General features: G+C 40.2%; 3 protein-coding genes across 4 annotated transcripts; 1 reads left to right on the top strand and 2 right to left on the bottom strand.

The window, feature by feature from the left end:
- Nucleotides 1-45815: 45815 nt before the first annotated feature.
- On the bottom strand, nt 45816-102314 carry LOC139456215 (switch-associated protein 70-like). 2 transcript variants are annotated; one of them, XM_071237794.1, is made up of 10 exons: nt 102209-102314; nt 82476-83075; nt 78102-78248; nt 66395-66506; nt 64953-65137; nt 62119-62181; nt 56476-56642; nt 53328-53526; nt 48970-49756; nt 45816-48889 (listed from the first exon to the last, which is right to left on the bottom strand). In XM_071237794.1, the coding sequence occupies exons 1-9, from the start codon at nt 102302-102304 to the stop codon at nt 49544-49546; spliced, it is 1782 nt and encodes a 593-aa protein (XP_071093895.1). In that variant the 5' UTR covers nt 102305-102314; the 3' UTR covers nt 45816-48889; nt 48970-49543. The 2 variants fall into 2 exon arrangements, with proteins under 2 accessions (XP_071093895.1, XP_071093896.1); XM_071237795.1 differs by having other exon boundaries at nt 45816-48849.
- Nucleotides 102315-115272: 12958 nt separating this feature from the next.
- LOC139455382 (electron transfer flavoprotein beta subunit lysine methyltransferase-like) lies at nt 115273-122103 on the top strand. The gene is made up of 5 exons (XM_071236941.1): nt 115273-115337; nt 118133-118436; nt 118500-118798; nt 119833-119963; nt 121757-122103. Exons 2-5 carry the CDS (start codon nt 118149-118151, stop codon nt 122098-122100), a joined length of 1062 nt encoding a protein of 353 aa, XP_071093042.1. The 5' UTR covers nt 115273-115337; nt 118133-118148; the 3' UTR covers nt 122101-122103.
- Nucleotides 122104-127461: 5358 nt separating this feature from the next.
- LOC139455380 (uncharacterized) lies at nt 127462-136544 on the bottom strand. Its single transcript, XM_071236940.1, has 4 exons — nt 136068-136544; nt 131109-131452; nt 129936-130209; nt 127462-129353 (listed from the first exon to the last, which is right to left on the bottom strand). Exons 1-4 carry the CDS (start codon nt 136299-136301, stop codon nt 129171-129173), a joined length of 1035 nt encoding a protein of 344 aa, XP_071093041.1. The 5' UTR covers nt 136302-136544; the 3' UTR covers nt 127462-129170.
- Nucleotides 136545-144179: the final 7635 nt, after the last annotated feature.

Raw genomic sequence — 144179 nt, 5'->3', positions numbered from 1 at the left:
TTAATACCTGTATCGCATAAGGATGACCGTGGTCATTCAGGCAATTGGTCGTCTTTCTGAAGACCCTGGCACTCATGAAGAGCAACGTCCTCGTGGTGAGTGCTGGCTAACGCTAATAGCTCTTCCCCGGTGTGGACCCGGGGTAGAATATGTCCTCAGCACCCCATGGCTGGTCATATGAGGCGACTAAATTGGGCAGCCTGTTTGCCTTGGGTTGCGCCCCTGTGTCGGTGGAGGACGGGATTCTGGTGGTTGATGGCAATGGAGCCAAGAACAGGTGTTCCATTTGCCCAACACACCACTTCGACCCTTACTTCGCCTAGACGGATGGTAGAATTGGCCCGATTCTATCAATCGGCTGGTCACGCCATGCCCTGTGCATGGAAAACTTGCCTTAGGCATAATTACATTCAAATCTTGTTTATCGTGAAATATGATATCATTTTTTATGGAAATATATATTTTTGCCTAGAGTCCTATGCCAGAAGGCAGTGGCTCATCTGGTGATACGCACCTCTGAAATCTGTGGTTCTTGGGAATTGTGTCATGGGCCGAACCACCCTTACATTACTTCTTTTAGTCTTCATAGCTTTTAACGTCTATAGTTCTAGAGTATAGCATTCCTGAAGCCCTAGTGTTGCAGCCTGGCTTCTACTGCTGGAGGATCTCCTGTTATGGTGAGGCAGGGCATCATTCACAGTCCTGTTCCTCTCAATACCCCTCTTCAGGCTCTTGCAGTACGTATAACATTGAACATTGTTTTTACTTTGTGTTCGTTGTATGTACCACCATCCTATTCTCTTCAACAACCTGATCTTCAGGCACTGTATGACTAGCTCCCCAAACCATGTGTCATCATGGGATATTTGAATGGTCATAAACCCACTTTGGGGTAGTAATGTCACCGACACAAAAGGAAACGTACCAGATGATTTTTTCTTAAATAACGATTTATTTCTTTTTAGTGATTGTTCTCACGCGTATCTTCATCCTGCAACTAGAATCTACTCTTGTTTGGACTTGTCAGTTATAGATTCAAGTTTACTTAATGAATTTGAATGGTCAGTCCATGATAACCTCAGTAGAAGTGACCACCTGTTACACCATCTGATGTTCCTCCTTCATCACGATGGAATTTTACTAAAGTCAACTGAGCATTATACGAAGTCCTTTGTTCTAACAAACTGAAACCTGAAGTATTTATTGATGTTTCCGACCCTATACAACTTTTCTCTGATGAACTTACAAAAATAGCTGTAAATGTATTCCGAAGTCCTCCTCAAATCCTCACAAACGTAAACCATGGTTCAACAGTGATTGCAGACAAGCTAGGAAGGTACCGAAAAAGTCTGAAAATATATTTCCGACGCCATTCAATTGTCCACAACCTCAACAAATCTAAAATTGTAAATGCTAAACCCGGCGCACTTTCAAACAAAACAAACGTCAATCTTGGCAAAATTATGTATCCAAGATAAATTCACGGACGCCAATGTCTAAGGAATGGAACATGATTCAGAAAATCAGGGTACTAAATCAAGCATTCACCATCTCAAAGATGGGGATCAATTGTTAACTGATAAATCAGATATTGCAAAAAGACTTGATGAAACTCTTGCTGAAATGTCTTTCTTGTCTAATTATGTCCCTCAATGCCAAAAATAAAAAAGCAGCATAAAAAGAAAACTATAAATTTTAATTCAGATGACGGGGAAGATTACAATGAGTCTTTTCCATTCATGAGCTCAATACTGCACTTGGGCAAGTTCATGATACCGCCGCAGGGTCTGATTTATACATTATCAACTCTTAAAACATTTACCGAAATCCTGTTTAGAAACCATTTTGATAATATTTCATAAAATCTTGACGTCAGAGGAATTTCCTCCTTCATTGCATGATTGTTCCCATACCTAAGCCTGGACGTGATCATACTGATCCTTCCAATTATCGACCTATTTCATTGACTAGCTGCGTTTGCAAAACCATGGAACGCATGGTCAATAATAGATTAACTTGGTACTTAGAAACCAATAATTTAATCACAAATGTACAATGTGGTTTTCGTAAAAATCGCAGTACCATTGACCATTTAGTTCGATTGGAGTCATTCGTTAAGAATGCCATTATAAACAAACAACATGCATTGTCTATCTTTTTCGATCTAGAAAAAGCATATGACGCTACATGGAAGCACGGTATTTTAAAAGATTTACATGCTTTTGGATTACGAGGCTGACGAGCCATCCCTAAAACACCGTCGCATTAAATTATCTTTACAGTATATCTCTAAATAACTTTCTAATAATCTAATCAAGCGAATGACTGTGAGTTTAATCCACTTTACGAAAATCTCTATAAAAAAAAATCTTCTCTTATTTCAGCTTTTCTCCTGTCCACCATGGCGCGCAGTTCGTGAATCCAGGGCTGGACTTAACATTAACTAAACTAAAGAAATCCGACACAAATCAACTAATTTATCAACAGCAATATAATGAATTACGAAGCATACTTACAAATCTATATTTACAGATAGATCCAAGGATGGTGACGCTGTCGTATTGGCCATTCTCGTTACACAAATGAATATCTGTTGAAAGGTGAGGATCCTCTGTTCTGCATCCCTTGTGGTGTAAGAAGCACGGTCAAGCATGTCCTGCTTGACTGTGTTGATTTTTCCATCACAAGGGATAAATTTTTCAAGAATAAATCTATGACGGATATTTTTAATACTATTAGTTCTCATTTAATTATTGGCTTTTTAAAGGAAATAGATTTGTATAGTAAAATTTGTTAACTTGTTTTGTATAAAATAAATCACTTTTTAAAATTAGTAGAATGAATTTATATCTGAGATTGTTAGTGGCTGTATCCTCGAAGGGGGTTAAAGTAGTGTAAAATTATCGTCCCCCTGAGAGGGTATCGTAAGTCCATGTCATTCAAAGAATATTTAAATCTACTACGCTTTTAAAACGTAGCATATTTGTCATTTTAATTGTGGCTAAAATTATGTACAATCGCTGAAGGGACTGAAGGGATGATGTAAATCCTGATGGGGTCCATGTAGGTAGCAAGGGTACTGTAAGTCCCCATGGTCCCTAGTAAGGTGATCTACCTTCAGTTTTTATAATGTAAAGTTATGTATAGTGCTATTGATTTTATGATTACATGCTAGATTTAAATATTTTTCTGTGATAAGTCTAGTTATTTTACTGTCCTCCGTTGGCAGGTTTTTTATGTAAGTCCCTATGTATTCATACTTTTAAACCTTGATAGTCACGATATGGCTGAAATATTGCCGATGTGACTTAAAATTTTATCTCACTCACTCACTCTGAAGACCCTGGTTCAATTCACCACATGTGTGAAGCCAATTTCTGGTGTGATAGTGCTGGAATATTACTATCAGTGGCGTAAGACCCAACTCACTCACTTATTCAACAGTATTATTCCATGTGAAATCAATCAATTTATCAAACTTTTGGATCAACGAATCGCTGATACGGAAGAGTGACCTTCGTACATATGTGTGCTTTCCGAACAGTGCAAAAATTCTTTGACCATTAAACGAATTAAAATGCCCACGTTGTCAATCACGTTTTGTTCATCTCTCCTTCGTTTGAATAAGAAAGAAAACAACAGATTCATAAATATTTATTGTTATTATATTAAAACTAACAGACAGTCACCATAGGTGTTGCAGAATACGCTCACCGTTTGGCGGACTCCTGATGTCGTAACAATTTTATAGTAATTCATAAACACATGCTTATCACATAGTTGCAAGGCCGCCTCTGTGTTTTCTAGTGGTAGAGCGTCCACCCGGAGAGCGGAAGGTTCCGGGGTTCTATCCCCGGCCGCGTCATACCAAAGACGTTAAAAGATGGTACTTCTTGTTACCCTGTCTGGCGCTCGGCATTAAGGGGCTAAAGCAAGGACTGGTCTGTTCGGAGTCAGTATATTGTGTCTGAGTCGGGTATTCATGTTAAACTGCGGCATAGTATCTCAGTGGGCTAGCACTTTAAATCGGCATCAGTCCGGACTAGTACAAACACACACACGTACATGCCCGTCGCTATATAAGTGCAATAATCTTGGACGCGACGTTAAACCCCATTTCACCTCACCTCACCTCACCTCACCTCACCTCACCTCACCTCACCTCACATAGTTGCAAGCGTACAATATTAAAATACATTTGCGTTTTAAGAGCCCAACATTAAGATCATTAAGAAAGTTATCTAGGTGAGTAAATAAAACACCGGATTGTCTGGTCCAGACTCGATTATTTGCTAACCGCCGTCATGTACCTGGAATATTGCTGAGTGCGGCGTTAAACAATAAACAAACAAACAAACAACAAACAAATAAAACTTTAAAAACTTCGAAGGAATAATTCAAGAACCTGTTTTTTAACAATTCAGTGTGCTTTTAACTGATCCGAACGCTCGTAAATGACGTTTATGACATTGTAATTTTGTTTTTATGTACATACATTTTTGTATAATAAATATTTGAATTGTATCTCGCATGTGGCTTCTAGCATCAACCCGCGCGGTACAGGATTTTTTTATTTAAACATATTTTATTCAGACTGAAATGGATTGGGAACAAGTTATCCAACTTAGGACTCCCTCTCCATGGTATTTACAAAGCTTTACAGTAAATCATATACAAGGAAAACAGAAAAGAAGATGAGTGTAAAGATAACAAGAAATGTACAAAAGAGAGAGACTAGTATATGTACATTAAAGTGTTACCCAAATCTCTTTGTATGACTTATAAACATTTGCACTGCTTTAAAGATGTGTTGATTTTCGATAATGGACAAACATTCATTTCCGTTTAACATCAAACTTAAATCTAATTTAACAGTTTTGTTCACGGCGTTCTGTAAAATGTCCCGAATTATTATTAACATAGTTTTTCTTTGGTGGACGTACAATGGACACTTTAATAAATAATGATATGCGTTTTCACATGGATTACCACATTGAAATATTGGATCACATTTCATCTCTAATCTGTATAAATCATAATTTAACTGGCTTTTCATGTATCTTATTCGAGTATGATAAATATTCAACTCTCTAACACCATTGGAAAAATATTGCGGTGCAATGACTTGCTCTTTTTGTATGTATGTCTTGAATTGGGATGTAGATGTACATTTTCTGCCTGCTGCAGGAATAGTGTTCCATAACCTTACAGTTGATGGAATAAAAGAACACGTTGAGTGTTTTAATCTAGGATATGGAATGTCAATATTGTCTGAATTTCTTAAATCATATGATACATTTGAACCTACAGTGGTTGGTACAATGTCTTTAAGATAAGTTGGGGCAATATTACTTAAGTTTGTATTTTGTAGAACAAACATAGCTTACGTTTCCTCCTTCGTTCTATTAACGTTTCCCATCCTGTTTCATAATACAGATGTGTGTGCGAAGTATACTTTGGGAGCCTAGTAACTACTCTGGCAGGTTCTAGTTGGAGATTTTCTAACTGAGTTGATAATTATTATCACATGATGATTATATTACACCCATCCCACACATCCCTGTACAGGTCAAGATCTCTCTCATTCTCGTCACCGTTCAAGACATTTCACACCAAGACATAAGCTGGCGCAGCCTTTCTCCTTGTGTCTGATGGTGACAAAACACGAATTGGTACAGACGAGAACCTCCACCTTGCCTCGCAAGCGATAGCGTGGTATAAAACCTAACGCGGGATGCATAACACCACATGTGGGGCGGTCGGGTAGCCTAGTGGTTAAAGCGTTCGCTCGTCACGCCGAAGACCCGGGTTCGATTCCCGACATGGGTACAATGTGTGAAGCCCATTTCTGGTGTCCCCCGCCGTGATATTGCTGGAATATTGCTAAAAGCGGCGTAAAACCATACTCACTCACTCACTCATAACACCACATGTACCCCGAGTCGCAGTTTAACACGAATACCCCACTCAGACACAGTATACTGACTCCGAGCCGACCAGATTGTTTAAGACCTTTAATATCGAGCGTCAGGCAGGGTAACAACAAATACCATCTTTTAACGTCATTTGGTTTGACGCGGACGAAAACGAACCCCCGACTTTCCGCTCTCCGCACAGACGCTGTACCACTACATCATTATACGTTTGTCATCTTGCTTCAAAAATAATCAGCTTGAAAACATGTGAATAACGTAGTTTTATAATTACTAAATTGTTTGAAATGCATTTCTTAGCAGTTGACGGATGACAAAGAAGACAAAAGAGGTTTATGGATAACAGCTTCTTTATTATCAGTGTTGCTTGACAACCGTATGAGGAGGATCTTTACCCAAACAACGCTATGACAGTTTTAAGAAGTTGTTATCTATAAACCTTTTTCGCTACTTTTACGTATTTTTACTGCATAAAAAATACGTACAAATTTGATTCCTTTGTATTATATCTACAGATAAGTGAGTCAGATAAGTACATATATTCATTCCAAAGACAATTTATGTCTACTTATTACGCTTCAAATTCCGTGACAGCTTGAAATAAATTTAAGCATATTTGTAATTTGAGAGTTCCTTTTGAATAATGCATCGAAGCGACCTTTTAGAACTCATTAATCACGTTGGCTAGTCAGGATTAATGTACGGAACGAAACACCCAGACACATCCGATAATATACATCGATTAGAATTATTTAACTACTGTCTGGGGTATATAAATAACAACTTTTTTCGTGTTTTGGGGGCACGGGTGGCCCAGTCGTCTAAGGCGCCGCGATTCGCTTGGCAGAGTTGCGTCCCTTGGGCAGACCAGAAACCTATGATTGTGGGTTCGACTCCCGGTTCGCGCCGATTATGTTTCTAGGTTTGTCAGCACCATACCCGTGCTAGTGGATTTCACCGAAGTGGTAAACTTTGCATCACTTTGGGCTTTCCTCTTGCATTAAGCTGACACGCCGTGATATAACTGGAATACTGTTAAAAGCGGCGTTAAGCTCAACTCACTCACTCGTGTTCTTTTACTCTTCCAATAAAGATACCATTTTATGCACTTCGTTAATGACACTTTGTATTTTAGCCGTGTGAGAAGATTACAGGAATATAATATCTGTATAGTGGGATTAATGTGTTCAACGAGAAACACATGAAAAATAATTATCAATTATGAATATTAACTTGTATCAAACGATGATGTACTATAAAAAATGTCTATAAACCCTTAGTGACTGTTGGCTCTGAGTGCGTTTTAATTGTACAAAACATGCACTTCATTCATGTATCACCGTCGGTGGTTTATTGTGAAAAATAATTGGTTGGTTGCAATTGGTTAGTTGGTTGGATGGATGGTTGGTGGCTTGTCATGATAATAGACTTGACGTTTCGAACACAGATTTTAAACAATAACATAAGAAACGCGAGATATTTTTTTTTATTCTTCCCTGATTTGTCCCAAATGCATGAAAGCTCTGGAAACAATTTAAACTTTTTTTGACAATGTTTAATCTTTTTGTTTCATTTTGTTTATTTTTTACCTCATGACACATGCTGTATTATGTACATGTTATTGTGAAGCGGACATCGACGACCAACACTGCTGGTCTGTTTCCGTAACCCATGGGTTTTACCCAATTAAATATATGTTTCAACACTTCAAATACAAGAATTTTTTATGTTAATTACCAATCTTCGAACTTATCAGTTAACCTATCGTAATTATATTTTACTTAAATAATGAATGAAGTATTATAAATGTTCTCCACCAGAGCTGCGAACTTTACGAAATGAAGAAACCCTTATATTTAGATACCATTATGAAAATATAAAAATTCAACCAAGAATAACAACTTTCAATAATCTTTAGAAACATATATTATTTTGGCCGTAAAAGCAAATTATTGGTGAAAATTATATGAATGGATCACTGAAAATAAGTGATGACACCAGGTGTTATCGAAAAGGGTCAGTTATTATGTACTCTCCAAAAAGGTAGGGCATATTGGAAAATAACAAATAATTACAGAAATGCTAAGCGGTATCGAGTTATGGTAACAGATGGATAAGAAACATCTTCCCGAGGCAAGGGAGTTAACTGACTGACAAAGTATGTGTACCGTCAACTTAGCGTCAACAGATATTTTCCAAATCTGTTCATGTTTTTAATCAAGGTGCTCACGTGCTTTGATGCACTTCTCGAAGTAAGACCCGTTTTATTACACAATTTATCTTGATTATCGATCATATCGATTTTTCACTGGTCAACGCCATTTTTTAAGCAAATGCAAGTGATATGAAAGGTGGAATCTGATTGGTCAATAGGAGGGACATGGAAGGGACATAACTCGTTATAGCCACTGGTGGCGCTACGATCGAGCCCAAACATTCCAGCCTAGATCTGCCAGGGTGGAATTTGGACTAACACAGTCAGTTAACTCCCTTACAAACTGAGACACGCTGAACGTATCTACCTGTCGCTGAATTTTACCACTCTGAAGTACGCCTTTAGCCCCGAGGCTTCCATCACGTTAAAGACGACACATTCCCAATCTGATCCCCAATATTAATACGACATTAAAGCAAGAGTGGAGAGATTACGTGTTACTGTGGATAATGGAAATCAACCAGACTAATGGCTCAGTGCGATTTGAAGACCGTTCACAGAAATGTCAAAATCATGGCTCATCCCCCTGCAACGAGGTCCACACGCAATGTTTCGGCTGTGTTGGCACTTTAGGTTTTGGTTCCAAAAATGTTCAATCTTTAGCAGTCATTTTTACAAAGCTAATGCTTCATCCGACGACCGATTACATCGTTTCTATTTAACGATACCCTAATATTTTGGCAGGGTATATGCGTTACTGTGAATGATTAATAGTATTCGTAATGTTTAATATTTCCACGTTTCACCTTAAACACAAAACGTACAAGTTTTGCAGATGCTGATTTGGATGATATCAGAAAACCTCTTTTTAAACTTTGAACAGGAGCACGTCTTTGACCCAGGCTGAAATAAAACCTGCAGCAGTTGAGTCGGAAGTTACAATACATTCGTATTGGCAAACCGACAGTACTTCGTGGGATTTGATTACGCTTCTCGATCTCCGAGTGATTATGTGTGTTTGTTTGTTTGTTTGTTTGTTTGTTTGTTTGTTGTTTAAGGCCGCACTCAGCAATATTCTCGCTATATGACGGCGGTCTGTAAATAATCGAGACTGTACCAGACAATCCAGTGATTGACACATGAGCATCGATCCAAGCAATTTGGACCAACCAAGTCAGCGAGCCTGACCACCCGATCCCGTTAGTCGCCTTTTACGACAAGCATAGTCGCCTTTTACGGCAAGCCTGGGTTGCTGGAGGCCTATTCTAACCCGGATCTTTACGGGTCTGGGTTGATATGGAGCTCAGTGCATACACCGGCGAAGTAGGGTGAAGATGGGACTGGTCACTTATATAGGGGGACGGAGGAAGGGTTGACCAGTGTCCGGGATGTATCATATGTGTGCCGATGCTCACCCCATTGTATGTAAACCTTTTCCACGCTCCCCTACCCCAACTTCTTTCGCCGTGTCATCTTCTATGCCCCCTCCCACCCCACCCCTATTGTTGTGATAATTATGGAGACTACATCCCCCTACCCCAACTTCTTTCGCCGTGTCATCTTCTATGCCCCCTCCCACCCCACTCCTATTGTTGTGATAATTATGGAGACTACATCCCCCTACCCCAACTTCTTTCGCCGTGTCATCTTCTATGCCCCCTCCCACCCCACCCCTATTGTTGTGATAATTAGGGAGATTACATCCCCCTACCCCAACTTCTTTTGCCGTGTCATCTTCTATGCCCCCTCCCACCCCACCCCTATTGTTGTGATAATTATGGAGACTACATCACCCTACCCCAACTTCTTTCGCCGTGTCATCTTCTATGCCCCCTCCCACCCCAACCCTATTGTTGTGATAATTAGGGAGACTACATCCCCCTACCCCAACTTCTTACGCCGTGTCATCTTCTATGCCCCCTCCCACCCCACCCCTATTGTTGTGATAATTATGGAGACTACATCCCCCTACCCCAACTTCTTTCGCCGTGTCATCTTCTATGCCCCCTTCCACCCCACCCCTATTGTTGTGATAATTATGGAGACTACATCCCCCTACCCCAACTTCTTTCGCCGTGTCATCTTCTATGCCTCGTCCCACCCCACCCCTATTGTTGTGATAATTATGGAGACTACATCCCCCTACCCCAACTTCTTTCGCCGTGTCATCTTCTATGCCCCCACTCCCACCCCACCCTTATGGTTGTGATAAATTATGGAGACTACACCCCCCTACCCCCTACATCTTTCGCCGTGTCATCCTCTATGCCCCCCACCCCCCACCCCCCCACCCCATAGTTTTGATAATTATGAAGACTACACCCATTTACCCCCCACTTCTTTCGCCGTGTCATCTTCTATGCCCCCCCCCCCCCCCTATTGTTGTGATAATTATGGAGACTACACCCCCCTACCCCCTACTTCTTTCGCTGTGTCATCTTCTATGCCCCCTCCCACCTAACCCCTATTGTTGTGATAATTATGGAGACTACATCACCCTACCCCCAACTTCTTTCGCTTAATCTTCAATAAATAATCCATTTCCCAAACCCTCCTACTAAAACCAACAACAAATAACCACCGCAACCTCCTCCGCCTCCTAAACGCAAATCACCAAGTAAAAACAACAAACCAACTCACCTCCCCAAAACACTCCACCACCACTCACCACAACACACGCTCTCCAACACAACACCCAAACAATATGACTGACACCCGCAACGCCACACTCGCAGACATTCCAGCTCCTTACTCACCCACGCCTGCGGAAGCGCACAACACTTCTGGGAGGTCACTCGAAAACATCGTCCCGACCGAGTATGGCGAAAACACGACATACACCACCCCAACCAAACCAGCTAACTCGCCACCACTAAACACCAAAAAACGCAAACTCGACACATCCACTCCACCTCCATCGCCAACACCCTCCCCGGCCGCCTTCCTCACCACCTTCGCCCTCTACTTCTTCTCAGCAGGCTCAGGCACCACTCTCTCACTAGAACTTTCGGCAGACAAAATAGGACTTTGGTTCAAAAGACAAAAAATAAATTACAACAATATTAAAAAAGCCAACAAAGGATACCAGATAATCTTTCCTAACCGAGAATCTTACAACGCAGCAAATAAAATAACTCAAATATTCCACGTCACGGTAATCAAACAAACACCTAATTGGCAACAATATACACGAGGCGTAATTAGGGTTAACCCAAGGGAAACAACTGAGGACTTACAATTATACTCTCTAGAAGCTAACATAAACCAAGACCAAAACCCTCAACCCCTAATCACCAGCACGCGCAGAATAACCTCAACTAGAAACGGAAAAACGGTCCCAACCTCCATTGTCATAATCAACTTTAAAAAAACCGCTAAATTCCCTGAAGCCCCCAAACACATATCCTTCGGAGCCCACACCAACTTAGAAGTCAAACCCTATATAAAGCAGGTTAAGCAATGTTCAAAGTGCCTCAAATACAACCACACTGCTTCCCAATGCACCTACCCTAAAACTAAATGTAAAAAATGCGCACAAACAGACTGCCCAGGCACATGCACACCCTGGTGCATCCACTGCAAATCCACCCAACACACCTCACTTTCAAACCAATGCCCACACAGACACACACTCACCCAGCAGGCCAACAAACACATAAACATAGAAACGGCTAAAATCCAAACACGAAAATTTGCTACACCTGCATCTAAACCACTCCTCCCTACACCACACCCAAACACCATCCCACAAACAAACACCACACCCATAACCGACAGCTCTGTCTGGGACCCCTACCGAGAAACCGCACCCACCTCACACACACAAGCAGCCACTCAACCAACCACGAACCCTCCCAAAACATCAACCCCCGCATGCAAAACAAACCTCAAAATGACCACCACAACACGACCCTCATCCAAGCACCCTACAGCCCATATGGCAACAACGCTCTCCCACAAGCAAGCACAACACCAAAACACAAACACTAAGAAAACATCAGCTACACCCATCCCGCCAACACCTTCACAACCCTCCACATCACATGCCTCCCCCATGGAAACTCAACTAGCTAAACCTAATCCAACCCATGACGAAGATTTCTCCACTACTGAGGAAACAATAGACACTACTCCAACTAAAACAAACCAAACTTCCCAGCCAGCCAACACCCCAAACCTAAATAACCTCACCTTACTCCTAGCATATATGCATAGTCAAAACTCACCAAAAGCTAGTATGGAATCCTTCCACAAAGTAGCTTTCAATCTAAAATTAACCGATCTTCCCTTCTTCCTCTTTAACCTCCATCTAAAAGAACTCACCGAATAAAATAAAAACTAAAAACTAAATCACCAATCACCCGAAACCAATAATGGAAGGACTAAATATTTTTCAGTGGAACGCCAACGGACTCACCTCCCACGGCCATGAACTAAAAACTAAATTTAAACTAAATAAAGGCCCTCACATTGCTTGTATACAGGAAACCAAATTCTCAAAAAAATCGAAATTCACACTACCTAACTACAACTCAGTTAGAACTGACAGAGCTAAACCGAAAACAAGAAGAGCCGCAGGAGGACTAATCATATTTATCAGGGAAGATATAAATTACGAAGAAATAAAAATAGACACGCCAAACCTAGAAGCCAACGGCATTAAAATCACATTAAATAACCGAAACATAAACATCATAAATATTTACCACTGGGCGGAACAAAAAGTCCAACCTGAGGATCTAAACAAACTACTCAAAATAAGCGATAAATCTACTATATTCCTAGGAGACTTTAACGCTCACCATCCTACATGGAGCATACATGATAAAATAGATAATCATGGCAAATTAATCTCCGAATGGATAGAAACAAACGACCTAGTACTCCTTAATAGCAACCAACCCACGAGGTACGATAAGATAAACAAAAAAATGTCGGCTATCGACCTAACCATATGCACCGCAGATCTAGCCCAAAGCACTCAATGGGAAGTACACGACGTCCCGCTAGGTAGCGACCACTTCCCCATAAACATAACCATAGGAAATACAAACGTACCAATCCAAACAGAAAACCAAGAACCAAAATTCCATTACAACAAAGCTAACTGGGACCAATTCCAAGATATCTGCAACGAAGCTAACTTAAACGAAATAGAAAATAATGATCCAGAAACCTATTGTAAAAACCTAACAGACTATATAATAAACGCAGCCAAAACCTCCATCCCCTTCAAAACATCCAAGACAGGCAAACCGACGGTACCATGGTGGAATGAGGAAATAGAACAGACTAGACGAAAACGTAAATCAGCCTTCAATAAAGCAAAACGCGACTACAAATATTTAAACATAGCCCACGAACTAAACCACCAGGTTCAAAAACTAGTCCAAATAGCCAAAAGTAGAGACTGGAAAAAATTCTGCGAAGGTATAAATAACCGTACAGATGCCAGAACGGTCTGGCGCAAAATCCACGCCATTAGAGGCTTAAAACGACATAAAAAAAACCCTAACATTAACAACTCAACCAACCCCGCCCAAAAAGCAAATAATCTCGCCAACCACTTTTCGGCCGTTAGCAGTAACAGCAACTTCAGCCAAAAATTCCAAGATAAACTTAAAACAGAAAACAAACCCACAAAAGAACCAAACAATAACAATCTAGAAATAAATCAACCCTACACAATGGAGGAGCTCCTCTACGTAATCCAAAACAGGAAAAAGGGCACAGCCCCAGGATTAGACCTAACCTCTTACCAAATAATTAAAAAACTCCCCCTAAAACTGCTCCAGGCACTACTCAAACTATACAATCTCATCTACCTAAACGGACAGGTTCCTACTCCCTGGAAACAGGCCCTAGTCATACCAATCCCTAAACCTAATAAACCAGCTAATCAAGCTAACTCATATAGACCAATATCCCTAACTTCAAACTTATGTAAAGTAATGGAATCAATGGCTAAAAATAGATTACAACATTACTTAACCCAAAATAACACCATAAACCCAGATCAAAGCGGTTTCACTCCTGGCCGCTCAACCCTAGATAACCTCGCCCGACTAGAACAAGATATTAAGACAGGACAACTAAATAAACAATATACCACAGGCATCTTCTTAGACTTCTCTAAAGCTTTCGACATGGTATGGCACGATGGGCTAATACAAAAACTTAAAAAAATAGGACTCAAAGGTCAGATAATAAACTACATCCAGGACTTCCTAAACAATCGTAAAATAACCGTGTGTATAGACCAAACTCTATCGGACCAATGTCCCGTAGAAAATGGCACTCCACAGGGCAGTATCCTCAGCCCCACCCTCTTCAATATAATGATAAACGATCTATTCGAGGGTCTATCCCCTAAAGTAAACACATCAAAATTCGCGAATGATGGAGCCATCTGGATCCGCACTAAAAGCATGAAAATGGCCAAAAATCTACTCCAAAAATCTCTTAATAAAATACAACAATGGGCTGACAAATGGGGCTTCTCCCTTAACTCAGAAAAAACAACAGGAATAGTATTCAAACATAAAAACATGAAACCCGCCTCCCCAATCCTCCAGCTAAACAATCAAACAATCAAATTTCAAAAACAAACAAAATTCTTAGGACTTATTTTCGATGAACATCTCACCTGGGATGCTCACATCCAAAACCTAACAACTAAATGCAGTAAAGACCTAAACACCCTAAGATGCCTAACTGGCTCTAACTGGGGAGCCTCCAAAGATACTCTCCTCTCTCTCTACATATCCCTAATTAGATCAAAACTAGACTACGGCTGCGCCATATACAACACCCTAAACAACTCTCTATCTAAAAAACTTGACTCAATACAATATCAGGCTCTCAAACTCATTACACGCACCCAACATGGCACCTCCTACACCTCACTTCAGGCCTTAACAGGAGAAATGCCACTAAGTCTACGCAGGGAACAGCTAAGCTTAAATTTCTGGGCCGCGTCCCAATCAAACCCTCTCATCCAAAACTTAATAAACCAAAACATCAGCCCTAAAAACCAAGCTCTAGCTCGTAAACACCCCTTACTTACCCCAATATCCCAAAGAATAACAAACTACCTAAATGAACACCAAATTAAAAATCTTAAACAAAACTGCAAACAATCAAATATCTTCACCCCTAAACTTAAAATACCCAAAATAGACACAACACTAGCTAGCCAAATAAATAAACAAACCGACCCAAACATAGCTAAAACTACCACACTAGCATACATACACAAAAATTGGCCAAATTGGTGTCACATTTACACGGACGGATCTTCAGATCCGACCTCCAAACACACGGGTTTCGGAGTCCATACCACACAACCAACTAAAACCACACAACCCTTCCGACTCCCAAATAACCAATCAATATTCACGGCCGAACTAATGGGCATGGCCTCAGCCCTCCACAATCAAGAATCCAAAAACAACCAAAAAATCCTAATAATTACTGACTCCCTAAGTGGACTACAAGCCCTCCAAAACAAAAATACCAAAAACCGACCTAAATTAATAAATCAAATACTTAAAAGCTCCAACGACCTAACAAAAGCAGGCAAACAAATAACCTTCTTGTGGATACCCGCCCACGTAGGAATATACGGTAATGAAAACGCCGATAAAGCAGCTAAACTATCCCTCAAAATCCCAGAAATAAGCTTAAACTTACCCATCTCAAAATCAGAAATTAAAAGTGTAAACAAACAAAAAATCACAAAAAAATGGCATAACCTATATCTAAACTCAAATAGCCAAATCAAAAGAGTGCTCAGCAAACCACTAACCAAACCAAAAATTCTCCATCCATCCAAAAAAATCGACAGAGTAATCACTAAACTCCAAACAGGACACACCAACCTAAATAACCAACTAAAAAAATTTAAAAAACACACTACAGGTAACTGCCCACACTGCAAACAACCAGAAACCCCAGAACACGCACTCATCCACTGCACACACTACCTAACACATCGAACCGCATTACAAACCACCCTCAATCTAAACAAGGCTCTCACTCTAGAAGCAATACTAAACCCACAAAATAAACTAGAAAACTTCAAGGCCTTAGGCGTATTCTTAATAAAAACGGAACTAATAAAACGCATCTAAAACCATAATAACCTACCAAATCAAAATCACAAAAACAAACAATCATCCACCATACCCAGCTCCCTTAGTTCTCCTCCCCAACCCCATCGGCATCTATTCCAAATCTCAAAATTCCCAAATTCTATATAAGCAACCCCTAAAGCCCCCTCTTGGGTTGCACAGACCACCCTCGCCCCTTTCGGAAACACATTAAATGGCCTGGCCGGGCCCGTGTGCGAAATACGCATCAGTCGGAAAGCGCAGGTTAAATCTCCAAAGTAAGTAAGTAAGTAAGTCTTTCGCTTTCATTTTTTCATGACCCCCTCCCTGAATCCCAATGTAGGTGCTGTCTTTTCAGGTTCTTTTCCAATTGCCACTGAAGCATATATCCACCACATCTTGACGACACCAAAATGTCACTTGACTCCAGATACATTTCACCTTTTCCAACGATGTTCATGCTTCCACAGGCCCCAACTATAGATCATTCATTTATCATTCAGTGCAGGTTTTGAATTTCTGTGAACCAAATGGCCCAAAAGTCTCACAATCCCAACAAATTATCCTTTACAAATATATAATTCCAAACTATTATCTAATAATTTTACTCAATATCTACCTTAAATACTGGATTGCAATTCCTACCTCCTAATACGAGAGTTTCACATGAATAATAGATAGCAATACAGGGCTTTAAGCCACAGTTATGGCTGATTCGGATCGTTTGGAAAGTCTGTCGAATTTGTAGATTGGTTATGCATTGGAAGTAATTTTAGCTAGACACTGCAATCACCTCTTCTATACAGACTGTTTGACAAACATGTCCGACTGGGGACAATTTATCTTGAGTGAAATGTCACCGTACCGATATACAATCTTATATATACTCCTAAACAGTTTCTCTTCTCCAAGACACGATGCCTCAACCGCATCAGGCGTCGAAAATCTTTGTTCAGATTTGCGTTCCTGAGGCGTATAATGTTCTTATGGTCGTAGGTTGGAATCCAAGGTATACATTGATTTTCATCATGGCTCGTGGGTTTAATCAAAGTGCTTATCTCCCAAGGCTTCAGTTATATCACAATATAGCACCTTGCTTTTGGAGCAAAGCACGAAAATATCCACAATTAATCTGATATACCGTGATATGACTTATTTATTGTTGGAGTGAGAATTTATGGATGTCAACTTCTTTATTATGAGGAACACAACGTTTCAGAGTATATGCTTACTCCTTCATCAGGTGAATGACAGATTAGTAAGCATATACTCCGTAGCGTTGTGTTCATCATCATAAAGAAGTTTTCATCCATAAATACCCTGTAATACGTGTATCACTTTCTAAATGTCATCCAAGACTTTATACATGGTTCTTCTCGGAAAAGTGGAGACACGGCTGTGATAAGACTTTACATTGTAGATTTGGAAAAATAGACCATTGCAGTTCCACAATATTATGGTAGTACCACAAAACCATATCTCGGTAAACTTAGTGCTACAACAGTTGCTACAACAAAATGGCTGTATGCGTAGCGCCAGACATTCCATCCAATACCACAAACCAAAGTCGCGGTTTTGCCACAAGGTCCTTCGTGGTGCCTAAACGTATCAAGGTACAAATGACAATAGTACTCGTCCCGCAACAGCTTCGTAATACACCTCTGGCACTATTGATCCCTCTTGCAGTACTTCCGCAACAGCACCGCAGTTGTGCCGCGACCGTAGCGTAGCACACCTCTCGTGCAGTTGATCTCTTCAACACTACCTCCGTAACAGCACCGCGGTTGTGCCGCGACCGTACCGCAGTACACCTCTCGTGCAGTTGATCTCTTCAACACTACTTCCGCAACAGCACCGCGGTCGTGCCGCGACCGTACCGCAATACACCTTCCACACTGTTGATCGCTATAACACATCTTCCGCAACTGCACCGAAGTTATACCGCAACGGTACTGCGATACATCTCCGGCATTGTTGATCGAAATAAAACCTTAAACAAGTTCAAAATAGCCACCTGGAGAAGGGGCGGTACAACAGTCATGTGAAGCACACAACTATGAGTATGACTGCCTTAGTTGGGTTTAACGTCACTTTGAACAGTATTCCAGTTGTGTATCACCTTAATGTGGGAATAAAAGCGACAAAACCCTTTCCCTTTTATATTAGAGTCGATTGTACGATTCCCACTATATCACGAGCATGCGTATATGAATCGCTGTCCAATAGTGATGATAACAGGTATCCTGCCCCACCGGTGGCATCCGTCACAAACACATGCAAAGGTAAGTCAACCGCTCCCCCGAAAAAACAAAGGAACACATGGAACAAGTCAAAATAGGGAATGCATCGGACACCACTTTGTCACTGATGCGCCAAATCCGGAAACGACCCCCACATGTCCACAATAAAAGTGTTTTCAAAGCTTTACTGAGGCTTTACTGAGGCTTTACTGATTCTTACAACCTTGATCGAACAACGTCTGAGCGGGAATCGTATGACTCTTTCTGAAAGCCTGGCAGAAAGAGCACGCATCCCAAAAGTCGTGAAATGCAAACACCAAAGGCCGGAGTTTCTGGAATACTGCTTGACATGAAGAGAAAGCCGGCAACAGGAAGCTGAAGTCACACAGTTCTGCGAGGTGTGATCCGCCACTCTGAATCTTTATGCACAGATCCAAATACGGAACAGACGAGGCGGTCCCACCAGTCCTCTCACCTCCAGCTTAGGTTGGTAAATAGATGGAAGGGAAATGGCCACTCGACGGTTATTGGACAATATCTGACCATCGACACACCTGAAGCCCAAGTCAAACCTCTTGTCCACACCACCCTGTTTGTCTTTTCCAATCCGAACAGACATTCGAGAAGAAAGCCCGAAGTGCACAACCATGAGAGGTTAACAAGTGTTTCATTGCTTGACAAGCCGTTTCTGTAGTTTATGCAGGTAAAACGACAAGAGAGTTCAAAGTAACGCGTAGAACATAGAACAGAGATGCAAAATTATCGTCAGTGTTGTATTATTCATTCTAAAGATACATTTCATCAACGCATATACGAATACATATATTCATGATTAAATCCATAAATACATTTCAAACGAATAAGCTTTAGAGATAACATCATTTGGAGGTGAGGTGGAATTGGGTTTAAAGTCGCGTCCAAGATTATTGCACTTATATAGCGACGTGCATGTACGTGTGTGTGTTTGTGTGGCTGCTTGTACTAGTCCGGACTGATGCCGATTTATAGTGCTAGCTCACTGAGATACCATGCCGCAGTTTAGCATGAATATCCCACTCAGACACAGTATACTGACTCCGAGCCGACCAGTCCTTATTTTAGCCCCTTAATGCCGAGCGCCAGACAGGGTAACAACAAGTACCATCTTTTAACGTCTTTTGGTATGATCGAACCCCGGACCTTCCGCTCTCCGGGCGGACGCTCTACCATTAGACCACGGAGGCGGTCCTCAAATAGATAAAGTATGTGATAACAACAAGTTGGATTATCTGACTGAATAAATTGCATTAATTTATCAAAACAATTTAATTAAAGAATAAACGATAGTTGTAACAGTCAAAATATAATTTGTTTCGTAATAGAAACTAATTCAGATGGCGGTTTCTTACAGTTTAAGAATTTTATATAATCCAAACATTCCTCTGTAATATATAACCAAACCAATTGCTCCTTCTTTGTCAAAATGGGGCGGTCGGGTAGCTTAGCGGTTAAAACGTTCGCTCGTCACACCGAAGACCCGGGTTCGATTCCCGACATGGGTACAATGTGTGAAGCCCATTGCAGGTGCCCCCCGTCGTGATACTGCTGGAATATTGCTACAAGCGGCGTAAAACCATGACACTCACTCTTTGTCAATACATTCAATTCTTGATAAAGCCAGTGTAACAACATTATCTTTATATTTTGTAATTGTAACAGTAATATCATTACAACAGTACAATTGGCGTCATGTAACACGATACTAGTTAAACATATCTGATAATTACGCTCACATTTGTAAATCATTAACATTAACAGGTCTATAACCTTACAATTCGTAACATAATATACCACTGAGTCAAGAATTGTATATATATCATATCATATCATATCAATAATTAATATATCATATCAATAATTAATATATCTATTAATCTATGGAATCTATGGAATTTAGAATTGCGCCATAACGACAAATATTTAAACACAGAGAGTACACTCATGATTCGAACCACCAAAGGACAGACACGCGGAGTGTATCTATGTCTTATACTTAACACGTTATACAATGTCAAACTTGGTGATAAATCTGACAAATGAATTCTTCTTTCAACCACAAAGCATAACAACCCGCTACATTCGTTTCAAGATGGAAGCCCTTTAAGTCCAAGTTAAAAATATATAGAAAATTAATATTCTTTAGAAAGCTTACAGTAAGTACAATACATATATAGGTAGGGAGATACTGTTACTCCTGTCGCTTTAAAAAAATTAAAAAAGAACCTAGTCTTTCTTTGCTGTCATTTATTGTACGCTCCGTTGAAGAGGAGGCACAGCAGGCGACCGGAGTCCAATTCTTGCACATGGTGGCATAACCGTACGCAACCGGTGTCAAGGGAGCACAACATCCGTCAAGCAAAAGGTCCAACCTTTCTACCACGTCGGTACATTTGCACAAAGGGAAGACGCCATTCCAATTTCCAGGTACAATGATGAGTTAAATTCTCCCATGAGTTATGATGCCACCCCATACCATAACTACAAAATTGCTGTACTTCCATGGTCGGCTGTTTCTACCTTAAAGGAGAGTGACGGAAAGACGCATACGACAGGATCAGAACGAGATGGTAACACCAGCTCAGTTGGTCCAATCTTGAATTGGAACAGCATCCCCAAGGTTGTTTTCAATCATCTGGTGTCCTCAGTGCGCTGCACCTATCTCGCCTGTGTGATAACACCCGAAATTGACATTGTTATTTGATGTTTTTTACAGCGGGGCGGTAGGGTAGCCCAGTGGTTATTTAGCGTTCGCTCGTCACATCAAAGACCCGGGTTCGATTCCCACATGAGTACAATGTGAGAAGCCGATTTTTCTGGTGTCCCCCGCCGTGATATTCCTAAAAGCGGCGTAAAACCACACTCACTCACCACTCACGTGTCACAGTTACCAGTTATCTTTTCTGTTGCTATGTAAGTCTTTTGACAATGTCGATATTATCATAAAATATTGATCAGACGAGTGACCAAATATTATGTAGTTATTTTGAATAACATAACATTTACACCACCTTTTATGGATCACGGTTGTTATTTTTTTCCGCTAGCATTAATACATATATAGAACCGCCTCCGTGGTCTAGTGGTAGAGCGTCCGCCCGAAGAGCGGAAGGTCCGGGTTCGATCCACGGCCGTGTCATACCAAAAGGCGTTAAAAGATGGTACTTGTTTTTACCATGTCTGGCGTTCGGCATTAAGGGGCTAAAACAAGGACTGGTCGGCTCGGAGTCAGTATACTGTGTCTGAGTGGGGTATTCATGTGAAACTGCGGCATGGTATCTCAGTGAGCTAGCACTATAAATCGGCATCAGTCCGGACTAGTTAAAGTAACAAGCAGCCACACACGCACACACGTGCATGCACGTCACTATGTAAGTGTAATAATCTTGGACGCGACGTTTTACCCGATTTCCGCTCACATAAAGTAAAGTAAAGTGCCAAAGCTAGACATCCACTGAAAATATGTTCATTCATTGGATTCATTGATCGAGCCACACCATGATGTCGCTTAAAATACTGTGTTTGTGCCAAAGCTGTGCATCTACTGACAATATGTCCATTCATTGGATTCATTGATCGAGCCACGCCATCATGTCGCTTAAGATATTGTGTTTGTACCAAAGCTGTGCATCCATTGACAAAGTGTTGGACAGTCGCATTAAATTCATTGCATAATCTACATTTCATATTTACATTTTGCGTTAAACCCCATTTCACCTCACCTCACCTCACCTCACCTCACATCACCTCACCTCACCTCACCTCACCTCACCCCACTTATATAGAATAGATAGAGTCGGGCGGAACTGTGGAATATCATTTTACTGTACCCTGAGAATAGTACAGTTAGTATTCACGTACATATATAATGGAAAGCATAATTATTATATCACCAGTTATCAATTTGTAAACTTTCTTCAAGAATTATAAAAAAACAAAGTATGAAATAATTCACGCACATCCACGAACTTATGGTGACCCGAAATAGAAAAGTTCTCAATCACATCATTGCCTGGTGATTTTGTGGATCAGGAGATCATGCTCGATTGCATGAATGATTGTGTGTCATGGTACCTCGACGACCTGCGAGATGCTCAGAATATCAACCAGTGGTTTGTCTGGGACAGATCCGATAACTTACAGACCGCTGGAAAAAAACTGGAATATCGCTGTCTATGCTAAAACAACAAACTATTGTGTCGAGTGAGTGAGTGAGTGAGTGAGTGGGGTTTAACGCCGCTTTGAACAGTATTCCAGTAATATAAAAAAAGTGTCAGTCCAAGTGATGCAGGCCTCAGACGTTTACCACTTTGGTGAAAACCGCGAACACGGGTATGGTGCTGACAAACCTAGAAACATAATCGGAGCGAACCGGGATTCGAAGCCACGTCCTTGGGCTTCTTGTCTGCCCAAGGGACACAACTCTGCAAAGCGAAATGTGGCGTCTTTGACGACTGGACCACCCGTGTGCCCCAGGCATGCTCTGGACACCAATAAGTATCTATCGATATGAAATATTTATCATCAAGCTGCAGATCATTTCCTGTGCACCAACTTCGTTTCATTGCTTCATTAAAATCAATAAAGCGCATTTAGTCTTAACTGTGATAAAAAATGGCTTTATGCGCCGGCAAACACTGAATTTGTTTAAGCACTTGTCAAGATACTTTTTCAATACAATCTTGGTATATTTTTGTATATAAAAATTATGTACAAACAACGATAAGATGTTTTCTATTCGAGTCTCTGTATGTGACTGAAGGTTGGGCTGAAAGTGTTTTTGAGAATAGACTTAATCGGTGTTGATCATCGTCGAGTTAGGGTTTATGTTTTTATTTATGAGTTCATATCGCTGTTGGAGAAAGGCCGCACACCTAAATAGTTAATGAAACTCATCACTTAAAGCAATGGAAATGTCCAGCGTTCGGCCGGTTTAAAAGGATATTCTTTGATTTTGAGAGATATTTCTCAAATGAATGTCGATTCGTGTGCTTGTAATACGATCTTTTGGAGCCTGATTCAGAAGCGGACATCCACCTTGAAGGAATTGAAGTGCAATACTAGTATGAAATTTCAATCTTTGAGGCCAGCCATGGCGTGGAACATATCGTTGGGTTTTATATTTTTGGAACAATCAATATACATTCTGACCATGGGATATTCTCAATATCATTGATAGCATACATGTATTTGTAATGTATTTGGGGAGGTTCACGATTGACGTCTAAAGAAGAAAGCTCTTTTAGCGAAAAAATAAATCGTCTCAGAAAATGATAGAAAAAATAATTATTCTTCAGACTATTGAAGAAAAAGTTAAGTAGGGATGTAAGGATCAATTGTTGGTTCAAAAAATCATCCTTGAAGAGGCTAACAATTACCACTGTAACCTCTCAATGTGTTGGATGGACTACGGAAAAGCTTATGATTCTGTACCTCACGAATAGATTTTCAAGTCAATGGAATGTCTTGACGTCACCGAGCGGCTACTTGTTTTACACAAGTCTCTAATGCATTGCTGATCGACTCAATTTGAGATGTATTTGTAGGGCCAGTTGTTGTCTTCGGAACCCATTTCTATTAGAAGAGGAATATTTCAGAGGGATTTTTTTAGACTTTTGCTTTTCTGTTTGTCACTAAATCCTTTAAGCCTTTTGCTGAACAAAGAGGAATGTTATCATCCTGGTCCTCCCCAGCACAGATCCCCAGCACCCCTAACTCACCTCCATCACATTGGTGACCGTGAACTTATTGCCAATGGAGGATTCATTCTAAAAAACAGATTCTATTGGTCGAGTCCTTTTCTAATGATATTGGCATGTCCTTTGGATACGACAAATGCAACATTCTTCATCTGAAACGTGGCAAGGTAGAACAGGGAGGATTAGTATATTTATTTGTGGAAGAGTTATTGACGATCTCGTGGAAGGTCAGGCCCCAATGTACTAAAGGGATGCAGGTAAGAGACAAGCTTCAGAATGCCCATATCAAAGACAAACGTCTCGCAAGAAACCCAAAGCCATAAATACTTATTATGTATCCTTATTTCGTATTCGTTTTGGTGTTGATTGGGCGAAACAAATCAGGGTACTGACACCCTCACACGAAGAAGTATATCAGACAATAGATCCCACCACCCTCGCTCTTCCCTAAATCGCTTATATTTACCAATTATTATGAGAAGGCATGGTTTGATTAACGCGGAGGCTCTTCAAGATAGAATTAGTTTTGTGAATTTTGCACACATTTGTTTGTCTGATGAACCTCTTGTGAAGCATGTCAAGACGCATGATGAAAACATGGCATTACACAGTTTCCTTGAACGAGCCACGGATGTGGGACATAATCTCAATGTCAATATTGAATTTGTTGATGGTTCTGTACTGCTGCTCGGTACACAAATGAGTGTCAACCAAGCGAAGTGCCCAGAGGATAGGCTATCTGAACGACCACTGCATCGAGTTTAAGTGCAGTGTGTTGATAAGGTCAGCTTGGATGAAGTCGGCGGGCCTGAAAAGTGAAACAGAAGGCTTCCTGTTTGTAGCTCAGGACTAGTCAATTTCCACTCGAAACATTCAATGCGAGATTTTGCGTCAAAATGTAAAGATGAAATGTAGATTATGCAATGAATTTAATGCGACTGTCCAACACTTTGTCAGTTGATGCCCAGCTTTGGCACAAACACAGTATCTTAAGCGACATGATGGCGTGGCTCCATCAATGAATCCAATGAATAAACATATTGCCAGTGGATGCACAGCTTTGGCACAAACACAGTATCTTGAGCGACATGATGGTGTGGCTCGATCATATTGCCAGTGGATGCACAGCTTTGGCACAAACACAGTATCTTGAGCGACATGATGGTGTGGCTCGATCAATGAATCCAATGAATGAACATATTGTCAGTGGATGCCCAGCTTTGGCAAAAACACAATATCTTAAACGACATGATGGTGTGGCTCGATCAATGAATGCAATGAATGAACATATTGTCAGTGGATGCCAAGCTTTGGCACTTTATTTTACTTTATGTGAGGTGAAATTGGGTTTAACGTCGCGTCCAAGATTATTGCACTTATATAGTGACGTGTACTAGTACTGCTTGTACTAGTCAGGACCTATCTCATTGAAATCAGACCTATGTTCTCGCTGCCTCTAAACAAAGATCCAAGGACATCCCATTACGGGTCACGTCAGAACGATCTTTCGCGACCTTTGACCGACCACTGAAATGACTAACAAGAAGTCGATACCAGCCAATTAGAAAGCAGCTTTCTTGGGCTTGACGGCAATCGTTTCAACCTGGCGACTTCCATTTCAGACAACGCTTGAAAAATAAGCTGACACAGTTCTCGATTAAAATTTTGGAACCTGAACAAACGAACATTCTGGAATGTCTAATATATGGTTGAGCTTGTATGGCAGTGCTTCCCACGTTTTGTTTTCCCCCGTCCATCTTTTAGCCCCTTAATGCCGAGCGCCAGGCAGGGTAACAAAAAGTACCATCTTTTAACGTCTTTTGTTATGACGCAGCCGAGGATCGAACCCCAGACCTTCCGCTCTCCGGGCGGCCGCTCTACCACTAGACCATGGAGGCGGTCCTTTACTTTATGTGAAAATACGTAACATGATCTACTGAATTGAGTATAAAAAGTGTCTTATCATACTAATGTCTCTGATGTTGATGTAGGTGTGCTTATACGCACAACTGACTCCGCTCTTAGTTTTGTGGGAAAGTCTTGAATCGAAATCGTATGGGTTTTCCAATATCATTAAAGTCTTCAACGATTACAAATATACTGAACCGCAAAAGAAACGTCACCATGGATAGATATATGAGAAACCTTATTTGTCCAATCACTGTAAACATACTTTGAGACACATTAAAAACATGAACCTTGGCAATACTGATCATCAAGGTTGAAATTAAAGTGTCAAATGTTCTTAAAGTAAAACACAACACTAGTCTCTTAGAAAACGGCATCACAAGTCAGTATCTCGTGTGTCCGCCATGTACATTGTTGACTGCCGTGCAATGTCGCTACATGGAATGGATGAGGCGGTTGATGAAGGCCATAGGCACTTGAGCCCACACTCTGAGGAACGCCTGACGCAGTTCAGCTGCAGTTGTCGGCCTTGGTCGGACGTCATTCTTTGAATCTCTTGGTATTTAAATCGGGACTGAGGGCAGGCCACTGCTTGGTTCTGATGTCATTCAGCTGGAGGAAGTATCTTGTTGCTCTTGCAGTGTATGCACGTGCGTTATCATGCTGAAACTCGTGGTGGCTGCACCGTGCCAAATGAGGCATGGCGTGTGGCCTCAAGACTTGATCAATGTACCGAGCTGCTGTGACACCATTGCCTCTCCCTTGACCGATGTTCTGGAAGACCACAGGGCCGACCCTCTGTGCAAGACTAATTCCACCCCATACCATGATGCTCGGACCACCCCACGAGTCTCTCTCAACAACATAAGCATCCGAATAACGTTCCCCACGGCGTCGCCAGACAATCTCTCTGCCATCTGCTGTTGAGATACTGTAACGGCTCTAGTCTGAGATGAGGACTCTTCTCCACTGCTGGTGCTGTGTTGCCCACTGAAGACAGTCTCGGCGATGACGTGGTGTCAGAATGGGTCCTCGGTGTGGCCTGTGACAGTGGAGGTGTCTGCTCGTCAATCGTCGACGCACGGTGTCCGCACTAATGTGTCTGTTGGTGTGTCCCCATGGTCTGTCGAGCAGTTTCCGCAGCAGTAACAAAGCGATCCTGACGTCGGGTGGTGACCCTTGGTCATCCATTGCGTGGTCGGTCATCTGTAGTGTTGATGGTCTGGTTCCGTTGTTGTAGCCTGTATATGGTCCTTACATGGACTTGAAATGCATTAGCTACTTGCCGGGCGGTTTGTCCAGCTTGCAATCGTCCAAAGGCTTGGTGTCGCTGATTTCTTGTCAATCTTGGCATGTGGTAGCAATTCAGTAAGGAATGAATGTTATCCGTTCTGTGTGGATTTTTGTGGGGCAGGCGATGGGGGAACGCATGTGCATTTCAATTTGCACGAAACTCACGTGCGTTTGGGCGATCAGTTTTATTGTCATCTGCTTTGTTTTTTCTCATCAAATTTCATTTTTCCGGACAAGGTAATGTTAAATATTAGAAAATTTGACAAGAATTACCCAGATATTTAAATGACAACTTTTCATGCAATGTTACTAGGGGTGACGTTTTGTTTGCGTTTCAGTATATAGCTCTTATATCTAGTTTCATTGTCTGAATTCACATACAGATCGATGCAGACGTTGAATAATACATCAGCCGTATGAAACACGACACTGGATGTGGGCGTCCGCTGGGATTCAGATCGGCCATAAGGACAGTCACGATAACAGGAGACCTGGCTCCGTTCAACAGGCAGCTTCATTCAAGCACAGCTGTACACAAACATACAGATTGTTTATTCAGCCATGTATCCTTAGAGTGAGTGAGTTAATATTTAACGTCACATCGGCAATATTGCAGCCATATCCTGACGAGAGAAAATGTGACTTTAATAATATATATGTAAACTGTATAAAATTCTCCAACTTCTAAAATGCCACTGAACGAAGTTATCCAACTTCTAAAATGCCACTGAAAGAAGTCTCCAACTTCTAAAATGCCACTGAAAGAAGTTGTATAAAATTCTGTCGATGAAGGACAGTAAAACAACTAGATTTTCACAGATATATGTTTAAAACTAGTACAGAACCATAAAATATGACAATTCATAACATTACAATAGATAAAATTGGGCTATATATCACCAGGAGGACACCATACTGAGGACCATGGGGACTTACAGTACCTTTGCTACCTGCATGGACCGTATCCTAAGAGGTTAATAAGCTAATTGCCCTTTTTGCGCCATATATAATGTCTTAGTTTGAAGCAGCGCATTAATTACAACCTAAATGGGAAAGCTCCAGCAGGTTGTCTCCCCTTAGATCAATGGCGGTGTTGCCGAGTTACTTCCCCTGCCGAGATCTTGCGATCGCGGGTTCCAATACCCGATGCATCCTGATTTTTATGTTTGGTGTGTCGGCGCTATGCCTATGCTCGTTAGTTTCACCAAAGTGAAAATGATCTCTATCCTGCATCATTTTCCGTATTCCTTTTCATTAAAAGAGCGCAAGGTTTACATATTGTGACAATATCGATACGTATTTCTGAATATCGATCACCCATGATCTATGTTGATTTCGATATTTACATCTATGTTAATTAATTTCTGTTGGTATCATCACTATTTGATAGTGATTCATAAACGCATGCTCATCTTATCTTATTAATATAGAAGGCGTTTTGTCTCGTGTTTTTATGTGGCCAAGTCAAGTTGTAAGTATTTGTACATGTAAGTTAGACATTTTAGATGTTTCATTTCAGATTTTAACTTGACACACAGTACACTAAAAACCCTCAGAGATATACAATCCCTTAATACAACGAGACTAGCCCTGCATCCTGCACTTAACAAAAGCCATCTCACTGGGTCAGGCCAGATTCTGACCCATGCACTTCCACTCTGCACACGTTTCTTTTGTCGTTCTGCTTTAGTTTCTCTGGTCAGCTTACTATCTATTGTGTATTTAGTTTTAAAGGTTTCTGCATATGTGTATTTGTTTGTTGTTTAACGCCGCACTCAACAATAGTACAGCTATATGACGGCGGTTTGAAGACCCGTGAAGATCCGGGGTAGAATAGGTCTTCAGCAACCCATGCTTGCCGTAAAAGGCGACAATGCTTGTCGTAAGAGGCGACTAATGGGACCGGGTGGTCAGGCTCGCTGACTTGATTGATGCATGTTACCGTATCCCGACTGCGTGGGCCGATGCTCATGATGTCAATCACTGTATTGTCTGGACCAGACTCGATTATTTTACAGACCGCCGTCATATAGCTGGTATATTGCTGAGTGCGGCGTTAGCAAACTTACAAACCAACAAGGTATCGTTGTAACTTACTTGTCATTAAAGATCGAGTAAAGGGTCTTCATGAATGTTTAATAAAAAACTTTGCAATTAGGATAAATCTACCAAGATATGTGTTCGTACGTTGTGTTAGCGTGAACAGACTTGTCACTCAATACGCTCACACAGTATTCACGTGATAAAAGGACAAGATTTAACAAATTGTGAAGTTGTTATCCATGACACGTTTCTAATTCAGCTTTGGGTACTGGGAGATAACCATTGCTTTATATCCTAACAGGGCCATCCGAATAAACACACGCACACATCAGAGGCAGGATGAATTGTGGCCATGATGCGAATATTGATTGGCATGTGCCTTATGAATTATGGTACAAAGTCTGTAAGGTAACATGAAGCACGGGGTGGTGCTACTGCCGCTTATGCCCGTAATATTTAAGAAATAAACGACGTGTGGGCTTGTTTATCGTACGATAAAACACTGCAGGGAGAATAAATCATGATCGCCGAAGCCCAGAATGGTTTATTCTCCCTGTAGTGTTTTATTGTACGCTAAACAACGATCTAAGCCGTTTATTTCTTATGAGATATCAACATTATGTAAACATCTATAAGGATATTGATAAAATGTACAAGCTTTAAAAATATTTACCTAAATTTTAATATTGATGACTCCCTGAATAGAATCCGACCTCGCAAATGTCGAACAAGTCCGTTTTACGAACAGGTGGATTACTTTTGTTCTTCCCACATATTCTCACAATCTCCATGTCAATTATCTGGACTTTTTCTCCTAATACCGAAAAAGAAAAATAATTCCTACAAATCAATATCAATGCATCTCTCGTTGTCGAAAGAAAAATATTCAACTACAATATATCATTTATGTGGAAAGAAAATAAGAATGTGACAACTGGCATCCTTGCCGAACACCGAAAAGACATTACAAAAAAGGCTGTGTAATGAAACCCATGTCTTCACGTTCTTATACATATTGTTAATTAATCGAAATGTTTAACCTTTCATATTTCCAATTCATGATTTATAAAACAGACCCTTTCTAAAACTTGAATCGGAAGCAGAACTCGAATCAATACAAAACACAGAGCACTCTACCCTTATGAAGTGACAATAATTTGAGATAATTGTATCAAGTATAAAAATAGTATCCACAGTCTTCAAACCTTTCCTTAACGCAGATATAAACACGTTCTCTTCACCGTCTAGTGGTAGAGCGTCCGCCCGGAGTGAGGGTTCGATCCCCAGCCCCGTCATACCAAAATACGTTAAAAAATGGTACTTGTTGTTACCCTGTCTGGCGCTCGGCAGCAGGGGTATTCATGTTAAAATGCAGCATGGTATCTCAGTGTGCTAGCACTATAAATCGGACAAGTACAAACAGCCACACACACGCGCATGCACGTCGCCACATAAGTGCAATAATCTTGAACGCAATGTTAAACCCAATTTCACCTCACCTACTTTTGCAAAGATTTTCCCAACTTCAATTAGAGTTATAGGCCTATAATTAGCAGGGTTATCAATATTTCCTTTCTTGTGTATTGGAATAATAACTCCGAATGTCCAGTCTTCTGGATAAATTCCTGATGATAATATTAAATTAAACAAGACAAACAACGTGTATATACAGAAAGAAGGTGCATTCTTAAAAAAAACCTCAATGAGTAGTATAGACGATGGCAGTACGGCCTCATCCCGCCCTGGACCAGACCTAGGCACTGACAATGCTTCCATGGGGTTATTAAGTTTTCGAACGGCTCTTTCACGTTTTAGATGTTCTTCTCACGACCTTTTAATAGAAACAGGGCGCTATGTAAACATTCCTCGTGAAGAAAGAATCTGTAATCTATGTAGTTTAAACTCAGTAGAAGATGAATTTCATTTCTTACTTGTATGTCCAGTGTATTTACACCTTAGAGAAAAATACCTGCAAGCTTATTATTACAGGTACCCTAATATTATTAAATTTGTTACATTGCTGTCAAACACAAAAAGAAGTATCTTACAAAATGTGTCCATGTTCATATATTATGCCTCTTTATACCGACAGAACCTTATGAAAGAATAATCTTAGCTGCTTGGTACTAGGAAACTATTGTGTATATACATTAAGTACATATTTATAGATATTTGCCATCTGAATAAACTACAAACAAAAGAGTTACAAATGGTATTAAACTACTAGGCTGTCATATGATATTGTGGGACGTGATATTACAAATGGTTAAGTATAGTTATATGTATATGAAATGATATGATGTGACATGACATGATGTGATGTGATATGATATGAAGTGATGTGGTGTGATATGATGCATGAGGGGATATGATGCAATATATTATGTGTATTATAGAAATTGTGTAAATACTGTTTTTTAGTGTACATATTATATGGCTTGCGGTCTTCCAGTGTTGAATAAATATTGATTGATTGATATGAAATAAATTGGCATGGAATGACAAGGCATTATATGGTATGATATGATAAGATAAGATGGGACAAGCTATGACATTGCTAATGTGTTGTGTGATATGACATGTTGAAATGTGATACAATATAGTTGTGATATATGGTACGATGGTTTGTATAGTATGTTATGATAATGTTATATGAAATAATACTATATAATATGATCTTATAATAATGATACAATATGATATGATGTTATAGAATATGTTGTATGATATAACAAGATGTGATATGGTAATATAGAAATTAAGAAATTACAGGGTATGGTATTGCACTGTATGTGTTTAATTATGTGACTGCGTTGAAATGCGAGGTGGAATGACGTGAGGTGATCTGGTGAGATATGTACATAAATTGTATAAAACTGTATATTCTTCAACTTGTACTATAGGCCTGTGGCCTCTTCAGTATGTGAAATAAAGAAATTAGATATTAAGTTTTATCAATTATGCGATGACAATCATTGGATCAAGATACACCCTATGTACGGAAAATAATGAAAAAATTCTTTCTTTTTTAACTCATATGCATGATATTATTTCGAACATATTTTTATTTAACATTTCTGCTAAGTTCTTCATTCATTTTACTAGGACACCAGACTGTATACTCGTCTTCACATTTGGAAAGATACAATTGATATTCATATTAGGTTGGCTTGACATTCTCTATACGATATATGCCTTGAGATAATTCTCACCATTTGATAATTTTGTCTCGGTGCTAAAATGCTTCGATGGACTTTTACAATCCTTCCATTGTTGGCTTGCAATTGACCTTTGTTGTGCACTTATGTGAACATTTATCTAAATTGATAAGTTTTGTTGTATTAAAGAAGCGTCAATATTACTGAATAATGGATAACAATTACTATATCTCGTGAGGATATTGGAAAGGTAAAGGGGCAATACAAAAAAGTAGCTACAACAGCTGATGTATCTAAAGATGTTGCAAAGGATTGGTTAAGGAAACAAGCAACGTAGCAAATATAAAAAAGTGGGATAACTTCAACTTTTCAATAGTCAACTTTCCCTTCATGTCGAGCAATATTCCAGCAGCTCCAGCCCTTGGTGTTTACACTTTGCAACTTCTGAGAAATATCGAGCATGCTCTTTCTACCAAGATTTCAAAGAGCATCATACGACTCTTGCTCAGAAGCTGATTGATCAAGGTTACAACATTCAAGGCCTTAGTAAAGCCTGCAAAAAGTGCTATGGTAGACATGAAGAGGACATTTCCAAATTTGACAGTGACAAAAATGATGTCCGATGCAATTCCCTATTTTGACTTGTACCATATGTTCCATGTTTATTCAGGCGAACAATTGACTTGCCTTTGCATGTGTTTGTGACGCGTGCCACCGGTGGGACAGGATACACTCACCTTTTCGTGAACACCTGGTATCATTACTATTGTAATTCATAAACACATGCTCATGATATAGTCGACATTGTAAATTGTTATGCAGAGATTTCTCTTGGATATGGAAAGGGTTTTGTACGCTATATTTATATAAGTTTTTACCACATATTTCTTATTGCCATTTGCTTTTCGTATCTCCTCATTATCAGACTTCTTTATGGAGTACATCTTCGGTCTTAATCCAACATACTCAGCAGTTCCAGCACACTCATCCTTCATCTTACCTAATACCTTTTTATTTACCTTGCTGTGCAACGGATTATCGCTTATATCATATATATATATGTATATATCTTTAAACACATCATCGGAATGTATGTCCATCAACAAAGAGTCTGTATCAGTATACAAAACATCTATCACCAAATTGCTTCTTAAGTTCATTGTATTAAAAGTCATACATTAAGTGTTTTAACAAGCCAAGAATACTCATACCAACATATACTGGTCTGTTGAATGTTATGTTACTCGTCCTTATATGTAATGCCACTAATTAATTATCAAATATCTTACTTTTGTTAAAAGCTGGACCAGTTATCAGTTTCCTAAGTTTTTTTCTTCATTTGATTTTACCAATTTAACACCAACACGCTTCATTAGATTCTCAATACTTTTACCAAATACAGAGTTATTCATGAGCTTTTTAGGTTCTTTTCGAAATCACTAGTAACCATCTTTCTTAACTCTGTGTTCAGTCTTAGATAGGGCTCCATCCAAGGACTTTGATCAGACTTAAGAACTCTATTTATTTTCTTTAGTTTCATACCTAATGATAGATATAACTGGAGGTTTCTATAGTCGACTATATATTTTGTCTTATCCTTCAATTTGGTAAGAGTTTTTTCTACATTAGCTAACTCAGTATTACCCATCAAGTTGTAATGATATTCAGACATCCAATCTCTATTGACCATAAATCTTTGGGAGCTAGCGAATAACTATTATGATGTTTATGTAACTATGTTGGGTATTCTAAGTCAACTTCTAGTGTGTACACATTATCAGAATCGTTGGGAATATTATTCACATCAATATTGTCTACCCACTCAAAACCACCGGTGGGTTAAGGTCGACTCATAGCCCAACAATACAGATTGCTGGAGATATAATATATGTGTAGAAGGTCTCCAGAGAAGATAAACGAAACTGAATCTAAGTCAGTTACATTGTATTGTTCTCAATTTCCCATCCTTGTCTGTATAATGTATATTTTTAGTCAAAGAGAATTATATGAATACACAAAGCCATTAAGAAATTAGTAAGATAATCTGTACTTTACTAAGAAAGTGTTATCCCAAATATAACATTAGTTACAAAAGAGAATAATATATATCTTTCCATGTTACTCAGATAAAGTCTTTGAGTTACTCGTAGCTTGCATGATGAGATGAGAATCATATCCTCTAAGGCTATGAAACACAACAGGGATTGGTATTGTTTGGGGATTTTAAAGTCTTAAGTTACACTCATCATGCGCGGCACCTCTGTAATTACCTGTGATGTGACAATGATCTCTTACAGAATCCCCATTCAGGGGTTTATTACAAAATGGCAACTCATTGCCTTCTTTTAGGCTATCCAATCATCCTTTGTTATACTGACTGACTGACTGAGTATGGTTTTACGCCGCTTTTAGCAATATTCCAGCAATATCACGGCGGGGAACACCAGAAATGGGCTTCACACATTGTACCCATGTCGGGAATCGAACCCGGGTCTTCGGCGTGACGAGCAAACGCTTTAACCACTAGGCTACCCGACCGATCCCCTTTGTTATACACATAGGCTTCGTATGTGATAACTTTTCCCTGACTATTTTTTTAGTGGAGATTCTAGGAGCTCTTAAGCTCTTATAAATTTTAATATATTTTTATCCTCTTTAGGCATATCAGTCCTGATAGCAGTCTGCCTAATGACTCTACAATCTTCTTTTTGCGCTTCTTAAAGATTTTGTCTGCTGTATCCATGCAGGCATATTTTCCTAATGGGTTGTTTGATAACATAATAGCTTGCTTAAACTCTTTATCCATGTATAATGATATCTACCATCTACTACAACCAGAAATAAATTGATTCTAGAAGAATTTTCTGGGACAGAGCTCAAGCTGTGTACAACAGTTCCTTTAGAATGCCTGAAAACATTTATAGCTACATTATTTTGCTTTTGCTTAATTTGCGACATTGATGTAGGCATATATATATACCTTCTGACCTTGAAATTATGAGTATAGCTCTATTAAAGGCCTATCTTTATTTTTGTTTGCAAGAAATAAAGCAGATCTCAATGCCCATCTTATACAGTTGTCATCAGTATTTGTAACGTTAATTATGTCTTGTTTCTTCCAATATGGGGGTGAATCTATATAAGATCCACCTTTCAAAAAAAATGTATTTGCTATATCTAACTATAAAGTGTCAATTCTACCCACAACCCAACCTAAAACCTCTATATGATAGGTTTAATATCGTTAGCATACATGTTGGAACTAATATCCATCTCCCAACCTCTCAGATGTTTACCAACGGCATGATCTGTGGGTACAAATCTTAACTGGACTGGTTCATGATCATTGGTAATAGCTGATTGCTTCTTAGGATTTTTAGTCACTCTCACAATTTGTGGTGTTTCCGCATCCATTTGTGTTTTTTCCACTTCCATTATTATTAGGTCGGCACTTTAAATTGACAGTACTTAGCAGTGGTATTTATATACTGGTGCTGAGAACATTCCGCATGGTGACCCAAAAAGATCCGTGGTAGAACAGGTCTTCAGCAACCCATACTTGCCATAAATGGCAACTATGCTCGTCGCAAGAGGCGACTAAAGGGATCGGTTGGTCAGGCTTGATGACTTGGTTGATGCATGTCATCGATCCCAATTGCGTGGATCGATGCTCATATCAATCACTGGATTGTCTGGTCCAGACTCGATTATTTACAGACCGCCGTCATATAGCTGGAATATTGCTGGGTGCGACGTTGAACAACAAACCATCCAACCGTATCTGTGGTAAAATCCACAGGTTACTGCACTTAAAGCATGTCCAACAAACGGGTCTTTAACGAGAGACCCAAAAAGATACAGGGGCGGTCGGCTAGCCTAGTGGATAAAGCGTTCGCTCGTCACGCCGAAGACCCAGGTTCGATTCCCGACATGGGTACAATGTGTGAAGCCCATTTCTGGTGTCCCCCGCGTGATATTGCTGGAATATTGCTAACAGCAGCGTAAAACCAAACTCAATCACAAACTCACTATTCCCCTAAGTATTGGGTTCATTTCCAAAAGCCGCAAAACTGTATGTTGTTCTTTTGAGGTATCCGCTACAGGTTCTGTCACCATATCCCGCTCCTTTCGCAGACAAGTTCTGTTCTCATCTCCTTTATCTTTTTCATAACTTCATTCTCATGTTCCCTTCTAGCATCGTTTGCCTTGTCTTTGGAGAGATCGTTACTATATGATTTCCGAGGCGCAAAACCAAAAGTGACAAAACAATACACAATCTCAGAGTCTCAGATTTCGGTATGGAAATATCTTAAGTGAGTGAGTGAATATGGTTTTACGCTAAGGCTATGAAACACAACAGGGATTGGTATTGTTTGGGGATTTTAAAGTCTTAAGTTACACTCATTATGCGCGGCACCTCTGTAATTACCTGTGATGTGACAATGATCTCTTACAGAATCCCCATTCAGGGGTTTATTACAAAATGGCAACTCATTGCCTTCTTTTAGGCTATCCAATCATCCTTTGTTATACTGACTGACTGACTGACTGAGTATGGTTTTACGCCGATTTTAGCAATATTCCAGCAATATCACGGCGGGGGACACCAGAAATGGGCTTCACACATTGCACCCATGTCGAGAATCGAACCAGGGTGTTCGGCGTGACGAGCGAACGCTTCAACCACTAGGCTACCCGACCGCCCCAAATATCTTAAGACATCAAAGGTTGTTTTTTTAAAATTGCACAGAGTTCATGTGTCATGCGTCTGCATCCGTTTCCTGCACAGATAATGGGAGTTCATATGCAAATACACTTTGCAGGGATAAGTCGTTAAACCCAACTCACTCACTCAATCACTCTTTATGACTTAATAGCTCCATTGGGGCACGGGTGGCCCAGTCGTCTAAGGCGCCGCGATTCGCTGTGCAGAGTTGCGTCCCTTGGGCAAGCAAGAAACCTATGATTGTGGGTTCGAATCCCGGTTCGCCTCGATTATGTTTCTAGGTTTGTCAGCACCATACCCGTGCTCGTGGGTTTCACCGAAGTGGTAAACGTCAGAGACCTGCATCACTTCGGGCTTTCCTCCCACATTAAGCTGACACGCCGCGATATAACTGGAATACAGTTAAAAGCGGCGTTAAACCCAACTCACTCACTCACTCACTAATAGCTCCATTATACAAGCTACGACATCCATACGAATTCTCGGTGAAGCTGATCTGAAGTTGCCCGTTAGCCATAATGACAATAGCTGTGCATGAGGTTACCTTCTGTCGTATCAATTTCGGCTGACCTGCCCCTCTTTGGAACTCTCTTACCATGTTCTAGTTTTTCATATATTCACAGTACGCTCTTTTGAAAACATACCTATCTTACCTTTATTTACATGCGCTGAGCGATAGGTAAAAGCCACAACACCCTTTCCTTAGTAATCAGAAATCTCTGCCAAAAAAGAGTCGATTGTACGATTCCGACTATGTCATGAGCATGTGTTTATGAATCACCAGGTGTTCGCGAAAAGGTGAGCTTATCCTTCCCTACCGGTGACATCCGTCACAAACACATGCAAAGGCAAGTCAATTGTTCACCAAGAAAAAAAACACTGGAACAAGTGAAAATAGGGAATTGTATCGGACACCATTTTTGTGACTGATGCGTCAAATTTGGAGATGACCTCTACGTCTACCATAAAACGGTTTGAAAGCTTCATCGAGGCCTTGGATGTTGAAACCTTGGTCAAAGAACGTGTAAGCACTTACCCCCCGTAAAAATCCACGTTAGAATTGTTTTTAAGCAACCCGTGCTTGTCGCAAGACGTAAATAATTTGTTGGTTTAATTATTGTATTGTCTTTGAACTTCCTTAATGCCAGTCAACCGAGTAAACATATAAAGTGTGTGTTGTTTTTAGGAAAACACAGTTTATTGTTATGACGGAAGTGCTTTCGTCAGTGCTAATAAGCGGTGCTTTTTGTGTCTGATTGGATTAAGGTGATGATATATATATGTATCATTCCACTGGGGATGGGGTGGGGGGAGTCGCGTTGATATTGAGTCACATCTTTGGCTTGGGGTCAGAGACGCATTAGTTTCCAGATTTACAGTATATATCATTACATTTTACCTTCTAACTAGACCCACCCAAATAACTGCATGTCCAATAATGAGAAGATATGGAGCTGCTTATTTCTTGTTTGACCGACCCTAGCTAAATGTTTAGAAAAAAATCTATTTCATATTACAAAAAGATGTGTCCCAGTCATATGGAGCTTGGGTGTAAGGTGCAATGGGGTTTAATGTCGCGCTCAAGTGCTATGTGGCACGAGTTTTGATATACGTATTAGAGTTGATTAAAAACGGAAGTAAATTGATTGAGGCGCTCGTACAATGTTGTGTTTTAGAGTGGCCTCCCTTTGTGTCTTTGCAGTCCTAACTCCGTCGCAACGCTTGACACCTTCGTTACTCTCCCGGTATTGAGAGCTCCGCTGCGAGGAACTGACTTGTTTCCAGTTCCGGAGAACAACGTTTTCACCATAAACACCACTAATTAGCATATCTCGTGACTAGGCTTTTCTCTTGTTTGTAACCAAACGCGCTTTTTCAGAAATCAGAATAGACGGACTAATGCAAGTATTTAGGGGAGCTTTTCATATTGGTTTGCATAATTATATAGATATGCTACTACAACTGCGACAGTGAGTAGCGTGACAATACATATTTACACATCAAAATGACGTCATCGCTAACTCTCCGTTGGGCTTCAATGACAGCACGTGGAGCCATACAACAATTGTAAACAGCATAACAACGCAAATGGAAATATTTTTTTTAACGATTTAGAATATTTTCTCAATAAAAGTTAACAATTCAATGACATATGTTTATCTAGATATGTAGACTTGTCAAAAACGAAACCGATGAAAAACATATGCAAGATCTTCTATGGACTGTGTGAGATGTGACGATTCGTCACATGGCGCTGGCCTGTGGCAGGGGTACTATGCTGGTCGCATGGAACTCTGGGTAGGAGAGTGCGTTTTCTAGACGCTGCGAGGTAACATTTTTGTAAAGGCTTGTTGTTCCTTTATAAAAGCGCAAGACAAGGGAGATTCGAGGCTTTAATTCTATGACTTGACTTATGTTATCTGCATGCCAAATGAGGCCTGCAAACACCGATAATTCTGCCTGCTCGCAGCCTGAATCTTGATTCAAGAATGGTACAAGTGCCTGATGCAAGACTTGTATGTCAGACAAATTCAGGACATTCTTGCTGTTGTTTGTGGTTTTGTGTGTTAAGCCACACTCAGCAATATTCCAGCTATATGATAGCGGTCTGTAAATAATCGAGTCTGGACCAGACAGTCCAGTGATTGATATCATGAGCATCGATCCACGCAGTTGGGATCGATGACTTGAATGAAACAAGTCAGCGAGCCTGACCACCCGATTCCGTCGCCTCTTACGACAAGCACAGTCGCCAATTACGGCAAGCATGGGTTGCTGAAGAGCTATTCTACTCCGGATCTTCACACGGGTCCAGGACATTCTTGAATGCACTTTGCACTACTATGTATTGCTGTGGCCATGTCTTTGAATCAACACGTAACACAAGATTATTGCACTTACATAAACATGTATATAAATATGTGTGTGGTTTCTTGTACAAGTCCAGACTAATGCCGGTTTTATTGTGCTAGCCTCCTGAGATACCATATACCTTTATACAGTCTCTGCCTTGCCGCAGTTAAACATGGATCCACCACTCAGACATATTAACCGACCAGACCTTGTTTTATCCCCTTTGTAATGCCCAATGCCAGACAGGGTAACAAGAACCTCCTTTTCAAGTCTTTGGGCGTGGGACGGACAGGGATTATTGAGCCTGGAAACCACTATTGCGATGAGTGAATGAATTGGGTTTTAGCCTATCTTAGTAATATCAGGAAACCTGACACAAAATGTGCCTCAGACATTGATAAAGTCTCGCCTTTAGCTCCCCCAGGGAGTGCTTTAGACATCGCCTGCTCCACTTTGCCTTGGAACCTACTTGTGGGGATTCCGGGTAGGGTCACTGACAACTTATGCTGATTGTAACCAAATGGATAGGGTGGTCCGGTTTGGTGGCTTGGTTGATGGAGTGTTGTATACCTCAACTGCACGAATCAATTCTCATAATTTTAATCACGGGGTTGACTTGAACAGGAGGTGGCACGGGTGGCCCAGTCGTCTAAGGCGCCGCGATTGGCTGTTCAGAATTGTGTCCCTTGGGCAAGCAAGAAACCTATGATTGTGGGTTCGAATCCCGGTTACCCCCGATTATGTTTCTAGGTTTGTCAGCACCATACCCGTGCTCAAGGGTTTCTCCGAAGTGGCAAACGTCTGAGACCTGCATCACTTCTGGCTTTCCTTCCACATTAAGCTGACACGCAGTGATATAACTGGAATACTGTTTAAAGCGGCGCTAAACCCAACTCACCCACTCACTGAATATGAAATTTACAGACCACCATCACCTGGATGTGGTCGTGTGATGCTCTTCGAAATATTCAAGGCCTTGCATGGTGTCATACACAGATAACATGTCATCAAACAAAATTAAGCCACCATCCGTGTAATGTTTAATGCTTAGACATAAATTGCACAAAGCCGTGAAATATATATACAACACAATACAAATTCATCTAGGTCATTGGTTCGAGGAACATTTCCGACAATGAAATGTGTGTTAGTAATGGTAATTTTAGAACTAATTGTGAGTAATAATGCCACAAAATAACTCCTGTGTCATCAAATGTCACTAATCCGAGTGGTTCTTAGTTTCAATTGATTTCAGCAACACATTCCTATCAATCAACTTCCTATGCCAAATAAGAATGTTCTACCAGAAATGTCTTCAGTTTTAACTTAATCTAATTAATTAAAATTAGTTTAATTCAATTCAATTCAATTCGATATTAAATAAAATAAAATAAAATAAAATAAAATAAAATAAATTAATTCAAACTACATTTATATATTTTGATTTCATGTTATCAATAAAGCACTAGTATGGCGCTGAGATTCTTAGACATGTCAATTAAACACACTCTCAATAGCCCTAACATCTTGTGATCAAGTAATTTGGAGTGTCTATAATATTGTTGTACTATAATATAAATACTACTCAACTTTTCATGGTGAATATGAGACATGTCAGACATACTTAAATATACATCTGACATTATAAGAATCAGATTTGTGTACCATGGAAAAATAAAAAAATATCCCTATCAAAAGTCGTGTATATGTTGGCCGGACAAGCAATAGGTCACCTTGACCAGACAAGCAATAAGTCACCTTGACCAGACAAGTAATAGGTCACCTTGACCGGAAAAGCATTAGGTCTCCTCTCTTATCTATCCCAAAATAGTCCCAACAGTAAACCCTGCTTAAGTATCAAAATATATTGAACCATATCAGTATATCTTCGACTATCATAGTAAAAGATAAATGTATAGATAAAGGTAAATGTCTCCCCAACACACAAGCTATTCGTCTGAGCAACCCTGGCTATGGCTATGGAAACTACATGTATATGTTAAAGTATGCAAGGTATATCAACTAATATCACCAACATCCCTATGTTGAATGATGTGGATCATAAAAAAACGAGCCTTTGAAGGCGCCTTTATCAAATGTTCCCAAGAATGCAGGAAGACAGTGTGTTCTTGGGTTTTACACACAAAAATTTGTTACTACTCTGGAAGGCGATGAGTATAAGTTGTCGGCTCCAAACCCAGATGGCGTCTCAAGTGGAACATCGTCAACTGTGGATCAGGAACGGGTGCTGCCGTCAAGGTCGAAGGTTGTGCAAAAGCATATCTTACATTGCAAGGAATATCGAAGATTAAACTAACAAACTGTCCGACATTGGCTTAGTTTCTCTTGTATCTGAAAATGACATTGTTGCTCTATATAATTGTTGTTGTTTTTCCAAAATAGGTGAGTTATCACGTTATGAAAAATGGTATTATGGTGGAAATGCGTATGAAGTAGTTAATGGATACAGTTATCTTTGCTTGTGAGTGAGTGAGTGAGTTGGGATTTACGCCGCTTTTAACAGTATTCCAGTTACATCACGGCATGTCAGCTTTATGTGGGAGGAAAGCCCGAAGTGATGCAGGTCTCGGACGTTTGCCACTTCGGTGAAACCCACGAGCATAGTATTGTAGCAATAGATTACTGAGGTCGATTGCTTAAATAATAATCCAATTCAGGCAAGAAAGGTGTTCATGGTCCTGTTAATTAGTACACATTCCTTGAAACCATACTCACCTCACTTTCACTTCAAATGTTTTGATACAAAGATAACAAGTCACCAATATTTTTATACGGGGCTGAAATTTGGGGGCTCGGTGACATAGAACCGAGACTGGCGGATGTTCTTTTCAGTCGTCCGCTGTTTTGAAATGTGTCATATATTGGCTGTCTCTTTTTAATATACAGGAATCTCGTTTGCCCCCAAAATGTTACAATATGCTGTAGTTGTAAGATGAACAAGGCCAGGTAAGTTGGGTATTGAAACTTAAAACTGTTATTTTCAGATTAGGATTTGGTGATGTCTGGTACTTTCAAACATGTGGTAATAAAACCGCATTTTTAAATTATTTACGTCATTTATTTATTTACGTATTAACTTTTTATTTATTTAACATTTATTTATTTACGTATTTACTTTTTTCAGGTTTGGCATTGTGATCTATGCGAAAGCCTCCAAATGGGCTATTATGCAGTTTAAAACATCCTTTTCATGTGAGAACTATTTGAGTAGTATAACTGTAAATAAATTCAGGACCACATTGACTCGTTTTCGGCTCAGTTCTCACAATATAGAAATTGAACGTGGACGACATTTCAATATTCCTTGTAAATTTAGAAAATGTAAAGTTTGTAACCTAAATCATATCGAAAACGAATATCACTTTTTGTTAATTCTTCTAGGTTATAGCCATCTAAGGCCAAGTTTTGGCTTAATTTTTACATTTAATTTAATTAATTACATGCAAGATGTCCGAAAAGCTTGTGTGACGTATTGCCATCCGTCTTTGTACGGCGTGCGTCATCCGTCATGCGAAATCTATTCACAATCCATGTCTTACTACAGGATATGCTAAACTGCTATAGAAAAGGTATAGACTTCATATCCGAAAAGATATACTTAAAGTGGCTATATTTGACTCGGTACGGTACTTGGGAAACCTACGGGTGTTTTTTAACCAAACATCATTGCATTGGAATTCCTGTTGTTTGTAATAGCATATGATTCTGGTGTATGCTTAACTGTCATATCCGTAATACTGCACCAAATGTCCCTTGTTATATGGCTAAAACTCTGTTAATGGACCATTCTAACAACCCACCACCATCTACAACTTGCTCTGACCTGCTTAGGCTGAGTCCTCCTTTCCGTCGTTACGGTATTAGGAGTGAGTGAGTATGGTTTTATGCCGCTTTTAGCAATATTCCAGCAACATCACGACGGGGGACACCAGAAATGGGCTTCACACTTTGTACCCATGACGGGAATCGAACACAGGTCTTCGGGTGACGAGCGAACGCTTTAACCACTAGGCTACCCGACCGCCCCTACGGAATTAGGATAGCAGTGAGGTTACCTTGCAGAGTATCGAAAAATAACCTTTGTAAAACAGAAACAGTAAGTTTGATAAAATTCAGTTAAAAGGGTTAGGGGTCATAAACCCTTTATGAAGCCTGAACATTTGCACATCTTGACAAAGTAACGATCAATTAATTCTGTGAAGTTTCATGAAAGTTCGATAAGTATTATGTTATTGTGATAACCATTAATGTAAAACAATTTTATCTATCACTTCAACCCTTAATGTATTTCTTTTTACATTAAGAGTAATTTTTACATTAAGGTTTGTAACACGACACCTATCACAATACACAGGTTGGAGTAAACTACCTTGAATAAATCATATTTATCACCAAAAAGTCACTTGGCGTTATCTTCTTACTATTATAAACCAACAACGACTTTGATAAACACAAAATATCTGTTTGAAAACTGTCTGATAAATACATAATATATATCCTCACAATTGATACAAACATCTTGTATTCCTTATCAAAATGATAGAAAAAAGTGTCTTTATTTTTTATAGTTGTGCTCATATTTCATCCATATAAAATAAAATGGTTTCTACAAAATGGATACAGTATAATAACTATATTGTTCTTCATAATCATGTTACTAAAAAATTGCTTCCATAGATTCTAAATGTTTCATGTTTGTTAAAAAATGATTATTAATTTATGAGCTGGTAAGATGAAACGTTCAAGATTATTGCACTCATACAGTGATCTGCTAAGACCTGTGTGTGGCTGCTTGTACTAGTTCGTCAAATGCCGATTTTATAGTGCTAGCCCACTGAGATACCCCACAGGAATGGAGGAACATGAATACCCCACTCAGACACAGTAGTACACACCGAGCCGACCAGTCCTTGATTGGTCCCTTAATGCTGACCGACAGGCAGGGTAACAACAAGTAACATCTTTTAACATCATTTATTATGACGTGGCCGGGACGAACTCCGGACCTTCCACTCTCCAGGCGGATGGTAGACCATGGATGAATAAATAATGTAGTTGAGCTTAAATTAAATGAACAAGTGTATATGATATAAGTGTCTGTAGTTTGTTTTGAAAATTGTGCGGTATGGTGCTGCAAACCAAGAAGCATAATCATGGTAGATCCGGGATTCGAACCCATGATGAATTAGTTTCCGGCATGCCCAAGGGAAGCAACTCTGCACAGCACATAGCAGCACCTTACAAGACTTGGTCACCTTGTTAGAATGGCCCCCAAACATTTGTGAAACGGTTTGAATCAATGGAGCAGGAAGCATATAGTCTATAAATATGGTGGCGAATCGATGACTTGCTTCAACCTTACTATCACATGACAAGAGTAACGTTGGTCACCTTCGCCTATTATCAACAAAAGCTGTGTTATATAATGACTAGTTCCTGTTTCCCTGGAGCATTCACAAGGTCAAACCAGGTACTGTGTTGGGTGTGTGTGTGTGTTTAGAGTGTTGGGTGTGTGTGTGGTGGTGTTGGAGGGGGGGGGGGGGGGGAGGGGGTAGAGAAGAGGAGGATTTTACAAGATACAAAAGTAGAGAATGGATGGACAGACAAAGCATGGAATGCACAATATATTCATTGTACCTACAGCCAAGGTCATAGTTAAGCTTTTTTGACAGGGGGGGGGGCAAATATTTGTACAAGTATAACTTGTCACCAACTTGTATTTTCATGATTCAAATAAAACTGTTTTCTATATAAAAATCCAGGGGGGGCAACTGCCTTCTGCAAGGACCCTTAAAATTAATTATTGTGGTATGCATGTGTGGGTAGGGGGGAGAGGAGTATGTGTGTTTAGAGGGGGGTGTGTGGTGTGTGTCTGTGGGTGAGGAGTATGTGTGTATTCAGAGGTGTGTGGGATGTATGAGTGGGTGGGGGGAGGAGTATGTGTGTTTAGAGGGGTGTGTGTGGTGTGTGTCTGTGGGTGAGGAGTATGTGTGTATTCAGAGGTGTGTCGGATGTATGAGTGGGTAGGGGGGAGAGGAGAGTGTCTTTAGAGGGGTGTGAGTGGTGTGTGTCTGTGGGCGAGGAGTATGTGTGTATTTAGAGCGGTATGGCTTGTGTGTGTGTGTGTTAGGGACGGGGGGTGAGTGAGTGTGTGTGTATAGAGGGGTGGAAGATGAGGATAATGTGTGTGATGTGTGTGTTTAGAGGGCTGGGGGACTGAACATCTTATGCCTGCTGTTTGTATAGGGTTGTGGGAGGGATATGTAGAAAGTTGGAGGTGAGTGTGTATGTGTTTAGAACGGTGTGGGTGAGTGAGGATGTGTGTGTGTGGAGGATCAGAGTTCAGGTGGCGCGGATATGGATGTTCACATAACCATATTGTTATAATGAAGTTGGTAATGACAAAGAAACTGACTATGTTGATTATGAGTAGAATTCTTCTTTCATTCAGTGTCAAGTTTCTTTGGGCAATATACACTACTGATCAATGACTGCCACGTCCTTCACACATGGCGGATGCTGGACAGGTGTTGCAGTTGTAATTTGTGAGATGGTAACATCTTACATAGCTTTATAATTATTTCAATGATCTCTAGTTTTAATCTGGTTGAAACTACTTAACAGCTGCACCTGGCAATATCACATATTGCAGTCTAATTTTGATAGAATTATGCTAATAATTGCTAAAATAAATTAAAAATTAAAAAAACATAATGATAATTGACTTCCGAATGCAAAGTTGGGTCCTTTGGAAGCACTCGTATCATCATCATCATCATCATCATCATCATAAGAAATTTACATTTTACATGATAAAAGAATAACCCTTCAAACCTTCAAACACTGTACAAGACTTGTCGCAAATAAACAACAGTTCAGATTACTGGTTGCCATTATAGTGTTTGTCCCACATAAACAGCATGCTTAACAGAGTCTAAGAACCCCGCACCCCAGCAACATACATAGGGTATACACCAAGGGCCATTACCGTGGTACTATCATGCACACATTCAGGTCATCAGGGACTGGTCATTTATTATAGAGGGATGAAGGACCATTAAGGTGTATGTGTGTGTGTGTGGGGGGGGGGATGATGACACAGCAGAAGAGGAGGGCCACAACTATTGGCAGGGTGCTGAGGGTGGATGAGTGAGTGAGTATGGTTTTACGCCGCTTTTAGCAATATTCAAGCAATATCACGGCGGGGGACACCAGAAATGGGCTTCACACATTGTACCCATGTCGGGATTCGAACCCGGGTCTTCGGCGTGACAAGCGATCGCTTTAACCACTAGGCTACCTGACCGGCCCTGAGGGTGGATGAAAATTTAAAAAATAATATATTTGAACATTATTAAGGGGCTCGACATTTATTATAGGAGGAGGATCCTAACAAACTGCTGCATGTATTGGGGGAATGTTTGGGTGTGTGGGGTGTGTGTGTGTGTGTTAAAGGTTATTGTCAGCCAAATAGAATACAGTCCTAAGTCCGATCACACCTGACCACCCCTTTCTATAATAAATGATCAGTCCCATACAAGGAGATGCTATATGCTAAGACAAGTGTTTTTAAACACAGCAAATGAAAAAAACACACAAGTATAACATTTTCCAATTCTAGAAATCACAGATATTGTAACCCCTGCCAAATGTTAACCTGTGTTAACATCCCACACTTACATAAAATATTTCTTGACTTTCTCAAAAGATCATGTTCTTTGAAACAATGTTTGTAACTAAGGATAAAAATGTTGATGGATCCGTGACACAAACGTCATCTCACAAAATAAGACTTGAGGAATCTCCTGAATAGAATACATGTACCACAGAGGGAACATCACGGACCATCATTAATTTCTAGCACTTGGAAAAATACAAACAATCTTAAGTACAAGTGCCTTCAGTGATGACCCTATTCTTCGGGATTGTGGGCAAAATGTTGATCTAACCACAAAAGTCCACAACATAAAACTTAAAAGTATATTCATTAATATACACTCAATATAACGTATCACACACTTTTTCAAAGTCATTCACGGTAAAGAATCCGAACAGAATCTATTTACATAAATATATATCCCAAACATGAAGTCCTGGCAGACTGCCATATCATTTATAATAAACAGTAACAGTAAAAGATATAAAAAATAATGTCATCACAATCGCTGTATCCTCAGCATCCACAGACTAAAAGTACATCTAAATATTAACAGCATCCTCACCTTACCTGGTCTGGGGATGTCACAGGTCATATAAACCACAGCGTTTCCCAGATGGGAGTCAATGACAACATACATATTTACCTTGGTACACCTGTGTATTGGTCTATAGTGTTCTGATGTCTCAACTACACCTGTGTATTGGTCTATAGTGTTCTGATGTCTCAACTACACCTGTGTATTGGTCTATAGTGTTCTGATGTCTCAACTACACCTGTGTATTGGTCTATAGTGTTCTTATGTCTCAACTATACCTGTGTATTGGTCTATAGTGTTCTGATGTCTCAACTACACCTGTGTATTGGTCTATAGTGTTCTGATGTCTCAACTACACCTGTGTATTGGTCTATAGTGTTCTGGTGTCTTGACTACACCTGTGTATTGGTCTATAGTGTTCTGGTGTCTTGACTACACCTGTGTATTGGTCTATAGTGTTCTGATGTCTTGACTACACCTGTGTATTGGTCTATAGTGGTCTGATGTCTTGACTACACCTGTGTGTTGGTCTATAGTGTTCTGGTGTCTCAACTACACCTGTGTATTGGTCTTTAGTGTTTTTATGTCTCAACTACACCTGTGTATTGGTCTATAGTGTTCTGATGTCTCAACTACACCTTTGTATTGGTCTATAGTGTTCTGACCTGTGTATTGGTCTATAGTGTTCTGATGTCTCAACTACACCTTTGTATTGGTCTGTAGTGTTCTGATGTCTCAACTACACCTTTGTATTGGTCTACAGTGTTCTGATGTCTCAACTACACCTGTGTATTGGTCTGTAGTGTTCTGATGTCTTGACTACACCAGTGTATTGGTCTATAGTGTTCTGGTGTCTCAACTACACCTGTGTATTGTTCTATAGCTTTCTGGTGTCTCAACTACACCTGTGTATTGGTCTGTAGCATTTCGATGTTTCAACTACACCTGTGTATTGGTCTATAGTGTTTGATGTCTCAACTACACCTGTGTATTGGTCTATAGTGCTCTGGTGTCTCAACTACACCTGTGTATTGGTCTATAGCGTTTGGGGGTCTCAACAACCGTGAATATATCAAGTGCATCAACCATGTTCTGGTCCAGTGCTCAGGTGCCTCTATGCCCACAACCATGTTTCCAATGTCTCTGCCAATGACCTCTAAGCATGCTCTTCACTATAGCTGTGTGGTGGTGTTTGCAATGTGGGCAGTCTTGGCCTGGAAGTCTGCCTGTACAAATGCACCTTTGCCCCTGTGTGTAGTGAAGGGATCGGGATCAGGAACACACATGGGTCTGGCTAGCCCGATGGTCTTAGATTCCTTCACCTTCAGCCTTGCCTCCAGCTTGACCCGCTCCTCCTCCGCAAGTCTTAACTTGCTGGTCGCTTCCTGCAATGCAGAGGGTACCAACTGTAGTTTTGCTATAGGTCTTTACGAAATGATAAATCCATGGATGATAGTAATTCTATCTCTCTCTCTCTCTCTCTCTCTGTTTGTTGTTTAACGCCGCACTCAGCAATATTCCAGCTATATTACGGCGGTCTGTAAATAATCGAGTGTGGACCAGACAATCCAGTGATTGACATCATGAGCATCAATCCACGCAATTGGGACACGATGACATGCATCAACCAAGTCAGCGAGCCTGACAACCCGATCCCGTTAGTCGCCTCTTACAACAAGCATAGTCGCCTCTTAAGGCAAGCATGGGTTGCTGAAGACCTATTCTACCTCGGATCTTCACGGGGCGTAATTCTATCCTAATAATAAGCAAGTCTAGATAAGTAGACAGTAAGGATGCCAGTCTCTCTCTTGGGACACCTTATTCTTATTATAAAAAATCAAGAAAATATGAATTCAACCTTAGATTATTGCCTTGGCAACTTGTGCAAGTCTACAACTGTAAGTTACACCTCCTTTAGACATAAATTTACTTTTCGGACCCTCCATTAAATTTTTATATGTTTCTGCTTATGTTTAAACAAGTATTCTGTTCCTGAAAATGATTTAAAAGCTAACATGTCTTCAGGTTTTACACAAACAATAAATTGATTACTGGACAAACTGGAGGGTCCGAAAAGTAAATTGTTTTATAAATAGACCTGTTTGACTCATCCATTCCTCCATCAGGAGTGAGTGAGTATGGTTTTAAACTGCTTTTAGCAATATTCCAGCAATATCACTGCAGGGGACACCAGAAATGAGCTTCACACATTAACATTAACTTATTATATTATATATTATTTTGTACTCGTCCTGCGATGTTTTCACTTGCCCTCATAAATTTTATAAAGTTTCATTTTCTCTACAACACCTTTGTTACAAGTTACAGGCCACAGGCCGATAGAACATAACATTACAGAAATACAATTACTGATAAAGTGACTTATACAATTTCATTGCATTCAATATGAATTTCGATAGCTGTACAATAGTAGGTTTATGATTAGATGACATCAGGTGAACAAAAGATTCCAGTCACGGATTATAAATACACGTCATCATAATTTGTGATGGTTATTTTCCCGACGCAAAGACATTACCGTGAACACGTAACACCATGTCAAGAAATCTGTACTGAAGTACACAAATTAATTATGTAATTACACTGTCTGGTTATAAAATTGTTCACTGTATATCTTGACTTATGTTTGAAACCTATTTCATTAATTGTATTCAAAATTTAATTCACTTTTGTTTACATTAATTTCAACACAATCGTTTGTGAAGTGATCAGGAGATCACCATTATTTACAGCAATCACAGTCAGATTACCACCACTGATGCCTTGAAACGAACTTTGTTTGACAGAAAATGGATATCTATATCATAAATGTCATACTTTGACTCGTTCAAAGTCATTTGATGAAGTTGCTGAAGGGATATGATGTAATTTTTTTCTGTGCATAATACTTGAATATTTTTCAAAAATACTGAAAAACCCAATGGGGTGTGTGCCAATGCAATACAGTATTTTATTGAATTTGATTAGAGATGAATTGATATGACTGAAATATGTACTCGCCCTGTAGGACGAGTGTTGGCTTACTGCAAATGCTACCGCTCTTCAATACGAGCGGACGAGTGGATTTTTCGAGCTCTGATATCCCAAATCATCAAAATGCACCAGTTCATCACCAGACTATTATCCACAGCAAGTTTCATAAAGAAATATTAAACATTTTGGGAGTTCCATTCCGGAAAACAAGCACTACCCTCATCTTCAGTATAAGTCCACCATGTCATTATTGAAACGTTAAAAACTCAAAAACATAGAATATAGGAGAGATGGACAGGGGGACAGATGAAGGGACGGACGGACATACATGGTGATTGCCATATTCCCCTGGACATAGAGAACAACTCCAGCACTGTACATAGAGAACAACAACTCCAGCACTGTACATAGAGAACAGCAACTCCAGCACTGTACACAGAGAACAACAACTCCAGCACTGTACACACAGAACAACAACTCCAGCACTGTACATAGAGAACAGCAACTCCAGCGCTGTACACAGAGAACAACAACTCCAGCACTGTACACACAGAACAGCAACTCCAGCACTGTACATAGAGAACAACAACTCCAGCACTGTACATAGAGAACAACAACTCCAGCACTGTACACAGAGAACAACAACTCCAGCACTGTACACACAGAACAACTCCAGCACTGTACACAGAGAACAACAACTCCAGCACTGTACACACAGAACAGCAACTCCAGCACTGTACATAGAGAACAACAACTCCAGCACTGTACATAGAGAACAACAACTCCAGCGCTGTACACACAGAACAACAACTCCAGCACTGTACATAGAGAACAACAACTCCAGCACTGTACACAGAGAACAACAACTCCAGCACTGTACACAGAGAACAACAACTCCAGCACTGTACACACAGAACAACAACTCCAGCACTGTACACACAGAACAACAACTCCAGCGCTGTACACAGAGAACAACAACTCCAGCACTGTACACAGAGAACAACAACTCCAGCACTGTACACACAGAACAACAACTCCAGCACTGTACACAGAGAACAACAACTCCAGCACTGTACACAGAGAACAACAACTCCAGCACTGTACACACAGAACAACAACTCCAGCACTGTACACACAGAACAGCAACTCCAGCACTGTACACAGAGAACAACAACTCCAGCACTGTACACACAGAACAACAACTCCAGCACTGTACATAGAGAACAACAACTCCAGCACTGTACACACAGAACAACAACTCCAGCACTGTACACACAGAACAACAACTCCAGCACTGTACACACAGAACAACAACTCCAGCACTGTACACAGAGAACAACAACTCCAGCACTGTACACACAGAACAACAACTCCAGCACTGTACACAGAGAACAACAACTCCAGCACTGTACACAGAGAACAACTCCAGCACTGTACACACAGAACAACAACTCCAGCGCTGTACACAGAGAACAACAACTCCAGCACTGTACACAGAGAACAAAAACTCCAGCGCTGTACACAGAGAACAACAACTCCAGCACTGTACACACAGAACAACAACTCCAGCGCTGTACACAGAGAACAACAACTCCAGCACTGTACACACAGAACAGCAACTCCAGCACTGTACACAGAGAACAACAACTCCAGCACTGTACATAGAGAACAACAACTCCAGCACTGTACATAGAGAACAACAACTCCAGCACTTTTCACAGAGAACAACTCCAGCACTGTACATAGAGAACAACAACTCCAGCACTGTACATAGAGAACAACTCCAGCACTGTACACACAGAACAACAACTCCAGCACTGTACACACAGAACAATAACTCCAGCACTGTACACACAGAACAGCAACTCCAGCACTGTACACGAAGAACAGCAACTCCAGCACTGTACACAGAGAACAACAACTCCAGCACTGTACACAGAGAACAGCAACTCCAACACTCACCGTCAGTTGGCTCTCAGCTTGCTCCCCCTCCAGCTCCAGCTCCTTCAGCCTGTTCCTGGCCTCAATGAGCTGTGAGTCGGCCTCTACCCGGGCCTTCTCCATGCCTGCCCGGTGCCTGCGCTCCTCCTCCAGCAACACCTCCTGCTGCTCCTTCAGCTTCTCCAACTCCGTCCTCTTCTCAAACTCCTCCTCCAAGATCCTGCAACAGCCACACCAGCCACATGAGGGGGGGACCACGCCCAGGAGGTGTTACCAAGGATACCAGATTACATGCAATTGTGACTGCCCCATGACATGCTATTTGTGTCTATAGCAAGATGCACATAATCACTGACGTCATCATCAGTATCACAAACAAGTTGAATATGTGGCTGAACTCACTTAGATTAAACATATAGCCTATGAAATCTTTTATTAAATCAAATATGTTTCTGTTTAGAGAGAATAAATCTTTCCCCAATGTTGACGTTGACGCTATATTAGCCTAATTTATTATCTGGACTAGTTTTGATATAACTAAATACAAGTTATGAAGCTGGGCCCTGTTCCTCAAAGCGATCGTAACTACAATCAATCTTAGAGACTTACGTCGATTTTATATTTGTCTTAGCTAAAGTTTACGCCCGTTCCAAAAAGCGATCTTAGGCTATTGTAACTTTACAAGTTCTTAAGTAGCCGATCTTAACAAAGATCGGAATCTTCAACCATGAGATTACGAAAGTTTCCCTTAGAGTGGCCTCCCTTGATCATGTTTAGCAGACGACGCATTTCCTTGCACACCATAATAAAAGTCGCCATCTTTGTTGTTATGGTACAATATTAAGATCGATTTTAGCAATCCTAAGTTGGTCCATAGCAACTTAGCATTTCGATCTTAACTTACAACTCTCTTAGTTAAGATTGCTTTGTGGAACAGGCGGCTGATCGTAACAAAGATTTAAGATCGCATACTTAGAGAGTTACAATCAACTTAGCCCTAAGATCGCTTTGTGGAACGGGGCCCTGGACAATAAGTTGAATCACATCTTTGACATGTTTGCAATGGTTAGATAGCCAGGCAAATTAGTAACGCTATCCCTTGATTCTTATAAGGTTATTAAATACAATATGCAAACATCAATTATACAGATACATAGACATACAAAATGCTAAACTATTTATGATATACAGACATTTCCCACAGTTGAAGCATCTACACCATTAATGAGTACAATATGTCATACATTATTGCTTGTCTTTATTCCTCTTATTACAGTCATTAGTAAGTGTGTATCAGTTCATGTGTGTATCATTCCAAGTGTTTGGGTATCAATCCATGTGTGTGTCAGTCCATGTGTGTATCATTCCAAGTGTATCACTCCATGTATCATTCCATGTGTGTATCACTCAATTGTGTCTGTGTGTATCACTCAAGTGTGTCTGTATCATTCCAAGTGTCTGTATCAATCCACGTGTGTCATTCTATGTTTGTATCATTCCACATGTATCATTCCATGTGTGTATCCAAGTGTGACTGTATCAATCCATATGTGTCATCATGTTTCTATCACTCCACGCATATATCATTCCATGTATCAACCCATCTGTGTCATTCTATGATTGTATCATTCCATGTGTGTATCATTCCATGTGTGTATCACTCTATGTATCATTCCAAGTGTGTCTGTATCAATTCATGTGTGTCTCAGTCCATGTGTGTATCACTCCATGTGTAGGTATCATTCCATGTGTTTCATTCTATGTTTGTATCACTCCATGTGTGTATCAGTCCATGTATCGTTCCATGTATCAGTCCATGTTTGTATCAGTCCATGTTTGTATCAATCCATGTGTGTCATTCCATGTCTGTATCACTCCGTGTGTAGGTATTATTCCATCATTCTGTGGACATCTGAATCACTCTATGTGTGTATCTTTCCATGTGTGTATCCAAGTGTGACTGTATCAGTCCATGTGTGTCATCATGTTTGTATCAGTCCATGTGTGTATCATTCCATGCGTATTGCATTCCATGTATCAATCCATGTGAGTCCTTCTATGATTGTATCAGTCCATGTGTGTATCATTCCATGTGTGTATCATTCCATTTGTGTATCAATCCATGTGTGTATCATTCCATCTGTGTATCATACTCTGTTTGTATCAGTCCATGTGTAGGTATCAATCCATGTGTATCATTCTCTGTGTGTATCAGTCCATGTGTATCAATCCTTGTGTATCAATCCATGTGTAGGTATCAATCCATGTGTAGGTATCAATCCATGTGTATCATTCTCTGTATCAGTCCATGTGTAGGTATCAATCCATGTGTATCATTCTCTGTTTGTATCTGTCCATGTGTAGGTATCAATCCATGTGTATCATTCCATATATCAATCCATGAGTGTCATTCTATGTTTGTATGAGTCCGTGTGTGTATCATTCCCTGTGTGTATCAATCCATGTGTGTGTCATTCCATGTGCGTATCAATCCATGTGTGTATCATTCCATGTGCGTATCAGTCTGTGTATGTATCATTCACTGTGTGTATCATTTCATGTGTGCATCAATCCATGTGTTTATATTCTTTCCATGTATCATTTCAAGTGTGTCTGTATCAATCCATGTGTGTATCAATCCATGTCTGTTATTCTATGTTTGTATCAGTCCATGTCTGTATCATTCCATTTCTGTATCATTCCATGTGTATCTGTATCATTACATGTTTTCCATTTCACATTATTTACAACAACAACTATGAAATACGATAAATATAGACCAATTATCCAGACATATAGATAAACAAACACATAAAAAATACAAAAATATAAAAGATGCCATTTCCCAAGTAAGAAACAAAGACATGACTGTATAAATACAACACACAGCCAACATATCATCTCCACAATCTGCCCTCGTGTGTCTCGTGTCTACAGCAGAGTGCAGTAACAGTTACACAACGGAGGCATGTTGTCACACGGCTTCTTCCTCCCTTTCTTCCCAATGTCCTCTGTGTCATAATGATCTTCCTCCATCTCCTCCATTTCCTCAACCTCCCGCCTCACTCGCCGCCTCCGCCGGGGACGTTGCAGCAGCAGACTCTGACCCCCCTCACCCCCTTCCCTTCTCCCCGACCTAATGGGCAGTGGGACGGCTCCGTGCGGGTACCTTGCTTGCAGGTTGCGGACAATCTCCTCGTCCCGCTTGGCCTGGCGTTCCTCCTCCAGGAGCTTCTCCATCTGTTGTCGGATCTCCTCCAACTCTTTGAGTCGTTGTTGTTCTGCTTCTCGGAGCACAGCCTGCTCTCGAAGCTGAGCCTCGATCGCAGCTCGCGCCTGCAACGAGATCATGAGGCCACTGAGGAAATATGATCTCAAGTTTAGTATGACCAGGATTTCCATAACAAGGTATCATATACGTTGATGTGTCTGGTCTCCTAAATAAGTAAATAAGCAAGTCTTTGACAGCCATGAAGAATATTTGTTTGTTTGCTTGTTGTTTAACGCCGCACTCAGCAATATTCCAGCTGTATGATGGTGGTCTGTAAATATTCGAGTCTGGACCAGACAATCCAGAGATTGACATTATGAGCATCGATCCACGCTAATGGGACACGATGACATGCATCAACCAAGTCAGCAAGCCTGACAACCCGATCATGTTCATGGGCGGATACAGCTTTTTTGAAAAGGGAGGGTGCACAATTAAGATCTATTTATTGTCTTTGGTGGTAATTTATACAGAAATAAAGATTTTTTTCGAAATAGAAAGGGGGGGTGCGCACCCCCGCAACCCCCCTCTGTATCCGCCTATGTCGTTAGTCGCCTTTTACAGCAAGCATGGCTTGCTGAAGACCTATTCTACCCCGGATCTTCACGGGTCACCATGAGGAATAATCCAAGCTGTCAAGACATGAAGATACCCTCCATCAGCTACCATCTCATTATACTGCTCATACCGGCGGTTGGGTAGCCTAGTGGTTAAAGCGTTCACTCGTCACGCCGAAGACCCGGCTTCTATTCCCGTCATGGGTACAATGTGTGAAGCCCATTTCTGGTGTCCCCACCGTGATATTGCTGGAATATTGCTAAAAGCGGCATAAAACCATACTCACTGACTCACTCACTGCTCATCCAACCATAAATCAAGGCTGCAGTAATTTACCTGGATTTCAAACAAATTGCCTTTGGCAGACAAATTGGGGGAAAAATTGTGATACTGTTCAAAATAGGATTTTTGTAATATTATCATTTACATCAATACTGAGGAATTGGAATTTTTTTTATTTCTAAAGGGGATTTTTTACAGTCATTTAATGCAATTAACTATTAAGTGTTGGCTTCCATTGTCTATTGCTAATCACCTATCAGCCCCAATTAACTGTTGGCTTCCCTTGTTAAGTTTTACCTTTGATATCTCATTACTTTTGTTGAATTTACAGGTACATATGTATGCTCTCCAAACTCACTGAAATCAGATCTTAGTTCTGTGAGGATATCCTATTGCGGGTCATGTCAGAAGAACCATTTATCTGACCAATCAGAGCATCGCTTATCAGTTTGAATGTGATTTTTGATCGTGCAACCCCGAAAAAAAACACACAGGGTATTCCGAACGACAGTTATGGGCTTTATGTCTGTATTTATAAAATCTAAGCCATCTATTAGCCATTCCGGAATGTTCTTTTGTTCAGTCTTTAATTTTTTAATCAAGTATATGTCAAAATATGTTTCAAAGCGTAGTGGTCAGTTTGAAACTAGTGCAGTAAAGCACGATTAAGCTGCCTTCTGATTGGCTATTGTCAACTTCTTGTCAGTCATTCCATTTTTCAGTCAAAGTTCGTAATAGGTTGTTCTGACGTGACCCATAATGGGATGTCCTCAGATCTTTGTTTAGCGGTAGCGAGAACTAAGATCTGATTTTAATAAGTTGATATGCTCTCCTTCCTAGCGATCATTCACATCACAAAAACCGTATTTGATGTAATAAGCGCCCAGGGCGCTCTCAAAATTAGAAATAGGGGGTTCTTATTAGAATATAATTTTGACGTTGAGTTGAAACATCGTAAATTTCGAGGTTTATGCTGGCAGCCTGGAATGATACAAAAGAAAAGTCTGTGTGTATTATACACGACAAACATATTTTCCAGAATTTAATTACCCATAATTAAGGGTGCATATAACACATGAGTGCATATTATACACGAATAAATAAGTCTTGTGTACATTGATCAATCGGAAGAGATTGCTAATGGGGATTGTTCACTAGCCAATATGTTAACAAATATCGCCGTGGGCTCTTATAAGAACGGGGTGCTGATTACGTCAAATACGGTTAGTAAGTAAATATATACTCCGCAACATTGTGTTTCTCTTAATAGTGAAGTTGACATAAATAAAAGCAGATTTGATATTTGGTAATCTTAACAGGGTGAGGTGAAATGGGGTTTAACGTCGCGTCCAAGATTATTGCACTTAAATAGCGACGTGCATGTACGTGTGTGTGTGTGTGGCTGCTTGTGCTAGTCCAGACTGATGCCGATTTATAGTGCTAGCTCACTCAGATACCATGCCGCAGTTTAACATGAATACCACACTCAGACACACTATACTGACTCTTAGCCGACCAGTCCTTGTTTTAGCCCCTTAATGCCGAGCACCAGACAGGGTAACAACAAGTACCATCTTTTAACGTCTTTTGGTATGACGCGGCCTGGGATCGAACCCCGGACCTTCCGCTCTCCGGGCGGACACTCTAAAACTAGACCACGGAGGCGTTCAAACAGTAAAGGCTATTGATAGCCACTTGCAGTATCATGGCGCAAAACTTTATATTTACAGCATACTGATGAAAAAGAAACAGCTAAAGAGGTAAGAATATTTTCCTCATCAAGATTGTGTAGGTGGAAACAAACATTAAAATAAATGTGTATAAATCAAATTATATTTGGCATAAAGTTTTTAAAAGTCAGCTGAGTCAAAAAACATGGATTTTTGTCATAGTTAAAGAGAAAGATAGTTAATATTTTAACAGTGACGTAAATTAATTTTCATTTATCGCTGATGTCTGAAAAGGTTTAGTGCTCATTATAATGTCTCTGAAGAGGAAAGCATATATGTGCAATGCATTTCATCAAATCTTTCTAACCAATTAAACAGTGACCTTTTGTTTAAGGTGTATAGTTTTATCTATCAAATATGATACAGCTGTTTGGCAAACAAAAGTAAATTCACATTAGTCTTATCTTATTTTCTGATAGTAATATTTGACTTTCTGTAAAAAATATGAAAGTATCTAAGAGGCAGTAAAACAGAAACATGGGAAAATTAAAAATTGAAACGTCTTATCCATGTTTTATGTTTTACAATGGACCAATGTCTCACTCTATTGACACTCACCATTCTCTTGTCACTCATCACTTACTGATCACTCTATGTCTCTCTCATATCTCTCTTATATCGCTCTCATCTCTCTCATCTCACTCATCACTCTCTCGTCACTTGATAGGTTCTAATCATACTCTCATCACTTGCACCACTCTCTCTCTCTCTCTTCTCTCTCTCGTGTCTTTCTTATTACCCTTATCACACTCTCATCTCTCTCTCTCTCATCACTCTCATTACTTGCCACTTTCTCATCACTGTCTCGTCACTTGCCACTCTCTCGTCACTTGCCACTCTCTCATCACTCTCTCGTCACTTGATAGGTTCTAATCATACTCTCATCACTTGCACCACTCTCTCTCTTCTCTCTCTCGTGTCTCTCTTATTACCCTTATCACACTCTCATCTCTCTCTCTCTCATCACTCTCATTACTTGCCACTTTCTCATCACTCTCTCGTCACTTGCCACTCTCTCATCACTCTCTCGTCACTTGCAACTCTCTCATCACTCTCTCGTCACTTGCATCTCTCGTCACTTGATAGGTTCTAATCATACTCTCATCACTTGCATCACTTGCACCACTCTCTATCTCTTCTCTCTCTCTTGTCTCTCTTATTACCCTTATCACACTCTCATCTCTCTCTCTCATCACTCTCATTACTTGCCACTCTCTCATCACTCTCATTACTTGCCACTCTCTCGTCACTTGCCACTCTCTCATCACTCTCTCGTCACTTGATAGGTTCTAATCATACTCTCATCACTTGCACCACTCTCTCTCTTCTCTCTCTCGTGTCTCTCTTATTACCCTTATCACACTCTCATCTCTCTCTCTCTCATCACTCTCATTACTTGCCACTTTCTCATCACTCTCTCGTCACTTGCCACTCTCTCATCACTCTCTCGTCACTTGCAACTCTCTCATCACTCTCTCGTCACTTGCATCTCTCGTCACTTGATAGGTTCTAATCATACTCTCATCACTTGCATCACTTGCACCACTCTCTATCTCTTCTCTCTCTCTTGTCTCTCTTATTACCCTTATCACACTCTCATCTCTCTCTCTCTCATCACTCTCATTACTTGCCACTTTCTCATCACTCTCTCGTCACTTGCCACTCTCTCATCACTCTCTCGTCACTTGCAACTCTCTCATCACTCTCTCGTCACTTGCATCTCTCGTCACTTGATAGGTTCTAATCATACTCTCATCACTTGCATCACTTGCACCACTCTCTATCTCTTCTCTCTCTCTTGTCTCTCTTATTACCCTTATCACACTCTCATCTCTCTCTCTCTCATCACTCTCATTACTTGCCACTCTCTCATCATTCTCTCGTCACTTGCCTCTCTCTCATCACTCTCTCGTCACTTGCCACTCTCTCATCACTCTAGCTCTCGTCACTTGCCACTCTCATCACTCTCTTATCACTTGCAACTCTCATCACTCTCTCATCACTCTCTCATCATTCTCTCGTCAATCTCTTGTCACTCTCACCATTCTCTTGTCACTCTCTCATCCCTATCTCATCACTTGTCACTCTCTCATCATTCTCTCGTCAATCTCTCATCACTCTCTCGTCACTTGCCACTCTCTCATCACTCTAGCTCTCGTCACTTGCCACTCTCATCACTCTCTTATCACTTGCAACTCTCATCACTCTCTCATCACTCTCTCGTCAATCTCTCATCATTCTCTTGTCACTCTCTCATCACTATCTCATCACTTTCTTGTCATTCTCTCGTCCATTTCTCATCATTCTCTTGTCACTCTCTCATCATTCTCTTGTCATTCTCTCATCATTCTCTCATCAATCTCTCATCATTCTCTTGTCCATCTCTCATCATTCTCTTGTCACTCTCTTGTCACTCTCTCATCATTCTCTCGTCACTCTCTCATCATTCTCTCGTCACTCTCTCATCATTCTCTCATCACTATCTCATCACTTTCTTGTCATTCTCTCGTCCATTTCTCATCATTCTCTTGTCACTCTCTCATCATTCTCTCGTCACTCTCTCATCATTCTCTTGTCACTCTCTCATCATTCTCTTGTCACTCTCTCGTCACTCTCTCATCATTCTCTTGTCACTCTCTCATCATTCTCTTGTCACTCTCTTGTCACTCTCTCATCATTCTCTCGTCACTCTCTCATCATTCTCTCGTCACTCTCTCATCATTCTCTTGTCACTCTCTTGTCACTCTCTCATCATTCTCTTGTCACTCTCTTGTCACTCTCTCATCATTCTCTCGTCACTCTCTCATCATTCTCTTGTCACTCTCTCATCATTCTCTCATCAATCTCTCATCATTCTCTTGTCACTCTCTCATCATTCTCTCGTCACTCTCTCATCATTCTCTCGTCACTCTCTCATCATTCTCTTGTCACTCTCTCATCATTCTCTCATCACCACTGACCCCATACTGACCTGTCTCTCTGCCTCCAGTTCCTGCAGCTGTTGTTCAAGAAGGAGCCGATCTCTGTTGTTCCGCTGCAATATAAATACATGCGGTAGAACCAAGCTTAAAGAATGCATATAAACACACCCTCATATACACTACCAACACTTGATCAGCGGACAGGAATAATCATACGTGCCATCCTGTTCAAATACTGTAAATCTTGAAATTAATGCAAGCATGAATTAAATGCGAAAACTGAGAGTGGTCTTTGCTCGCATTATTAAACATCGCATTTATATCAACAATAAGACATTTTGGATAGCAGAAATACCAACTTAGACATACGCTGAAAACAAACAACTATGTATTCCACATCACTGTTTATTGAGCAGCACTTGTAACAGGTATATAAACAATGTCCTTCAAACACTAATTGCCAATTACATCCTTTGTATTGTCACTCATATTTGTCATCAGTGATCACACCTGCAAGCCCAGACAGACGCCACCCACCCAACACAGTGTCTTTGTTCTTTGCGACTGCGTCAAAGGCCTACACGAGCCAGCACGCATGTATTGTTTTAGCGAAGTACTCTACTCAGCGCTAATAAGCGGTGCTAATTGGTGTGTGATTGGATTAATTTTTAAGTTGGGGTAAGGTGAGGATTCTCCAGTAAAACCTGACAGAGGACATTTTGTTTAGATATAAATCCACTGAAGCTTGAGAGGAGGGGGTGTCGCATTCATATTGAGTCGCATTTTTGGCTAGGGGCCAGCGGTGGCATTCTTTTGGAGACACATTAATTTCACGTTTTACAGTATATAGGTTATGAGAATCACTTTTGTGTGTCATGGGAAGATACAACATGTAGCTATCAAATGCATCCTCGATATCCACAGGGCTCGCATTTCGGTAAACCTTCACTAACCTATGGATCCATTCTCGAGGTTCTCACCATTTTAAATTACCTGGCCTTGATTTTCATTTGGCTGTTTGATTGGCTACGCTACTCAGTCTAACGGAACAATCAGAATGTGAACTACAAACCAGACTCAATGATGGATTGGCGATATCAAAAACATAGCGACTAGTCTCATTGATTTCAATAGAATCTGCAAGAAATTCAACACTGAACAACTAATACACATAAGAAATCCCTCAAAAATATTCTGCCTGAAAAAGGATGCCTTCCTTTCCAATAAAACCAGCAGTGGCTTTGTTTTCCAGGCAATAGAAGTTACCTCCCTTACCCATTTTCTTGTTCGTCATTTTAACCTGTGATTGGTCGGTAAAATGTCAAGGAACATCTAGGTCAAGCAATGTGAAATCGACAGAGTGAGTGAGTGAGTATGGTTTTACACCGCTTTTAGCAATGTTCCAGCAATTTCACAGGGGACACAAGAAATGGCTTCACACATTGTACCCATGTGGGGAATCAAACCCAGGTATTGACAAGCGAACACTTTAACCACTCGGCAAGACGAGTTAACGCTTTAACCTCTAGGCTACCACACCGCCACTGAGAAAGCGAGGACCACACAAATGGATCCAGGGGTTATGTAGGTTCAGAGTCAAGCCCTGGAGATAGAGGATGCATCAAAAGTGAGGTGGTAGTGTCCTTCCTTGCACCTTCAGCAGCTGCATCCCCACTTCTTGTACCATGGTAACCTTCTTGAATTCAATATTTACATACCATATATGACCGTGGATAAGCCGATCTCATAGATAAGCCGAGAAATCTGTATCAAAATGTTATGTGAGGTAGATAAGCCGGACCCAAACATAAAACTACATCTCATCATGATCTGTCATCGGAAATCGAATATCAACAAGTCGCAAGTTAATCCTGTCGTTACACCATCGGTAATAAAAAGTGTTTATTTGTATACCTGGACTCATGTTTGTAATCTACATAATCTATTTTATAAATTTCAATCAAACTTTCATACAATAATATTTACTTTAATTTCGGCGAAATCGTGTGTCCCTCCGGTATTTACAACATCCGTTTGCCCCATCCTATAAGCCGCTTTACCATCTCACTCTTATTTACAGCAACCACGATCATATTACCACCATTGACACCTTGAACAAACCTTAGTTGACATTGTTTTAGTCTCAACAAAGTCAGTAAATGCACTATCATGTCACTGGATTTTCTGGTCCATTGATCATTTGATTGTCTGGTTTGTTTACAGGCCTTTGTTGCATGAAAGAAGTACTGATGTGTGAGGTCAGGCAACAAAGACTTACTTTTTTAGGCAAATTGTGTAAGTGGCGGGTGCTGCCAGTTGGGCAGGGCAGGACATTCCAATCCTTTTCGCGAACACCTGGTGCCATAACTGATTTTGAGCGATCCATTCATATAATATTGACTGTTATTTGCCTTTTACCATGTTCACACCAAATGGATCTGTTTCTGCGGATAATCCTGAATGTTAATCTCTGGTGTGTACAATTAATATTTACCAGACTATTTCTCATTATTACATTAAAGCAATGTTAAAATACAATTCTAAAATACCACTGAAATTAAGAAGCAGAAACTGTCTAGCACACAGTTTGGAGTGAGTTGGGTTTGAACAGTTTTCCAGCTATATCACGTCGTGCAAACTTGACTTTTGAGGAAATCCCGAGGTAATGCAGTCTTAGACGTTTACCACTTCAGTGAAACCCACAAGCTAGGATATGGTGCTGATAAACCTAGAACCATAATCAGGCCGAACTTGGGTTTAAACAAAAAGACATAGGTTCCTGGCAAGCCGAAAGGACACAACTCTGCACATCGAATAGCAGTGCCTTAGATCACAGGGACATATCTGTTAGTTTTAACTACAAGCTAATTCCAAGACCCCATACCTCCTTTTCTTCCTCCAGCTCCTTCTGCTGCTTCACGAGGAGCTCCTGCTCTTCCTTCCTCCTCTTGGCTTCTTCATCTGCTTCTTTCCGCCTTGCTGCTCTCTCCTTCCTTCTTTCCCACCATGTCAGCCGCTGGATGGACTCGTCCTTGCTGGCGTATGAGTGGTCAATGGCCTTCTGTATTGCTGATGACAGAGACAAGCGGCATGTAAGTGAACTGGGGATTTTGTGCTTTAAGGATGCCTGCTTAATATTCCATCTGCATACAAGCCAATGAGAAGGGAGCACAGTGTACTGATGTCCTCTTGGTATCTATGCACACTGGATGACAAATCACCTGCTATCTTTAAGCATATGGGACCATGGTGTGTTGTGTGTGTGCGTGTGCACGCGCGCGTGCGTGCGTGCGTGTGTGTGTTTCTTGTTTGACGCCAAACTCAGCAATATTCAAGCTACATGATGGTGCTCTGTAAATAATCGACTCTGAACCAGACAGTCCAGTGATTGACATCATGTGCATAAATCTTCTAAACTGGGATACGATGACATGTAATCCAGCAAGTCTGACCACCATCCCGTTAGGCACCTCTTACGGCAAGCATAGTCGCCTTTTATGTCAAGCATGGGTTGCTGAAGATCTATTCTAACCCGGACCTTCAAGTGTACTGGACCATGGTGACCCCTACTCCCGTCTGCATCCAAGCATGATATAAAGGGACTAAGATATGTCAGATCACCTTGGCATCAAAGCACACTGGGAGCATCTGAAGTGAAGTGAGGAGATAAAAGGGTAGGTTGGTAGGTACTAGGGGTGACTATTGGTCTGGAAATCACTATTGTGATAACTATTGATATTGCAAGCAACTATTGCGATATATATCGATAGTTTTCAGTGTATCGTTTTAGATGGATTTTAGAGTTGAATTAAACCTTGGAACTGAAGTTTTCTTTAAATGTGATAACCATAACAACAAATAAAAAGAAAAGTTTGAGATATGACTGATTAGTTTTTTCTTTACCCTAATAATTTAAGAAAAGCAATTTCGACATTACCATGTGTAAATTACTACCACTCATGATCAAATGAAAAACAAATTTGAACAGCATTGCATGTATTTTATTGAAACTGTAAAACAATCGAAACTATCGATATTCCTTATTGAAATCGATACTATTGATTAGAAACTGATTTAACAATCAATTTCTTGACTTTAAGTGCTTACCAATAGCGATATATCGATATTTCGATTTATCATGACACCCCTAGTAGGTACGTAGGTAGGTAGGTAGGTGGGGGGGGTTAGAGAACAAACAAACACCAGTAACCACAACATGTTTTTTAAAGATAAGACAAACACTCTTGACTCTGTTAGTTCACACTGACAACACAAAACATTACTAGCTGGAGTCCGTACTGACGGAATCATTGCAAGTTATTGTACCTGATATCCATTCATTTCTGGACTTGAGATCAGGGGCAGACAACTCATACTGTTTACCGGAGGTGTGCAGGATGAAACGGTTGGTTTTGGTGCCGATCTTATCTGGCAATGGCTGGAGGAGGAAGAAAGTTCATGCAACATCAAACAACATCCATGCATTTGGAAACAACATCAAAACAAATCAGGAAAATATATGATGTGCCAAAATGGCAATGCAGCTCACCTTTCACAGGTGGAACAACCTTTGTTATCAAAAACGAATATCTTGTAATATTACATTTTTCAGTTCAAATTAAAGCAGAAGCTCACCTGTTTAACATAATTCAGTCTAAAATTATATTTTATATTAGTTAGATCAGAATATACATGCTTGGAGTGCGTGAGTGAGTGAGTGAGTGCGTGTTATGACAAGTTAGTGAGCCTGTGGAAGATGCCTGGAGTGAGTGAGTGAGTGAGTGAGTGAGTGAGTGAGTGAGTGAGTGCGTGTTATGACAAGTTAGTGAGCCTGTGGAAGATGCCTGGAGTGAGTGAGTGAGTGTTATGACAAGTTAGTGAGCCTGTGGAAGATGCCTGGAGTGAGTGAGTGTTATGACAAGTTGGTGAGCCTGTGGAAGATGCCTGGAGTGAGTGAGTGAGTGAGTGAGTGAGTGAGTGAGTGAGCGAGCGAGTGTTATGACAAGTTAGTGAGCCTGTGGAAGATGCCTGGAGTTTGTGAGTGAGTGAGTGAGTGAGTGAGTGAGTGAGTGAGTGAGTGAGTGTTATGACAAGTTAGTGAGCCTGTGGAAGATGCCTGGAGTGAGTGAGTGAGTGAGTGAGTGTTATGACAAGTTGGTGAGTCTGTGGAAGATGCCTGGAGTGAGTGGTTGAGTGAGTGGTTGAGTGAGTGAGTGAGTGAGTGAGTGAGTGAGTGCGTGTTATGACAAGTTAGTGAGCCTGTGGAAGATGCCTGGAGTGAGTGAGTGAGTGAGTGAGTGAGTGTTATGACAAGTTAGTGAGCCTGTGGAAGATGCCTGGAGTGAGTGAGTGAGTGAGTGAGTGAGTGAGTGACAAGTTAGTGAGCCTGTGGAAGATGCTCAGTTGATATCCTACATCCTAATCCTGTTCTTAGCATTTGATCTAAGAGTTCCAGATGTAAAAATGGGCCTTTTGAAAATAAATTTTTTAACAACACACTCTTATCTCCAGAAGAAGCACGGAACGTAATTGCCCTTTCTGCAGATGTTCCGACACAGGAACATTTACTGAATTGTTCAGTGATGTAGTGATCCATACAGCCAGAGCTGCGGATAAGCTGCGTCTTTGCGTAAAATGCAAACCCCAACCCCCCCTCCCCACCAAAAACTTTTCAAAACCCAATTACTTTCAATAAACTTGTGTACAGAAACGCATGCATTAAATGAAAAACTCAATTGTTTGAAAACAGCACACATAATTACCCAATGAAGATTTTTCAGCATGCTTACAATAGAGCTAATTTCCGAAACACAATTTGGAGCCAATTCACTTCCAAGTCAAGCCTATAATTAGAACCGTTATATACATCTAAACATTATTTCATTTTTTTTTTAAATCTCAAAATGCTTACTCATTTTAGGAAAAACCCAATAGAGTGATGAATAGATGAGTGAAAAAATATCAGTTACCCAATGAAAAATGTAATAACCCTAATACAACAGAAACCTTCGAGTAAAAACTTAATTGCTCCAAACGTTATCTGGAGCTCTGATACAGCATCAACTACTCACACATGATCAGAGAAAGAAATATCACACAAACCTTATCAATCTTGCTTTAAAATAATACCAAAATATTGTCAAAATCTTTTTCAAATCACCTACAATATCTTTTCAATTATTAAATGTCACACTTGTTTTCTAGAATGGTATTTTGGGTTAAACAATTGACCCTCATGGTTCTGATAGCTGAAAAGCAACACATTTGTTTTCTTTACAAATTTCTTTTCACCAGTTGGCTGGGGTGGGTTGAAATGACGGGTGCCACCGGTGGGGCAGGACATGCTCACCTTTTCGCGAACACCTGGTATCATAACTACCGTATTCGACGTAATAAGCGCCAAGGGCGCTCTCAAAATTAGAAATAGGAGGCTCTTAAATAAATTTTGTGGTTTATGCTGACAGTCTGAACTGTTTATATACGACAGATATATTTTTCCAGAATATAATTGCCCATAAATAAGGGTGCATATAACACACGAGTGCGTATTATACACGAATAAATAAGTCTTGTGTAACATTGATCAGTCAGGAGGGATGCTAATTGGGATTGTTCACTTGCCAATATATTAGCAAATATCGCCGTAGGCGCTTATTAGAGCTGGGCGCTTATTACGTCGAATACGGTATTTGATAGAATACCTGGTATCACTACTATTTGATAGTGATTCATAAAAACATGCTCATGATACAGTTGGAATCGTACAGTGATTTCTATTGAATATGGAAAGGGTTTTGTTGCTTTATTCAATGCCATGATTGAGCAACATTCCAGCAATTATGATGATGGTTTGTAAATAATCAAGTCCAGACCAGACAGTCCAGTGATCCATGCATTTCATCAATTTGTTTTTGTTTGATTTAAACATTTAACTCTAATTATTTTACTAGCTCATAAAGGGAGTGAGTGAGTTGGATTTCACGCTGTTTGAACAATATTCCAGTTATATCATGGCGTGTCAACTTCACATGGGAGGACAGCCTGAAGATATGCAGTTCATAATCTCAGAGAGCTTGGGCAAATAAATATATACTATATTCTTGGATTATAGCTATTGGATCAAATGGTTCAAATCCGTAGATCAAAGTACGAAAGTGAGTGAGTATGGTTTTACGCCGCTTTTAGCAATATTCCAGCAATATCACGGCGGGGGACACCAGAATTAGGCTTCACACATTGTACACATGTCGGGAATCGAACCCGGGTTTTCAGCGTGACGAGCGAACTCTTTAACCACTAGGCTACCCGACCGCCCCTCAAAGTACGAAAGTGTGCAGCAGGTGAGGTGAAATGGGGATGAACGTCACATTCAAGATTACTGTACTTATATAGTTTGTTTGTTTGTTGTTTAACGCCGCACTCAGCAATATTCCAGCTATATGACGACGGTCTGTAAATAATCGAGTCTGGTCAAGACAATCAAGTGATTGACATCATGAGCATCAATTAAAGCAATTGGGATACGATGACATGCATCAACCAAGTCAGCGAGCCTGACCACCCAATCCTGTTATTTACCTCTTACGACAAGCATAGTCGCCTTTTACGTCACCATGGGTTGTTGAAGACCTATTCTGACCCGGATCTTAACGGGTCTGATTGATGACATGCACCAACCAAGTCAGCGAGCCTGACCACCCGATACTGTTATTCACCTCTTACGACAAGCACAGTCACCTTATACAGCAAGCATGGGTTGCTGAAGATCTATTCTGACCCGCAGCCTCAAGGATGGGAAGGCAGTAAGAAGCAATGTTATAGACATGCTTTCCACATATACAGATTGCAGACATGGTCGAAATATTGGAAAACAAGACTTAATAATACATTACAAGGTGGTCATATAGCCATTACGTTAATATTTATATATATTTTTAACTCCTCAGTTTGAAACTAAACATGAGGGAAAAAAAATTAATTTGGCCCGAGACTGCAAATGCCTGTGAAATCTTAAAGTGAAACGTGTTAAGATTGTCACTGGCAACAAAACATAACATAGCACACTTTTTAACAAGGATGCTGAAGAAGCAATTACATCATGTCAACATGGTGCAGTTTGTGCAGTGAAATGGAAAGAACACAACAACAAGGGACTGGTCCTGAGAGGTTCAACTCATTAGTTTGATGCCAAAGCTCTGTGTTCCACTATGTTCTGTTTTCAGGAACATATTGTTCACATTGGGTCACTGAATAAGTCATTAACTTGATGGATCAACAATACGTTTGTCTGTTTCTTTCTTTGTTGTTTGATGCTGCAGTCAGTAATATTCCAGCTGTATTGGGGCGGTTCAACAATTTGTTGCTGGATGGCTCAACCAAATAAAGGTATGTGTCAATAAGGTGACAGTGTGTGTCAGTCAGGTGACAACATGTTTCAATCAGGTGACAGTATGGCTCAACCAAATAAACGTATGTGTCAATAAGGTGACAGTGTGTGTCAGTCAGGTGACAGCATGTGTCAATCAGGTGACAGTATGGCTCAACCAAATAAACGTATGTGTCAATAAGGTGACAGTGTGTGTCAGTCAGGTGACAGCATGTGTCAATCAGGTGACAGTATGGCTCAACCAAATAAACGTATGTGTCAATAAGGTGACAGTGTGTGTCAGTCAGGTGACAGCATGTGTCAATCAGGTGACAGTATGGCTCAACCAAATAAACGTATGTGTCAATAAGGTGACAGTATGTGTCAATCAGGTGACAGTATGTGTCAATCAGGTTACAGGTTGTGTCAGTCAGGTGACAGCATGTGTCAATCAGGTTACAGGTTGTGTCAGTCAGGTGACGGTATGTGTCAGTCAGGTGACAGCATGTGTCAATCAGGTGACGGTATGTGTCAATTAGGTGACAGTATGTGTCAATCAGGTGACAGTATGTGTCAATTAGGTGACAGTAAGTGTCAATCAGATGACAGTATGTGTCAATCAGATGACAGTATATGTCAATCAGGTGACAGTATGTGTCAATCAGGTGACAGTATGTGTCAATTAGGTGACAATATGTGTCAATCAGGTGAAAGTATGTGTCAATTAGGTGACAGTAAGTGTCAATCAGATGACAGTATGTGTCAATCAGATGACAGTATGTATCAATCAGGTGACAGTATGTGTCAATCAGGTGACAGTATGTGTCAATCAGGTGACAGTAAGTGTCAATCAGGTGACAGCATGTGTCAATCAGGTGACAGTATGTGTCTATCAGGTGACAGTATGTGTCAATCAGGTGACAGTATGTGTCAATCAGATGACAGTATGTCTCTATTAGGTGACAGTATGTGTCAATCAGTTGACAGTGTGTGTCAATCAGGTGACAGTGTGTGTCAATCAGGTGACAGTATATGTCAATCAGGTGACAGTAAGTGTCAATCAGGTGACAGTAAGTGTCATTCAAGTGACAGTATGCGTCAATCAGATGACAGTATGTCTCTATTAGGTGACAGTATGTCTCTATTAGGTGACAGTATGTGTCAGTCAGGTGAGAGTATGTGTCAATCAGGTGACAGTATGTGTCAATCAGGTGACAGCATGTGTCAATCAGGTGACAGCATGTGTCAATCAGGTGACAGTATGTGTCAATCAGGTGACAGTGTGTGTCAATCAGATGACAGTATGTCTCTATTAGGTGACAGTATGTCTCTATTAGGTGACAGTATGTGTCAATCAGGTGAAAGTGTGTGTCAATCAGGTGACAGTATGTGTCAATCAGGTGACAGTGCGTGTCTATAAGGTGACAGTATGTGTCAATCAGGTGACAGTATGTGTCAATCAGGTGACAGTGTGTGTCAATCAGATGACAGTATGTCTCTATTAGGTGACAGTATGTCTCTATTAGGTGACAGTATGTGTCAATCAGGTGAAAGTGTGTGTCAATCAGGTGACAGTATGTGTCAATCAGGTGACAGTGCGTGTCTATAAGGTGACAGTATGTGTCAATCAGGTGACAGTATGTGTCAATCAGGTGACAGTATGTGTCAATCAGGTGACAGTTTGTGTCAATCAGGTGACAGTATGTGTCAATCAAGTGACAGTATGTGTCAATCAAGTGACAGTATGTGTCAATCAGGTCACAGTATGTGTCAATCAGGTCACAGTATGTGTCAATCAGGTCACAGTATGTGTCAATTTGATCACAGTATGTGATAATTTCAATGAAGCAGTAAACTACACTCCCTCAATACCAGCCATGTACCAGTTGTATAGGAAACAAACAAGGCAGGTTTCAGCATCCAACTGTGATGCTGAGTGGAATGTATCATCTTTAGTTGCAGTAAGACCAGAAACACCAATCAATAGAGATGTAAACAACATTAGAAACAGGACACACATCCTGAAGACACTGCGTACACCTGATCAATAATCGAACAATGCCCACTTCGCTGCGCCATCAGTTCAAGCACTGACATTACAGTTGCTATTGCAACACTATTTGCAAACAACACAACCATTTGCCACTGGTTTGTTTGTCAAAACTATGTTTGCTTTTATTTTTTGCCTTTGAAGAGAATAATTATAAGCTCACCTGGCCAATGAAATGTAGGATAAGTCGTTTCATCAGAAACCACAAACTTTGCGTCATATGAATTTGCTTAACTGATTGCCTGCCAACTACCATGTTGCCACTCAATCATGTTATGGTTTTGGTAGGAATTGTGAACTGTGCTCATATTTTTATTCTTACAAAAGTTACAAAAATGATAGCTTCATTCAAATTCATTGCAACTGTTTGCTTCCCTTCATGTTATGAGTGCTTCCTTCAAGATACAGCTGTTCACACACAGCCACGGAGTCCAGGAAAACAACGCTGTTCTGCAACAACTCTCAAAACATTTCAAAACAACCTATGTCCAATATCCACCTGTTTTATGTCCATGGTATTATTCCACTGGTAATCTGCCCCTTGCCATTTGACCAACTGTTATATGTCCATGTGTTAGATGTCCATGTCGTATATATCCATGTGTTATATGTCCATGTGTTATACATCCATGTGTTATACGTCCATGTGTTATAAGTCCATGTGTTATACGTCCATGAGTTATATGTCCATGTGTTATATGTCCATGTGTTATATGTCCATGTGTTATATGTCCATGCGTTATTTGTCGATGTGTTTTATGTCCATGTTTTTTATGTCCATGTGTTACATGTCCATGTGTTATATGTCCATGTGTTATATGTCCATGTGTTATATGTCCATGCGTTATTTGTCCATGTGTGATATGTCCATGTGTTATACATCCATGTGTTATATGTCTATTTGTCATATGTCCATGTGTTATATGTCCATGTGTCATATGTCCATGTGTCATAGGTCCATGTGTTATATGTCCATGTGTTATATGTCAATGTGTTATACATCCATGTGTTATATGTCCATGTGTTATACATCCATGTGTTATATGTCCATGTGTTATACATCCATGTTGTATACATCCATGTGTTATATGTCCATGTGTTATATGTCCATGTGTTATTTGTCCATGTGTTATACATCCATGTTCTAAATGTCCATGTGTTATACGTCCATGTGTTATATGTCCATGTGTTATATGTCCATGCATTATTTTTCTCCCAGTGTTTTCCCACTTCATTCATCCTGAAGGTATTTCCTCTGATTACGTTTATTGTCTGACAGCATCATACCTGGTATCATACCTGGTATCATACCTGGTATCGTGGGTTTCACCAAAGGGCAAATTAACTGAACTTCTGAGAATGAAGACTCAAAGTTTTTGGCCAAGGCTGTTATTATTTTTATATCACTGCATCTATGAATTGTTTGATAGGCATTACTTAGAAGTTGACGGATGACAAGGTAGACACAATTGTATGGATAACAACTTCTTTAACACTGTAAAAAGTGAAAGTTCGGTATAGATCCATATACCGTTGTCAAGCAAGACATCTATGATGTGTAGTTGGTTGGTTGGTTGGTTGGTTGGTTGGTTAACGCTGCACTCAGCAATATTCCAGCTATATGATGGCGGTCTGTAAATAATTGAGTCTGGACCAGACAATCCAGAGATTGATATCATGAGCATTGATCCACGCAATTGGGATTGCCTGACCTCCCAATCCCGTTAGTTGCCTTTCACAACAAGCATAGTTGTCTTTTAGGGCAAGCATGGGTTGCTGAAGACCTATTCTACCCCAGATCTTCACGGGTCTATGATGTGTGGTAACAACACTAGATGTTATATCTATCAATGCAAAAGTGCATCAATAATTGGATTTTATTAAACTCAAAAATAATTCATACTTCATTCTCTGTTGGTACATATTTTAAATTGGAGGTGAATTGAGCACAATGAATGGTGAGGTGAGGTGAAATTGGGTTTAACGTCACGTCCAAGATTATTGCACTTATATAGCGACGTGCATGCACGTGTGTGTGCACAATGAATGGTCTACAAACAGCTGCTTATCAACTGTTTGGTCTTATCTCATGGAATCAATCCATCATTCAGTTTGAGAATGGTGGCTCCATATAATGTGATCAGTCTGTTCAATATTGACTTTTATTTATTGTCGCTCACACAGTGTTCGAGTGAATCAGTGGCAGTGCTGAAATAATAATAATAGGCCATTTATATTGCACATATTTCCACACCACACTGGGACATGCTCAAAGCGCTATTATTACCCTGGTCACTGGATCAGTGTGCACCCAACAATCATTCTCAGCTCCATGGGGAGTATACTACCCAAGTTGCCTGTTAGGCGCTAAAAGGTTAACAATCACACTGTCATCCCATCCTACTGGGTAGCCATTCACTGCTGGGTGAACAGAGGCACATTTCAAACAAAGTCACTTGCCCAATGGTGGGGCAGGACCGAGGCCCTAGAAACTCTCACGAGTCAAGCTGCCGAACACGGTGACCCATCCAAGGACCCACCGAGACCGACGTTGCTTAACTTCACCTGACCTGTGCATTGTCCATAGGACCATGTGCCACCACGCGTTGTCAGCATCGGAGTAGTGAGTGAGTGAGTTGGGTTTAACGCCTCTTTTAATAGAATTCCAGTTATCATGGTTATATCGCAGCGTGTCAGTTTAACATGTTTAATGTGGGAGGAAAGCCCGGAGTGATGCAGATCTCAGACGTTTATCACTTCGGTGAAACCAACGAGCACGGGTATGGTGCTGACAAACCTAGAAACATAATCAGGGCGAACCAGGATTCGAAACCACTATCATAGGCTTCGGGCGTGCCCAAGGGAGGCAACTCTGCACAGCGAATCGCGGCGCCTTGGACGACTGGGCCACCCGTGCCCGTTAATGATTGTTGAGTTCACACTGATCCATTGATTGGGGTAATAATGGTTAGGCACTTAGAGCATGCTTATGCATGGAGTACATCGCCATATAAGTGGACTATTATTATCGTTATTGTTATATACTGTATTCGACGTAACCCACAGAATCGGAGTAAACGTCTGATCTTATTTTTGTTTGTATATCGTTGATCCTACTGCAGCCTGTGCCAAAACATTTTGTGGCTAATTGCCTGAACTTAGCTCTTAGCGTCATTTTCAGTCTATTTTAGTGTATTCATATTGTCTAATACACTACGATATATTCGTTCAACAACATCATTGATATAAATAATAAACAATAATGGTCCCAAGACCGAGGACTGTGATACACTCACTCTGAGTGAGATACTGTCTGTCCATGATACACAATCTCATGCTCATACAAGTGAATATATAAATATACATCGGACATATTTGATGATCCCTATCAAAGGTCAAAGGCAGATCCAGCATTTTTAAAAGGGAGGTGTTCAAAATTTCTAATCCTCTCTCAGTCAATTTCACTGCCTTAAACATACATTTGGTTTTCAAAAGGATTTTACTTGACTTAGGCTTGGATTATTGCACTTATATAGAGACATGCATGTACGTGTGTGTGTTTGTGTGGCTGCTTATACTCGTCCGGACTGATGCCGATTTATAGTGCTAGCTCACTGGAATACCATGCCGCAGTTTACTGACCCCGAGCCGACCAGTCCTTGTTTTAGCCCCTTAATGCCAAGCACCAGACAGGGTAACAATCTTTTAACGTCTTTTGGTATGACGCGGCCGGAGATCAAACCCCGGACCTTCCGCTCTCCGGGTGGACGCTCTACCACTAGACCACGGAGGCGGTCGATTAATGGCTGAAGTCCCAGACTGACATTGTGATTCATATGGTACCATGACTGCCTGTCACTGAAGCTAATATACAATTCTTGTCACCTTGCCAGACAGCATGCCACAACAACCGCTCACATGAACCGCTGGTTCAAATGGGCTAAACATGCAATGCACAAAACAACAAAAGAATGGTTTTCACATAGCCTTTGAAATATGAAAGTATTCATGACCTACTACTGATTGTTGTGAAAACATGTAGCAATAACACTCGCAAACAGATTATTTCTGCCAGCTATTCAAGCAGTACAAGGCCATCACCTCCAACTCATGATCCTACTTTAGGGACCGACCACTGGGAATTCGGCGGGGCTGGGATTTTATCAAATAAAATAAACAGTCCCAGAAAATACACCTACAAGAATATCAAATGGTGGGTCCCTTAACCTCTGTTTTATTTAGCTAATTAAGGTTTTACCGGATGTTTAGGTCCGTTGACACCTGTGCATCGGAATTAGAAGCATTCTGTAATTTTGACTTGCTTGCAGCTATGTTTGTTAATGGTAAACAAAATGCAACACATTTCAAATGTTTTTTTCTTGGTCATGTTAACTGCCTAGCAAATGCTCAGCAACACTATTCAATGCAATAGACAAAGTCCCAGGAAGAATAGAGTGCTCTTCTGTGATTGGCTAGCATATTAATATAAGATATCTATTTATCGATATCAGGATTTTCAAGCAGAAGAATTTTTAATTCAGATCTAATATCATTTTCAAAAGATTGTAGAGATGTCCGAATGTGCTGGATTGTCAGAATTGTTACTAAAATGGTAATTGTAATTTATGTACCACACAATTGGCGAAATATTCACAAACTTCATGATCAATAACCAGTCTTTGTTAAAAATGTTGCATCGACAATGACACATAGCAAATATAACTACAAGTAGTTTGTCAAACTTAGAAGCAGAGGTGCAGGATTTCTGCATCATGTAAAACACAAAGAAAATTCAATTAAAAAGAATGCAAGTCTACCATGTCCACAAACATCAAATTAACACAAAAACAATATGTACATCACCGAAACGCACACAAGCAACCGAAACAAAAACCTGCATCAATTTATCATTAGAGGAACTAAAACTTGTTTTTAAATCCATATATCCATGATATCTATGATATAAACTATTGTATCGCTGTGTATAAGGCGAGTTTTTCGTACCTAGAATTAGGGGGCTTTCAAGGGGGGTCGTCTTATACATAAAGATGAAGAGTTTTGATGTTTTTTTCCCCAAAACAGACATATTACTGTGAGCATGTAACACTGGAAATACCATGTCAGCAAATCTGTTGCAAACTAATCATGTTATTACATTGTCTGGTCATAAAAAGTGTTCATTTTATATCTGGATTATTGTTTGTAATCTATTTTATTCATTTGAATCCAAATTTCATTCAATATAGTTTATATTAATTTCGGTGAAATCTTATGTGAAGTGAGCGGAAGATCGCATAACACACCATAATTTATAGCAACCACGGTCAGATTACCGCCATTGATGCCTTGAAACGAATTTTAGTGGACAGAGAATGGATACATGTATATATATATATCATAAATGCCATACATTGACTCTATGAAAGTCATATTTGTTGTGACAAACAACAATTCATATTTGTTGTAGTTTGAAAATTTTATGTCAACATATATGTTTAACATATGTTTGTAAATGGGGTATATAAATTAGCATCGATTTTGTACAGGGGGATCGCCTTATACGAGGGGTCGTTTCATAGATGGCGATATACGGTATGTGAAACAAGATCCGTGCTTACCTCAACCTTGCAGGACTTTGTGACATCAATGGCCCCCTTTAGTTCTCGCTCGTCACACCCCGTGTAGTACCGCAACTCCTGGGCAGTCAACACAAACCAGCGCTCCTTCCAACTTGTCAGTCGGTTGCCAAATTTGACCATGTGACCCTGTGGGAACAAGAAAACAGCATTATCACTATCCCCTGCCATGGGGCACATTAGAATTTTGTTTGTTCATATAGTAGTGAATATGAACTATAAAAAGCCATTTAAAGTGTTAAAAAGAGATAGCCACTTGGGCTGCTTTACCTCATCAGAAAAACTGATTAAATGTGAAAAAACACTAAAGGTCCCTTCTCTAGAAAATTTTTTCTCAGTCTTGACAAGTATCTCTAAGATCATCTTCACAAGGCAAGAGAGTTAACTGACTTTAAAAGTCCAGTTTCCACCCTTTCCAAACTAGGCTGGAATTACTCAGCTCGATAGTAGCGCCACCAGCGGCTATTACCATTTATGTCCCTTCTTAGCCTCTCCTATGGACCAATCAGATTCCACATCTCATATCACTTGTGTTTGCTTCACACAAAATTGTGGCCCCCGGTCAGGACGATCTGATCGATAATTATGATCTATATTGTGATAAAACGGGTCTTACATCGCGAAATACATCAAATCATGTGAGCACCTTGATTAAAAACATGAAAAGATTTTGGAAAATATCTGTTGACAACGAGTTGGCAGTGCACATGCTTTGCAAATCCTGCATTCGACCGAAATCTGCACGACAGTTTACGAACCGGATTTCGATTTCAGTACGCGATTTTGATTGGACTATGCATAGACTCGCTAGTCCAGTCAAAATAACTCCATAATACCAACCTTGTTCTGCAAGGGTGGAAACTGGACTTTTATAGTCAGTTAACTCTCTTGCCTTGGGAAGATGCTCTAAGATATGCTAACTTCAGTAGTTTTTTTCTGAGAAAACTTGACCCCATTTGCAGACGCTAAGTAAAAGTAAAATAACATGGATCAAGGGTCATAACAAATAATTTAGAGGACCAATTTTTGAACTCAGTCTTGACAAGTATCTTTTAGAAAAGCATGCAAACTTTCATTCATGTAACTTCAGCAGTTTCTCAGAAAACTTGTCCCCATTTGACGCAGTTGAAAAACAGGGAGCATATAGGAGTTGAAATTTCAAGATACTAAGTTGAAATTTCAAGATAGTATCTTGACATTTCAACTTAGTATCTTGAAATTTCAACTTAGTAACTTGAAATTGCAAGATAGTATCGAAAAAAATATAAAAAATAAATGGCCCTAAAAAGCTTCTGTAGCATCTTGATATTTCAAGATTATTCACTTATTCACATATTTTTACATCTTAGGATGTTAACTTATTATCTTGAAATTTCAACTTATTATCTTGAAATTTCAACTTAGTTTCTTGAAATTTCAACTTAGCATCTTGAAAATTCAAGATATTATCGAAAAAAATATAAAAAAACAAATGTCCCAATAGGCTTCCGTAGAAAAATGTAATAGCCCAATAAACATGATAAAGGCAGAAACCCTCAAGTAAAAACTCAATTTCTCAAAAAGTTATCTGGTGCTCTGGTTATGATCCAGTCTGATCTTGGAGCCTGCACACTGTAGTGTTTCTGTTCACATAGTGTTACAATGTTCCAGTGTATCGTTGGAAAGAGAAAATAAGCTATTGTTTCAATGGAAACCTACAAAAAATACAATTGTCTTTGAAAAATATCATGATTATGATTTTCAATTTCAGGTATATTTATCAAAAGTTGATAATGTTGATAATATTGTTCAGTATCAGCTATATTTGAAGAAGAATCTCGAATTATGGAGTGCTAAACCAATAGCGTGTGCCTGATGAAGGCCAGGAGGCCAAAAGCTTATATTGCTGTATTTGACGTAATAAGCGCCCAGGGCGCTCTCAAAATTAGAAATAGGGGGCTCTTTTGAGAATATGATTTTGGTGAACAAGTTGAAAGATCGTCAATTTCGTGGTTAATGCTGACAGCCTGAAATGATACAAAAGAAAAGTCTGTGCATATTATACATGACAGATATATTTTTCCAGAATTTAATTGCCCATAATTAAGGGTGCATATAACATACGAGTGCGTGTTATACACGAATAAATAAGTCTTGTGTACATGGATCAATCGGAAGGGTGCTAATTGGAATTGTCCTCTAGCCAATATATTAACAAATATTGCCATGGGCGCTTATTAGAGCGGGGCGCTTATTACGTCGAATACTGTATGCATATTTATGATAATGTTGACTCTTAGTTCACTGATAACAAGCCACAGCATGGTCATGGATAACGCTATACAGGATGGAACTGATAATACTTTATCTTTTATTTGTAATCAGTGACATGCAAGTCTCCGTCACAATTGGGCCAAGGACTCGTTACCTTTTCACTACACCTTTATCTGAGATGTTCATGAATCATGAACTGTTTCAGGTGAGGTGAGGTGAAATTGGGTTTAACATCGCGTGTGTGTGTGGCTGCTTGTACTAGTTCGGACTGATGCCGATTTATAGTGCTAGCTCACTGAGATACCATGCCGCAGTTTAACATGAATACCCCACTCAGACACAGTATATTGACTCCGAGCCGACCAGTCCTTGAGTTAGCCCCTTAATGCCGAGCGCCAGACAGGGTAACAACAAGTACCATCTTTTAACGTCTTTTGGTATGATGCTCTCAGGGCGGATGCTCTACCACTAGACCACAGAGGTGGCTGAACTGTTTCAGGTATTAGGATGCAGATGGTGAGGTGAAATGGGGTTTAACGTTACAGTTAAGATTATTGTGTTCAAGATTATGTTACATGCATATTTGTATGCTTGGTTGGTTGTTTGTTTTTTTACGCTGCACTCAGCAATATTCCAGCTATATGACGGCGGTCTGTAAATAATCGAGTCTTGACCAGACAATCCAGTGATTGACATCATGAGCATTGATCCACGCAATTGGGATACGGTGACATGCATCAATCAAGTCAGCGAGCCTGACCACCCGATCCCGTTCGTCGCCTCTTACGACAAGCATAGTCGCCTTTTAAGGCAAGCATGGGTTGCTGAAGACCAATTCTACCCCGTATCTTCACGGGTCTATTTTAAATGAGGGCCTGTAGAGGTTAGTCAGTTCCAGCTATAAGATGGCAGTCTGTAAAGAAACAGTTGAACAAATTGGGTGTTATTATTGTAGGGGGGAACAAGTATGTGTAGGCTCGGCTTCACTGGTCCAGTGTTCAAGACGGACACAGGCCATGACAGATGCTCACCTGACTTTCAGGCAGGCGAGCTAAAGCTAGTGAGTATGGTTTTTCGCCGCTTTTAGCAAGATTCCAGCAATATCATGACAGGGAACACCAGAAATGGGCTTCACACATTGTACCTATTTCGGGAATCGAACCCGGGTCTTTGGCGTGACGAGCGAACGATTTAACCACTAGGCTACCCGACCACCCCCAGGCGAGCTAAAAATGAACACAACTATCTAGCACTAATCCAAGACAAGTGATTATCTATAAGAACCAGTAACTTTCTCCATAAAAGTTACATAAACAACAATTTTTATGTGACTAACAGACCAGCTAGATTTCACTCACTGTATCTAACTCTGAAAGAGATACAATTTCCCGCAATATGTTTTCCATTTTCAGTCTCAGTCTAGACCATGTACACAATGTAATTAATTAATGTTTGTTTATTTGTTTGTTTAACTTCGCACTCAGCAATATTTCAGTCATATAACAGCGATCTGTAAATAATCGCGTCTGGACCAGAAATCCTGTGATGAAATCCTGAGCATCAATCTGTGCCATTGGGAAACAATGACAACAACCAAGTCAGCGAGCCTGACCATCCGATCCCGCAAGTCGCCTTTTACGACAAGCATAGTCGCCTTTTACAGCAAGCATGGGTTGCTGAAGACCTGTTCTACCCCGGATCTTCACGGGATCTTAATTGTACAACAAAGTTTTATTTCCTTGTCTGTTCCTCTCTTTAACACCACACTTAGCATCATTAAAGCTATTATTTCACTTAAAATAGATAGAATAGGTCTTCAGCAACCCATGCTTTCCGTAAAAGACGACTATGCTTGTCATAAAAAGCGACTAATGGGATCAGGTGGTCAGGCTCGCTGACTTAGTTGATACATGTCATGAATCCCAATTGCACGGATTGATGCTCATGATGTCAATCACTGTATTGTCTGGTCCAGACTCGATTATTTACAGACCGCCATCATATAGCCTGAATATTGCTGAGTGCGGCGTAAAACAACAAACCAACCAACCAACCAACTTAAAAAAGTATCAGTACGATATGAAAAACGTGAAGTGTGCATACCTTCTTTAGCGTATCTCCAATAATCATATCATGCACCTCGTGTATGCCCTGTGATAGGTCCATCGCACTCAGATCATGAAAACAAGCCTCTAGTCCATCAAGAAAAGCAGGAAAATCAACCACCTGATCCCCTAGCTGTGGATTATCTCCCTTCCTGGAAAACTCCCGCTTGCGATCGGCACACAGCCCCAGGCTCCGGGACATGATACAGCACACATGCTGAGCCTCCTCTACGTCAATTGTCAGTGGAAAAATAACTTGACTGTCATCCTCGCTCACTTCCACACAGAAATTAAACACTTTGACCAGCTTGAATATTTCCTTGTCGTACAACTTCTGCACCTGTCCTGTGTCATTGTTGTTCTTTTTTACGTATTTTGTTTCGCATAGCATCCAGCAGATATTGTCTATTTGTTCCAAGATGTGCGATGTGGAGCTGCTGCTGAGGTTGCCGTTCAGTTGAAACAGTAAGTCGTTTTCGATGACCTCATAGAACTTGGTGAAGTTCAAGGACGGCAACCCTGTTGTGTATTCGATGTTGTCCAGCAGTTCCTCGGCCTTCTCCACATCAAACACCCGGCCGATATTGTTCGTTAACACCTATAAAAACAAAGGTTTGATAAGTCAGTTAAAATTGTGGATTTTAAAAGTATACAGAGCTCCAGATAAGCTGCATATCTATGTGAAATACGCACCAGAAATGCAGAAATACTCAGTAAAATAAAATCCAAGCGTATCAAATACGCAACGAACATTACAGATACGCTACAAAACTAAAACTTGTGCGTATCATCAAAATATTGTGCAGTAACCCTGCGTATTCGATTCGCAAATCAGCAACTTATTTTGAAATTATAAACGGACATTCCGTCAACCCTGTCAAACTCCACGATCATAGTTACATCATGATCATTTGCCATCACACTTTCTTGTGGAAGTATCGTGGTATGTTTGAGTCCTACAAAGCTCTCGAACCCACACGACACCAGTTTGCAGAGACTAGATGAATAGTGTTTTTAAATATTTAACTTAAATACCCACATGTGCAAAAACTAGTGGGTAACAGAAATTTGAATACCCAGATAGAATTACTGATACCCAATGATTTTAAAATGCATGCGTAAAATACCCACAACACCAAAAGCTTATCTGGAGCTCTGATAAACCATACAATTTCCTTGACCACCAGGATGTCCGTCTCACTACTGTATCAGGTATCCTGCATGCAATACATCTGCCATTATCCACACTTGACTGCACAGTTTTACTGGTATTCTGGTTTATTACCCATGAGGAAACATATCCCGGTTCATAAAAATCACATCCACCCTAGGGTCATATCACATTACGAGAGGGGCGGTCGGGTAGCCTGGTGGTTGAAGCGGTTGGTCGTCATGCCGAAGACCCTGGTTCGATTCCTGGCTGTGATATTGCTGGAATATTGCTAAAAGTAGCGTACAAATATACTCACTCACATCACGAGACATCAGTGTATTTTTTATGTCATCCAGACAGCATTGTTGACATCATTCAAATCTTAGTGTGACGTGAGGTTGGAATGACGTCACACTAGAAACGATGTCATAGCTGTTGACGTCATTCGACAAATTATGGTTCCGCTGCCTTGGCAACTTGCTGTCCTTATAGTTAAACACTAAAATTCGCCTCTGTATGTCGACATCTTTTTTGGCAATAAATAGAACATTATACATCTATGTATGTCATACACTTTTCATACGATACGTATGGCAGTATTTCATCTGTTCCGGTACATAGGATAGAGAAAAATTTGTTATTATTTGAATCGTTTAACCTAAAATCTTTCATTCACAAATGATGTTTCACTTCGAAATTGACAATACGTCAGAAACGCAGTCGTGAGTTTTTCTCTTACATTGTTGAAACCTCCCTGCATCTATGATTACAAACTGGTGGCAACTGACCATGCCGAGTAATATAAGTAATATTTACGTTAGTATGTACAATCAGTTTTATATATATATTAAGGAGATAAACATACTGTGTTCAATGTAGAGCTAGGTTACCTGTAGATTTAACCCCGCTAAATTGAATTTGGAACCGAACGCTCCACTTTGAAGCTTGACAAGTACCGGTAGTCTTGTTATTATATAATAATTTTGACTGTTCCAAAATCATGAAAGGTCCAATCCTGACATGCTTCAAGCCTTGAAATTCAATATATGCTTTAGTACTGGAGTAATCTTTTTTATCATTGCGCATCGCGATACATATCGTATTGTGACCAGAATATCGAGATACGTATCGTACCGTGACCTTTCTGTATCGTTGCAGCCCTAGTTATGCAATAGTTTCTTTCAATATCAATAGTTATCTCAATAGTGATTTCCAGACCAATAGTTACCCCTACCTCGTAGATTCTAAAGTGACTGTTTTGCATTATTTCAACTAAATCAAGATGCGATTTGTCTCTTTGTTTTTTGTGATTTTCCAATAGTTATCGCAATAGTTTCTTTCAATATCAATAGTTATCGCAATAGTGATTTCCAGACCAATAGTCACCCCTACCTCGTAGATTCTAAAGTGACTGTTTTGCATTATTTCAACTGAATCAAGATGCGATTTGTCTCTTATTTTTTCTGATTTTCCAAATTTATAATGTCTGAATGCGGGCAGGTAACTTTGAAGATGGGCAGGCAACATTTATGGGTCACCTGCCCGACTGTCTTGTTGGGTTTTAAAATTATTTCAAACACTGGAAGTAAAACCCTAGACCTTTACATCCTTAAGCTGCAACCTCTAGACCCACCATTAACCTGCTTGGAGAACATGTATTAGTCAGTCAGTCTAAGCAGCTCTTGTTTACACAGACTTTGCCTAATGCTAAGACCCTCTTACAAGACTTACATCTACACACACACAAGTAAAGGAAGTGACCTTTGACCTTCACTGATCCTGTCCCGAGTAAGACTGGAGAATTTATTTTTTCTTCCGTCTACAAAACATAGCTTGGGATGTTAACATGTTAGGAGTTTTTGCCCTAAAGGTTAAATGAAAGTAATTTGGTTCACTGATAAACACCTAAATTACACATAAATGGCCGATAATTTCTCAAACTGTTTCTGCATTTACATTTTTTTAGTTATAAATATAACCATGGATTAACCAACAGGTATGCTTATAAATCTGTCCCCATCACAGAGGAATTATACAGAGCTCCATATACGATGTGTACTTGTGTAAAAATACACGAAATAAATCATCATAAACCAATTACCGTATTCGACGTAATAAGCGCCCAGGGCCCTCTCAAAATTAGAAATAGGGGGCTCTTATTAGAATATTCTTTTGGTGGAAAAAACAGAGTTGAAAGATAAATTTCGTGGTTTATGCTGACAGCCTGAAAAGTTTCTGTACAACAGATATATTTTTCCAGAATTTAATTGCCAATAATTAAGGGTGCATATAACACACAAGTGCATATTATACGCGAATAAATAAGTCTTGAGTACATTGATCAATCGGAAGGGGTGCTAATTGGGATTGTTCACTAGTCAATATGTTAGCAATTATCGCTGTGGACGCTTATTAAAGCAGGGCGCTTATTACGTCGAATACGGTAATTTGGAGCTGCGTGCATAAATCATGCTGATCAATTTCAAAACTTTACTAGTGTAACAACACATTGCATAATTACCAAAAGTTGTCTTTTCAGCTTTCAAACCTAAGTACATTTACGCCGGTTAAAAATAGAAAGTCGAAATAAAGATCAAAAGTATGCAATATAATAGTCAAATGTTACGAAAAGAAGTCATAATGAAAAGAAAAAATAATGTGTAATAAAGAACGTCAGTACGCACGAAAGGACCCTAGGCTGCTAAGGGCGTTGACAATAAAGAATGCCAGATGGTGCAGCAATTCGTAAAACATTCCAAGTTTTGTAAATTAGCTTGTTCTCGCACAACATTCTCTTTTCAGATGTGCTGAAAATGTAATACATTGTGCACCTCGGGATGCAGTTATTATATACACAGCGGCACAAGTCGATTAAACTTGTTTAGTGTCCTTTCAGGCGTACTGATGTTCTTTAGCACACATTGGTGTTTTTTTCATTATGTTGTCTTTTCGTAACATTTGACGATTATTGCGCATTTTTGTCTTTTATTTCAACTTTGCCGCCTATACATACATCACCTGTACAAAGACCGCCTCCGGGGTCTAGTGATAGAGCGTACGCCCGGAGCGCGGAAGGTGCGTGGTTTCGATCCCCGACCGCGTCCTACCAAAAGACGTTAAAAGATGGTACTTGTTGTTACCCTGTCTGGCGCTCGGTATTAAAGGGGCACTGATCTAACGCCATTCCCCGGACTGGTTGTTGCCTTTGTTATTGTTTTTTCACCCGTGAGTACCCGGATGATACGCAACGCAACTGAGCGTGACCAGAGACTGGGTTACCATCTGCAAGGACAGCTAAATAAACTTGGAGGCTGGAGGCAATATTTGTTTTACGCATTTTTGCATAAACACTGATTGGTTAACTGTGATCTATAAAGATTCGACAAAGGGCGCATGTTAAATAATTTCTTCAGCCTAAACAAACAGACAAAAAGAACGGCGGAGCTCATCGGAAGTCGTCATTTGGAAATACCCCAGATGGTTATAGTTTAATACTAAAAAAAGTATCCATGCAGTGAAAGCATTTTCGGATTTCGGATTGTGTAATACGATTACTACTCCCTTGTTGTCATACACGTTTTCTCGTATAACCCTACACTTGTGTATTTGTTGTCATTCACTTGATGCTCAGTTAATGAATTTATTACAGGTACAATTAGTGGTAGCACCACTTAGATTACCTGACAAAGGTTCTCATTTGGCATTTATTGTGTCTGGGGTAATTATTCAATCTAAATCCAGGTTTGAAGTGAGGTTATGTAATATGCACTTGGCAGCCCAGCAAGAGGTGAATGATCAGTTGATTTACTTTTTTTTGTAAATCAACGGATCGTTCCTAGTCATCAAAGGATTAACAGAATATACGTTGATTGATTAATCACTGTTATCTTGCACAGTGGATATGTCAAAAGTGAGTGTTTACATGTCTAGGTTTACTAAAACAAAGGGAATACACTCATATCATGGCGTGAAGTGCCGATGTAAAAACAACATACAATTTGTTCAAAGGGTTAACTGATAATACGTTGATTGGTTGCTCATTGTTATCAAACTCAATGGATTTTTTTGGAACCGTCGACGTAATGAAAATAGTTGTCACATGGCCTTTCTCAGCCGACCCTTGAGACTTGACACCCGAAACGATATATATCTTTTAGAATATTTGATAGTTACAGAGACACGTGACATCGAATAAGTTATTTTGTATAGCTGCAGACGAGTGGGATATTATTCCTTTGTGTGGATATTCATGGATACATTCCTCGAATAAGGAAGCTGCCTATTTATACACATAAATTTGGTAAGTTGTAATTATGGTATTTGCATTTTGTTTTCCTTCATTTGAACCGATTCGTTCTTGTTTCTCTACGTCTTGGTTGGGAGATTCTTCAATGCGCGATAGACGTTGTTTTCACAGGTCATTTCCTTTGTAAGCGTGTATAGATTACCGTCAATTTGTAAAATGTGATTCTCTCAGGCAATTTTTAAAATGTGTAAATATTTCAGTCATTTTGACTAAAAAATCTGTCCAGATTGATTAAGACGATCAAAAGGGCCTACAAACATCACAACAGATTATTATGTAGGATTAGAAGCCAAACAACATAGAAATGTACTTTTCAACGTAACATTTTCAGTCTCTTGGTGATGACATTAAACATCAAAATGTTTGGAATTCGTTATCATAATAATACAGATGGAAATGTTTTTCAGTCACTTTGTAAAATAACTGAATATTTAGACGTTTAATAAATATGTTACACATTTTGACAGTAAAAAAATATACACACTATAAAAAAAGCAATGCTCAGGTGAAATATTTACTTTGTGTGTCAAAATAGTGTAAACGAAAATCGCAAAATTACCAAGCAAGTGACTTATAAAAACTTCGTCACCATTACCGATGCTACCCACAAAGATGCCTACATTTCCTTATTATCTCGAAAACTGTATTTCATTTTGTTGATCAATGTGACCATAAGCTCTTAATACTACCGGTATCCATAAAAGTGACTAATGCCACACACACACGTGCATGCACGTCGCTATATAAGTGCAACAATATTGGACGCGACGTTAACCCCATTTCACCCCACCTCCCCTATACAAAAACTGTACTGCAGTGAATATTAAAGACCAGTGCTACATCCAGCTTATTGAAATAAGAACAAGAAAATTTGAAGTTGCAGTCAGTCAGTTGAGTGAGTGAGTGAGTGAGTGAGTGAGTGAGTTAATGAGTGAGTGAGTGAGTGAGTGAGTGAGTGAGTGAGTGAGTGAGTGAGTTGGGTTTAACACCGCTTTTTACATTATTACAGTTATATCGCGGCTCGTCAGCTGAATGTGGGAGGAAAGCCTGAAGTGATGCAGGTCTCAGACGTTTACCACTAAGGTGAAACCCACAAGCATGGGTATGGTGCTGACAAACCTAGAAACATAATCGGGGCGAACCAGGATTCGACAAACACAATCATAGGTTTCTGGCACGCCCAAGGGACGCAACTCTGCACAGCAAATCGCGGTGCCTAAGACGACTGGGCCACCCATGCACCCTTTAAGACTCATAACGTAGGAAAACAATTAATTTATAGTGAAGAAGAAAGTCTGTTGCTTGAAAAATGCATGCTTCCAGAACATTGCTATGAATGTAACAACAACCTTTATGAGAACATTGAATAATAACTGATTATACTTATGATCAATGAGTGTTTGTTTCTTGTTAAACACCACACTTGCAATATTCCTGATATTATTAGACAGATATTATTTTTTAAATATGGCAGCTGTTGCGAAAATCTGCCACGGATCCGTGTTCAAACATGGATCTGCCATGAACGGTGTCCTACTATGGATCTACCATGGATCCGTGTCCTACCATGGATCTGCCATAGATGTGAGAATCTACCAAGGATCCATGTCCTTCCATGGATCTGCCATAGATGTGAGAATCTACCGTGGATCTGTGTCCTTCCATGGATCTGCCATAGATGTGAGAATCTACCAAGGATCCGTATCCTTCCATGGATCTGCCATAGATGTGAGAATCTACCGTGGATCTGTGTCCTTCCATGGATCTGCCATAGATGTGAGAATCTACTGTGGATCCGTATCCTACCATGGATTTGCCATAGATGTGAGATCTACAATGGATCTGCCATAGATGTGAGAATCTACCATGGATCCATGTCCTACTATGGATCTGCCATAGATGTGAGAATCTACCAAGCATCCGTGTCCTTCCATGGATCTGCCACAGATGTGAGAATCTACCATAGATCCGTGTCCTACTATGGATCTGCCATAGATATGAGAATCTACCATGAATCCGTGTCCTTCCATGGATCTGCCATAGATGTGAGAATCTACTGTGGATCCGTATCCTACCATGGATTTGCCATAGATGTGAGATCTACAATGGATCTGCCATGATGTGAGAATCTACCATGGGTCCATGTCCTACTATGGATCTGCCATAGATGTGAGAATCTACCAAGGATCCGTGTCCTTCCATGGATCTGCCATAGATATGAGAATCTACCATGGATCCATGTCCTTCCATGGATCTGCCATAGATATGAGAATCTACCATGAATCCATGTCCTTCCATGGATCTGCCATAGATATGAGAATCTACCATGAATCCGTGTCCTTCCATGGATCTGCCATAGATGTGAGAATCTACCATGGATCTGTGTCCTTCCATGGATCTGCCATAGATATGAGAATCTACCATGGATCTGTGTCCTTCCATGGATCTGCCATAGATGTGAGAATTTACCATGGATCCGTGTCCTACCATGGATCTGCCATAAATGTGAGAATCTACCATGGATCCGTGTCCTACCATGGATCTGCCATAAATGTGAAAATCTACCATGGATCCGTGTCCCTCCATGGATCTGCCATAGATGTGAAAATCTACCATGGATCCGCCATAGATCCGGCTTAAACTGACTGAATAAACCTGGCAAGTCCAGACCTAAATTACTTTCCTCAACATATGCTCAATGAGGAGGAAGGGCTAAACTTTTCAAAATTACAACTGCTTATTATATTGACAAAAGACATTCAACGAGTTCACAGATGGTTAATAATTATTCTATTTCTTAAAACACTAATTCTAAAGGCCTCACTTTAACATCATAATGATGTATGCATGAATACATGCATGTGTGCATGAATGAACTATCATTTCAATGGGAATCCTATTTTGGAGCTGTAACTGGGATCTTAGTCATGCTAATCACTAAGGAAGCGAGTAAAGGAAATACGTTCCTAAATGAGAGAGCCAGGTGTCCAGGCCTATACACACTAGGACTGCACCATGTGCATGGGATTACCAGATTATTGTAGTACGCTTTTCCTATCTCTACGTATTAATCCGTACCACATGACGAAACAAACCATTTCAATGTTGACCCCCAAATAATGTATCTGACACTGACCTCAAATATTGACTTGTCATGTGATCAGCATTGACCAGTCATATGATGAATATTGACTCGTCTGCCAGAAAACAAGATGGCGTCTGGTATTATAATTTTATAACATTTCACGGTTTGCTGCTAAGTTACTGCAATGAAACAGAGGACGGTTTAAAGGCTTCATAAACTTTAAACTCGGTATAACAAAACAAAAGATTGCGAAAAAAAGGACCCTCGGACCCGACCCAATCGGCAATCTGACTGGACCTTCTCATGAATCGGTCCTCATAGTCGAGTCCTGAGACTTTCTTGGCCCAATCCTACTTGGAAACACAGGATCCTACAATGATTCAAGAACAACCAAAATGCAATGAGCAAATCCTGGTATTGCTAAGAGATACAACTCAGTACAATGCAGTCCTCATTGTCGACTGAGTTGCCCTTGTTCCATATTGCTAAAAAAAAGACAAGTAAAATAACTCAGTTTGAAAAGATATCGCTTCTGCCTAAAAATTCCTTTTTTCATGTTAGCCCACAGGACTAGTGTTTACCTTATTTCACTCGTCCTCAGTGTCTGTAGCCAGTCCAGTTGAACGACACAAATATGCTTACTATGTTTACAATTGCTAACAGTTTAATTCGGTTCCAATTTGTATTTAAATTGAAGCATTGACAACTGCTTCAGAATCATCACCCTCAACTATTCAGTCAATGAGGACTACCATCATTCGATTAGTACTCGTCGTCAGTAGTGTCGGGCTTGCAGGTTGGCGTGAATTACGAGGACTGGATTCATGAACATTGTAAAGTCATCAACCATATTTAGCACCATCACAGCTCCACTACATGATGACATTCATTCAACAGTCCAGTTGCTGTGTCCGACATTACTGTGTGGGTCAATAAGGATCTACAACAGCGATTTTTATTCCACAGTTCAGTTCCTATGTTACACTGTGTAGGTCAATAAGGACCTACACACAGCGATATTTATTCCACAGTCCAGTTCCTATGTTACACTGTGTAGGTCAATAAGGACTTACAACAGCGCTATTTATTCAACAGTCCAGTTGCTATGTTACACTGTGTGGGTCAATAAGGACCTACAACAGCGCTATTTATTCCACAGTCCAGTTGCTATGTTACACTGTGTAGGTCAATAAGGACTTACAACAGCGCTATTTATTCAACAGTCCAGTTGCTATGTTACACTGTGTGGGTCAATAAGGACCTACAACAGCGCTATTTATTCCACAGTCCAGTTCCTATGTTACACTGTGTAGGTCAATAAGGACTTACAACAGCGCTATTTATTCAACAGTCCAGTTGCTATGTTACACTGTGTGGGTCAATAAGGACCTACAACAGCGCTATTTATTCCACAGTCCAGTTCCTATGTTACACTGTGTAGGTCAATAAGGACCTACAACAGGGCTATTTATTCAACAGTCCAGTTCCTATGTTACAATGTGTGGACCAATAAGGATCCACAACAGCGCTATTTATTCAACAGTCCAGTTACTATTTTTCATAGAGTGGTCCATAAGGATCGACAACAGCAATATTTATTCAAGAGTTAAGTTGCTATGTTTCATGGAGTGGTCCAAAAGGATTTACAACAGCGATATTTATTCAACAGTCCAGTTACTATTTTTCATATAGTGGTCCATAAGGATCTACAACAGCAATATTTATTCAAGAGTTAAGTTGCTATGTTTCATGGAGTGGTCCAAAAGGATCTACAACAGCGATATTTATTCAACAGACCAGTTGCTATGTTACACTGAGTGGGCCATTAAGGATCTACTACAGCAATATTTATTCAACAGACCAGTTGCTATGTTACACAGAGTGGGCCATTAAGGATCTACTCCAGCGATATTTATTCAACAGTCCAGTTAGTATTTTTCATAGAGTGGTCCATAAGGATCTACAACAGCAATATTTATTCAAGAGTTAAGTTGCTATGTTTCATGGAGTAGTCCAAAAGGATCTACAACAGCGATATTTATTCAACAGTCCAGTTACTATTTTTCATAGAGTGGTCCATAAGGATCTACAACAGCAATATTTATTCAACAGACCAGTTGCTATGTTACACTGAGTGGGCCATTAAAGATCCACTCCACAACAGCGATATTTATTCAACAGACCAGTTGCTATGTTACACTGAGTGGGCCATTAAGGATTCTACTACAGCAATATTTATTCCACAGACCAGTTGCTATGTTACACTGAGTGGGCCAATACGGATCTACAACAGCAATATTTATTCCACAGACCAGTTGCTATGTTACACTTCGTGGGCCATTAAGGATCTCCTACAGCAATATTTATTCAACAGTCCAGTTGCTATGTTACACTGAGTGGGCCATTAAGGATCTACTACAGCAATATTTATTCAACAGTCCAGTTGCTATGTTACACTGAGTGGGCCATTAAAGATCCACTCCACAACAGCGATATTTATTCAACAGACCAGTTGCTATGTTACACTGAGTGGGCCATTAAGGATCTACTACAGCAATATTTATTCAACAGTACAGTTGCTATGACACACTGTCTGGGTCCATAAGGATGTACAACAGCAATATTTATTCAACAGTCAAGTTGCTATGTTACACTGAGTGGGCCATTAAGGATCTACTACAGCAATATTTATTCAATAGTACAGTTGCTATGACACACTGTGTGGGTCCATAAGGATGTACAACAGCAATATTTATTCAACAGACCAGTTGCTATGTTACACTTAGTGGGCCATTAAGGATCTACTATAGCAATATTTATTCAACAGTACAGTTGCTATGTTACACTGTGTGGGTCCATATGGATGTACAACAGCAATATTTATTCCACAGTCCAGTTGCTATGTTACACTGTGTGGGTCCATAAGGATGTACAACAGCAATATTTATTCAACAGTCCAGTTGCTATGTTACACTTTGTGGGTCCATAAGGATGTACAACAGCAATATTTATTCAACAGTCAAGTTGCTATGTTACACTGTAATGACCAAGAAGGATCCACTCCATAACAGCGATATTTAGTCAACAGTCCACTACAGTGATAAGTGCCTACTTACATAAGAGTTTCCTACTGAACCTGCTATTATAACCATATCGACTCACTGGCATTTCCTGATAGTCTTTTAATATTTCCGGCTTCAAATTACATAAAAGCATCTGGTAGGTCATACATGTATTTCAAATTTTCAATTACTTATTGTTTGCAATATAATGAAATTGTGCTGCAGCTTAGGCCAGGCTTTTTTTATTGTTAGGATTACGGATTTTTCAGCCCAAAGCTCAGGGTTGGAGGAAGGAAAAAGAAAAGAAAAAAAAAACAGATACATTTTTTTTTTAATGCAGAATGCCTCTGGCATACTTTGTGAACATATTCTGTGCTCAAAAGACTGCCATTTGTGACGATAAAGCCCCTTGTAACAATAAAAATTATACCACTTACAACACGGACAATTGTCAAGGGAGGCTATTCATGTTCGGCTTCGAGATCAACAAAGATCAAATATGTAAATTATGTAAATTATTTAAAACTAGTAAAGAGATACATACTGTTTACAACGGTAAATTCATGTTTTTTACTAAAAGGCAATGACAACAAATAAAATCACTGACTACGCGGCTATCGGCGGGGGACAAAAATGGAAATCTGATATTTTTTTTACATTTACTAAAAGATTAGAGTCGGCGGGCTCGCAATCCAAAAAATATAAAACGCCTGGCCTTAAGCCTTACAATTGTTAAATCACTAGGAGTCATGTGATCACAGATTAGCTTAAAGATTAGATAAAAAACAAGTGCGCCACAATTTTCCTGTACGTTATATCGACCCAGTCATTTCCTATTCATTAATTACTGGTGCTTTTTGCTGCAGACAGGAACACACCTACTAAGCTTGTGTGGTATTATCAGTATATTGGTACACTTAGGTTCATTCTTTCCACGACATGAATCACAATATCATTTTTTCCTGCTCGATATGTCGGGTGATTTCAATTAACGATTTATATCATGTGTTTAAGGTCATACAGATGCCAAATACCTTCATGTCCCAGGAACATGCATCCGGGCCCCAAGATGGCTGCGTATTTATTGAATGAGCAAACATTATGTTGTACCAACATCTTGTTTTGTTCTATCTATGAACTTCAATTCATACCTAGTCCTGCACCATGACCGTGGAATATATTTACTTTATGACCAAAAAAAATCTAGAAATGCATACAAAAGCAAGTCTAGCCAGCTCAAGCTATTCCCTGAAATCAGCATAGGGAATGTTTTTTTATTTTTAGTGTCAAGAGGGATATTGTGTAATATAAGATTTCAGAGACTAAATGTTAGTCTAATTCATACCTAATGTATCAGATTGCTTCTGAATTCAAAATTTAGGATTATACAACATAACGTGATACATGTATATCTCAATATGGCCTTGTGCATCGGAAAATATTGTGATACACGTTAAACCTGCAAATTCCATCCCTAAAGCCTACAGGTAATTCAGTTTGGGACAAATAAATAAGCAGCCTTAGAAATTTGTTGTTTATAAGACAAGTCCTGAGGACCAGTGTAAATAAAAATAAAGTGTCAATGCCAGAGAATAACCAGTCTTGATTATCTGCAGAAAAAGCTTGTTGGCATAACCAGTAGCATCACCATGTTTCTTCAAAGTTTGTAGCTAGTCCTGCTTGAACGAGAACAAAATGTCTACTGTCTACATATTATGTCAGAAATGGTTCATAATTATTGTCTCCAAATGCTTCTTTGTTTGTTTGTTTGTTGTTTAACGCCGCACTCAGCAATATTCCAGCTATATGACGGCACTCTGTAATTAATCAAGTCTGGACCAGACAATCCTGTGATTGACATCATGAGCATCGATCCAAGCGATTGGAATATGATGATGTGCATCAACCAATAGAGATACAGATAACCTGCGTATATGCGTATACCCCCCAAAATATTCAAAACCCAATTACTTTCAATTAACTTGCATACAGACATTCAAGCATTAACTGAAAAACTCAACTGTTTGAAAACAATAAATACCCAACGAAGATTTTTCAGCATGCATAAAATGGATCTAATTTCTGAAACACAATTACGAGCTAATTTATTTTCAGAGTCAAGCCTATATTCAGAACTGTCATATACATCTAAAACATTATTTCATTTTTTTTAAATCTCAAAATGCTGAACCAAGTCTCGCTGACTGACCACCCAATCCCATTAGTCTCCTCTTACGACAAGCACTAGCGCCGTTTACGGCAAGCATAGGTTGCTGAAGACCTATTCTACCCCAGATCTTCATGGGTCTCTAGTCAATGAGGATTACAAGTCCAATCATTGGATTTTACTTGTCCTCAGAACTATTAGTAGTTTCTGGGTAAGCCTTACAAACAAATTAGTGGTTGACAAGCTAATCTGTGCTGTCAAGGTGTAACAACACACTATGCATAGGCTTGAACATGAGGACCTGGTGTTTAATCGTTGAAATTGTTCGTCAGAATGCGAGGCAAGGACTTTTAACTAACCATTTCAACGAGTAGACATCAGGTTCTGAGTGCTCTTGTACCTTAACTTGAACCATGCCCAACATTCGAAGAACATTAGCAACTAAAATTTCAACATTGTCTTGACAACCGTATTTTAAAAAGATATGCAAGAACTATGCTTAACTGTGAGAACACAATGAGAGCCCGCATTGCGTGATGCTTGAGAAATATAGCCTTTGCACATGCATCTCGCTCTTTTGCGACTCTTAACATGCACTTTCTGGGGCAAGTACCATATTTTTTTTAGTATAGTTCGCACCCAAGTATAATGCGCACACCCCTCTAACAGATTTAGTATTTTGGAAAAATAATATTTTTCGAATATTATGCGCAGAAGAAAATTACGCCCTTACCCCTTCAGCGAATTCCGGTAAACCAACGGGTGATAAGAAACTTGATCAGTACAAATTTCGAATTCGAGATAAAAAATCACCAGACATGTTGATTTACCATTTAAATTGTATTTTTGGTTCTGCTAGGCATTGTTTTACATGCAGAGATTAAGGTGAGTTATGCGATCGCTTCACACACGATTTCGCCAAAATTAATTTAAAAGGAATTTTGAATAAAATGAATGAAATACGATACAAGCATAAGTCCAGATACACAAAGAACACTTTTTATAACCAGACAGTGTAATTACAAGATTACATTGTGTACTCCAGTATGGATTTGTTGACATGGCAATTCCGTAGTTACGTGCTCACGGTAATGTCTTTGCGTTAGGTGAAAAATATCAAAACTCATTATGGAGTGTATAAGGCATACCCCCTATTACACAGCTGTGTTTGGGGGAAAAAAGTGTACACTATACTCAAGAAAATACAGTGTACAATCCATATAGGACCAACACAAGCACATTTATCAATCACCGAAATATTGCTTGCCCGTGTTTAGGTTCTTGTTGTGAGTTAAATAGTAGAGATCACGATAAGAGTAATTTATTTCTATCTGTTTGCTTCTTTGAGTAAAACACAACCAAATCACAAGTATGTACATTATATAGAATAACACAGGCCTCAAAGTTGCGACAAATACTGTTGCCAATGCGTCCTAAATATAATTACTACTGCCTAGAATTCAGAGGTAGCCAAATGACTACCTTGAAAAATATCTTGTGGTGACTAAATTCTATTGCTACACATCTGTAGACACAAAAATAAATAACAGCTGATCTGAGAAAATATGTCTGCTAATAATTGTACTCGCAAATAATTCCTACTAAAGTCGACAATGAACTCAAATATATAAATATTAATGAAGTTAGGACTTTATTTTAGTTGACAATGCTCATTGGATAAGCAAGGATATACCGATATAATCTAGTAACATAAATTGCATCATTGTTCAAATCACAAGTAACAAAATTCAAGTACAGTTTCCACTAATATACAATTCCAAGACTAGTGCTATGACTTGTATATATTATAATAGTTATTTGATAAAAGATAATTTCAAATGCTTTTGGCTACCTACAATATTGGCTTGACTTCTTGATTTTAACACTGGCTACCTGGAAAAAAATACTTGTAGCCATATGACTACTTGGTAAAAATTTAGACTTTGAGGCCTGTAACAGAAAATGTACAGCATAAAACACATGTTTCATCATTCATGGCCAGATAAACTATCAGCTCTGATGTAAGTTTATATTTACCGTATTCGACGTAATAAGCGCCCAGGACCCTCTCAAAATTTGAAATAGGGGGGGGGGGGGGGGGGGGGGCTCTTATTAGAATAAAATTTTGGAGTTGAAAGATTGTAAATTTCGTGATTGATGCTGACAGCCTGAAATGATACAAAATAAAAGTCTGTGTGTATTATACACGACAGATATATTTATTCAGAATTTAATTGCCTATAAATAAGGGTGCAAATAACACACAAGTGCGTATTATACACAAATAAATAAGTCTTGTGTACATTGATCAATCGGAAGGGGTGCTAATTGGGATTGTTCACTAGCCAATTGATATATTAGCAAATATCGCTGTGGGCGCTTATTAGAGCGGGGCGCTTATTACATTGAATACAGTAGTTGTTTTTCATAAAATTTCTTCCTTGTCAACATCCCAGAGAACACATTCATTAGCTTCTATGCAGACTTTGTTGTTTCAAATTCCACTGGTGACACACATTTTTTGTGAAATTGTTCTATCAAGGCAAATGACAAAGGAAAAAGGAAGTCCTGTCATTGACAGTTAGTAAATGCACAGTCAAAGATAAAGGAGCAATCGCTTAAAAGCTGTGGTAATTAGGCCAGGTGATGGGGTATGTTAGTTTCAGTCAGCTTTTAACAGTTAGAATTTCCAACCTCGCACCCTTGGCAGACAAAATAGGGACACAATCGTAATTTGTTCAAAATTGGGACTTTTCTAAAGCTTTATTTTTGCAATTTCAGAGGTATTTTCACACTTCATTAAATGTAATGATGTAAATGTAAAATTAAGCATAATCATCATCATCATCATTATCAAAGAAATTAAAAAAATAAATAAACATTTACTGGAATTTTTATTGCCATGCGAGAATTTTGACGGACATTTGCTCAAACATGGAGATGAATATCTGCCCCAGATCAGGTCTAGACAGATCTCCTGATAAGCTGTAGTTGTGTACAACACAGAATACCCATAATAAACCAATACATTTGAAGCTGCTTGAAATTATTAAAGAACAAGTTGTATAACACTTAATGAAGAGAATTTATGGATGTCAACTTCTTTATTATGAGGAATACAAGGTTTCGGAGTACATGCTTACTCCTTCATCAGGTAAGCATGTACTCCGAAATGTTGTGCTCCTCATAATAGTGAGAGAGTGAGTTGGGTTTAACAGTATTCCTGTTATATCATGGCGTGTCAGCTTAATGTGGGAGGAAAGCCCGAAGTGATGCAGCTCTCAGATGTTTACCACTTCGGTGAAACCCACAAGCACGGGTATGGTGCTGACAAACCTAGAAACATAATCGGGGCGATTTGGGATCGAACCCAAAATCATAGGTTTCTGGCGTGCCCAAGGGACGCAACTCTACACAGCGAATTGCGACGCCTGACACGACTGGGCGACCCGTGCCCCTAAATGATTGTTGAGCGCACACTGATCCATTGATTGGGGTAATAATGTTTAAGCACTTAGAGCATGCTTATGCATGGAGTACACTGCCATATAAGTGGACTATTATAATCATTATTGTTATATACCGTATTCGACGTAATAAGCGCCCAGGGCGCTCTCAAAATTAGAAATAGGGTGCTCTTATTAGAATATTATTTTGTCGAAAAAAAACAGAGTTGAAAGATAAATGTCGTGGTTTATGCTGACAGCCTGAAATGTTTATATAGGAGAGTTATATTTTTCCAGAATTTAATTGCCCATACTTAAGGGTGCATATAACACATGAGTGCATATTAAAGCGAATAAATACGTATTGTGCAATTGATCAATCGGAAAGGGTGCTAATTGGGATTGTTCACGAGCCAATATATTAGCAAATATTGCCGTGGGCGCTTTTTAGAGAGGGGCGCTTATTACATCGAATACGGTACATTATAATTACACAGGGTGTTGAACACTATACTAATGGAATTTTGGTCAATCACATTTGTACGCAAGCAACTCGAAATTAATTGGGTTATTGTGATTTATTTCTTATCTGGAGCCCTGCATAGTTTACTTGTGCACATTGTCAAAATACAAAGTGTTCCTGGTGTGATGACGCAACAGTTGCTGATGCAAGGAAACCTCAATCAGGGGGGTAAATATTAGAGGTGAGGTGAAATGCGGTGCATTCAAGTTTATTGTATGCATACAACAATGTGCATGCATATCTGAGTGTGTTGTTTGCGTGGGGGTCTGCATGTACTAGTCCGGGATATTTTAAATGACAGTTTTATAGCGCTAGCCCACCGAGATACCATACCAGTGTTTAATATGGATTTTCAACTCAGACACAGTATACTGACACTTAGTCCTGCACCATGTCTGTGGAATTTATATTTTTAGGTATTTTTTTACTAAAAACCTAGGCAAGTCTAGATCAAACTAACCAAGTCCAAGTAAGGATAAGAATGTATGGATAAACAACTTCTTAATTACAACTAAGACCGACGTTTCGGTGTAGGTTCTAACACTGTTATCAAGCAAGTGATATACAGAGTGTGGTTGACAAGTATATATACAGGAGGAGGCAATGTTTATACAGTAGAGTAGATATCAGATGTAGTATCTAAATACCTATCAAATACCTAAGTTAGCCAAGTCTTACAGACCCTGATACAAATATATCAACTACAGCCCATGCAAGTCTATAATGTTTGGCAAGTCTAGATTATCAGTATCTGAAAATGAAGAGAATCACTGGGCTCCCTTTTTATTATATTTTTATTAAGATAACTGAGCAACTGTTTTTTTTGTACGATATGTTCATTTCAGAGAATATATGTTAGTCTACCAAGTCTAGTTTGCTTCATTTCACTATGAGGAAATTATGGTTCTTCAAAACTTGATTATTCTAAAGACATGTTTTGATTGACTAATTGTTAGTCTAACTGAAAGTGAGCTGACCAGGCCTTGTTATATCCCTTTAATTAATGCAGAGCAGGGGGCACGGGTGGCCCAGTCGTCTAAGGCGCCGCGATTCGCTGTGCAGAGTTGCGTCCCTTGGGCACGCCAGAAAACTATGATTGTGGGTTCGAATCCCGGTTCGCCCCGATTATGTTTCTAGGTTTGTCAGCACCATACACATGCTCGTGGGTTTCACCGAAGTGGTAAACGTCTGAGACCTGCATCACTTCGGGCTTTCCTCCCACATTAAGCTGACACGCCGCGATATAACTGGAATACTGTTAAAAGCGGCGTTAAACCCAACTCACTCACTCACTAATGCAGAGCACCAGGCAGGGTAACAACAAGTAGCCAACCCATAGGTTCTTTGAATGTCTTATGCTATGACACAGCCGGGGTTCTAGCCACAAAATTACGTTAATGACAACCGAAAAGTACGGTGTTGCTTGAGTCTTGATGTTGCTGTTTTCAGCAACAAAATCTTGATATGGCTCATCATGTGTAAAATAAGCAATAAAAATAGTAATTCTAATGCATTTAATCATCTGGTTAAAGTTCCAATGGTAGATTACTGACCCTGTTGACTGGGCAATGGTCATGTGAGTATTCACTAAACCTTTAGTCATGGGGTTAGAATACAGTTTAAAAGTGACAACGTTTTTTTATCCGACAAACTGGGTCATGGATAAAACACAATAGCTAACAGGCTTAGTACAGTGTACATGGCCTCACTTGTTGCTTGAACGTAGATGTGGTGTTATTTGTATCTATTTGGTAACTTCATGCATTTGTACAATACATCGATTCAACAATTTCAAACCACATCAGACAAAACAAGACCGACATTTAAAAACAATGCAACACACGGCGTATTTGGTTCTCTTCGGCGTGTGAAAACATTGTCCAACCCAAACAGGACCTCCAACGCATTGAAGAGTAACATAAACACGATTAAACATTTTCAAAATCGACGCCAATCGAACCTAAATAAAAACGAATTAAAGAATCAAACCTTTAGACGTGATTTTTGTACAATCCCTGTTCTCTGGGCATCTAAAGCATTGAATGCGTGCCACAAACTTTTCTGGATTTCGCCAGTTGTCGCCATCTTGACATATTTTGATCATGTGACTTCTAGCACCGGTAACAATGCCCCGGATACTTTCGCCCACTTGAGCACAACAAAAACGTTAATGGGGCGGTGAGGCGTCGCGGAAGTAACCGTAATTACAGCACTGGGTCATAACAATTCAGAAAATACGTTATGGCTAATAAGAATTATCGAAGTTATGAAAATATTAATCTTCACTTTTAAAGGAGAAGAAGGGTTTAGAAAGAAGCTAAGTGATACAAAGCAGAATTTAGGATGATATATATTAAAATTATTATGAGTATATCTGACTTGAAAGTACGTGATCGGATAATGGAGAATTGATAGGTGTTGTGGCCATTACTTGTCTGAGTTTGGAACGACGACGTATTGTCAACCTACAAAAATATTATTACACGAATGTGTCATTTTATTCGTGTCACGACATGCGCAGATCAAGAGGCCCCCTCAGGGAAGTTAGGGGTGCGTCCAATTGAGCTCCCTTTCAATCATACTAATTATGTTCTTGAGTAAAAAGACATATCACTAAATCATTTTGTGAAATATTTTCAATAAAATTAGCAAATTCTTGACTAATGTATGGCAATAAACGCAATTTGTTTCCCGAAATATGTGTGCACACACACACCCGTTTCCTGGCGTCGCTAAGGTCAGCAACTCTGCAAACGGAACTATGACGTGGCAGGCGTTTACCACTTAGGTGAAACACACTCGAGCGGTAAATAATATATATAGAATACTAAACGAGCTCCCGTGTAATACCAATTTTATGAAACGAGTGAATAGTTGTGGTATTTGACGAGCGAAAGCGAGTTAGATACCACAACTATTCACGAGTTTCATAAAATTGGTTTTACACGGTAGCGAGTTTAGTATTTTATTTATTACTTGCCATTTAAAACGTTTTTAGAATTATACTGTCGAGTGTGAATAGGCTGACACCTACATGATCCACGGCATAATACAATTGAGTTTAACAGAATAATACTTCAAACACGTCAAAAGTTGAAACGTATGAATTTAATACCATACAACGGTCTATCTTTAGAATTCAGGCGTCCGTTCCACAAAATTATCGTAGCGTTAAGGTTATCGCAACTCACATACTTAAACTTAGACCAACGACTGTCGTTGCGCTACAGCACGATCGCCTTGTGGAACGGGGCCTTGCACCTCAAAGTTTACAATTACGTCACAATACCCGATGACGTAATTTGTGGAATTTTGTTGCAAGATCCTTCGGCGAAACAATGCCATGTGACGTCAGCCCAGCAACAAGGTTACTGTGGTCATCGAGTGTGCTTAAGCTCCTCTCAGTGATCTATCATCTCCACACGCAATGTAGTTGAATAAGCCAAGGGATGTTGAGAGCTTTCAATATTTTTCGTGAAACGGGTTCCGAGAGTACATAAGCACGCGTTTTGGTATTACACAATGTGTAATACAACTGTATGTTTATTAAACGGGTGATCTCTTCACGGGCAAGTAATAAATATGAATATATGGTGCTGGCAGATCAAGAAACATAATCGAGTTGAATCTGGGATTCGAACCCTGGGCGGCGGATGATGCGAGTGAGTCAGTGAGTGAGTGAGTTAAAATTTAACGTCGCATCGGCTATATTTCTGCCATATAGCGACGAGAAAACAATTTATTACTTGCCCGTGAAGAGATCACCCGTTTAATAAACATACAGTTGTATTACACATTGTGTAATACCAAAACGCGTGCTTATGTACTCTCGGAACCCGTTTCACGAAAAATATTGAAAGCTCTCAACATCCCTTGGCTTATTCAACTACATTGCGTGTGGAGATGATAGATCACTGAGAGGAGCTTAAGCACACTCGATGACCACAGTAACCTTGTTGCTGGGCTGACGTCACATGGCATTGTTTCGCCGAAGGATCTTGCAACAAAATTCCACAAATTACGTCATCGGGTATTGTGACGTAATTGTAAACTTTGAGGTGCAAGGCCCCGTTCCACAAGGCGATCGTGCTGTAGCGCAACGACAGTCGTTGGTCTAAGTTTAAGTATGTGAGTTGCGATAACCTTAACGCTACGATAATTTTGTGGAACGGACGCCTGAATTCTAAAGATAGACCGTTGTATGGTATTAAATTCATACGTTTCAACTTTTGACGTGTTTGAAGTATTATTCTGTTAAACTCAATTGTATTATGCCGTGGATCATGTAGGTGTCAGCCTATTCACACTCGACAGTATAATTCTAAAAACGTTTTAAATGGCAAGTAATAAATAAAATACTAAACTCGCTACCGTGTAAAACCAATTTTATGAAACTCGTGAATAGTTGTGGTATCTAACTCGCTTTCGCTCGTCAAATACCACAACTATTCACTCGTTTCATAAAATTGGTATTACACGGGAGCTCGTTTAGTATTCTATATTTATCAAACATAATTGGGCATGCGAATATCATGTATACAGTTTTAAAACACGGACTATAGGCTAAACAACCAAAGCTAGGCCACCTCGCTGGGGATCATGGGGACTTACAGTACTTGTCCAAAAAAAGTTAACTACGGCCTTGATTACGTGTCACACAGGGGGACAATATTATTACGATATTTTAACCTTCTGGAGAGAGCCTTCAATAATGTCAGTTGGACATAGCATCCTCAAATTTAAAAACAAGCATTTAATTATTCACATACATATTTAAAATTTATTATACAGATCAATGCCTTTCAATTAACTTAAGATGAGATGCCCGCTGACACGGGAAAAGAGATCTTTCAGATTCACGCTTTCATAATGTGAATCCCTCGCGGATTGCAAAGGATAAAGCTTGCAAAGGGAGGAAACTCAGAAAACGAGCTTGCAAACTGTTCACGCAAGTTCCAAGTGCTTACACATAGCTTGATTGGACAATTTTTACCGAATATTTTGTTAGACCGTACGTATTTTGTTTTTTGTTATTGTTATTTTTTATTCCTCAACATGATAGATTTTTTTTTAGAATATTAAGAGATTAACTCTGTGACTCATCACATTAGTCTGAATGACACATACAAGTTGTTGTGAGGTAACTATGATAACGTTATTATCATTATCATTATCATCATCATCATGGGTGCAGCAAACCCGAGTACTCTACCAATGTCAGTCAACAGATTGGGAGGTACCAAACCTAAGGCACCGAGAAGAATGGGGAGGCGGACAACTTGGCACTTGGGATGAAAGCGTGACATTTCGAAAGCGAGGTCCGCATATTTGCCATGTTTTCGCTGAATCTCGTCAATCCCATTAGCGCCAAAAGGGACAGAAAATGCAATGATATAAATGATTTCATTGGATTTATCAAAAAGGACAAGGTCAGGTTTGTTGGCCTGGATAGTTGTGAGTGTGTATAAGGGCCTTTTCCAAAAAATATATTTATCATTTTCCATGACGCCCTCTACATATTCCGGGTCGTGCCATGGATGGACCTCTGTGTCAAAACCACAAGCATGGCGAAGACAGTAATAAAATGATCAAGCCACTCCATCGTGTCGCTTAAGATACTCTGGTTAACGGTTGTGCCAAAGCTGGGCATCCACTGACAATTTGTTGGACAGTCTCATTAAATTCATTGCAGGGTTGCTGATCCTCTCAACACACTGCACATGAACTCGATGCAGTGGTCGTTCAGATATCCTCTCCCTGAAAAACACTGAGTCTGGGGCGATTTGATATGGCATTTTGTCTGTACAATCCAGCAGTAGAGAACCATCAACAAAATTTAAGAAAACCGTAGAATGCCTTGTTTTCATCACGAGTCTTGACATGCTTCCCAAGAGTGAGTGAGTTGGGTTTGACGCCGCTGAAGTGATGCAGGTCTCAAACGTTTACCACTTCGGTGAAACCCACGAGCACGGATATAGTGCTGACACACCTAGAAACATAATCGGGGCGAACCGGGATTCGAACCCACAATAATAGGTTTCTGGCGTGCCCAAGGGCCGCAACTCTGCACAGCGAATCCCGGCGCCTTAGACGACTGGGCCACCCGTGCCCCCGCTTTTTACCAAGAGAATCATCAGACAAATAAATAAATGAGTGAGTGAGTGAGTTGGGTTTAACGCCGCTTTTAACAGTATTCCAGTTATATCACGGCGTGTCAGCTTAATGTGGGAGGAAAGCCCGAAGTTATGCAGGTCTCAGACGTTTACCACTTCGGTGAAACCCACGAGCACGGGTATGGTGCTGACAAACCTAGAAACATAATCGGGGCGAACCGGGATTCGAACCCACAATCATAGTTTTCTGGCGTGTCCAAGGGACGCAATTCTGCACAGCAAATCGCGGCGCCTTAGACGACTGGGTCACCCGTGCCCCCAATAAATAAATGAAAGTGTACAATAAAATTCTATCACGAAAAGCCTCCACGATAATCAAACCAAGCCCACCAATTATAACTGGTAGATAAAACTGATTGGCAATTTGTTATAGGCGAGGTCCGCATTTTTGCCATGTTTTTTTTTTAATCGTGCCAATCATATTAGTGCCAAAGGGGACAGAGAATTCATATAGATGATATTAATGATCTCAATGGGTTTTTTAAATGTTTTGTTGGCCTGGGTACCCCTGAGGCTGTATATGGGCCTATTCCAAAGAATTTTATATTTATACTTTTCAATGACGCCCTCTATACTTTGGGGGATAAGGATTTGAATTGTAAAATGGTCTCTCTTATCTGTACCATCATAATGTCATTTAGAAAGTGATCAAATGTAACAAATGTTATATTTGGGGTAACACTTTCTTAGTAAAGTACGGATTCTCGTACTTTTGGGGGGTTGAGTCCCGTCCGGGATTCGAACCCACACTGCCAGAGCGAGGTACCTAATCGCCAGCACACAAAGTTAGCGATCTAACCCACTCAGCCACCGAGGCCTCCACAGTGAAAGTCTGACAACTGGTAGTCTAGATCACGTACCTTGTGTACCCCTCTGACAAGCATAAAGTGGAACGGCTCCCATGGCTGAAGGCTGTGAACATACAATGCCTTTTAGAAAGTGATCAAATGTAACAAATGTTATATTTGGGATAACACTTTCCTGGTAAAGTACAGATTCTGGAATCCCGGACGGGACTCAACCCCAAAAAGTACGAGAAGCTGTACTTTACTCAGAAAGTGTTATCCCAAAAATGACATTTGTTACAGTTGACCACTTTCTAGGAATTGTGTCACATTTGTCACATCAACTTGCTGCCCTCATTCGGCCATACTGTATATTGTTAACTGATGCTATGTTGTGCCCAGCATGTTGAGAATGAGTAGCCTTGCTGTGTGCTTTTACATTTTTTAACAATATAGCAAACTTTGATATGTAAACAGTAAATGTAATTCAGCTTTATTTCATCTTAATTAATCAGTTTAATCGTACATATTTTGGGGATACTTTTAAAATATATCAAAGTTTCTTTTGAACTAGCATGGATATCATTAACTCCCCAGCAAGTCTATGCTCATAATTCTCCCGACCTTGGTGACCTTATGGCGGTAAAGTGGGCACGGGTGGCCCAGTCGTCTAAGGCGCCGCGATTCCCTGTTCAGAGTTGCGTCCCTTTGGCACGCCAGAAACCTATTAGTCTGGGTTCGAATACCGGTTCGCCCCAATTATGTTTCTAGGTTTGTCAGCACGTGCTCGTGGGTTTCACCGAAGTGGTAAGCGTCTGACACCTGCATCACTTCGGGCTTTCCTCCAACATTAAGCTGACACGCCGCGGTATAACTGGAATAATGTTAAAAGCGGCGTTAAACCCAACTCACTCACTCTTTTCGAAGACTACAATGCTATCGTCAATCAACTGCACCATGAACATGGGTTCGAATCCCATCGCCCAATTTCTCTCTCTCTCTCTCTCTCTCTCTCTCTCTCTCTCTCTCTCTCTCTCTCTCTCTCTCTCTCTCTCTCTCAATCAATATTCATATTTATTGGTCATTTAAGGTCCTCCCACATGCTGACACGCCGTCATATAACTGGAATACTGTTAAAAGCGGCGTTAAACCCAACTCACTCACTCACTCACTCACTCACTCTGGTGGTCCCCCTTTTGACCACTGTAGGGGTCGCATGTGTTATCTGTTTCAATTGGGAGGGAATGTTCAAACCTTCTCACTATTTACTTAAAAATAATTTAACTGTACAGACGTAGGTGATTTTAATTCTAAAAACAATCCATTGATTTCTGCGTAAAATGTAATTGATTAATGGCCCTATTTAGGAGTCACCATCACGCCGAAAGCGCGTGGCCGGTCATGGCAAGACGCTCTAAATAAATCAGTTTAAAATCTGAATGTATAGTTTTCAAAAGAACTTAAAGAACCCCCGATTCGTTCATGTGACTATGGTTAATCAGTCATGGCTGATTGTATCGCAAGCACAATATTATACTTGTGGGTGTTCTTTAACTTGTTTTGAGTAGAATATGATGTTACAGTGTTAATGTCATAAGACTGTTGTCCGTATGTAGGTATGGATGGATGGATGGATGTATGGATGGATGCATGCATGCATGCATGACACACTGTCTGTGTGTATATATATATAAGGTAGATAATTACGTACCTCATCAGAACACACAATTGATACACCATACAGTTTAATAGATAGAGAATTATCATCACTTTCTCGCTCTGTCGCTTTCTCGATCTATCGCCTCTCTCACGACTGATTAACCATAGTCATATGAAAGAATCGAGTTCTTTAACTTTTTTAATAGTGTATACTGTAAATCTTCAAATTAGCGCGAGAGATAATTAAATGCAAAAAATGCGAGTGAACCTAATCAATTACACTTTGCATCTATATCTCAGAAATGACTGTTGATAAGACGGCCTCACTGCAGACTTTGAATAGCGGAAATATCAACTTGAATATAAAAACAAACAACTCTCTATTTCCACATCACGGTATTTAGAACAATATAACATTCAAACACGAAAACAAACTTTAGAATTAAGATTATTGTCTTGACACGCCACGCACATTCGGCGAGATGATGACATAAAACTCCTAAATAGAGTCATAAATCATTCAATTTCTTTTTACGCAAACATTGTTTTAAATTTGATTGTTTTAAAATCAATAGTTTTACTCTGTGGAAAATAACCAAATGTCAACATGTTTGTGTTAATAGTGAACATGTTTTTTTGTTTGTTTGATGGTTGGATTGTGCTCAGTAAATGAATAGTTTGTTGGGTGCAGCTGGGAAGAAACGATTTGTCTGAGAAAACAAAACACCCCACAACAAATCAAGTGGATGTTCCATCATGTATATTTGATACCATATATCAAGCAAACACGTCGTGACTCCGGTAAACAACGTTGCCATGGAAACCCCAAGCAAAACACAAAACACGGGTTTAAGATCAACTAATTTTGAAAAGACTATATAAAAAAAACAAAAAAATACATTTTAGGACCTGCCTTCGGTTCGTAACCGTCACCATCATCACTAAAGAAAGGGTGTGTCTTCTGTTGGCCTACATCTGGTAACAACAAATTGGTTATGTTTATACATATTGTAACATATTCCTACAGTGCGGACAAGTCAGTTCTTTTCGAAGACAACAATGCTAACGTCAATCAACTGCACCATGAACTTGGGTTCGAATCCCATCGTCCAATTATGACCCCTGCTCTGTCAGTAATACCTCTGTGTGTGTGTGTGTGTGTGTGTGTGTGTCTCTCTCTCTCTCTCTCTCTCTCTCTCTCTCTCATCCCCCCCCCCCCCCCCTCTCTCTCTCTCGTGAGATGTCGTGGATGTCGATGTCGAATGACTGACATTATTTTTTAAGTATGTTTGCTTTCACATCAATATTCATATTTATTGGTCATTTAAGGTCTCCCTCTGAGCTCAGATGTGATATGTTTTGAACTATAAAGAAATTATCTGATGACATAAGGACTAAAAACTAACTAGGATCAACTGTGGCTAATATTAATTGCCTAGACTCACATTTGTCCTTTGTCAACTCGTTCAAGTATTAATATGATGATAATCAGTTTTACAGCCTTATAAATAATGAACTCGCAGAGTAGAATAGCGCAGGTTATCAAGACAGTTCGTTAGGTATTTTTACTATCCACAATTACAACATATTTTCCGAGACAAGGGAGTTAACTGACTATAAAAGTCCAGTTTTCCACCCCTGCCGAACTGGGATGGAATTATGGAGTTGTATTTTGGCTGGACTAAGGAGTCTATGCATAGTCCAATCAAAATCGCGTTACGAACTAAACATCCGGTTCGTAAACCGCCATGCAGATTTCGGTCGCTTGCAAGATTTGCAAAGCATGTGTACCGCCAACTCGGCGTCAACAGATATTTGTCAAATCTTTTCATGTTTTTTATCAATGTGCTCACGAGATTTAATATACTTCGTGAAGCAAGACACGTTTTATCACAATGTAGATCTTGATTATTGATCAGATCGTCTTGAATGGGCGCCGCCATTTTGTTTGAAGCAATGAAATGAGAGGTGGAAACTTAGGGGGACATACAAGGGACATAACTCGTAATAGCATTGGTGGCGCTACGATCGATCCCAGAGATTCCAGCCTCGTTCGGAAACGGTGGACTCTCACCCGACTCGGCAAATCCATTTGCCAACCCTGAGAACCTCAGCAGTGGACTCGACCATCTCAAGAAACCTTCTCTTCCCTCAAGAACTCAGACCCCAAACCCAAAACCTGCCCCCTCGCCCATCAGAAACACCCTACCCTACCAAGGCCCTGTCACTCATCAGATGTCCCGCCTCACCAGAAACAAAGCCAACAATGATGTCACCTTTTGTAGCGGCAAGTCCATCAAGACCCATCTACGAGCCAATGCCAGAGGCACCAGCAGCGCAAGACCCAACCCCAGAGGATGCACATACCACATCCCCTGCTACTGCGACCACCATCCATTTGAGAAACCCTCAGACCAGCTGGCTTCCATTTGACTGTTGACGTATTGCTTTGATTATTGTCTCTGAAATACTTCCACGGACAACACTTGTCAAGAAAATATTAAACAACTGTGGACTCGGTGAAATATTTGACAATTTGTTCTTCTTCATGGCTAGCCTTAAAAGTTGAAGAAATATAGAAAGACCAGTTCCTACAGAATTTGCACAGTTCCATTGTGAAGAGTCCTTAAGGTGTGTACCACAAAATGTTTAAAGAAAATATAACCTTTGAAAAATATCCTTAAAACGTTTATCGCCCAATCTTAAGTTTAAGAACCACAAACCATAACTTACCTATTGAAACCGGACGCTGGTCTGATATCCCAAGAGTGGAACGTTTGTGTAATTTATGTAGTTCTCCCACGGCTGGTGACGAATTTCATTACCTTTTTAGATGTGAAGCTTTTCTCCAGTGGAGGTCTATGTACAGTAAACTACCGTTATAACGAACTCAAAGGGACTACTGATTTTAGTTCGTTATAACCGTAGTTCGTTGTAAGTACATATACAGCATGACTACAGCAAGTAGTCGGGACCAAAAAGTTAGTTCGTTATATCCGTCAGTTCGTTATAAGCGTGTTCGTTATAACCGTAGTTTACTGTACATACCTAAAGATTTCTCCGAATGGCCTAATGTGCATGAATTGAAAAAAAGGTTTATCTAGCATTAGAGTAAAAGAAATGAAAAACTTGTCCAAATTCATAAATACAATCGTAAGTAATGTTGAAGCTGTTAAAGAACGTGTATGAGATTCTTGTCACTTTATTTCTGTTATATTAATTATATTATTTTGATCCCTACATGTATTTTCACAATACTCCTGTCATCTTGAATTTATTATTATATTATGAATCTATATTATATTTTTTTCTCATGTACCAACGCTGGTGGGTCTTTCTGAGAAATGAACTGAACTGAGCTATTATCCAACCGGCTTCCATTTGTCCATTGCCATGTCCATTGTTTTTACCAATTGATGCTAATTACACCCTGCCTCCTGTTTGCTCATTGTCCATTACCAATCAGTGATCATTTAAGTCCTGGCTTTCAGTTGCTAATCACCTATCGACGCCAATTATCTGTTGGCTTTCCTTGATAAGTTTCCACCTTTGTTATCTACTTACTTTTGTTATTCTTAGAGGTACAAATATGTTATCTCCTTCATAGCACCATATCCCTTAAACTCCCAGAAATAAGCTTAAACTTACCCAGCTCAAACTCAGAAATCAAAAGTGTCACTAAACAAAAAATCAACAAAAAATGGCAAAATCTATACTAAAACTCAAATAGCCAAATCAGGAAAGTACTCAAAAAACCCCTAAGTAAACCAAAAATACTACACCCATCCAAAAATATCGACAGAATAATTACCAAACTACAAACAGGCCATACCAAACTAAATAATGACCGTAAAATAGCTAATCTACACACAACAGGAAACTGCCCACATTGCAAACAACAAGAAACACCAGAACACGTACTCATTCACTGCACACACTACCAAACACACCGAACAACACTGCAGACCACCCTAAATCTTAAAACCGGACTTACACTAGAATCAATCCTTAATCCTCAAAATAAATTAAAAAAATTCAAAGCCTTAGGCATATACCTAATAAAAACAGGACTAATTAGTCGCATTTAAACCCCAAATAAAATATTAAAACCAAAACTACCTTATTTAATAACCACCCAACACACACAGCTCCCTTAGTTCGTCCCCCACCCAAAATTACTATATAAGCAACCCCTAAAAGCCCCCCTCCTGGATTCACAAACTCACTTTTCCCCGTTTTGGAAACACATTAAATGGCCTGGCCGGGCCCGTGTGCGACATACGCTTGCAGTCGGAAAGCGCACGTTAAATCTCCAATATAAGTAAGTAAGGAAATAGCACCATTCACCTGAGGAAGGAGTAAGTATACCTTCCCGAAACAGTGTGTTCCTCGTTATAAAGAAGTTGACATCCATAAGTTCCCTTCCTTATATGTGTCACTACTATATACCATTCAAAGAGTGAAAAGAATTATACACTTGAAAATTCGAAATTCACTTTACATTGTTTATATCCCGAATTTGAGTAATCAGTCAGAGGTTTCAAATCGCCATCGGTTCCAATTTCAATCGAACACGGCTAATCTACAGGTAACCAAACGTTTAGTTGTTTGTTTGTTGTTTTACACAGCAGTCAGCAATATTCCAGCTGTATGACGGCGGTCTGTAAAAATAATAGTGTCTGGACCAGACAATTCAGTGATTGATATTATAAGTATCGATCTACGCATTTGGGATACGATGACATGCATCAACCACGTCAGCGAGCCTGACCACCCGATCCCGTTTGTCGCCTCTTACAAGCATAGTCGCCTTTTACGGCTAGCATGGGTGGATCGCATCTATAAGATGGATTTGCACAGGGACATCCGGCTTCGCTGTGCCCCATCTTCTTCTTAATACTCTTTCGCTGTCTATAAATTGTCCAAATAATATATAACTGTATCGAACATAAATTGAGGGCCAAGGGTAAGTGTACCGAGTTTGATTTTTATGGAATTTATAATTGAAAGACATCAATTGAAATCGATTATGTCTATTGAAACATCAATCATTCGTTTGTGTAAAGTACTTTGTGGCTGGATAATATTGTGTAAAGTATATTGGTTCAATAAATACTGGGGTAAGAAATGACTTGGCAACCATATGACCTTTACCATGTTTGAAATGTTGTAAATGTGTTCACAAAAGAGCAAATGTATTGATTTTCAAAGATAAGACGTTTTAAGATACCCATCAATAATAATTTATTGTATTATGCAATGTATTATGCAAGATTGTTCTTTTTTAATTTGTTAAAGTTTAAAATCAAATTATATTTGAAAAAAAATAGTAGAAGTATTCTTTGAGTGTTGACTAAACGTCGGTACGGTTCATATATTGGAAGTGAGGTGAAATGGGGGTTTAACGTCGCGTCCAAGATTATTGCACTTATATCGACGTGCATGTACGTGTGTGGCTGCTTGTACTAGTTCGGACTGATGCCGATTTATAGTGCTAGCTCACTGAGATACCATGCCACAGTTTAACATGAATACCCCACTCAGACACAGTATACTGACTCCGAGCCGACCAGTCCTTGTTTTAGCCCCTTAATACCGAGCGCCAGACAGGGTAACAACAAGTACCATCTTTAAACGTCTTTTGGTATGGCGCGGCCGGGGATCGAACCCCGGACCTTCCGATCTCCGGGCGGACCCTCTGCCACTAGACCACGGAAGCGGTCTCATACTTTGGATATGATATCGCTTACTTACTATTTTCAACTGAAAATGAACATATGACAAAGTCAGCTGAGGTTAACTTTCTTTTGCCCTTCAGTTAACGTGAATTTTCTTTCGTGATATATCTGAAATAGTCGTCATTTGTATGATGTTTTATAATGTTCTATATTTCAACTGTGTATACAACATAGTATTTATAAATGTATGACGTTTCATTTACTATCTTTGTTTTTGTTTGTTGTTTAACGCCGCACTCATCAATATTCCAGCTATATGGCGTCAGTCTGTAAATAATCGAGTCTGGGCAAGACAAGTCTGTGATTGATATCGAGATACGATGACACGCATCAACCAGTTCAGCGAGCCTGATCACCCGAACCCGTTAGCCGCCTCTATCGTACGACAAACATAGTCGCCTCTTACGACAAGCATAGGTTGCTGAAGACTATACTAACGCGGATCCTCACAGTCTAAGTATGATATTTTACAAATGAAATGCGATGACGTGGTTTACACATAATCCTTGATCTTTGTCCTTTTCCGGGGCCGGTTTCGTCTGCGATGAATGGGGGCGTTTTCGCCAGCAACCGAAAGAAGGGGCACGCCATAAGGTCACCTTGACGATGTCGATGGAAAGCTGGACATAATAACACAGGGAACAAATCAGCATATTCACCGGCCGACGTTCCAACAGGAGCGTTTCAAACCGATAAACGTAGATCTAAGGTCGGATGTTTATCGAGCCTATCCTCCCGCAAACAAGGAAGTAACGTGATATAGGTCAGCGATATGTACTTGTGTTAATCGCGTTCTGGTACGAATGGCTGAGATATGCAGAGATTAACGTAGAGTTAATCTCCGGACGAAGATCAGCTGAAAATAGCAAGCGATCTCACGCTCGAATATTTTACTTGAAAGCTTTTGCTTGCCTCAAGTAGGCTAATTGAGCGATTCAGTGACTGATTTAGAACCAGGACCTACAATCCTATGATTAATGCTTTTATTGGTATTGCCTTTGTTGAGATCTGAAATGTTGTGAAACGTGTCGTTGTTGACATGCGGATCCAGAGAAGAGCGGGGGAGAGGGGGGATGTCTTGGGGGTCCGAAACCCTCTTTTGAAAACCAAATGTTGTATGTTGTAGGCAGTAAAATTGATTTTGATATTTTTGACACGCCCCTTTTAAAAATCCTGCATACGTTGCACAAAGTTCGCATATAAATTTATCCAACTCTCAAAGTGATTGTACGTGCGCTTCTACCATTGATTCATTACTTGAATTGTGTTTTTTATAAAACATCAATATTGAGTTTTATACTATTAATTCAAAAATACCACATTCAGACACCATATAAGTACTCTGAGTTAACCAGTCCTTGTTCTATCCTCTTAATGTGACCCCAGACCTGTGAAGGTCCAGGTTAGAATAGGTCTTCAGCATCCCATGCTTGTCATAAGTGGCGATTATGCTTGTTGTAAGAGTAGACTAGGGTGGTCAGGCTTACTGACTTGGTTGATGCTAGGGCTGGGACGGGTAACTCGGGTACCCGCGTCTGATGGGTACTGAGTAGGACCCAGGTACCCACAGGACTAACCGGACCCGTGATTAATCACAAGATATATTGTTTAATGACAAAAATTATCTAGAACCCTATGGGTACACTACAAGTCACTAATGTTCGCATTTCTTTCTGACTATGAACCCATTCCTTCTTATTTTTCATATGGTTGAATAAGAATATAACTTAAGTCAACTTCAGTGTATGCATGACCAGATGGATCTAAATACTTTGCCAGGGCTATGCTAAAAAAGGCCCCAATCAGACATTTTGAGACATCTCCTGAGACCTACAGTGGGTACCAGGGTAGGGTCGGGTAATTGGGGATGGGTATCCGGAAAGTAAATTTCAACTCGTCCCAGCCCTAGTTGATGCATGTCATCGTATCCCAATTGCGTGGATCCATGTTCATGATGTCATCACTGGATTGTCTGGTCTAGACTTGACTATTTACAGACCTCCATCACATAGACGGAATATTGCTGAGTGTGGCGTTAAACAACAAACAAAACAAATAGACATTTTTTAACGTCACTCAATCTCATTAAAATCAGACCTTAGTTCTCGCTACTGTTAAACAAAGCTTAAGCGGTAGCAAGAACTATAAGATCTGATTTTAATGAGACTGAACGATCCTTGGTATGACATGTCCAGGGATCAAACCTCCAACGATCCACTCTCTGAGCAGATGCTCTATCCACCAGACCACAGAGGTGGTCAATTAATCGGCCAAAGGCAGTTACTTCCACTGCGTCCAGTGTGACATGATTTTCATTATTTCAGGTTGTGTGAGTTTTTACGAAAGAATTAACTTACACTTTGTGTGAGTTCATTGGAGTATAAACCATCACAGATTGAGGGCCAAACTGTATCAATGTTGTAGTATGCGAGTCATCATTGATCAATTGGCTGATCATTGAAAGTGATTATATAGATGTGTCCAATAGATACTGAGGTAAATTTATAGAGTGCTGTAGACTGTCACTTGTCAGTTTTGACACAGATCGTGTCCACAGTTTGGAATTCATTTCTTCGTTTTGTTCACTGGGATTGGTCGTACTGACGATATTCTTAAACAGAGCATGTAATCAAACTCTCTGACTTATCCCAGTGGATGTTAAAATGCTAACTGTGCAGAGTTCAAGATTTACATCATTTCAAGAGAACAGTCCTTTGAAAAAACGTATGAACCTCAAAATGTGTCATTCATACACTTAGAATCGTCAGTTTAGCGGTGATGTGACCTACCTCTCATCCAATGGAAAAGCCATATATCATCGTAACTTCTCACTGAAAAATTAGATAGTTTTGATTTTATAGTTTTGAACCCGTGAAGTTCCAGGGTAGAATAGGTCTTCAGCAACCCATGCTTGCCGTAAAAGGCGATGATGCTCATGATGTCAATCACTGGATTGTCTGGTCCAGACTAAATTATTTGCAGACCGCTGTCATATAGCTGGAATATTGCTGAGTGAGGCGTTAAACAATAAAAAAAACAAAAAGGTATTTTTGAACAGTTTTTCAGTTATGTCACCACCACAATGAGAATGGGTAGAATGAGACGGACATGCTGACAGATCAAGGGTTAATAGATGTATTATCAGCAGATCCTGGTACAGCTCAACTGAGGACAACTAGTTGTGCATGCCTCAGATCTCTGCAATTCACTGTGCAGAGTTGCATCCCTTAGGCATACCAGAAACCTATTATCGTGGGTTCAAATCCTGGTTTGCCCTGATTTGTCAGTACCATACCTGTCCTTGTGTGTTTCACCAAAGTGGTAAACGTCTGAGACATGCACCTCTCTGGGCTTTCCTCCCACTTAAATACTGTTCAAAGTGGCGTTAAACCCAACTCACTCACTCACCAACTTGTGCTTGAATTTCTCTGACATTGGGACTCAGATTCCAGAAACTTCAACTTGATACTCTTTCCTCACCACTGGTAGGGGACATAACTCACTCGTAATTGTTCTTTGTTAAATTTGGTCATACATTTTTTATTTATTATTCTACAGGTAATAGGATCAAGCCATGGTTATCAGAAGACTTTGTGCACACTACAGCCAAATAACAAATAGTTTGGCGTTAACAAGCATTGGACATGTAACTCCCATATTGTCATGTAACTTCTCAAATAGCCAAACAGTAAAATTCATCAACAGCCAATCAAAAAAGGCCTCCAAAAGCCAATCAGAAAGTGTCTCCAACAGCCAATCAGGAAGTGTCTCCAATAGCCAATCAGAAAGTGTCTCCAACAGCCAATCAGAAAGTGTCCCCAACAGCCAATCAGAAAGTGTCTCCAACAGCCAATCAGAAAGTGTCCCCAACAGCCAATCAGAAAGTGTCTCCAAAAGCCAATCAGAAAGTGTCTCCAACAACCAGTCAGAAAGGGTCTCCAACAGCCAATCAGAAAGGGTCTCCAACAGCCAATCTAGTAGCGTCTCCAACAGCCAATCAAAAAATCTATGCAGCAACCAAAATGGCCAATCTTTATTCTTCCAAAGCAGCACACGAGCTGAGATTATGAAACATACAGAGCTTACAAGAGATCACCTGACCCCAGAGATACAGCTCCACCTGGTGACAAGAAAATGTGACCTTTGGCACAGCAGGGGAGACAACTCTCCCTTTGTGGACCCTTTCTGGGCCTTCTTCTGGCCAGGTGGTCAGGCAGTGACAAGGTATTTGACACCAATAGTTCTTATATGGCCCCTATTGTTCTTATGATGCCAATAGTGTTTCACATCCCTCTGGATCCACAGACAGCCTCCGTGGTGTAGTGGATAGAGTGTCTGCCAGGAGAGTGGAAAGTCAGTGGTTCAATCCCCGGCCACACCATACCAATACATGTTGAAAGTTGGTACTGGCTGGCTCTTAGCCTTAATGGGATAAAACAAGGACTGGAGGCTCAGTTTTCTGTGCCCGAGTTGGGTATCAATGTTAAACTGTGAAATGGTATCTCAGTGGGCTAGCATTATAAAACTGGCATTAGTACACATCCACATACACACACATACACACATACAAACACCCTGTGAAGATTCCGGGGTAGAATAGGTCTTCAGCAACCAATACTTGCCGTAAAAAGCGACTGTGCTTGTCGTAAAAGACGACTAACGGGATCGGGTGGTCAGGCTCGCTGACATGGTTGATGCATGTCATCGATCCGAATTGCGTGGATCGATGCTCATGAGGTCAATCACTGGATTTTCTGGTCCAGACACGATTATTTTACAGACCGCCGTCATACAGCTGGAATATTGCTGAGTGCGGCGTTAAACAACAAACCAAACCAAAACACATACAAACATACACAAACATATACACACACATACACACACACTCTCTCTCTCTCTGGGTCCACATGATGTGAAAATAACATTTTTGTACCAATGATTTGCAAACATTTTCCACATGAAATGCGTTTTTTTTCAGGGGACATTACAATAGTTCTTGCTAGTTTTTTGTTTTCCTACTTTTTAGTATTTCAGAGGTTGGTTGATTCAAGCCAAAAGCAGGAATAAGACTCATTTTCTTCATGGAATAAAAATATAAATGCCAATCATAATCAATAATGTGCAATTTATTCACAAAGAAATCTATACAAATCCTGACGTAGTTAATTTTGACATGAAAATGAAAAAAACAATTTCATAGAAAGCAACTCAACTCTAGTTGATAGGGTTAATGAAAGTCATGTGATCACTAACTGCAGGTACATTCTGGACAACCGTGACAAGTTCAGACAGAGGACAGTGCTGGATGTTGGGTCCGGATGTGGGGCTTCAGCCATTGCAGCTGCTCTGTGTGGTGCCAAGACAGTTGTGGCCAATGACATTGATGCAGGTATGTGAGGGCGAAGACAGAGGGGGCCAATGACATTGATGCATTAATGTGAGGGCCAAGACAGTTGTGGCCAATGACATTGATGCAGGTGTGTGTGGGCCAAGACAGTGGTGGCCAATGACATTGATGCAGGTGTGTGAGGGACAAGACAGTGGTGGCCAATGACATTGATGCAGGTGTGTGAGGGCCAAGGCAGAGGGGGCCAATGACATTGATGCAGGTGTGTGAGGGCCAAGACAGAGGTGGCCAATGACATTGATGCAGGTGTGTGAGGGTCAAGACAGAGGTGGCCAATGACATTGATGCAGGTATGTGAGGGCCAAGACAGAGGGGGCCAATGACATTGATGCAGGTGTGTGAGGGTCAAGACAGAGGTGGCCAATGACATTGATGCAGGTGTGTGAGGGACAAGACAGAGGTGGCCAATGACATTGATGCAGGTGTAAGGGCCAAGACAGAGAGGGCCAATGACATTGATGCAGTTATGTGAGGGCCAAGATAGTGGTGGCCAACGACATTGATGCAGGTGTGTGAGGGCCAAGACAGAGGGGGACAATGACATTGATGCAGGTGTGTGAGGGCCAAGGCAGAGGGGGCCAATGACATTGATGCAGGTGTGTGAGGGCCAAGGCAGAGGGGGCCAATGACATTGATGCAGGTGTGTGAGGGCCAAGGCAGAGGGGGCCAATGACATTGATGCAGGTGTGTGAGGGCCAAGACAGAGGTGGCCAATGACATTGATGCAGGTGTGTGAGGGTCAAGACAGAGGTGGCCAATGACATTGATGCAGGTATGTGAGGGCCAAGACAGAGGGGGCCAATGACATTGATGCAGGTGTGTGAGGGTCAAGACAGAGGTGGCCAATGACATTGATGCAGGTGTGTGAGGGACAAGGCAGAGGTGGCCAATGACATTGATGCAGGTGTAAGGGCCAAGACAGAGAGGGCCAATGACATTGATGCAGTTATGTGAGGGCCAAGATAGTGGTGGCCAACGACATTGATGCAGGTGTGTGAGGGCCAAGACAGAGGGGGACAATGACATTGATGCAGGTGTGTGAGGGCCAAGACAGTGGGGGCCAATGAAATTGATGCAGGTGTGTGAGGGCCAAGACAGTGGTGGCCAATGAAATTGATGCAGGTATGTGTGTGCCAAGACAGTGGGGGCCAATGACATTGATGCAGGTGTGTGTGGGCCAAGACAGTGGTGGCCAATGACATGTGCCAAGACAGAGGGGGCCAGTGACATTTATGCAGGTGTGTGAGGGCCAAGACAGTTGGGGCCAATGAAATTGATGCAGGTATGTGTGTGCCAAGACAGTGGGGGCCAATGACATTGATGCAGGTGTGTGTGGGCCAAGACAGTGGTGGCCAATGACATGTGCCAAGACAGAGGGGGCCAGTGACATTTATGCAGGTGTGTGAGGGCCAAGACAGTTGGGGCCAATGACATGTGCCAAGACAGTGGTAGGTGAGGGTTTCAAACTGAGACTGATGGTCAACCAGTACTTGTTAAACCCAAGTGACAACGATTAACAGCTCAGGACCTGTTCCAGAAAGCCACATCCATGCAACGACTGTCGGAAGCCCATGTTAAAGTAGGGGGGTAACAATCGCTTTTTGGAACAGGGTCCTGGGTCCATAGATTAAAATACTAAGCACGAAACACCAATGTTCAGTTCTATATTTATTTTGCGACCTTTTTCAATTCCTATTTTCCTTCCAGTGAACTAATTATTGAAATCGGTGATAAGTAATGTTACCATAGTTACACATATATATCAATTGTTTCAGTTGCAACAGTGGCAGCCAAGTTAAATGCAGATGTGAACCTCTGTGGCATTACTGTGGATTCCAGGAATATGATTGGCTCAGTCTGCAACCAATGGGATGTGATTATTCTTGGAGATATGTTCTATGACAGTGAGTTTGTAAGCTGCATCAGTGATTGGTTGAATCATTATCTGAAGGCTGGTACATGTGTTCTCATTGGTGACCCAGGAAGACTGACATTTGAAAATCACCCAATGAAATCACTGCTTACAAAACTGGCTGAATATAACTTGCCTGAGCAAAGTCGTCTAGAGAATAATGGGCTTAATACAGCTGGAGTCTGGATGTTGGAAGTGGGTACTTGAGTTGCTGGATGATGTGATGGAACCATATTTGTTTGTTTATTTTTAATGCAGCACTCAGCAATATTCCAGCTATATGACAGCAGTCTGTAAATAATAAAGTCTGGACCAGACAATCCAGTGATTGATATCATGAGCATCGATCCACACAATTGGGATAGATGACATGTATCAACCAAGTCGGAGGGCCTGACCACCCGATCCCGTTAGTAGCCTTTTACGACAAGCATAGTCACCTTTTACGGCAAGCATGGGTTGCTGAAGACCTATTTTACCCCGGATCTTCACAGGTCTATGATGTGTAGTAACAACCCTTAAATCTATCAATGCAAAAGTGCATCAATAATTGGATTTATTAAACTCAACCAGCCAATCCGGTGATTGACATCATTGAGCATCATTCTACACAACTGGGATATGATGACAGGCATCAACCAAGTCGGCGAGCCTGACCACCCAATCCCGTTAGTTGCCTCTTACGACAAGCAAGAGTCACTGAAGACCAATTCAGACCCAGATCTTCACCGGTAGAACCATATATGGAAGACTGGGTGTTCGTGGGAACTGGATGGACCAAAATATGGCAGCGAAGTGACATCCAGAACAATATCAAACAGTTACAGACCACAGGTCAATACTTTATACCTTTCAACTGACTGCCAAGCTCAAGTGGGCCATGTCAGCATGAACAGTGTGTCAATCCTTGAGAAATGATAGATTTGGACATGCACTTGGTACATGTATTATTAGTTATACAGCAATAGAAATTAACAGTTTTTGTCCACTAGTCCTTATAATGATAACATATAGTAAAACCCTTGTAAAGGACAAATTTCTACTAGTCCTTTGGATACCTTAACTATTGAGCAGTTTGGTAAGGACAACAGGAATAGTGCCAATTTCTAACGCTGGTTATATATAGAATACTAAACTCGCTCCCGTGTAAAACCAATTTTATGAAACGAGTGAATAGTTGTGGTATCTGACGAGCGAAAAAAAGTCAAAAGTTGAAACGTATGAATTTAATACCATACAACGGTCTACCTTCAGAATTCAGGCGTCCGTTCCACAAAACTATCGTAGCGCTAAGGTTATTGCAAGTCACATACTTTAACTTAGACCAACGACTGTCGTTGCGCTACAGTGCGATCGCCTTGTGAAACGGGGCCTTGCACCTCAAAGTTTACAATCACGTCACAGTACCCGATGACGTAATTTGTGGAATTTTGTTGCAAGATCCATCAGCGAAAGAATACCATGTGACGTCAGCCTAGCAACAAGGTTGCTGGGGTCATCGAGTGTGCATAAGCTCCTCTCACTGATCTATCATCTCCTCACGCAATGTCGTTGAATAAGCCAAGGGATGTTGAGAGCTTTCAATATTTGTTGGTAAAACGGGTTCCGAGAGTACATAAGCCCGCGTTTTGGTATTACACAATGTGTAATACAGCTGTATGTTTATTAAACGGGTGATCTCTTCACGGGCAAGTAATAAGTGTCTTAAGTTGCTGTTTGTGGTGTCATATTTTTCTGCTAACCTAATATGACACCATATAAAGCAACTAAAGACACAATAACAAATTTATTATGCCGAAAAGTTTAGACTATTTGGTATATTTGTCGCACATGTCATGTCAAAACTTAAAACTCAAAACTTAACACTTAGACATTAAGGGTCAAAGGGAGACTACTCTTTAAACCTCAGAATTGCAATTGGTCAGTAACAACCATCTTGGATTTTTACTAACGGTACAGGCTCATATGGGGTTTAGTAGTTCTGCTCTCTGATTGGTCAAACTCACTTTGAGGCATAATAAAAATAAATATGAGGATCGAATTTTTCAGTTATAGGTTACACTGTTGCATGTTTGATGTATCTAAATCGAGTCCTGAAAGGTATAGATAATCCCAGTTACCGTATTTGACGTAATTAGCGCCCAGAACGATGTTTGTTAATATGTTGGCTTGTGAACAATCTCAATTAGCACCCCTTCTGATTGATCAATGTACACAAGACTTATTTATTCGTGTATAAGACGCACTCGTGTGTTATATGCACCCTCAATTATTGGCAATTAAATTCTTGAAAATATATCTGTCGTGTATAATACGCACAGACTTTTCATTTGTATCATTTCAGGCTGTCAGCATAAACCACGAAATCTATAATCTTTCAACTCTGTATTTTTCACACTTAAATTATATTCTAATAAGAGCCCCCTATTTCTAATTTTGAGACCGCCCTGGGCGCTTATTACGTCAAATACGGTATACTTAATATCTTAACTATCTGAGCTACAGTATATTAAACAGATGATGAAAACCAAAAAATGTAAAATTAATATTTTTATTCTTGAATAATTTTAATAAAATGTATAATTGAAGGACAAACATTGGGTACAAAGTTAAAAGGCATGTATATAATTTGCATATTACAATTGTCCAGATTCAAACCCATCTATACACAGCGGAAAACCTCAAATTGGGGTGAGGATATCAATACTGAGAGTGTTATCAAAGTAAGTTACGGCTAACATGAGATAAGCCTGATGCTGAGGAAAAATGTATTTCAGCTTCATGAGACTATTTCAATAATATTCCGTTCAAATCACCAACAATAGTACGACAGAATGAACACAAATCCATAAAAATCATCAATAATCAGCTGAAACAATTCATCAATGCATCTCCAAGCTCAACAATTTCATACATAATGGGAAATTTTGCACCAAGCCATTTCATAGAAACTGGTATTGAATAACATCCAATATTTGGGGTCTGTTGTATAATACTTGTAACTATATGGCTGAAATACATCTTCCCTAGGCAAGGGAGTTAACTGACTGTAAAAGTCCACTTTTCACCCTTGCCGAACTAGGCTGGAATTATGGAGTTATATTTTGGCTGGACTAACAAATCTATGCATAGTCCAATCAAAATCACGTAATGAAATTGACATCCAGTTTGTAAACTGCCATGCAGATTTTGGTCGATTGCGGGAATTGCAAAACATGGCATCAACAGATATTTTCCAAATCTTTTCATGTTTTTTATCAAGGGGCATAGAAGGAACTTAACTTGTAATAGCCACTGGTGGTGCTACGATTGAGCCCCGAAATTCCAGCCTAGTTCGGCAAGGGTGGAAACTGGACTTTTATAGTTAGTTAACTCCCTTGCCTTGGGAAGATGGTTGAATATTAACACAGTCTATTACAGAAAACAAATAGACGCAAAATATTTGTGGTTTCTTTTCTTAGGCCAACCCAGGTAGGTGTTATTAAAAAGTATTTTCTCCTTTGAACTGGTTTATCTGAGTGTTAGTTTGTTTGCTGGTTGGTTGGTTAACACTGTACTCATCAATATTCCAGATAAATGATGTTGGTGTTTTTATATTTTGTTTGTTGGTTGATTAACACCACACTCTGCAAAATTCTAGCTATATGATGGCGTTTTATTAATGATCGAGTCTGGACCAGACAATCTAATGACATCACAAGCATCGATCTACACAATCAGGATACCATGCCATGCATCAGCAAAGTCAGCGAGCCAGACCACCCGATCTGTTTATAGTTGCCTCTTACGACAAGCAGAGCTAACGGTATATTTAGTGAAGCTGAACAAAAACCTAGAGGCATTAAACAATGGCACTATCAGGACAGTAATATAATTTATGGTGCAACTTTAGAAAAATGGGATTGCGTCATTCATTTTTTTTTTCGTAAAAAAGTTTTTGTGTCAAAAGTTTTAACATCAAGTATATGATTTTGGCACAATGTAAACAAAAAACATGGCTAGAAAACTAAGAACAACCAGACCAACAAGAATTCTACAGATGGTAGTTAAAGCCATGTAGGAATCTCTGGCAGAACACTACTTATGTACTATCTACTGGAAGATCAAAAAGTGAATATCTATAAAAGGTGAAATTGGAATGTCTGTAGAATTGGCTATAATGCTGTAGTTTACTGTCTGCTATCCTCAACAAAATTACTATCTACTGGAAGATCAACATACTATATACAGGTAGTGAGAATAAGAAGACTTTAATTTAACATGGTAAAAGGTTGTTTCTTAAAAAGTCATAGGACAAGTGGTAGAAGTAAAAAGAAGAATAAAATTGAAAAACACATTTTTTAAAGTAGTTGTTTAAAGTAACAACATCTGGCACCTTGTGTATCTGAAAGAAAAGTAAAAGCATTACTTTCCACATGAATGTTCTTTGGGCCTTTTCATCATTCCCAAAATTTGTAACAGTCCTGCAGGAAAGAAGTAAATTGTTATAGATAATAATACCTGACAAATTTAATTACTTGTTTTACAGATCTGCAGGCAAGTTTTATTCATTCTCCAAAAAGAAATAATAAAAATTGTAACCAGAACATATGTTTGGTTACCATGGTTACACTGACAATTTGTTCTCACCAACTTGCTCCAGCTAAACCTCACCCGAAGAGAATGGATAGCAATTTACCGCCCCCCCCCCCAAAAAAAAACAAAAACAAACCCTCCCAAACGTGGTTGTATGTTATGCATAAATAAACACCTTAAGAGTGCGCGCAAAGTGAAAAATTTAGAGTTTGATTTCTAAATTCACAGATTTTTGGATATTTTGGAAAGAAGAATCCATGAAAGAAGGACCTGGAACAAAATTGGTCTGGACTTAATTCATTTATATTTTGGAGCACAAGGACATAATTAAAATAAAGTGCCTGAGGAATGTTTGGCAGCTCCAAGCAATGCCTCAATAAAATATCTGCAATATTAAAAGACAAGATCGCTGGAAGATGAACAAGTGACAGATTGGTGAGAATGCTGAAGTCCAAGGCAAAGACAGACACTGTACACACTTCTTATATTATCATTGTTACCTTGTAATTTTTTGTTTTACAGATTTTTGGCCCGAAAATCAGGTCAGTAGGTCGAAAAAAAATCATAAACCAAATTCAAATTTCAAATATGTATGCTTAAAATTTCCTCTCACGATTTGTCATAATTTGTAGGTTTTTAATATTAAGGATAAATCTAAAACAGGTTTTAGTAATCGTACTTTATTTAACTTATTTATATTGATAGAGACAGTGCTTTTCATTTACTTAAAAACTTCACATTTTCAATTTTTTTAACATGTTTAAGTCAGTGAATTCATAAAACGGGTTTTTGAAAAAGTCCGGCCTAAAAAGACAAGAATGTCTGGAAGATGAAAAAGTGGCAGGCACCCTGAGGATGCTAGAGTTAAAGGATAACAATAGTGAACACGGGGACTGTTCCAGTAATATCACAGCGTGTCAGCTTAATGTGGGAGGAAACACTGAACCGATGCAGATCTCAGACATTAACCACTTCGGTGAAACCCACGAACATGGATATGGCGCTGACAAACCTAGAAACATAGTCAGGGCGAACCTGGATTCGAACCCATGATCATAGGTTCCTGGTGTGCCCAAGGCACGCAACTTTGCACAGTGATTGGGAAGTTTTAGATGACTGGGCCACTCCCGCCCCCTGAAAGAATCAAGAAACTGAGCTAGACACAAAGTGACCATAGCGATCTCGAAACACGACTAAAAATGTTTAGCTACCTTGTACTTTCGTCAGATTAAAAACACGATGTTTCCTTAAAAATTACTTCATTATAGCTCATCCAAGTCATAAAAAAGACATGAAAGGTAAAAGATGAAAATTATTACATCATTTTGTTCCGCAGTCGGTTTATACTTATTGTCTTGGATCAGCCATATTCACTACATATGGTTAAAACATACTGCCACTGTCTTCCATATAAGGAGGAATCTCCACAAAGCATTGACCCATGACATTAACAAGTGGCATCCAACTATGTAAACATAATGTGGAACATTTCAGTATTACATGGTTAAAACAATTTGCATATTTTGCCAACAGTTGATTTCCTGGATCGGACAGAGTTATCTCCCTGCTCAACACAGTGCCCCCTAGTGCATAGTATCTGCATTATGCAGTTTGATACCATGTAGCAATCACTCTAGATCTGATTCAACTTGTTTCAAAATGGCCTGGATTTGAAATTTATTTTTTCATCTTTCCCGTTTTAAAAACTCAATCTAGAAAACGTAAATCATTAAAATCAGATCTTAGTGTTCGATACTGCAAAACAAAAACCTGAGGACATCTCATTACAGGTCACATCAGGACGATCGTTCGCGAACTTTTACATACATGGCAAAGTCATATTGTCTGATATCTGATTGGCATGTTAACAAGATTGTTAGGAAGGGCATCAACTTGGCTATTTGGAATGAAAAATGTATAAATCCTGAAGGTTTAAGTTCTTGTACACAGGTGATCATAGTTGGAGAATTCACATGCTATGTTCACATGTTTGAAACAATACTGAGACATGACCTGATTTTGGGTAATGTCGAGATTCAGTGAGCACCGATATGCATGATACTATGTGTGCATGTTCTGTGCTGGTCTTCAGGATGCGCTGCTGAAAGATGTGATCATTCAATCATCAGACTATCAGACAAGCATCATCATCATCATCACAGAATTACCATTCCTCCTTCGAAGAACCATAACAACCTTGAGAAGCAGTCATCATTCAACACATCAACAAATGGCGACAGTTCATCTTTCAACATGTCAATAGATGGCAAAGTTCATCATTCAATACATCAACAGAAGGCAACAATTCATCATTCAACAGATGGCAACAGTTCATCATTCAACACATCAACAGATGGTGAAGTTCATCATTCAACAGATGGCGACAGATCATTCAACAGATGGTGAGGTTCATCTTTCAACATTTGGTGACAGTTTATCATTCAACACATCAACAGATGGCAATAGATCATTCAACACATCAACAGAAGGCGATCTCATTCAACCCACTATCGGCTGACCTTTCATCATTCAACACATCAAAGGGTGACTGTCTATCATTCTGCACATCATAGGGTGACTGTCAATCATATCAAATCAAATCTTCCTCTGATCCAGTACCTGCCTGCATTAAAATCTGAGGACATCACCGTCCTTGACACACAGGGGTAACGTTACACATCAGATTCTAATGAAAATGATAATCAGTTGTCATCGCCAGGGAAGGGCATGTGTTCAAACATATAGTTCCAGCCAAGTTTGTTGAGGTAGCGGTATCCTTTGCCCTCCAAGTACTCGACGGTGGTGACGATTGGTTCACTGTTATGAAGCTGTTCATATATAATGTATGCAGGCTTGAAGCCGAGGTCCATCCACTGGTGCAGCAGCTGAAACAGAATGCAGTAACATGATTGGTTGGTTGGTTTGTTGTTTAACGCCCCGCACTCAGCAATATTCCAGCTGAATGATGGCGGTCTGTAAATAATCAAGTCTGGACCAGACAATCCAGTGATTGGGTAAGTGAGTGAGTGAGTGAGTGAGTGAGTGAGAGGTTTTTACGCTGCTGTTAGCAATATTCCAGCAATATCACAGCAGGGGACACCAGACATGGGCTTCACACATTCAACCCATGTTAGGGGCGGTCGGGTAGCCTCGTGGTTAAAGCGTTCGCTAGTCACGCCGAAGACCCGGGTTCGATTCCCGACATGGGTACAATGTGTGAAGCCCATTTGTGGTGTCCCCCGCCGTGATATTGCTGGAATATTGCTAAAAGCGGCGTAAAACCATACTCACTCACTCACTCAACCCATGTTGGGAATCGAACCCAGGTCTTCGGGTTTAACCACTCGGCTACCCCACCGCCCCTTAATTGTGCAAAGGCAAGCTTCCTGTGAAAACTATTGGGATAGTCCTAGCATTTGTGGCATCAGCCCATCTTCAACACATCTGTGTTTACCAGCAGAAATTACCTTATCTCCTAATCCTTCAGCATCAAGGGAGAGAACTCCAAATGTCTTCGGCACATTGTATCTCCTTGCAAACGTCCTCACTGTCAGACTAGGCACCTTCACAATAAAAGGATGTTTATTTTTGGTCTGTTCATATTGATAACTCTTCATGGCATGGCTTTCCATTTTGTCCACAGAACTTGACAACACAAAGTCAACCATGCCATCCCTGTCAGACAGGATTCCTTGTACAAGGGTCAGGTTCTGTTTGCCCTCATTGTAAGGGTCATGGTTCCTGAAACAGTGATGTACACAAACACATAAAAGTATATTGTAAATCTTGAAATTAACGCGAGCGTGAATTAAATGCGAAAAAATGCGAGTGGTCTTTGCTCGCATTATTAAACATCGCATTTATATCAACAATAAGACATTTTGGATAGCAGAAATACCAACTCAGACATACGCTGAAAACAAACAACTATGTATTCCACATCACTGTTTATTGAACAGCACTTGTAACAAGTATATAAACAATGCCATTCAAACACTAATTACATCCTGTGAATTGTCACTGCTGGGGTCAAGACAAGAGTTCTACCGGTGACCAATGGCCATGAGAAACTCTGAACATTTTTTTAAATTAATCAGGTTTCAAAACACACTCCGGCGCAGTTGGGGACTTGGCATAACACCACTGCCACAGGCTAATTTGCATACCATGTGACCAGACTTTTTCAGAAATCAGAATAGAACGGACTTATGCAAGTATTTGGGGGCGCTCTACATTTTCTTTTGCATAATTAAATAGATATGCTACTACAACTGAGACAGTGAGCTGCATGAGAATACATATTAACACATCAAAGTGACAGTATCGCTAGCTCTCCGTAGGGCTTCGATGACAGCACCTGGAGCTGTACAGCCAATGTAAACATAGGATAACTACGCAAATGGAAATAGTTTTTTCACGATTTAGGATATTTTCTCAATGAAAGTTAACCATTCTATGACATATGTTTATCAAGAAGTGTAGACTTATCAAAAAAGAAACAGATGAAAATCGTGCAACATCTTGAATGGACAGTGTAAGACGTGACGAATCGTCACATGGGGCTGGCCTGTGGCAGAGGTACTATGCTAGTCGCATGGAACTCTGGGTAGGAGAATGGTTTCGGAAAAGTTCTACGGTACCTCTTGTTGTTCAGCTTGGCCAAGTTGATTTCATGTGACTGTGGCTCTACCAGTATCGCGCTCCATCCCCACTGTAGAAAGTTAAAAGAGTTACTGGAAACAAGACCGTCATTGGCGCCAATGTCAACAATGAGACGCGTATAGGGGAAGTCAGTCCGAGACTGTATACGTCTGTACAGGAAAGTGGCTTCACGTGCGTTCGACACATCGATTCCTAAGAAACTCAGACGAGGTTGTGATGATTTGTCGTTCCCACTGCTTGGATTCGATACGATGTATATTCGCCCTATCGTCTCTTCCATCATCTTGGCAAATCCTCCGTTCCTGCCCACTCCAACAATTTCCTGCAATAGATAGTCAGAGAATAAGTTAACTTATGGACTATGAGGTAAGTGAAAATCGGGCTTTACATTCTGTTCCACATTATTGAACGTGTGTGTATGTGTCTGCTTGTACTTGTTCGGACTCATACCAGTTTTATAGTGCTCGCAACAATACCGTGCCTCAGTTTATATATGGACACAGTATACTGACTCTGAGCCGACCAGTCCTTGTTTTATCCCATTAATGCCGAGGGCCAGACAGGGTAACAACAAGTACCATCCTTTTACGTTTTTTGGTACCTCACCATGTCACTGCTAGGATCAAACCACTGACCTTCCACTTTCAGGGCAGACACTCTATCCACCAGACCACTGGGGTGTGATCATCTTCCCTAGGCAAGGGAGTTAACTGACTATAAAAGTCCAGTTTCCAGTCTTGCCAAACTAGGCTGGTATTATGGAGTTATATTGTGGCTGGACTAATGAGTGTATGCATAGTCCAATCAAAATCATGTAACGAAATTGACATCCAGTTCGTAAAGTGCCTTGCAGATTTTGGTCGATTGCAAGATTTGTAAAGTATCTGTACTCAGCCTCAACAGATATTTAACAATCTTTTTTTTTTTTCACCAAGGTGCTCACCTGATTTGATACACTTCACGAAATGTAAGACCCATTTTATAAATTATTATTGATTATTGATCCGATCATCTTGACAAAGAGCCTCCACTTTGTTTGAATTAAATGCAAGTGATGTTTTGTTTTGTTTGTTTATTGTTTAACGCCGCACTCAGCAATATTCCAGCTATATGACGGAGGTCTGTAAATAATCGAGTCTGGACCAGACAATCCAGTGATTGACATCATGAGCATCGATCCACGCAGTTGGGATACGATGACATGCATCAACCAAGTGCAAGTGATGTGGGAGGTGGAATCTGATTGGTCAATGGGAGGGACATATAGGGATAGAACATGCAACAGCCACTGGTGGCGCTACGATTGAGACCAGAAATTTCAACCAAATTCGTCAAAGGGTGAAACTGGACTTTTATGGTCAGTTAACTCCCTTGCTTCAGGAAGATGGGGCATGATATGTATATCTGAATTGTTTGTTGCTTGCACGTCCTTGTATGCCAATTGTGTTGATTGATGAATCATGCTCAAGTTGTCAATCAATGGATTATCTGGTCCAAACAGTTTCACATAGGGCACTTATCACAAAATCAACACTCCGTCGCCTTTTATGACTTAGCGTTATCATGATCAGTGTCCGAAATAACCATGGTAACTGCCTGCCTGCTCATGACTGGTAACTTTTCTGTCGGCTGCATGAAATATTGCTCCACCTGCCCGACTGTCTGGCAGATGATTACTTATGTAATCAGTTTTATTATACCTTCTTGTAGATTCTCAAGTTTGCATTATTTCAACTTAATCAGGACGTGATTTGTTTCTGAGTTTTGCGATTTTTCAATATTTATAATGTCTGAATGCGGGCTGGTAACATAGAAGATGGACAGGCAACACTTATGGGTCACCTGCCTGACTTGTTGGGTGTTAAAATTATTTCAAACACTGACCATGATTACCGTATTCGACGTAATAAGCGCCTAGGTATTCTCAAAATTAGAAATAGGGGGCTCTTATTAGAATATTGTTTTGGTGAAAAAAACAGATTTGAAAGATAAATTTTGTGGCTTATGCTGACAGCCTGATATATTTATCCAGAATTTAATTGCCCATAATTGAGGGTGCATATTACACACGAGTGCGTATTATACACGAATAAATAGGTCTTGTGTACATTGATCAATTGGAAGGGGTGCTAATTGGGATTGTTCACTTGCCAATATATTAGCAAATATCGCCTTGGGCGCTTATTAGAGCGGGGCGCTTATTACGTTGAATACGGTATATAACTTACAGAAGGTATCACATGACCATGATGACCGGACTTTTCTCTTGTTTGTAAACAAACAAGCTTATTCTGAAACCAGAGGACTCTAGGCTTATGAAAGCCTTTCATTGTGATTAAAAAGATATGCTACTACAACTTTGACACCAAGGAATGTGACCATATATCTTTACACATCAAAGTGACCCTTTTGTTAGCTCCTTGTACTTGTAGCGGCCATAAAATGTCCAAGTCCCGTGATGGGATTCGAACCACAGACCTTCTGGACAGTCTGGATAGCATGGATAGCAAACCAAGGACAGATATGCAAACTTGTAAGTTGGAATGTGGGAGTGGGACGGGGAACTCAGGTCGGGTGGGTACTGAGTAGGACCCGGGTACCCACAGGACTACCCGGACCCGTGGTTAGTCACGTGATATATTGTTTAATAACAAATATTATCTAGAACTCCATGGTTACACTACAAGTCACTGATGTTCGTGTAGCAGGGCGTGGAGTCATCCCACAGATGACATCCTTACCATGTCAGCTTGCTGACGGGGTTAACCTCTTTGGTCATGTGGACAAGGCGTCCGACCTGTGATCTGAAGGTCCGTGGTTCGAATCCCTTCACGGGACTCGGAAATTTTATGGCCGCTACATTGGCGCCCAACGTGGGGCTGAGCACGTTCATATCAAATTTGAGCAAAATAAGCCTCAGTACCCTACTATGCGGCCCGGGACGTGCCTTCTGTTGACGGGGGAGTATGTAGCAGGGCATGGAGTCATCCCACAGATGACATCCTTACCTTGTCAGCTTGCTGACGGGGTTAACCTCTTTGGTCATGTGGACAAGGCGTCCGACCTCTGATCAGAAGGTCCGTGGTTCGAATCCCTTCATGGGACTCGGAAATTTTATGGCCGCTACATTCGCATAAAAATAGCTTCAGTCAACTTCAGTGCATGCATGACCAGATGGTTTTATATCTGTATCTAAATACATTGTTCACGTCCACAGTCAAACTATTCCCAGTTGGACATCTTGTACCCATCTCTTGAGACCTACATCGGGTACCAGGTAGGGTAATAGGGGATGGGTACCCGGGTAGTAAGTTTAATTGGACCCAGAGCTACAGATAAGCAGCGTATTTGCGTAAAATACCAAAAAAAACATTGAAAACCCAATTACTTTCAATTACCTTGCATATAGACTAACATATAGTCTCTGAAATGAACATATCGTACAGAAAAAACAGTTGTTCAGTTATCTTAATAATAATCTAATAAAAAGGGAGCCCAGTGATTCTCTTCATTTTCCTGATACTGCAGTAATCTAGACTTGCCAAACATTATAGACTTGCATGGGCTGTACTTGATATAAATGTATCAGGGTCTGTAAGACAGACTTCCTTGCATACAGAAACGCATACATTAAATGGAAAATTCAAATGTATAAATACATACAGCATGCGTAAATACCCAATAAAGCTTTTTCAGCATGCCTATATATATATGTAGCAGGGCGTGGAGTCATCATACAGACAACATCCTTACCTTGTCAGCTTGCTGACAGGGTTAACCTCTTTGGTTATGTGGACAAGGCGTCCGACCTCTGATCAGCAGGTCCGTGGTTCGAATCCCATCACGGGACTCGGAAATTTTATGGCAGCTACATTGGCGCCCAATGTTGGGCTGAGCACGTTCATATTAAATTTGAGCAAAGTAAGCCTCAGTACCCTACTATGCGGCCCAGGACGTGCCTTCTGTTGACGGGGGAGTATGTAGCACGGCGTGGAGTCATCCTACAGATGACATCCTTACCTTGTCAGCTTGCTGACGGGGTTAACCTCTTTGGTTATGTGGACAAGGCGTCCGACCTCTGATCAGAAGGTCCATGGGACGAATCCCATTACGGGACTCGGCAATTTTATGGCCGCTACACGTACAAAGGAGCTAATTTCCGAAACACAATTTCAGTGACTGTGTAAGGTGGGCTAAATAATCACCTTTGTAGAGGTACTAAGTGGATGAAAAGGAACACCGATCAGAGAATGGCACAAAATCTAGATTTAGGGTTGGGCTGGGACGAGTCCAAATTTACTACCTGGGTACCCACCCCGCTATTACCCACTACAGGCCTCAAGAGTTTGGTACAAAATGTCCGATTCAAATTAGTTTGAGGGTAGCCCCGGTTAAATGTATTGAAATATATTTAGAATCTATATGTATCTTGTCATGCATACACTGAAGTTGACTGAAGTGTTATTTTTATTCAAACGTATAACGATCAGAAGCAATGGTGGTTAGTCAGAAAGAAATGCGAACATTAGTGACATGTAGTGAAACCATAGAGTTCCAGATATTTTTTTATCATTAAACAATTCATCACGTGACTAACGACGGGTCCGGGTATATAGTCCTGTGGGTACCCGGGTCCTACTCAGTACCAACCCGACCCGAGTACCCGAGTTACCCGTCCCAGCCCACCTAGAGAGATACAGGGAGGGTAAGACAAGCACAATGCGACATGGGCGGATACAGGGCGGGGGGGAGGGGTGTGTGTGTGTGTGTGTGTGGAGGGGGGGGGGGGGGGGTTGGAGACCCCCCTTTTAATTTCTAAAAAAATCTTTATTTCTGTATAAATTACCACCAAAGACAATACATAGCTCTTAATTGTGCACCCGCCCCCTTTTCAAAAAAGCTGTATCCGCCCATGTGCGGTATAATCTTTCCTTTACCTGGAATTTGTTATTATTCATTAACTTATCCATGAGAGAATTCCCAGGAGCATCCAGCACCGTTGATAACTCCTTCCTCACCGACATCAGCGCCACAAGCACCAGGGTGTTGAACACAACAATCTCGACAACCACAATCACCAGAAAGGCATAACACAGACATTTGCACAGACCGCGGTTACGGCATATACTTAGTTTGAGTGCCATGTTACCACAGAGCAATTTCGGAGACATCCAACTACGGAAGTGATCGAATGGTCAACATCGACAATCGGGTCCACAATCGGAACATCAACTTCACTCTCTCCGGCTGGCTGTCAAGTATCATTGCTCGTTAACATGGTCAGTTTAGTCTCTCCAGCCTGTCCATCCATAATGTCAGATTGCAGATTGAAATGGAGAAATGACAAATGGAATCCCCCGTTAGCCTACGTCAGTCACCGACATCGTAGTTCCGGGACTGACTCTACACCAGTCCCTGCTTGATGGGGTGTGTGCTGAAATCCGAGGAAGCACGCTATGGGTACATAATGAGAGTTACCTCCCCTGCTGAAAACTGTCCCCAAGTATTGATCGACAACTTGATCAAGTTGATGTGTCGAAGCAGAACATAGCCCAGACTACGAAAGTCATCTAGTGACATGTAAACTGTGTCTTGAACAATAATTAACATTTGAGATTTGAAAGATATGTTTCGGACTAAAGTCTTTATAAACAACTTGAATATATAGCCAAAATAACAAACATTAAATTTGATAATCCAGTTCTGATCATTTTTTTGTTTTCTCATCTTTACGTTTCAGATTAAGCTATTGATAAGAAGCTGAATATTAAATATCATCCTCGATTGTACAGTGTATTATCATAATAGAGTGAAGATTTTGCCACAGAATGGAGATGGTAACAGCGCGGATTATCGAGGATGTACATTCGTATGGAGAGGTAAATTATCGTAGCGCTACGACTGTTGTAAGTCTGTGTTAAAGTATGGGAGTAACGATCGTCTTAGCACTAACGTCGTGTTATGGATCGGGTCCCAGGGCACACGAGGACAAATACACTGGATTTTATTCCATTCTGTAACAGTTGGTACAGATCGTATCATTAAAGTCTTCAAAGACAGCTGAGCAAGAGCACTGAGCACCGAAAACAAGACAACCTTAGATAATACCAATTGGAAAATTATATACGTAATAAGCGCCCAGAACGCTTTCAAAATTAGAAATAGGGGGCTCTTATTAGAATATTATTTTAGTGGGAAAATTTTAGTTGAAAGATCGAAAATGGCTTGGTTTATGCTGACAGCCTGAAATGTTTATATACGACAGATATACGTTTCCAGAATTTAATTGCCCATAATTGAGGGTGCATATTACACACGAGTGTGTGTTATTCACGAATAAATAGGTCTTGTGTACATTGATCAATCGGAAGGGGTGCTAATTGGGATTGTCCACTTGCCAATATATTAGCAAATATCTCTGTGGGCGCTTATTACGTCGAATACGGTATATTTATCATATAATGGGTAGGTTTCTCGGCAGGATAAAGCCAACGGATAAAAACGATATCCGTTGGGGTCATATGCGGATAGAGATGCAAATATCAAAGGTCAAGTAGGACTACTTTCACTGTTTATAAACAAACATGTCGTAGCCCTCGTCATTCGGCGATGGAGTCAGAATTAACCATCGGGAATCTGGATAAACTACTGGGATAACTGCTATCGTTATCAAAAGAACTAATTTACTGAAAATCAGTGACTAACTATGACGTAGCTTTTTATAAGTTTTGGCAACTTTGGAGATACACATTTCGAAACAATTTTCCGAGGGCACGAGGCCAAGCCAAGCGGGATCAGTAGCCATATCTGTGCTTGTAGACCTTTGCGGCTTGAAACCTTCTCCACAAATAAAAATAGTTGGATTTGGCCGAAATATGTTTGAATTGTTACCTTTGTTTCGTTTTGTGGCTGTGTGTACATCTGACTACACTTCTTAACTTCATATGACAGAACAGACCGACTGTCAACAACGTCTGACCGTGGCCCTGACGGCTCATAGACTAGGGTTAGAGTAGCTTCCCTTTGACAAAGGGCAGTTACTCTAGCGGACAGACTGGTGGATTGCCGCGAAAGGCAATTAAAAACAAGTTGTGTAGGGAATAGTTGTTTTGCGTATATGTCGCTTCGTCACTGTATAAGAAACAGATTTCAGTTGGAACTATATGGGCTACTGTCACTGTCCGACTGACACATCACTTACCCTGTGACGTAATAAATATTAATGCGCGCATTCCAGGAAAATCTCGCAATGTTTCGGTAATGTTTGTGAGAGAGGGAAAGCGATTTTAAACCACTCCAAGTCCATGTACGAGGGGACAAATTCTGGGTTTATTGGCACTGTCGCCATAATGGAATCATTGTCAGAATGCAATCCCTGATGGGTGACATTTGAACTTTGAGCATATTTCTCCCAAAACAAATATCAACTGTACATTTTCTTTTAGAAGTGGGAACACGAGAAACCGAAAAAGCTGTTTCCACTTTTATAATTTAAATAGTTTTATGACGCCACGCTACTGTTATGAACACACAACGCCATTTTAGAAAGTGGTCAAATGTAACAAATGTACTACTATTTTTGGTTGAGTTCCATCCGGGATTCGAACCCACACTGCCAGAGTGGGGCACCTAATCGCTAGCACCAGTCGCAAGCTGTTTCCCTTGAGGATACCAGAAACCTAGACACGCCGTAACAACACAAGTCGATTACAGTAAAAGCGGCGGGTTTTTTGTTTGTTTGTTTGTTTTTGTTTTGTTTTGTTTTTTTGTGTGTTGTTTTGTGTGTGTGTGTGGAGGGGGGGGGGGGGGGGGGGGGGGGGGGGGGGGAAGATATACTAGGATAGGGAGTGAGTGAGTGGTTATATATATATACTCTGGTACCCAATATATATATATATATATATATATATTTGGTTATGGGCCGGGAAGGCGAAAATCAATCCCTCAGAGTTAGAAATTACGTTCGCCTTCCCGGTCATCACAAAAATTCTTATTATGGCAGATGATCGCCTTCCCGGTACTTGTTAATTACAAAGAAAACACCAATGACATGAGGACACTATTTAATCTGGGCAACAAAGTCAATATATAACAAGTATAGTATAACATATCATATATCATGCATGTATTTGAAGATGTATATAGACATACATTTTATCATTTATGTAATAATTCAGTTCATTCCCAGTGCAGTAGATCTGCCACATCGTCAGTGTAGTCCATTGTTTTCGTCAATTGGTTCAACATATCTTCTTTCAAGGCACGGAGTCTAGAGTCAATCACTCGGTATTTTCTCTTCCGAGCAGGTGCTCTTGGGTGAGCGCCTAACTGCTCAACCCTCACTTCTGTTAGAGATTGTTCACGTTTCAGAAGATTCACTACCTCGAAGATGTTAGGGTGAGTCTTCTGGGCGCTCTTGTTCAAGTGATGATGCCATCCTTCAAGGTTGTTGTTTGTTCTGCGTCCCTGGTTTCCGAAGTGATTCCACAGGTCCTTGCTCCAAGATCCCTCTACCCATGTAGTGGTAACATAGTGCATGAAGCGCGTCACCTTGACGCCTTGAGGACTGTCTGCAATCGCATCAGCCCACACGTCTTCAACCATGTCTAGTGGCACCAAGGGAAGGGCAGAAGCTCGTCTTACAACCTTCTTCACTTCTTCAACGCTAGTGTATTCTGTTGCCAGTCCTCCCTTCTGTACACGTCGCCACATACACTGGGTAAAGTGAAAGAAGCAGCCTCTAGTATGTGTAGTTGCGAACACAGATTGAACGGCGTTGTGGGCAGCGCGCTCCAAGTCTAGCTGAAACACCCGGGGAGTCCAGTCAAAACCTAAGTTGTGTGCAGCCTCTTGGATGTATTCAAAAGCTCTCACGTAAGTACACTCTGCCTTGTTTGGTAGAAGACAGAATACAAGAGGGACCATATGCTCTTGAAACTCAGCATGAATGGTGTACACTTGGTCGAACAGCTTCGGAGAAGACGAGAAAGTGCCATCTGCATACACAATGTCTGCTTCACACAACAGTTCTAGGTTCTTGTCAGTAGTGAAGATAAGGATAGGGTCTTCGCCTTCTGACATAGGTACCGTATGAAGAAATCTCTCTCCTCCTTGAGTACGGGTCCACTCTCTTTCTAAGTTGACGCGTAGTCTACTTTGAGGCAGGCGTGGAACAGTGTTGTGACGCTGGCGGTAAAGGATAGTCTTCATCGCTGCAAAGGTCGGGATCTCAGCCACCACACCATGACCTACAACGTCAGGGTTCTTCCTCAGGTTGGCGATCTCATCATCGTAGATCCTGGGTATAGGAGTCACCTCGGTCTTGGTACGATGAACTAGTTTCGATTTGAAGGCATCAACGTGCATGATAAAGGGCTGTTCTACATGGTTGTGTGCCTGTCCTTGTGACTGAAGGACATCATCGGAGGTGATGAGTTTGGCCTTGCACTGGCTGGTGACACACTTCCAATAAGTGTTCTCATCAGTCTTCTTGTTAATACGATACTTATTACCACTGTAGTAAAGATGCTTGCCGCCACGAATAGAGTCGATGAAAATCAAACGTACCTGTGCATTAGCCATCGTTTTGAACGTTAATGATCTTGTACATATAAAAATCTTATATACTTCTTACTTGGGTTTCAGAACAAAGAGACATCCTACTCACAATTCAAACAACTTTTGCATTAAAGTCGCATCTTCTCAATACAAGATATACTAGTAGAGATTAACCGATTCCCGCGTGTTGTTATAGCTTCATCGTTTCTTTACAAGATTATTTAATCTGAGTTCAATGGAAGTTAGTAATCACATTCTCTGAGTTCAATTTTAACAATTTTAGTAGATTATCTCTTTCTTTATTTTTCCGTATCACGAGTTCAATGGAAGTTAGTAACCACATTCTCTGAGTTCAATATTTTTTATCTACTTTCTTCACTTTTCCGTCTCACAACACCCCAGTGTCCTCAATGTATAAGTGTCCGTTGTATACATAACGAGGGTACACATCACTGATCTTTTCATTCGCCTTCCCGGTCCCCAGTCCCTTACCCCTCCATTCGCCTTTCCGGTACTACTGGTAAATAGATTTTCGAATTCCCGGCCCGACACCATATATATATTGGGTGACCCTTCCCTGATTTCTGCTTTAACATCAGAAGTCACTAGAAGAGAAAACCCAACCCTACTACGATCAGTAGCTATCACTAAAATTCAAACTACCTGGGACAGCTGGGCCCATATATACACTGATGGATCCAAGAATCCTATCAACAACAGTGCTGGTTACGGGATTCCACAGCTCCAAACTCCAAGCACATTCAGTTCGCTTGCCTGATGGTAAGTCAGTATTCACGGCTGAATTGGAGGCAATTCATCATGCACTCAAACTCACACCGGAACTCCCGGAAGCAAAGGCAGTCGTCCTATCAGACTCGCTAAGTGCACTTCAGGCCATCAGTGGCAGAAACTCAAACTCCAGGCCAAACACAGTCAACAATATTCTATACGAATATACAAAACTATCGGACCAAGGGCAACAGGTGGAGCTGTGTTGGATCCCCTCTCACATAGATATTCATGGAATTGAAAAAGCAGACTCACTGGCGAAGCTAGCTCTATACATAGCGGATATACAGCCTATTCCCTTTAGTAAACTAGAGATAAAAAGCAAAATCAAAGCCTCCATAGCAGAAAGATGGCAAGCCCAATCGGACGCAAGTTAGATCGGCAGATGGCTATACAAAAGGTCCAACAAAAGCCAAGGTTTGTTCATCTTACAATCAGGCTGAAACCATTGACCACGTGTTACTAGAATGTCAAGACCATGCCCCAGCCTGGGCTAGGTTAAAACAAGATTTGCAGTTAGATCCGCTATCTGTCATAGATCTCCTAAAGCCAAGAGATGCAATAGCGAAGGCCAAACTAACACTATTTCTGAGAGATGGACAGCTGCTCGAACGTATATAAACAGAGCAGCCAAGGATAAAAATGAAATCATATCAATGCAAAAACAGAAATTATGTGAACGCCGAACTCACAATAGATATGTGAACCCTTCTCACACACAGGAGTCCCAAAGAGGGACAGGTCAGCCGAAATTGCCTAGGCAGAAGGGACCTCTTAAACACCTAATGCAACAACAACACCCTGATTTCGTCAGACACAACCGCCCACCCACTCACCCACCCAACTCCGCCCCAGGTGTAGTGAACGTGAAGTAAAAATGCTGACTGTCACGAAATGGGAGATTACATAACGCTACTTCACGTGCACTTATACTTTTGACATTTTATTCCTGTTATTCATTGCTATGTAGAGCCCGAGGGCTACGACCATCGTTAAGAAGTGCTTCCGGGACTATGAGAGCGTACAATACATACACAAATATAAAGAGGATATTTGCCTAATGAATCACGGAATGACCTGATTCAGCCGGGGTCAACTTTGTCAGGTTCTAAACCAAACGTTCTATTCATCTTGGAGTGTGTGACTGATTTTAGTTTGTTGGGTGTCTTGTTTGTTTGTTGTTTAACGCCGCACTCAGCAATATTCCAGCGGCATGTAAATAATTACAGATTACTGTGGGATGACAAGCCGAAGTGATTCAGCTTTCAGACATTGACCACTTTGGTTAAACCCACGTAAAGCGGGATTTGAACCGTCAATCATAGGTTCGTGGCGTGCCCAAGAAACGTAACTCTGCACATCGATTTGCGGCGCCTTAGACGACTGCACCCAACCCCTCACCCAACCCCAACCCCAACCCCTCCCTCAACCCCCGTGAGAAGCCCATTGATCTTGCTGGAAATTGCTGAAATCGGCAAGGGAGTTACAGTCAGGCCGTTGCACAAAGCGATCCTCTACATACGACTGCCGCAAGTCTATGTTTAAGTATGGGAGTTACGAACCCCTTAGCGCTGAAATAGCTTTGTGCGACGGGGCCCAGGGCCCAGTACCACAAACCAGTTTTAGCACGATGGCGATCGTAACTCTCATACTCTAATATAGACTTACAACAGTTGTAGCGCTGAGGTCGCTTTGTTAAACGAGTTCCAGCGACGGTATTCACAACGTTTCTTAGATTTTTCTTCAGCAGTAAAATTCTGAAGATATCCAATATGGCTGCCATGAACTTAAAAAAGATCTTACCTAAGATTTTTAAATAAAACTTAATTCCAAACCTTAGAAAATTCCTGGATTATTTGTGGATTACCAATATCTGTAGCAGACAAGACCCTTATTTGAGGTCAGGATCTCATTTCAACATCTGACGACTATGCTTACTCTAAATAGAGTAAATACTGTATGTGCCGTTTCTCTCGTCAACCATCGTGTGATTGATGCCCATTGAGATATACAACGTGACCTTGACAGAGTATACAGCCCGCGTGATTCGATGCAATGAACACGACTGGCCGTGCACCAATTCTGAAATTGGATCTGGCGCATATATATATATATATATATATATATATATATATATATATATGATGACCTTGAGATGGTGCCATGTACTCTGGTAAAAGCATGTGAGTTACACTCGAATCAGCAATGTTGTTGTCACATCGTACGAAATCATGTGATCGAGTGAATAAAAGTTATATCATAGCAATTTATCAAAAGAATGGGTAGCCATAATGTTTATAACTGTTTGAAACACCGTATCTAAGCAACCAGCAACCAGGATTCGGTAGCCTTTGAAATTCACGCTAGTCCGCCAGCCCCAAACTACTTAATTGTGCTGAGGACAAGTAAAATCCAAAGATGTTAGTCCTCATTGACAAGAAGCATTTGATACCCGATCTTCAGCAAGAGTAACTATGCTTGTCTTAAGAGGCGACTAACGGGATCGGGTGGTCAGGTTCGCTGACTTGGCTGATGCTTGTCATCGTATCCCAATTGCGTTGATCAATGGTCGTGGTGTCAATCACTTGACTGACTGGTCCAGACTCGATTATTTACATACCGCCGTCATATAACTGAATAGTGCTGAGTGCACTGTTAAACAACAAACAAATAAAAAGTAGCATCTGAGGGCTCCAATTGTG

This window comes from Haliotis cracherodii, unplaced genomic scaffold, assembly GCF_022045235.1.
Source record: "Haliotis cracherodii isolate W230 unplaced genomic scaffold, xgHalCrac1.p SCAF_11, whole genome shotgun sequence".
Taxonomy (NCBI): Eukaryota; Metazoa; Mollusca; class Gastropoda; order Lepetellida; family Haliotidae; genus Haliotis; species Haliotis cracherodii.
This window is presented reverse-complemented; position numbering and strand designations above follow the sequence as displayed.

Excerpts from the sequence above, each read along its gene's own strand:
- LOC139456215 (XM_071237794.1), bottom strand. The coding sequence starts at position 102,304 with ATGGCGACAACTGGCGAAATCCAGAAAAGTTTGTGGCACGCATTCAAT. Across the intron at positions 83,076-102,208 it reads TACAAAAATCACGTCTAAAG|GTGTTAACGAACAATATCGG; the intron begins GTTTGATTCTTT and ends TTGTTTTTATAG. Across the intron at positions 53,527-56,475 it reads GTCCGCAACCTGCAAGCAAG|GATCTTGGAGGAGGAGTTTG; the intron begins GTACCCGCACGG and ends TGGCTGTTGCAG.
- LOC139455382 (XM_071236941.1), top strand. The coding sequence starts at position 118,149 with ATGGTTATCAGAAGACTTTGTGCACACTACAGCCAAATAACAAATAGT. Across the intron at positions 118,799-119,832 it reads GGTGGTCAGGCAGTGACAAG|GTACATTCTGGACAACCGTG; the intron begins GTATTTGACACC and ends CACTAACTGCAG. Across the intron at positions 119,964-121,756 it reads GGCCAATGACATTGATGCAG|TTGCAACAGTGGCAGCCAAG; the intron begins GTATGTGAGGGC and ends CAATTGTTTCAG.
- LOC139455380 (XM_071236940.1), bottom strand. The coding sequence starts at position 136,301 with ATGTCTCCGAAATTGCTCTGTGGTAACATGGCACTCAAACTAAGTATA. Across the intron at positions 130,210-131,108 it reads GCCAAGCTGAACAACAAGAG|GAACCATGACCCTTACAATG; the intron begins GTACCGTAGAAC and ends TCACTGTTTCAG. Across the intron at positions 129,354-129,935 it reads CTGAAGGATTAGGAGATAAG|CTGCTGCACCAGTGGATGGA; the intron begins GTAATTTCTGCT and ends ATTCTGTTTCAG.